This window comes from Mobula birostris, chromosome 2 (assembly GCF_030028105.1).
Source record: "Mobula birostris isolate sMobBir1 chromosome 2, sMobBir1.hap1, whole genome shotgun sequence".
In the NCBI taxonomy this organism is placed as follows: Eukaryota; Metazoa; Chordata; class Chondrichthyes; order Myliobatiformes; family Myliobatidae; genus Mobula; species Mobula birostris.
The window spans coordinates 73,739,426-73,883,604 of NC_092371.1; the positions used below are offsets into that span (position 1 = coordinate 73,739,426).

The 144,179-nt window shown below is 41.2% G+C and overlaps 1 protein-coding gene and 1 non-coding gene across 3 annotated transcripts; both read left to right on the top strand.

The window, feature by feature from the left end:
* The first annotated feature begins 32,890 nt into the window (after positions 1-32,890).
* LOC140187551 (DNA topoisomerase 1-like) lies at positions 32,891-108,915 on the top strand. Of its 2 annotated transcripts, XM_072242949.1 has the most exons (21): positions 32,900-33,221; positions 33,337-33,361; positions 47,544-47,673; positions 66,053-66,179; positions 67,146-67,210; positions 67,802-67,894; positions 69,136-69,205; positions 73,910-73,998; positions 78,023-78,138; positions 84,360-84,481; positions 86,029-86,151; positions 88,853-89,040; positions 90,789-90,933; positions 91,622-91,765; positions 92,519-92,704; positions 95,955-96,023; positions 96,322-96,436; positions 97,362-97,489; positions 100,694-100,788; positions 101,548-101,697; positions 104,084-108,915. In XM_072242949.1, the coding sequence occupies exons 1-21, from the start codon at positions 33,198-33,200 to the stop codon at positions 104,184-104,186; spliced, it is 2,307 nt and encodes a 768-aa protein (XP_072099050.1). In that variant the 5' UTR covers positions 32,900-33,197; the 3' UTR covers positions 104,187-108,915. The 2 variants fall into 2 exon arrangements, with proteins under 2 accessions (XP_072099057.1, XP_072099050.1); XM_072242956.1 differs by lacking the exons at positions 100,694-100,788; positions 104,084-108,915 and having other exon boundaries at positions 32,891-33,221; positions 101,548-101,683.
* LOC140194339 (small nucleolar RNA SNORA26) lies at positions 81,054-81,172 on the top strand. Its single transcript, XR_011885187.1, has one exon. It is a non-coding gene; the product is annotated as a small nucleolar RNA SNORA26 (small nucleolar RNA).
* Positions 108,916-144,179: the final 35,264 nt, after the last annotated feature.

A 144,179-nucleotide genomic window follows, 5' to 3' on the forward strand; every position in this document is an offset into this window, starting at 1 on the left:
GTTAGTTTGTATTTATAGCTAAGTCATTATGAGCCTACAGTGAGGGCATTACATATATTCTGGCCTGTTCAAAGTTCAACATTCAAAGTACATTTATCATCAAAGCATGTATACATTATCCAGCCTTGAGATTCGTCTCCTAACAGGCAGCCATGAAACAAAGAAACTCAAAAAAAACATATATATATATTTAAAGAAGACCATCTAACACTCAATGTGCAGAGGATAACGACATCATGCCCATGAAAAAGAACACATAAAAAAGAAATAAAATAACCCATAAAAAGCATCGAACACCCAATGTGCAATGAAAAAAGAAACATCATGCAAACAGTAACCACAAGCAAATAGTGTTTCTGAACTGAAGTCTGCAAAGAGAGTCCCATAATTCAGTGCAGAGCTGAGGAAACACCTTGGAGCAGCAATCTGAACCAACCCCCACCTTGCCATCATGAGCCAGAGGCCAAGGCTACTCGGACATCATTACAGTAACAGTATATTTCACACACCACGAGATCATAGCGTTATTTATGCATTGCCCTCCCAGCACCCCCCCCCAAAGTTTCCGTTGTAAAGACTTAAAGCAGTTAGTACCCTTCTGCGATTGAATTGGTCATTGGGCCAGAGATCCCCATGCATTGGTGAAAACCGTAAGAGTCAGCCCATCAAGTCTGCTCCACCATTCAACCATAGCTCAACTTCTTAACCCCATCCTCCCCATAATCTTAACAATAAATTATCTATCCATTTCTGCCTTAAATATATCCAAGGACCAGGCTTCCACAGCACTCTGTGATAACCAATTCCGCAGATTCATCAAACTCTGCCTGAAGACGTTCCTCCTCATCTCAGTTTTAAGGGGTAGTCCCGGTAGTCTGAGGCTATGCCCTCAGCTCCTAGAGCATCTTGCTAAAGAAAAATCCTCTCCATGTTCACTCTATCCAGGCCTTTCAGATGAGGCTGTCAGACCCCGATTACCCGTCTTCCTTTGTTTCACACATAGCCTTCCCCCATCTTATCTATAATCTGGACTAACTTGCCTTCTCTCTCTTTTTGTGAGTCTTTGACCTAAAACCTTAAATGCCTTTTTTTTCCACAACTACTGCTGCCTGTTTATTCAGCATATCTGTTCTTTTTGTTTCAGATTCCAAACCCTTTTACTTGCTTTGTATTCTTCCATCAATGAATAATGAATAGAAAATTAGCACAGGGAAGAAGGCCAGAGGTTCTCCAAAAATCACAAGTGTCCTGGGACATTCCCTGGATGAATGCAGGAGTGAATTTAGGTCCAGCTGGAGGTGGGAATGTGCTGGCCCAAAGTAAAATATTGAGATGCAAGGGGCCAAAAGCCAATTGTTCTGTGCAGAACCATCAGCATTAATCAGCTTAACTTGACCTATTTTTCCTACCACTCCATAAAGCATTCCAGTTCATGCTCTTTTAACTAATAAACCAGTCTCCATTGTCCTGTACTAGCATTTGGTTGGAGGTAATTCTGCAATTTAACCTTTCATTATTCTCAACTATTTCCAAAACCTTTTCAAATATGGATAAAGCTTGTTTCATTACCAGGGTCCAGCCTCCAGCTCTTGTGTTTGCAAGCAATGAAAATTTGGCTTTGAGGTTAAATTCAGAATCAAAATCAGGTTTAATATCATTGGTATATGTTATGACATGTTATGTTATTGCATCCGTACAATGCAATACGTCATAATAAAAACTGTAAATTACAGTACAGTATATATTTTTAAAAGTTAAATTAAGTAAGTAGTGCAAAAAGAGAAAGGAGAGGTTGAAGATGATTAAAGGAACTCAAACATCCTCATGACGGTGGTGAGCCATCTTCTCAAACCACTGCTTTGCTTCTGGTGAGGATACCGCCACACGCTGTTGGGTAGAGAATTAAATGATTTCGACCAAGTAATGATGAAAGAATAGCAATATATTTCCCAGCAAAGATGATGCTGAAAATGACTGGGCCTGGAATTATGCTCAAAAGAACCTTTGCCATGATGTCCCAGGGTCAGGGTGATAGACTGCCAAAAAAGACAGCTATCTTTCTGTATGTAAGATATGACTGATCTCTGGAGAGTTTTCTCTTAGATGCAATCTGACTTCAGATTTATCAGGGTTTCTTGATACCACACCTGGTTAGATTCTAAAAAAGAATATGCTGGCATTGGAGAGGGTCCAGAGGAGGTTCACGACAATGATACTGGGAATGAATGTGTTAACTAATGAGGAGTGTTTGATGGCTCTAGGCCTCTACTCATTGGAATTTAGAAGAATGAGGGGGGATCTCGTTGAAACATATTGAATATTGAAAGGCTTCGATAGAGTGGACATAGGAAGGATGTTTTCTATTGTGGAGCAGTCTCGGGCCAGAAGGAACAGTCTCAAAATAGAAGGATGTCCCATTTAGAACAGAGATGAGGAAGAATTTCTTTAGACAGAGGGCTGTGAATCTGTTGAATTCATTGCCACAGACAGCTGTGGAGGACAAGTCATTGGGTATATTTAAAGCTGAGGTTGATAGGTTACGGGGAGATGACAGGACAATGGGATTAGGAGTTGGGAGTGAGAATAGATGAGCCATAATCGAATGGAGAAGCAAACTTGATGGGTGTATGGCCTAATTCTGCCCCTACATCTTATGGTCTTCAACTGCCTTGATTTCAAGGGTAGTCAATCTCACCTCATCTCTGAAAATAACTCTTTGATCGATGCTTGGACCAAAGCTATGATGAGGTCTAGAATCAAATTGCTTCCAGATTCTTTATCCAGAGGGTAGTGGATCTTTGGAATTCTCAGTTCAGGAGTTCTATAGCACTTGTTCATGGAGTATGTTCAAGAAAGTGATTGATTGAGTTTTAGATAATAAAGGAATCAAAGGATATGAGGCAAGTGCAGGAAACGGCTGTGAAGTGTTCAGCAACCATGATCTTAATCAATGACAGACCAGATAATTGGGAATGGGAAGGTGAGATGTCCTGACTATCCTTGGCCATCCCTACTGCCAGGATGAAACCCAATGTAAACTGAAGGAGCAACACTTTTTATTCCGCCAGGGTGGTCTCCAACCCAATGTCATGAATATTGAGCTTTCCATTTTAAGGTAACCGCCCTTACAACCTGTTAGCACCCCTGCTCTCCTCTTATTTGTGTACCCCTCCCCACCCCAGCCTACCCCCTTACCCATCTTTGTCCCCTTCCAACTCCTGGCTCCAACCACCCACTTCACACACAGGCTAGCCACCCTCCCGCCCCAAACACCCTGCTGGTTCCAAATGTTGTTCACTTCTCCCTTCTCCTCTAATGGTTCCCATTCTCACCAATTAATTATCCATATCCATAGTGTTTTGTGTCCTGGTTATCTCCCTCCAGAAACTGTTGTTCATCTTCATATTCCCTTCCACTCCCCTCCCCGTCTCACACCTCCCCAACTTGCTCCATCCATTTCTGTTTTTTTGTTGTTTTTGTTTTTCTTTTCTTTCTCTTCTCTCTGTCTGCCTCCATCATTCTCCTGCCACAATCTTCCACATCCACCCCCCCCCTGCTCACCTCCCCTACCCGAAACTACCTGCCTATCATTTTCCACCCCTCCTCAATCCACCAATCACCTCAGACTCCTTTCTTTTCATCTCCCTCCTCTATGCTGGCTGTCTCCGTTCTCCTCTCTCTATCCTGAAGCAGGGTTTTGAATTGAAACATCAACAATTTCTTTCCTCCCAACAAATATCCCCATAACATTTCTACATCCTGCTCATCATTATGCTTAGCCAACAACATATGAAATATGTGTTCTGCCTACTTCCTTCCCACTGTATTTCCTACTTTAAATTTCTTCAACCATTGTTCTGCCCAAATGGATCTATTTATTTTCAAGTTATGCTGTAAATGTACACTGCCTCTTAAGATTCCACTTCTCCCTTTTGGTTTGGAGTCTGAAAATATGACTACTTTGCATTGAGTTCTGGATTCCAAATCGTTGATGTAAATTAGAAACAGTAGTGGTCCCAGCACTCTGCCCTGGGGCACCTGCTGCCTCACACTACCATCTGGTTACAATCAGCTTCTTTTTCCTCCTTTTTTCTCTAGATAATTTGTATCCATGGAAATGCTGTGTTTAAAAAAAGATCACGTCAAGCATGAATAAAGCATAGTCTAGAATTCTGTCGTTAAACTTCTGTAGCGCACTAGTTAAACCTGTAAGCATTTCTTAAAACGTGGATTTGATCCTAACCTTGAGTGTTTTCTGCGTGGAGCTTGTACAGATTTTTGTGACTGTGTGATTATTTTCTCATAGAAGCTCCCACATTCAAAGGACATGCCGGACACTACTAACCCACCCCGCCACCTCTACACTTAACGTCACGTTGTGTACATACAATCAGCCTATGTATATTAAAAAACAGTTACTTGTACATTGTGTTTTATAGGATTACTTTTATTTTATTTTTACTGTGTGTTCTTTCTAGTTTTTTTTATTATGTTCTAGTCTGGGATATGAACTGAGGAAAGAGAAGTTTGATCATCTTGCAGTGACAGGAAAAATTGTTGGAAGAAAAAGTCACAGTCGACAGCTCATGACATTCATGAGTTACTTCAAGGGATGGACAGGCAAAAGTTTTGAAGAGCTTATTAGAACTTCTCAGATTAAAGATGGATGGAAGACCATGATTGCCCACGTCATACAACACAGCACACAATGATGATATGATCATGTCTTATGGTTTCTATGCTTATTATTTTCTTAATGCTGAATCGGATCTGGAGTAACAATCAGTTTGTTCTCCTTTACACTCGTATACTAAAGAATAACAATCATCGATCTTGGATCTTGAAGGTCATTGGCTGTGCATATTTCAGATTTCAGGTTTCAGATTCATTTATCACTTGTACATTGAAACATACAGGGAAAGATGTAATTTGCATTAGCAACTAACCATCATCCCTAGGAATGTGTTGAAGGCAGCGTGGAAGTGTTCTACAGCCACAGGTTCCTGTGCCGAGATAGCATGCCCACCATGTTCAGCAGAACAACACAAGCAACAGTAGCAACAACAACATCAGCAAAACAAGCCCCTTTCTCACCCCTTCTCACACAGACTGACAGGCCTCCAACGCCAGAACAAGCTGCCTCCATCCCTTCATGTAGATCAATGGCAAGCAAGCCAAGAAGGGGAGTTGATGTGTGTGAAAGAAGGAATGAGGTATAGTGACACCGGGAAGTAAGAGAGGGGGATTGAGACTGGACGGATTGCTCCGCAAGAGCTAGCACAGACTCAATCAACTGAATGGACTCACTCTGTGTCATTGTAAATAGCTAGTCCCTTGAACAAGTTTTTGGTTTTGCTTCCATTATTTTTAAATCTGTTTTTAGTTCTGTATGCCTCTGTGAAAAGAAAGATGCTACCATCTGGCATTGAAAGGTAAATAGCTGCAATTGAAGATTTCTGAAATGGATCCCTCGCGACTGAGCAGTATTTGGTTTGCAGTTTAAGATATAGATCAATGCTTTTCTCTGTAATCTGTGCAATTTTCAAATATTATATTTCATGCTTTTCTGCCTCACAAGTAAATAAATACTATAAAATTAAATGAAAATTAAAAGAAGGATTTATTTCTTCTATTTAATCACTTTCCTACAAAAAGTAGTGGATACAGCCCAGTCCGTCACAGGTAAATCACTCCCCATCCTCTACATAGAATGCTGTCACAGGAAAGCAGCATCCATCATCAGAGACCCCCACTATGCAGGCCATACTCTCTTCTCTCTGCTACCATCATGAAGAAGGCACAGGAGCCTCAGGACACACACCACCAGGTTTAGAAATAGCTACTACCCCTCAAACATCAGGCTCTTGAATCAAATGTTCACTCAATATCATTTGCCCCCTCATTGAAATGTTCCCACAACCAATTGCCTCACTTTCAAAATCATGTTCTTGATATTTATTTATAATAATAATTATTATTATTCTTTTGAAGTTGCAATGTTTGTGGTCTTCTGCACTCTGGTCGAATGCCCTAGTTGGGTGGTCTTTCATTAATTCTGTTATAGTTATTATTCTACATATTTAAGTATGCCCACAAGAAAATGAATCTCAGCGTTATATATGGTGACATATATGTATTTTGATAGTAAGATTTACTTGAACTTTGAACTTTGATTCATTAACATGTGAAGCCCATATTCAGTTTCTACCATTAAGGGTGTGAAATTTAATCAGTTAGCAATCCGAAATAAAACTACGTTTCAGAAGTTGATCTTTGTTTACGTTACACAGTATGCGATTAAATTTGATACTTCATTAAAGCTACTTTACTAAGGTTTACATCCCACTTCTAAACTTATTTGTCTTTTTCTCTTCTTTAAAGAGCCTGATTGAACATTATCAGTTTGACAAGAGGTTTGACCAATTGTCCTAATGTCAGCTCTGCCTGCATTGTGTCAATTTGTTACATTCCTGTGGACCCTCCCAGGATATTTTTCAACATTAGAGACCTTATGTAAATGCAGGCTGTTATTTGGATATGTGCACCCATTGCCTAACAGTGGAGGAAGTGACCTCATGAGCCGAGAGTGACAGGAGTTGCACATTTATGAAAGAAGCTCACTAATACTGAAACCAGTGGTAAAATGATTAAGAAACATTGTAACAAAGGTGCAGAGAATGATTTGAGGAAGAAGGTATCTTGACCACAACATCAGAATAGAGAAGTTAGGGTTGTTCACTTTTGGAGCAAAAAAGGCTGAGGGAAGATTGGCAGGAAGGAGAGAGAACTTTGAGAAAACAGTTTAAGAACCCTGCGGAAAGAGCATGGGAATGGGACTCAATCTGCTGGAGCCTAGATAGTTTCAAAAGACTCAGTGGTCTCCCTCTGTCTCATTTCTATGATTCTACTAAAACAAATTTCCAAATTGCTAATAATTTTATTTTTATCATTTCAACAAATAAATCATTGAATCAACCTTCCAAAGACCAGAGTTGTTAAGCTATTAATTCTCGAGTGATTCCCAAGTCCATACTAGGAATCCTTCAAGTATTGAGTGCACTGCAGTTATTAATGGAAAGTAAAATCAGGGTAACAGTATGGAGATATGTCTCTACCAAAGGAAGTGAAAGACGTTCCTTCCCTCCACTTGCCTACAGGTCACCCTTGGGCAAGGTGTAGCACCTGCTTAGCCCTCCCCCACCCCCAATCAGGCTCACATCACCACCGTGGGAATAGGTGGTGGGTGGGCGTATGAGCAGCTGGTGCAGACCACAAGTCCTGGTTATCCGACCACTGATGCCAGGCAGACAGTCTCTGAAGAGTATTGATAATGGCTGGGGTCAACCATCTTGTAAAGACACTGCCCAGAAGAAGGCAATGGCAAACCAGTTCTGTAATTATGTACCATACGACACAGCACATAATGATGATGATGATGAATATTTGAGGAAGAGGTTCTCAATCAGCAAGTCCATCATTTAGTAAATGAAGCGGCAACAGAATTTCATTGGTTCATTCTTCTTTGCAAATCTATTTTGGAAATTTAAAAGTTTTCTTTAATTTTGCAGATATTATCATTGGAATAAAAATCAAAACCATCATTGAGGAAGTTCTGTGGAAAATGGAAGGGAGATTTAAGCAAGTTACACACAATAACATTCTTTTCAAGACCACTTTTAAAAGCTTCTGTGGTGGATGAGAAAGCGTCAACAGATGCTTTTCCTTTACATGTAAAGTGTAACCATCCCCTGCCATATCACTGCTTTATTTCTGCATATTCAGTGGCCATTTTATTAGTTGTACCCGTACACCTGCTCGTTAATGCAAATATCTGATCAACCAATCATGTGGCAGCAACTCAATGCATAAAATCATGCAGACATGGTCAAGAGATTCAGTTGTTGCTCAGAGCAAACATCAGAATGGTGAAGAATGTGATTCAAAGATTCAAAGCATGTATGCAGTATACGTACCTAGAGATTTATCTTCTCACAGACAGCCACAAAACAAACAAAGAAAATCAATCTGGTAATCTAAGTGACTTTGACCATGGAATGATTGTTGGTGACATACGGGAAGGTTTGAATAGCTCAGAAACTGGTTATCTCTTGGGGTTTTTATGCGGAATTGTCTCTAGAGTTTATAGAGAATGATGCATTCTCTATGAAATCTAAAAACTCCAGCGAGCAACTATTCTGTAGGCTAAAATGCCTTCTAAATTAGAGGTCAGAGGAGAAAGGTCAGACTGGTTCAAACTGATAGCAAGATGACAGTAGCTCGAAGAACCACATGTTACAACAATGGTGTGCAGAAGAGCATTTCAAATCTTGAAGCACAGCAGAAGACCACGTCTGGCTTCCTTCCTGTACTTAATAAAGTGGCCACTGAGTGTATTAGCAAGCCTCAAGCAAAAGCATTCTTTTCAAGACAACTTTTAAAAGATATGTGGTGGATGAGGAAGAATCAACCCAGAAGTTTGTCCTTTATACAGTGCCTATAAAAGGTATTCACCCCCCCCCCAGAAGCTTTCATGTTTTATTGTTTTACAACATGGAATCACAGTAGATTTAATTTGGCTTTTTTGACACTGATCAACAGAAAGACTCTTTCATCTCAGAATGAAAACAGATATATGCCTAGTAATCTAGATTAATTACAACTATAAACACAAAATAATTGATTGCATAAGTATTCACCACCTCCCTTTAATATGACACAACAAATCATCACTGGCGCAGCCAAATGATTTTAGAAATCACATAATTAGTTGAATGGAGATCACATGTCTGCACTCAAGGTGCTTCAATTGATTGTGGCAAAAATACACCTGTATCTAGAAGGTCTAATTGCTGGTGAGTCAGTATCCTGGTAAAAACTGCACCATGAAGACAAAAGAACACTCCAAGCAGCTCTGCAACATAATTATTGAAAAGTCCAAGTCAGAAGATGGATGCAAGAAAGTTTCCAAGTCACTGACTATCCCTTGGAGTACAGTTAAGTTAATCATCAAGAAATGGAAAGAATGTGGTACAGCTGTGAATCTGCCTAGACTATATGGCCTCAATAATTGAATCCCTGTGCAAGAAGGAGATTACTGAGGGAAGCCTAAGAAACCTATGACAACTCTGGAGGAGTTATGAGCTTCAGTGGCTGAGGTGAGAGAGACTGAACATACAACAACTGTTGCCCAGGTGTTTCACCAGTTGCAGCTTTATAGGAGAGGGGTAAAGAGAAAGCACTGTTGGAAAAACTCACATGAAATCTTGACTAATGTTTGCCAGAAGGCATGTGGCAGACTCTGAAGTCAGCTGGAAGAAGTTTCTATGGTCTGATGAAACCAAAATTGAGCTTCTTGGCCATTAGACTGAACATTATGTTTGGCATAAGCTGCACATCATCAAAAACACACCGTCCCTACTGTGAAGCATAGTGGTGGCTGCATCTTGCTGTGGGGATGCTTCACTGCAGCAGGCCCTGGATGGCTTGTGAAGGTAAAGGGTAAAATGGATGCAGCAAAATACAGGGAAGTCCTGGAGGAAAACCTGATGCCATCTGCCAGAGAACTGTGACTTGGGAGAAGATTCCTTTTCCAGCAAGATGATAACCCTAAGCATAAAGCCAAAGCTACACTGGAATGGCTTAAAAACAACAAAGTTAATGTCCTGGAGTGGCCGAGTCAGAGTCTTGACCTCAATCCAATTCAGAATTTGTGGCTGGACTTGAAAAGGGCTGTTCATTCATGATCTCCATGTAATCTGACAGCTTGAGCAGTTTTATAAAGAAGAATGGGGGGGGGGGGGGGGGAGAAATTGCAATGTCCAGATGAGCAAAGCTGATAGAGACCTATCCACACAGACTCAGGCTGTAATCGCTGCCAAAGATGCATCTACTAAATACTGAATTGAAGGGGTGAGTAAGTATATTTTGTTTTGTATTTCTAATTAATTTAGATTACTTTGACATGAAAGAGTCTCTTTCTGTTAATCAGGGCTTTAAAAAAACTAAATTGATTCACAGTGGATTTAATGTTGTAAAACAATAAAACATGAAACTTTACAAGAGACTGTGAATACTTTTTGTAGGTATTGTATGTAAACATTAATAATGGAGTCTTATTATTCCTTCCCTGCATCTAGTTGATGGGTGTGAATGAAGTGATGACCATAAGATATAGAAGCAGAATTAGGCCATTCAGCCCATCAAGTCTGCTCTGCCATTCCATCTTGACTGATCCTGGATCCCAATCAACCCCATACACCTGCCTTCTTGCCAGATCCTTTGATGCCCTGACCAATCAGGAAATAATCAACTTCCGCCTTAAATATACACACGGAATTGGCCTACACGGTAGTCTGTGACAGAGCATTCCAGATTCCCTACTCTGGCTTTTAAAAAAAAAAAAAAAAAAAAAAAAAAATTCCTTCTCACCTCTGTGCTTAAAAGATTGCCCTGAATTTTGAGACTGTGCCCTCTAGTTCTGGATACCAACATCACAGGGAACATTCTCTCCACATCCACCCCATTTAGTCCTTTCAACATTCAGTAGGGTTCAGTGAGATCCTGTGCATTCTTCTAAGTTCTAGTGAGTACAGGCCCAAAGATGCCAAGTGCTCTTTATATGTTATCCCCCTCATTCTCTGAATCATCCTTCTGAACCTCCTCTACTCAATCCAATGACAACCCATCCTTTCTGAGATGAGGCCCAAAACTGTTGACAATACGCCAAGTGCAGCTTTACTGGTGTCTTATGAAGGGTCAGCATTATCTCCTTGCTTTTATATTCTATTCCCCTTGAAATAAATGCCAACATTGCACTTGCCTTCTTTACCACAGACTCAACCTGTAAATTAACCTTCTGGGAGTCTTGTATGAGGATTCCCAAGTCCCTCTGCATGTCTGATGTTTGAATCTTCTCCCCATTTACATAATAGCCCACACTATTGTTCCTTTTACCAAAATGCAGTATCATACATTTCCCAATACTGTATTCCATATGCCACTTTTTTGCTATTCTTCCAATTTGTCTAAGTCAAGCTGCAAATCATTGCTTCCTCAGCACTACCTACCCTTCCACTTACCTTTGTATCATCTGCAAACTTTGCCACAAACCTATCAATTCCTCAGTGATTCAGGAACAGCTTCTTCCCCTTTGCCACCCAATTCCTAAATGGACATTGAACCCTTGAACTCTACCTCACTTTTTTTTAATGTGTAGTATTTCTGATTTTTGGATAAATTAAAAATCATGGAATATATGTACACTGAATAAAATGTATTATTTTTCTTCTGTATTATGTATTGCATTGAGCTGCTGCTATTAAGTTACTGAATTTCACATCACATGCTGGTGATAATAAACCTGATTCTGATTGTGATTTATCCAAATCATTGACTAACAATGTGAAAAGTAGTAGTCCCACTACTGACTCTTGGCAGTTAACCAGAAAAGTTCCTTTTTATTTCTACTCAGTGGCTCCTGCCTGTCAGCCATTCCTCTAGCCATGCCAGTATCTTTCCTGTAATGCCATAGGATTTTATCTTGTTAAGCAGCCTCGTGTGATACTTTATCAAATTCCTTCTGAAAATCAAAATAAATGACATCCATTGCCTCCTCTTTGTCCACCCTGCTTTTTACTTAAACAACTCTAACAGATTTGTCCCTTTACAGATCCAAGGTGAATTTCACTTTTTGGTCTCAAAGTATTCTGAAACCTCATCCTTAATAATAGACTCCAATACTTTCCCAACCACTGAGATTAGGCTAATTGGTCTATAATTTTCTTTCTTTTGCCTTCCTCCCTTCTTGGAGTTGAGTGACATTTGCAATTTTCCACTCTTCTGGAACCATGCCAAAATCAAGTGATTCTTGAAAGATCATGAACAATGCATCTGTTATCTCTTCAGCAACCCCTCTCAGGACTCTGGCATGTAGTCCGTCTGGTCCAGGGTGACTTATCCACCTTAAGTCCTTTGAGTTTGCTGGTACTTTTTCTTTGTAATAGCAATGGCTCCTGCTCCCTGACACTCACAGACATCTGCCACACTGCTATGGTCTTCCATGGTGAAGATTGAAGCAAAATACTTAAGTTAACCAGCTGTTCCTTTGTCCACATTACTACCTCACAACCATCATTTCCAGTCATCCAATATCAGCTCTCATCTCCTTTTTACTCCTTAAAGTTGAAAGAAATTTTATTATCCTGCCTTGTATTATTGGCTAGTTTGCCCTTGTGTTTCAGATTCAAGGGAACATTGCTTTGTGGATCCAGAACTGGCTTGCCCACAGAAGGCAAAGAGTGGTTGTAGATGGGTTATATTCTGCATGGAGGTCAGTGACCAGTGGTGTGCCTCAGTGATCTGTTCTGGGACCCCTGCTTTTCATGATTTTTATATATTTTTTAAAAAAAACCTGGATGAAGAGTGATGGAATGGGTTAGTAAATTTGCTAACAACACAAAGGTTGGGGGTGTTTTGGATAGTGTAGAGGGCTGTCAGGTAACAGCAGGACATTGATAGGATGCAAAACTGGGTGAAGAAGTGGCAGATGGATTTCAACCCAGGTAAGTGTGAGGTGGTACATTTTGGTAGGTCAAGTATGGCAGAATATAGTATTAATGGTAAGACTCGTGGCAGTGTGGAGGCTGAGGGATCTTGGGGTCTGAGTCCATTGGACACTCAAAGCTGCTGACCAGGTTGACTGTGTTAAGGTGGCATATGGTGTATTGGCCGTCATCAGTCGTGGGATTCAGTTTAGGAGCTGAGAGGTAATATTGCGGCTGTATAGGACCCTGGTCAGACCCCACTTGGCGTACTGTACTCAGATCTAGTCGCCTCACTACAGGAAGGATGTGGAAACCATAGAAAAGGTGCAGAGGAGATTTACGAGGATGTTGCTTGGATTGGGGAGCATGCCTTTATGAGGATAGGTTGAGTGATGAAGGATGAGAGGTGACCTGATAGGTATACAAGATGATACTTTACTGTCGCCAAACAATTGATATTAGAATGTACAATCATCACAGCAATATTTGATTCTGTGCTTCCTGCTCCCTGGATTACAAATTGATAGTAAATATTAAAAATTTAAATCATAAATCATAAATAGAAAAATGGAAAGTAAGGTAGTGCAAAAAAAAAACAAGAGGCAGGTCCGGATATTTGGAGGGTACGGCCCAGATCCAGGTCAGGAACCATTCAGCAGTCTTATCACAGTTGGAAAGAAGCTGTTCCCAAATCTGGCCATACGAGTCTTCAAGCTCCTGAGCCTTCTCCCGGAGGGAAGAGGGGCGAAAAGTGTGTTGGCTGGACGGGTCGTGTCCTTGATTATCCTGGCAGCACTGCTCCAACAGCGTGCGGTGTAAAGTGAGTCCAAGGACGGAAGATTGGTTTGTGTGATGTGCTGCGCTGTGTTCACAATCTTCAGCTTCTTCTCGTCTTGGACAGGACAACTTACATACCAGGTTGTGATGCACCCTAGAAGAATGCTTTCTACTGTGCACCTATAAAAATTAGTGAGGGTTTTAGGGGACAGGCCAAATTTCTTTAGTTTTCTCAGGAAGTAAAGGCGCTGGTGGGCCTTCTTGTTAGTGAACTCTGCTTGGTTGGACCAATTCAGGCTATTTGTGATATTGACCCCGAGGAACTTAAAGCTTTTGACCTGTTCCACTTGCGCACCACCGATTGTAAATTGGGTCGTGCGGTCTGCTGCTCCTTCTGAAGTCAACAACCAATTCCTTCGTCTTGCTGACATTGAGGGATAGGTTATTGTCTTCGCACCATGCCACCAGGTTCTTAATTTCCTCTCCGTATTCAAACTCATCATTACCTGAGATACGGCCTACAATTGTAGTGTCATCAGCAAACTTGTATATTGAGTTTGATGGAAACTTGGCTACACAATCATGGGTGTACAGTGAGTACAGCAGGGGGCTGAGTACACAGCCTTGTGGGGCACCGACGCTCAGAGTGATTGTAGAGAAGAGCTTATCCCCTATTTTGACAGCCTGGGTCCTGTCTGTGAGGAAGTTGAAGATCCAGCTGCAGATCTGAGTGCTAAGGCCCAGGTTCCAGAGCTTAGAAATCAGTTTATTTGGAATGATGGTACTAAAGGCGGAGCTGTAGTCAATGAAAAGGAGCCTTACGTATGTGTCTTTATTCTCCAGGTGTTCTAAGGAGGAACGTAGGGCCAGAGAGATGGCATCTGCTGTTGAACTGTTGCTCCGGTAGGCGAATTGTAAAGCGTCGAGGTTGACCGGTAGGCTGTGGTTGATGTGTGCCATAACGTCCAAAGCACTTCATAGCAATTGATGTCAGAGCCACAGGTCAATAGTCATTCAGGCCTGCCACCTTCCTCTTCTTCAGCACTGGGATTATCGTTGCCTTCTTAAAACACGAGGGGATCTTAGACTGAAGCAAGGAGCAGTTGAAGATGTCAGCAAACACTCCAGCTAGCTCGCTTGCACAGGCCCGGAGAACCCGTTCCGGGATGCCATCTGGGCCCGTCGCCTTCCTTGGATTTATCTTCAGGAAGGCCCTTCTAATGTCCTCGGTGACGATAAATCTTGATGCCACCAGGTCCGGTTCATCTGGAGGGAGCGGGACGCTCCTCTTCTGTTCGAGTCTTGGGTAGAATGTGTTAAGTTCGTCAGGAAGAGAAGCGCCACAGTTATTGATATTCCCAGCCTTTTCTTTGCACCCAGTGATCTCATTTAGACCCTGCCATAGTCTACTGGCATCTCTCTGGTTAGCCTGGGCTTCTAACTTGGCTCGATATTGCCTCTTGGTGATCTTAATGGCTTTCCGGAGTTCACGCCTGGATTCCATGTAGCGACTGGTATCCCTGGACCTAAAAGCCGCAGCTCTAGCCTTTAAAAGGGACTTGACCTCATAATTCATCCAAGGTTTCTGGTTAGGGAATACCTGGATCGTCTTGCGAGACATACAGTCCTCTGTACATTTCCAAATAAAGTGCATGACAGCTGAGGCATACTCATCGAGGTTAGCTGCCGAGTCCTTGAATACTAACCAGTCCACCGATTCAAAGCAGTCATGGAGGACCTCATCTGTTTCCTCCGTCCAACGCGACGCTACTTTTGACACAGTGACCTCCCGCTTCAGTTTCTGTTTGTAAGCCAGGAGGAGGAGTATGGCCTGATGGTTGGATTTTTCCAAAGTGACGTAGTGGGATGGAACGGTAAGCATCCTTGACTGCTGTGTAGCAGTGCGGCAGGAGACATGTTGGTATAACTTTGGCAGCACCTTTCTGAGGTTGGCCTGGTTAAAGTCCCCGTCTGTAATGAGCAAAGCCTCCGGATACCTGGTCTCAAGTTCACTGATGTTGGCATACAGTATGTTCAGAGCACACTCCACATCTGCCTGGGAGGGAACGTAGACCACTGTCAGTATGACCGAGGTGAGTTTCCGTGGCAGATAGCAGGGAAGACAATCACCGACAGGTGTTCCAGGTCCGGGCTGCAGGAGCTTGTCAGTGCTACTGTGTCCGAGCACCACGCAGTGTTGAGAGGTATTGATCATGTGGATAGTCAGAGGCGTTTTCCCCAAGACTGAAATAACTAACACAAGAGGGCACAGTTTTAAGGTGCTTGGAAGTAGTTAGAGGAGATGTCAGGGGTAGGTTTTTTAATATGCAGAGAGTGGTGAGTTAGTGCAATGGGCTGTCGGCAATGGTGATGGAGGTGGATAAGAGACTCCTGGATAGGTACATTGAGCTTAGAAAAGTAGAGGGCTATGGGTAACCCTAGGTAATTTCTAAGGTAAGAACATGTTCAGCACAGCTTTGTGGGCTGAAGGGCCTGTATTGTGCTGTAGGTTTTCTATGTTTTCCCTTGTAGCTTTTTTTAGTTGTCTTTTGTTGGATTTTAAAAGCTTCCCAATCATCCAACTTCCCACTCACTCTTGCTACCTTATGTCCTTTCCTTGGTTTTTATGCAATCCTTAACTTCCCATATCAGCCACTGTTCCCTACCCTTACCATTTGAGAACTGCTTCTTCTGTGGGATAGATCTATCCTGCACCTTGTAAACTATTCCAGAAACTTCAGCCACCTCTGCTCTATCATCATCCCTGCCAGTGTCCTCCGATCCAGCTGGGCAAGCTCCTCTCTCATTCCTCTGCAATTCCCTTTATTCCATTGAGTTACTGATACATCTGACTTGTGCTTCTCCCTCTCAAACTGCAGTATGAATTCAGTCATATTATGACCACTGCCTCTTAGGGTTCTTTTATGTTAAGCTCCCAACTAAGATCTGGGTTATTACACAATACCCAATCTAAGATGTCCTTTCCCGAAGTAGGCTCAAGCACAAGTTGATCTAAAAATCCATCTCGTAGGCATGCTGCAAATTCCTTCTCTTGCGATCTAACACCAACCTTATTTTCCAAATCCCCTTGCATATTGAAGTCTCTCCATTACAATTGTCAGTCTCTTATTGCATGCCTTTTCCAGCTTCCTTTGCAATCTCAACCCCACATCTTGGCTGCTATTTGGAAGCTTGTATATAATTTCCATTTTTTTTAAACCCACATTCTCAGACCCTATGTCACCTCTTTCTAAAAATGCAGTTTCATCTCCTGCCAATTCAGCCACACTACCATCTATGCCTTCCTGCCAGTCCTTTTGATACAAAGTATATCCTTTGATGGCCACCTTTCAGCCACAACTCAGCGATGCCCACAACGTCCTACTGACCAATCTCTAATTGCACCAAGAGTTCATCCACCTTATTCTGAATGCTACACACACAAACGCAGCAATTTCAGTCCTGTATTTTTCGCCCTTTTGAATTTTCCCTGTGTGGTACAATTTACATATTGGTACCAATGATGTAGGTAGAAAAAGGGAGGAGCTCCTGACAAAAAGAATACAGGGAGTTCGGAAGGAAACCGGGAAGCAGGACCCCAAGGATAGTAATCGTGGGATTGCTGCCTATGCCATGCCTGCATTTGTACCCAACCATTGGCTGGTCCTTCCTTGTATTCACGTTACATCCATCATCATCTTGCAAACCTGCTGGCTCATTCTCGGATCTATTATACTGGTTCCCATCCCACTACCATATTAGTTTAAACCACTCCTGACAGCTCTGGTAAAGCTGCCCGCAAGATTATTGGTCCCCCTTGGATTCGAGTACAACCCATCCCTTTTGTACAGGTCTTACCTGCCACAGAAGAGAACCTAATTATCCAGATATCTGAATCCCTGCCCCCTACTCCAATTCTTCAGCCACACATTTACTTGTCACCTCATTCTATTCCTGTCCTCACTGTCGCGTGGCATAGGCAACAATCCCATGCTTACTATCCATGGGGTCCTGTTCCGTTTTCTTCTGAACCCCCTGTACTTTTTTTTTTTCAGGAGCTCCTCCTTTTTCTACCTACATCATTAGTACCAATATGTACCACAACTTCTGGCTGCTCACCCTCCCTTTTCATAGTGTTAATAGATTTTCTGCTGCGTCTCTCAGTACTCCAATCAATGTCATTAAAATCTCTAGAGATTAGTATATTGTAACTATCTTGTAGTCATTTATAATTTCATTTCTTATTCATTATAACTGTGGCAGCTCCATGATTAGTCCATTGATAGCTCCTAAATAATATTGTGCTGTATTTAAGTTTGAATGGGTTTGTAGTTTTTGTTCAAGAGAATATAAATAAAACACATACTAGCATTTCTGGCTTTTTAATGCCATGGACCCCTGCTGTTAACTGGCGGGTCCGTGAACCCCAGGTGAGAACCTCCTTAGATGGAGGCTAATGAAGGGTCTTGGCCTGAAATGTCAACTTTTTTTTTCCATTGATGCTGCCTGACCTGTTGAGTTCCTTCAGTATTTTATAAATTAAATATATTTAAGTTAGGGCAGGTAGTTAGCTAACCTAATGAATTTTACTTCTAAATTCTTCAAATCCTTAGTGAACAGATCTAGTCCATTGATGCAAAGTGACCATCACTAATCAAGATTTGAACAGATTGAAGATGATTCATTTGAAATCTCTCACCATCCCTGAAAAGATGATCCAATGTTTGCAGACATTCACATCATGTGGCCAACTCAGCCCAATCAAAACCAGCTCAATTTCAGGTATGTCTCACATGTGGAGTAAAAGATTTCCGTGAATTCTGTCAAACAAATATTGTTTAAGATCATGAGTGCCTTCCTAGCTTGTTGGTTGCATACTTCTTGGCTTGACTGTGGTAGAGTTTGAAGTTTAAGATTTAATCTAAATCTAGCCAAATTGTTTTTTGCTAAGATCTCTGAATCACAAGAAATGTTCCTGAAATATAAAGGTGTAGAAATGCAGTGAAGTGGCAGAGGTTTTTAAAACGGTACCAGATTTGATTGCAGTGTAAAATTAAAGTTGTGGTCAATACCTCACGGATGCAATGCATTTGAAATTGAACTTAGACACAATATGAATGTCTGCAGTTTTTTCACTAATGAAAATGTTCTAAATACAACTATCTCTAACGGGCATCAAATGTTTCAGAACAAGAATATGTTCTTTATTACAGATGAGAAAAATAAGATTTACCAAATAACACAAATTCACCATGCTGCTTTCCTTCCTTGAAAGAAAAATGAAATGTGAGCGTCCTTTACATAATTCACCATGCTGCTTTCCTTCCTTGAAAGAAAAATGAAATGTGAGCGTCCTTTACATAAGTATGCATTCATTTTATCACGTTGTTCCACATGCTTGGTGCTACTTAACTGCATTGAGTCTGTGTTGTTGTAGTTACTTTCTTATGACATTTTGATTGCACTAGCTGTTGACTTGTGTTGACTTCTGACTTGTCTCCAATCATGTTAAATCCACCTCAGAAATTTATCAACACATGTTTCTTCAGATCATTGAACGCTTTTCTCACTACTTACTTTGTCAGCGCAGTCTGACCTTGTTTCCAATTCGTACCAAATATCAATTCTGATCATAGACGTGTGCTGTCTCATCAAAACCCACTTCTGCATGTTATACTTAATCATCACTCCCACTGTTTCACTGTGAAATTTACTTCATTGCCTCTTCCACTTGCATTTGTTTCACACTGCCTCCTCAATCTCTCTTCCAAGCTAAGATGTGCCAAGTGCAAGCAACTTTGGAAATCGATGATGTGAAACCTGTGAAAGAATGTGGTCTTGTGCAATACTAAAAAAGTTAGCCAACCAGTGATTCATTGTCAAACTGGAACAATCTGGGAAAACCAACCTTCAAATCTCCTTTCAAAACAGAGCTTCCAGCTGCAGCTTTGGAGGCAGGACTGGATATAAAGGAATCCATGAAGCTTGAACCTTAATGACCTTAGCTATAGTGTACTGTTGCACTAACTACACAGATATACCATGTGTGACAATGATCCATCTGAATGGCAGAGGATGTCAGAGGTCAAAGTTAAAGTAAATATATTATCAAAGTGCATGCATAAGACATAGGGGCAGAATGAGGGGGACCGTTTGGCCGATCCAGTCTACTTCACCATTTCTTACTGGTTGATCCACTTCCCTCTCAGCCCCAATCTCCTGCCTTCTCCCTGTATCCTGTCATGCCCCAACTAATTAAGAATCAATCAACCTTTGCCTTAAATATATGATTGAGGACATGCAGTCCCCTTTTATTGTCATTTAGTAATGCGGGTATTAAGAAATGATAAAATGTTTTTCCAGAATGATATCACAGAAACATATGACAAACCGACTTTAAAAACTAACAAAAACCACCTAATTATAACATATAGTTACAACAGTGCAAAGCAATACCATAATTTGATAAGAACAGACCTTGGCACAGTAGAAGTCTCAAAGTCTCGTAGAAGTCTCAAAGTCTCTCAAAAGTCCCATCATCTCACGCAGACGGTAAACCTCCAGTGCAGCCAACTTGCCAGTGCAGCATCCCGGAAGCATCCGACCACAGTCCAACTCAGAGTCCATCCGAAAAACTCCCAGCCTCCGACCACCTACTCGGCACCGAGCACCATCTCTGCCGAGCGTTTCGACCCTGGCCCCGGCGATACGCAAAGCCGAGGAATTGGGGCTTTCATCTCCAGAGATTCTCGATCACACAGTAGCAGCGGCAGTGAAGCAGGCATTTCAGAAGTTACTCCAGATGTTCCTCTGCGCTTCTCATGGCTGTCTCCATTAAATCCGGATTGTACACAGCCTCCTAGTTACACATGATATCATTCGTAATGTCCGCGCACGCTGCATCGCATCGCCATCTTCTCCCTCCTCCAAATATACCCAATGATTTGGCCTCCACAGCCGCCTGTGGCAATGAATTCCAGATTCACCACTCCCTGACTAAAGAAATTCCTCCTCCCCTCCATTCTGTGCTGAGGCTGTGTCCTCTGGTCTTGGATTCCCTCACTACAGGAAACATCCTCACCAAATCCACTCTAACAGTCTATTCCAAGGTAGTATATGTTACCATATACTATCTTGCGATTCATTTCTTGTAGTCATTTCCAGGTAAGTAAAGAAAAACAATAGAATTTGTGGAAAAACTACACATAAACAAACACAGGCAAACAACTAATATGCAAAAAAAAAACAGGACAAATTGTGCAAATTGAAAAAAAATAAGAATGTGAGTTGTAGAGGCCTTGATTATGGAATCAGTTTCAAGTTGAGTGATGTTATCCATGATGATTCCGAAGCCCAGTGGTTCTAGGGTAGCAACTGTTCCTGAACCTGGTGGTGAGGAAGCTAAGCCTCCTGTGCCTCCTTCCTGAGAACAGCAGCAAGAAGAGAGCATGACCTGGATGATGGGTACTTTCATGATGCATGCTGCTTCCTTGTGGTAGTGCTCCTTGTCAATGTGCTCAATGGTGCCAAGGATGCAGGCGTGTGTATATGTGCACAGCTCCAATGCCATATTCAAGTTTGCTGATGATACCACTGTCATAGGCTGAAATAAAGGCAGTGAATTGGCATACAAGAGGGAGATTGAAAATCTGGCTGAGTGGTTCCACAACAAAAGCCTGCTACTTAATGTCAGCAAGACCAAGGATTCATTGATTCTATTATTGTTATTCACTTGTTTGAGAAGGCCTGCAAGAAAATGAATCCGGAGTTGTATATTGTGACATATTGTATATGCACTTTGATAATAAATTTACTTTGAACTTTTGAACATGCCTCAGTCTGAGTGATTACAGTCCTCTGAACAGCAGTGCATTATCTCCCAGATAGTTCCAGACCTTATTTATGCAGAAGATCTTTCCTCCACATCCTTGATCTCCCAAGTCCACACAACTTGTTTCTGCTTCCCATCTTCTCAAGATCCATGAACTGGACTGTCCCCAAAGACCACCTTCTCTTGGTAAACCTATTTCTGGCCCCCCTCAATTCCTCTTGGTGTCAAAGTTCAAAATAAATTTATATTCAAAGTACATATACAATATGTCACAGTATACAACTCTGGGATTCATCTTCTTGTGGGCATACTCAATAAATCCATGATAGAGTAGTAATCATAATAGAAGCAAAGAAAGACTGCACCAGCTCAAGCATTCAACTAGTGTGCAAAAGGCAACTGGCTATACCAATACAAAAAGGAAGTAGTAATAATAATAAATAAATCGTAAATATCCAGAACGAGAGATGGAGAGCCTTTGACCTTGAATCCAGAGATGGTGGGAACATTTCAATGATGGGGCAAGTGAAGTTCAGTGAAGAAGTGGAGGCACTGATGTGCTTTCTTCATACTTGCACTTGTGTGCTGGGCCCAGGATGGGGTCCTCTGAAATGATAAAACAGGAGTGTAAAGTTGCTGACCCTCTCCACCTCTGACTCCCCAATGAGGACTGGCTCGTGGACCTCCAGCTTTGTTATCCTGAAGTCAATTAGCTCTTAGGTCTTGCTGACGTTGAGTAAGAGGTTGTTGTGGTACCACTCAGCTAGAATTTCATTCTCCCTCCTGTATTCTGATTCATCACCACTTTTGATTTGCCCTACAACAGTGGTGTCACCAGCAAAACTGAATATGGCATCAGAGTCGTGCTTAACCACGCAGTCATAAGTGTAAAGCAAGTAGAGTAGGGGCCAAGCACACACTCTTGTGTTGTACCTATGCTGATGGAGATTGTGGAGGAGATGTTGCCAATCTGAGCCAATTGGGGTCTGCAAGTGAGGAAATCAAGGATCCAGTTGTACAGAGGTATTGAAGCCAAGGTCTTGAAGCTTATTGATTAGTTTTGAGAGGATGATCGGATTGAATGTCAAGCTGTAGTAAAGAGCATTCTAATGAATGCATCTTTGTTGTCCAGATGTTCCATGGTTGAGTGAAGAGCCAAAGAGATGGCATCTGCTGTGGACCTGTTGTACTTGTAGGCAAATTAGAGTGGATCTAAGTCACTTCTCATGCAGGAGTTAATGTTTCAGCACTAACCTCTCAAAACACTTCATCACTGTGGATAAAAGTCCTACTGGATGACAGTCTTTGATACAGGTTACCGCGTTCTTCTTTGGTATTGTCATAAGTGAATTCTATTTAAACCGGATAGGTACCTCAGACTGCCAATGCAAGAGGTTAAAAATCTCAGTGAACACTCCAGCCAGTTGATCAACACAGGTGTTTAGTACTCAGCCAGGTAACTCACCTGGGGTGGATGTTTTGCATGGGTTCACCTTCCTGAAGGATGCTCTCGTGTCACCCTCAGATTGAAATCACAGGATAATTGGGAGGTATGTGGAGATGAATGAAGATTCAGTTATAGTCTCTCTAAAATAGAGGCCAGTTTCTAAACCAGAGCGGTACAACTCAAATTGATGGGTTTCATAATAATATTGGCATGGACTTTCAATAAGCACAGGGTCATGTAAGGTCAATGTGGAGCTATGAGTTAATAAGCACGTAAAATGGTTTGGTAGTGATCTATGTGTAAAGTCAATTTCTTTCACTATCTCTCAGTGCCCTCACCATGAACTGCAACCATGATTTATTCCATGTTATTCCATATAATGACTCACATGTTTAATCAAGTCCTTGATCCTCCAATTTTTCCTGTCTCCCACGGTGACAATATGCTTGACTCTTCTGTGTTTTACATTTGCAAGGGTTCCCTCTGGATTGTACACTAGATGTTGTCTGCTAGATTGTGTCTACCAAGCTGATGCAAATGTATAAATCCTCATTCAAATGAATAGGCATCTTTGTGCTACAGCTTGCACCTTTCTTCCTCCCTTTTCTTTTGACTCACTGATATCTACACAAATTATCCAGCTCACACTGCACCTGGGTACTTCAATTCCTATGTTCCTTTATTTCTTTCTCTTGACTGCAAAGTCTTTGAGGATGTGTGTCAATAAAACATAACATTTTCCAATTACTGGAAAGAAGAGGGGTTGATATTCTTGTCATTTGTATGATTTGTCTTTTTTTTGGGGGGGGGGAGTTGATGTTTTTCTTTGAACACCTTTCATGGTCGTCTTTGTTTCATGGCTGCTACCTCAAGACTCTGAGTTGTATATTGCATACATTGATAATAAATGTACTTTGAACCTTTTGACTTGGCCTAGCAAATGAAAGGCCAAACTCACAAAACCACTTTGGTGAATCCCAGCCTCCCCTGTTCCACAAGCTGTAGGTGTGGTCAGGGCTAGTGAATGTTTGTAATCGCTGACACTCAAAAAGATTCAGTACAACAATGATATTTTAAAATAAAAATTCTTAATTAAAATCATGAATTGGTGTTTTACATTAAGCAAGCAAATAGCACATTCACATACTAATTATCAAATAATATTATTGGAACTAACTTAAGTAAATTGCACAGTCATTATCTTTCTCGGGGTTGATAATTTGCTCTTATTAGAATGGGCATTCTTGTACTTGCATTAGATTTACCTCAGCTCAGCCTCAGTAAATGCAATTTGGTGGTTAAACACAATTAGACACACTCCTTGCCTGCCAAAGTCTACCTTGTAAAGATATACTTATTTTTGTCCCTTCAGTTCTGATAAAGAATCTCATCACAAAGTGTCAACTATTTGTTTCTCTCCATAGACGCTGCCTGATTTGTTCAGTTCCCCCAGCATTTTGTCTTGTGTAGAATGAGCTGTGTGTGTGAGAGTGTGTATGCATGTTAATATACTGTATATATCCATGGGTGTGGATGTATATGTGCATTTCTATTTATAAGTGTGTGTGAGTGTGAATTCAAGCTAATGCACTGTATGTATCTGTGAGTGTGGGTGTATGTGTGTGGGACTGTGAATGTCACATACCTCTCTCATGGCTGAGTAATCAAATGTATGTCAGTTATGAGATGCATATGTGAAGGTTGCAGAGACAGTAAGTGTGTGAGTTTAGAAAGCCAGTAGTAGCAGATGAGAAATTTTATTCTCTCAATATTGGTCACTGATATTTATTTCTGGATTGGGAACGAGTCATTGTGCATCACACTTCCCTTTGGTGGTATACATTCCCCTTGGGGCACCACCTTGCTCTTCTCTGACTTACGAAGCGCAGGACCACTCTCTGGGTACATCACCTTTTCAAGCAGGATTTCCCGCAGAGTGAAGGAGGATGCCCACTCCTGTGCCTGTGTCACCATTACCGTGAAGCTTACTCTTCAGCCTGCACAGTGATTTCCAGGAACAGATGAATCCAGGAACCACTTCTCTTTTTTTTAATGAGGATTTGTGACTCTGGGTAGGCGTAGCAGTTACTTAAAAGCAAACCAAAACCACTGCAAGACTAAGCCAAGGTACTTGACACTGTATAATGCGCTTCCAAATCACAAATTTCAAAATCGAAAAATGTATGTTCGATCCTTTATTATGAAGCCAGCAAAGAAGAACAATCTCATAGTGATTTTAAAAAAAACTAAAACTAAATTAGTGATATAATGCTCTAATTTGAAGTTTTATTGGCAATATAACTAAGTGATACTAAATGTAATTGGCGATATACAAAAATATAATTCCCCATGGCTCGGCCTCTCTCAACTAATAACTAAGTTTGAGTACGTATTTATGCCCATTTCCTTCTATCACACCCCATCCTCCGTGACAGATTACTATAGTAAACGCACCACAAAATACAATTCAGACAGAAAATAGATACACCGCTCCTACGATGGGTCATTGCTCAATGGGAGCCAAACACTATTGGAACCTTCTCTAACCTTTCCTAATGCAGTAAGTCAGCAACATCAGAGCCGGGTTTATTCTGTCATCATTGTTGTCACCTGCTCCATTTTCAGACATGGTTACAATAGCAGAATCAATTTGCAGTCAAGATGGCACCAAGCTTCACGGCCCTTCTAGGTCATGGTACGTAGGGATGGTTTTGGAGACAACATGAGGAGTTGGGGAAAGGTTAGGGTTTACAGACATGGATGAAAGGGAACCGAAGGTCAGGCCAGAGTTCAGATCAGAGAGTCCTGCTGTTGAAGGCCAACAATCCCCATGGGCGAATGTGGGGTCAGCAAGCGCTGTGGATGAAGATCAGCTATCCCCGTGGTGAATGATCAAAGCTGGCGGGCTTCATGGATGAGGGCAGGTGAACCCCCTGGTCAGAGAGGCCTTCCCGGGTAGGTGGGTCCTAGGATCAGAAGCCAGTGTGAGTTTGGAGTTCAAGGTCCACGAGTCCTGGAGTGGATAACGAAGATCTAAGCCTGAAGGCAAATCCAGAATTCAAGTCCCGATGGTCGTAGCCCTGGGTCGGAGTGTCTGAAAGTCAGAGGCCTAATGCCTGCAGTTATCTGAGTCCATCAGAGGCCCAGAGGTGGCCTCCCCTGGGGTTGGAGGCCTATCTATGTGTGTGGGTGGGAGGGGGGAAGGAAAGGGGCTTGTTTTGCTGTTTCTGTTTTGATGCTGTTGTTGTTTTTGCTTGCTGAACAATGTGGGCATGCTATATTGGCACTGCAATGCGTGGTGACATTTGACTTAAATGAATTCAACTTAATTGACTATTTCTTACATTTTTCATATACATGAGTAAAAATCTTTACGTCACATCTCCATCTGTATGTGCAATTTAAAGTATTATAAACATGTACAATAGTACAGTCAATATAACATAGAAATACAATTGTATCAGCATGAATTAATCAGTCTGATGGCCTGGTGGAAGAAGCTGTCCTGGACGCTGTTAGTCCTGGCTTTTATGCTGCAGTACCATTTCTCGGATGGTAGCAGCTGGAATAGATTGTGGTTGGGGTGACTCAGGTCCCCAATGATCCTTCGGGCCCTTTTTACACACCTGTCTTTGTAAACATCCTGAATCATGGGAAGTTCACACCACTCTCTGCAGAGTCCTGCGATTGAGGAACGTACAGTTCCCATACCAGGCAGTGGTGTAGTCAGGATGCTCTCAATTGTGTCCCTGGAGAAAGTTCTTAGGATTTGGGGGCCCATATCAAACTTCCTCAACCGTCTGAGGTGAAAGAGGCGCTGTTGTGCCTTTTTCACCACACAGCTGGTATGTACAGACCGTGTGAGATCTTCAGTGATATGTATGCCAAGGAACTTAAGGCTGTTCATCCTCTCAAACCCAGATCCATTGATGTCAATAGAGACTAGCCTGTCTCCATTCCTCCTGTAATCCACAACCAGCTCCTTTGTTTTGGCGACATTGAGGGAGAGGTTGTTTTCTTGACACCACTGTGTCAGGGTGATGACCTCTCTGTAGGCCACTTTATTATTGGGCTTCCCCAAGTACATCCTTAGGTTGTGTTGGTTGTTACCTCAATTGACGCATTTCACTGTTTCGATGTTCACGTGATAAATAAATGAATCTGAATTTCAGATAGATAAATCAATCTGATTCCAACCCAGACAACATCAGGCAATAAGACATAGGAGCTGAATTACACCATTGACTCCGAGTCTGTTCCACCTTTTGATCGTGGCTGATTTATTTTCCCACCCAATCTCATTCTCCTGCCTTCTCCCTATAACATTTGACATCCCTACTAATGAAGAACCTATCAACCACCACTTCAAATGTCCCCAATGACTTAGCCTCCACAGCTGTCTGTGGCAATGAATTCCACAGATCCACTAAGAAATTTCTCTTCATCTCTGTTCTAAAGGGGCATCCTTGTGTTCTGAGGCTGTGCCTAGACTTCCCCACTATGGAAATACCCTCTCTACATCCAATCTATCTAGGCCTGTCTATTTGTGGATGGGGAATCGAATTATCATTGATACATATTTTTGATGTTGCAGCAATGAAACATCCTTGCTTCCTTGTTTTGAGTTGTCAGTAGAATATGTCAAGATTGTTTTTAAAGATTTCATTAGAGCAGCATGGTAGCTGTTAACAAAATGGCATTACAGCGTCAGCAACCCAGGTTCTTTTACACTGCAGTCTGTAAGGAGACTGTATGCTCTCCCCATGACTACGTGGGTTTCTTCTGGGGTGCTCCAGTTTCTTCCCATATTAGACCATATGACATAGGAGCAGAATTAGGCCATTCAGCCCATCGAGTCTGCTCCACCATTCCATCATGGCTGATCCATTTCCCTCTCAACCCTATTCTCCTGCCTTCTCCCTGTAACCTTTAATGCCTTGAATTATCAAGAATCTATCAACCTCCACCTTAAATACACCCAATGACCTAGCATCCACAGCTTCTGCGGCAATAAATTCCACAGACTTACCACCCTCCGGCTAAAGAAGTTCCTCCTCATCTCATTTCTGAATGGACATCCCTCTCTTCTGAGCTTGTGCCCTCTAGTCCTAGATTCACCCACCATAAGAAACATCATCTCCACATCCACTCTGTCTAGTCCTTTCAACATTAAAAAGGTTTTGATGAGATCCCCCCCCTCCCCTTATTCTTCTAAATTCCAGCAAGTACAGGCCCAGAGCCATCAAATGCTCCTCATATGATATGCCTTTCATTCCCACAATCATTTACATGAACACAAAATACTCTGCAGATGCTGGGGTCAAAGCAACACTCACAACACGCTGGAGGAACTCAGCAGGTCGGGCAGCATCCATGGAAACGATCAGTCAATGCTTCGGGCCAGAACCCTTCATCAGATTGGTCACATGGTGTAATTAGGCTTGTTGAGCTGGAAGGGCTTTTTATGTGGCATATCTCTAAAATATGGATCAAGGTAGATTCCTGCTGCTCTCTGCCAAGTCGTCTTAGACATAAATTATATCAATGGCTTAAAGCTTCCCATAAAGAAGCACTTCCAACTGATTCTTTAATTACAGAATGGTACTCAGAGAACAGTTCTCTTTTCTTGCCTAATATGACTCTGGAATGGATACTGGGTATTGAACTTCCTATTTTAAAACATTCAGCCAAATTCATAATTTTCACCTTGCTTGGAAACTTCTGCACATGGGCCTGCTGTAACTGCTTATTGATGTTGTGGAGTAAGAGTCTGGCTTTTGTAGCATTTATTAGGCTTGTACGGCTGCAGCATATCTAAGGGATCTGTAGCACAGTCAGACCACTGAAGACTGACTTCATTGAGGGAAGAAAAGTGGGGAATTGAAATAAAATTTAAAATTGCTAAAAGTAAACATAACACCTAAAATGTATCATTCAAAGTTTGGTACAGGAATTAATAAAGATTTTAAGTTAGAAAGGTGGGATGGAGTGCAATAAAGGGAGACTAAAGACCATCCTTATTTGTCACATGTACATCAAAATATACAGTGAAATGAGTAGTTTTGCACCAACAACCAACACAGTCTGAGGATTGTGCTGAGGGCAGCCCATAAGTGTCACCTTGCTTTGGGCACCAACATAGCTTTGCTCCAACTTATTAACCCTGATTGTACACCTTTGGAATCAGAATCAGGTTTAATATCACTTGCATATGTCGTGAAATTTGCTGACTTTGTGACAGCATTGCAATGCATTTTTTAAAAACTGTGAATTACAGTAAATATCTATATTAAATGGTTAAATTAAATAAATAGTGCAAAATTTTAAGAAGTAATCAGGTTGGGTTCATGGTCCATTCAGAAATCGTATGGCAGATGGGAAGAAGCTGTTCCTGAATTGTTGAGTGTGCGCCTTCAGTCTCCTGTACTTCCTTCATGGTAGCAATGGGAACAGGGCATAACCTGGGTGGTGAGGGTCCTTAATGATGGATGCCACCTTTCTGAGGCATTTCTCCTTGAAGATATCCTGGATACTATGCAGGCCAGCGCCCATGATGGAGCTGACTGAGTTTGAATGTGGAAGGAAACCAGAACACCCAGAAGAAACCTACGCAGCCTCAGACAGAACATACAAACTCATTACAGACAATGACGGGAAACAACCCTAATTGGGTATTGTTGGTGCCGTAAAGCGATTGCCCCTAACTGCTATGTTTCTGTACTGCCCACCTGTGTAAAATATTTTGCTATTATTGACTCTTCCACACTTTGCTGTATTACTTAATAATGCACTATCATCATCTTTAATTATAATGTCCAAAAGAGCACTCAGATAATAGCCGAAAGAAATCTGTGCAGTGCCCTGAGTGCCATTTTGCTTAATTGATCTTCTTCCCATTGAGGCCCTACAGGACGTTCCCAACAGTGCTGAAGACTATGGACTAGAGCCATGCAAAAGACTGTTCGATAGTCACGTATATACATGGAATGCACTGATATGACTCGTGCAGTCAGAAGAGATTGGTTCGGTTTTGGTATTGGCTTATTATTGTCACGTGCACCAAGAAACAGTGAAAAGCTTGCCTTGCATACTGATTATACAGATGAAATCATTATCCAGTGTATTACAGAGTATCCAGAGGAAACCCACACGATCATAGGGAGAACATATAAACTCCTTGCAGACAGCAGTGGGAATCGAACCCTGACTGGTGATTGCTCGCGCAATCACCATATTGAGAAGATTGAGGAAAGTTTCTTCCAACATATCAGACTCTCTGGTCCTTATTTACTACTTTCTGCCACTTTCCCTGCCCGCTGCCTCAGATTGAACCAAGCAGACTGAACTTTAAATTAGCGTAGTGTTTAGCACAATTGCTTTAAAGTTCATTGTCTTTGGCCTTTGCCCCACCAACCCCTATCCACTTCCAGACTGGTCAAGGGAGGCACCTTGGTAAAGTATTTCAATCGTTCTCTGGTCACAATAACTTAGGCAAATCCTATTCTAGGTTTGTGATTATTTAATTAATTTGATTTACAAGTCTCCTACAGAAGAATTTGAATTGATGTCCCCAAAACAGGCCTCTGCGTTACCAGTCCAGTAAATTAACCACAGTACTGTCATGAACTTTTTGACATGACCTTATGTCTGAATAAAAAACATGTAAATTTTAGCTTGAGTGACAGATTAAATCAGTCCAAATATTATTCCCTCGATTCTTATCAGCGTGTTAATCCTTGGAAACTTCTATGTAAAACCTGCCATTTTCAACATGATCATAGCACACATTTCCACCATCTTTACTGCTTCAGGCTGCTCATTTGGTAACATAAACATACTTCAGAATCAGGTTTAAAGTCACTGGCATATGTTGTGAAATTTGTTAATTTTGTGGCAGCAGTAAAATGTAATACATGTTGTCAACTCCTGCTGACTTCCCACACTTCAGTGATCATATTGCAGCTTCAACTTCTTCACACATGATTGGATAGTCTTCCTCATTGGAAGATTCCTGCACATTCAGCACACTTGGATGCTCAGGTGAAAAACACAACAACACCTTGCCTGGACTCCCCTGACATAGAAGCAAACACTCCTGATGTGACCATATCAGCCTCATCTCCAGATAAGCCTGTCATCAGTGCTGATGACCCACCTGATGTACCTGTCGAGATTCATTCCCCAAAGCAAACATTTCAGGACAGACGTTACCCGAAGAGGCAGAGGAGACCCCCCCACCCCCCCCGCCCCCGAGACTTGAGTTATAATTTGATATTATTAAGTTTGTTATAATTTGTAAACAAATAGTAGGCATTTGTATGTTAAGGGTAAACTTATTTGTTTAGCATCATGCCCCAGTAAAAAAAAAGTTGATACATTTTTAAAATAAAAGGGGAGGAGTGTACTGTATAGCCTACATTATAATAAGGGACTACTTTGTGTTGTAGTAACACATCGTTGCATGTGCTATTAGGTGCATATGGATCTGTATGTGTGTGAGTAAAAGTTCCAACTCTACCAGTAAAGATCCATGAAACTTAGCTCCCGTCTCCCGTGTTCTTATTAATAACAGTTATGTAAACAGGCCACATACACAATAGAATTGTTCATTCTTTTCCAATCTCTACCTGACTTTCTCTCTACCTTGCCACCTCCACCTGCCATACAACTCTGAGAAACTAACATTTACTCCAATTCTGACCCCTTAGCATGTTTCACTTGTGTATCGGTGCTGTTCTTCATTGCTCAGGGTTTACATTCTGGGAACAAATTCATTCCTTGTTCTCATTGCTACCAACAGGAAGGAACATTCAGGAAGTCTTTAGACACACACTCAGTGATTCAGGAATAGCTACTTTATCTCTGCCATCCGAATTCTGAATGGACATTGACTACCTCACTACTTTTTTATTTTTATTTTTGAACTACTTATCTACTTATTACAGTTAAATCATATATATAAATATAATACACACACAGTTATTCATTTCTTTCTATATTATGTATTGCATTGGATTGCTGCCACAAAGACATCAAACTTCACGACATACGTCGTGATATTAATTCTGATTCTGACCTCACTATGTGTTTTGTTTCCTTTAAGATGTTCTAGAAAAACAAAGCTTGGGATCAGCTGTCAGGATATCTCATAATGTCCCTAGGTGTAGTAACTCCCTTGTGGCTGACTTTGGAATGTACATTTTAACTGATAGAGAAATGCAGACGGTCATTAGAGTCACAGAATCATTCAGAAAGGAAGCGGGCCCTTCAGCCCAACTTCATGCTGACTAAGATGTTTATCTGGTCCGGTCCTGTCTGCCTGCGGCTGGCCCATCTCTCTCCAGAATCTGTCTATCACTGTATCTGTCCAAACAACTTTTAACGGTTACAATTGCATCTGCTTCTTCGACTTCCTCTGGCAGCCCATTCCTTATACCAACCCAGAGCGTATCAAAGGGACCAAACCCAATGTTTGGACAACTATTTAAGTGCTGGGCCTGATTGAAAAGGTCAGGGTGTTGGGGCCTGAGGTGAGGGATGAGCTGGTTCAGCTGACTGCTCCACCCTGCGCTGAACTAAGGGTCTGTTGACGGACTCTCTTTGTGGACTTCAGTTCAGAACGCTATTTGATTGCGTTTATTGTTTGCATGATTTGTTATTTCTCTGTCTCTGCACATTCGTTCTTTCACGGTCCTCTTTTTTAAATGGGTTCTTTTGTGTTTCTTTGCTTTGTGGTTGCCTGTTAGGAGATGAATCTTAAGGTTGTATAATGTATACATACTTTGATAATAAATGTATTTTGAATGTTGAACTTTTGAACTTTGGAAAAAGTTGCCCCTGAGGTTCCTTTAAAATCTTTCTCCACTCTCCTTAAATTAAGGCCTTTAATGTACAATCCTGATTTTGCGATAACTGAAATGTGTTACAGCATTAAAGGTATTGGGTAAATGCAAGTTACCCTTAAAACATTTAACCTGATTTTATGATGATTAAACACTGACATCAGCAGAAACCACTATGACATCATTTTATTTAGTGGGTTTTGCTGCTAGATAAGCTGTATTTCAAAAGGAGGAAGGGGGTCATGTTTGTGTGTTTGGTGTGTGTGTGTATATATACACATATTAGCGGTAGCTTGGAAAATTGGGCTTTAATTCTGCTTGGGATCATTTATTTTCAAACCACTGTCAGTTTATTTCTGGGCATGGAGTTTGATGGCGCAAAAAGGTGTTGACGAGCTTCGGGGGGAGGGCAAAGGAAGTGCCTGTGCATTTCTGGGGAAGTGGCGCCTTGAATTGCGAGAACCAGATTGACAGATCAATCGCCCGAAAGCGAAACTTTGTCTCTCTGCACCCGGTGCATGCGCAGTGCGCAGAAACGGGGACTTAGTCTCTGCGCGGCTTTAGACTGCGCGGCGAGCAACCCCCTCAATCACCCCCGTACATGCGCAGTACGCCGAAACCGGGACTTAGACTCCGCGCGGTGAGCTGGACCAGTTCAATTTGAGGCAGCTCCTTGGTGTGAGTACAACTCAAATTATAAAACTCTGAGAGGTGAAGTGCGCAGTGGGAAACACCTATAATCGAATATCCGTAAAAAAATGAGCTTTGATCATCTCTCCCAGGTAGGTGGATTGGTTATTTAACCCGCTTTAGAAACTTGTGTTTTTTTTCTTCTTTTTTGATGCTGATATCTCCAAAAAAAGTTTTAATCTGCTTTTTTTTTGGTTTATGTTGTAGGTCAACGCAGATTGTCGGCTGAACGGTGAGTGTTTGAGCCCGAGAAGGGTGAGGGTGGTGTTTAATTCTGCCTTTTAATGTGGAGAACAAGAGGATCAGACATGGCGTCCAGAGACTAAGTCCCGTCGACGTGCCCGCAAGCCCTATTGTTCAAATCGGCCCCCAAAATAACCACCTTGCAGCCCCCTCTTGGCCCCCAAAACACCGTCAGCCCCTTCTACAGGAGCCAGAGTCCGGGATCCGGGGCTCGGATGGTCTCTAGCACCCGTGGCCGGCCCGCGATGGCGAGGCAAAAGCCGGCTTTTCGGCCGTTAGGACTTAGTCTCTGCGCCATTTTCTTTTGCCCTTCTCTCTGGGCTCCTTCGTGCATGTTGCAAGAGCGAGGCTCCTACATTGGAGCCGCAAAACGTTGCAGGGCATTTAAACAAGCCCTGGCACAGCGAGAGTAGCCTTTTTCTATCAAAATGCAGCAAGGGCAACACCTTGGTGTTTTTAATTTGCAGGAAAAATGCACTTTAGTTGGTTGCATTTCGGTTATTTTTTTGCTGGGGAGAGAGGAAGCTGAAAATTCCAACACTTGGCGATTTGCATTAATAATTTGTGAAAGTGTTTTTTTAAAATAAAAATAAACTATTTCCTATGGTCATCTTCCTCCACCGCCCCCCCCCCCCCACCATGAAAGGTTTTGAGAGTCAATCTTCTGTACGAATAAAAGCCGGGTGTTTGAATTTCCCGGGGTTATATTGTATCAAAAACAATTGGATTATATTATATCAAAAATAATTGCTGCTGTAGTGAGATGTAGATACTTCTAGAAGTTCCCTCAGAGTTTATTGTTTATATGGTTTATTTTAATTTTTAAAGATAGATCTTAAATTGGGATGGTGATTACCACATCTTAATCGGTTTGAAGTGCAAACTTTGCAATAATGACCAGAGCAGCTGTTCGACATTTTTTAAAGTTTTTTTGTTTGGTTTGCAAGGACAAAATATGTCCTAACCTTCCCAAAGTCGCGGATGAAGCTGCTAAAACTCCAGCAAAGGCGATAAGCCAGCTTTTAGGAATATGTCTCTGATCTGTATTTTTAACACGTTCCTGCCTTCACACCAAATAGGATCACACTGTATATTCTTATTAACTATACGAGCATTGTATTCCTGGGTGGTAATGATAGTCTGTTATCTTCCAGGAATCCACTAGTACTAATTTGATTACAAGCTTTTCTTATGAAAAGACTAAATTATAATTCAAATATAATTAAAAGATCTTATATGATAAATCTGCGTTGACAGAAAAAAAAACTTCCACTATGTGTCTGAAAATACATCTCAGATGAATTGGGCAGAGGAGCTTACATCCCAATGTATTTATATACATTTCTGAAGTATTCGTATAAGATTATGATAAATTGATTGTAATTTTAACAGACAAGTCCCTTTGGTGTGAAAGGATCTACTTCCTTTACTAAGTTTGTGTTAAGTATAAAAGGTTCTTATTTGAATAGCTTTGAACTACCCAATTGGGTTTTGAGTTCACTTTATGAACGCCATCCTGGCACCAGGTTTCATGATGTTTATAGAAGTATTTCAAGGAGGAAGTTGAAAGGAGAGGTCAATCTGATTCTCCTTGTCGGAATTGCTACTTATCCATTTTACTGTTGGGGCGCACAAAATATTAGTTTTTTTCCTTGGAGAAAGTGGAGAGTAATGTGGTTGAAGAATATTCAAAATAAAATATTTATTATGAAATTATCTTGCCTCAATGCTGATCAGTAAACTGTTGTTCATTGAATTTGACTTTTCAGTAAGCTTGGGTTATCAATTTGAAAATCAGTAATTTATTGGTCATGGAGTGGGATGTGGTTTCTAGGCAGTTCACAATTATTTTGATAAAGGGAACAGGAAAGAAATTAATTGCTGTTTTCTAATCCTAAGCTTATGCAGTTATCAGCTGCTGGCTCTCCCTGAGAAAGTATTCAGATGTATTGAAGTTAATGGAACTGAATCTTTTACAGCCAGCATCAATCCTTCTCTCTTCCCCCCCCCCCCCACCATACATCTACATACATCAACAGCTGTTCCACACACAAGCATTTGGCACCAGAGACCAAAGATTTCTCTCTCATCTCTAGTGATTCATTGTGTGCTTTCATTTCTGTGTTGGTCTTTTTGTACATATGTGACCATCTCTCAGTTGTGGCTGAGTTTGTAGTAAAATTAAACTGTGGCATTCAGTCTTGTTCTTTTGAATTTGCACACTTCAGCAGATGTCAGTGGAAAGAGTTCCTGCTTTTCATCCCCATCAAAGTCTCTTTCCTAACAGATCAGCTATTTCTGCGCAAGTTGTGCACTGGATCTGGGAGAAGTTTGGTGCATTCAGAGACAGGAACCAGGTTTATCAAAGCCTATGGGGCAGGCGGAATTTGACTTTTAAGCTTGCATTCTTTAAAGTATTGCTGTGCAGAATAGACTCTATGAATGTAATAAATGATAAACTAATAGCAGGCGTGTGAAGGCTTTCAGGTAGAACTATACACGTGATTGCATTCCTGGAAAGAACCAACTGCAATTTATCTGCACAACAGATAGGAAACACATGAGATCTTGAGATTATGATAGCTGACTAATTGAGGTATCGTGATTTCAACGCCATTGGTTTCCTCCTCCCAGCCACTCTCGCTGGGTTTAAATTTGCGGGTGTGCTAATGAGAATTAAGTGTCCACTGTTCATGAAGATTTCTTGATTTAACAAGTTGGTCTCCTCGACATGGTTAGGTCAGGGAGTGGAGAGCCAAGATTTAATTGGGCCATATAGGTGTGGTTTTCCAGTGGTTGTTAATTGAGTTGAGGAATATGTTTACTCACTCAGCCCAAGGGAGCAAAGGGCCACCTTTATTATTCACAGCCATTCTCGTTATGTTGATTGAACATCAAATATCAAGCCCTAGTAGGGTCTCGGCCTGAAACATCGATTGTTCGTTCATTATCATAGGTGCTACCTGACCTGCTGAGTTCCTCCAGCATGTGTGCTGCTCTGTTAACTTACCAACTGTGTTATTGAGGGGATTCATCTAGTAAAGGCAATTATTTATATTTTTTAATTAGTGAATTAAGGTAGCTTTCTAACAGGCCTGTCAGGTTTAATATCAAAGGTGTATGTCATGAAATTTGTTGTTATGCAGTACAGTGCAGTACGTAAGTGAAGGAAACGTGAATTGCTGTGTGTATATAAAATATAAAAATAAAAAAAGTAGTGAACTAGTGTTCATCGTTTCAGTGTCCATTCAGATATTGGATGGCAGAGAGGACGAAGCTGGTTCTGAATCATTGAGTGTGCCATCCGGCTCCTGTACCTCTTTCCTGACAGTAGTAATGAGAAGAGGGCATGTCCTGGGTGATGGTCCTTAATGATGGAAGGTAGTGCCCATGATGGAGCTGACTGAGTTTCCAACCCTCTGCAGCTTATTATCTAGCTGTTACATCTGGGATATTGCAACAGCATACATTCTCCAAGATATGGAACATTTCTGCTTTATTGAGATCAGGCTGGGACTGAAATCAAGAATCTGAACTAAACTAGAGGAACCTTTAGGTAGTTTGATGTACTATCAATTTGCCTGGTATATTTTTTCGGAAAGGAAAGGAAATTGTTGTGTAAAGGAATTCTGTTTGCACTGGCAATAAGATCATTTGCCCAGTAATGTTTTGACAGCCATTGTTGTATCAGCTCTGTCACTGGGCTAAGACCCCATTCTGAGATTTTGCTTAAGTTTGTGGTTATCATGGAGTCTCATCTATGCCCTGAGTTGTTTCTCCTAACAAATCCTTGTTAAGCCTGAGAGGGTAGTTAACCAGAATAATTGTCAGGTATGTGAAAGAAGACTGCAGTGGATGTCATCTTGGTATTTGGAGGTCAGATGTACGGCCTGATCACCAGCAGTACAGTGGGAGAGCCATTTTGCTTCCATTGAGTGCTTGCTTTCATTTAGTTGTATTTTTTTTAAATCTCAACTTCTCTTCCACTGTGTATCATTTTAGATATTCGGTAAGTTCGCCAGACCCTACTTTCTTGTGCGTCTCACTTAAAGCCAAATTACTTTCTATTTGGATCTTGGTATTGGATAAACCTCGGCCAACAGTTTTTGGGAATTGTCCTATTTGAACTTGAATAGGTTGATAGTTTTGAAGGCAAATAAAGATCCGATATTTCCCATTAATGTCATAATTCTGGATCAATACTGCACAACTAGTTATGGTGATAACACCTGCTGTGTGGGTGTTAATGTTCCACCTTATAGGCTGGGTGTAACACTGCACTGAAAACAATATAATCCATTCAAATAGCTTTGTAAATCCTGGCCTCATTTCAATTTCTTTTTGCATGTGTGCTGACATGAAAACTCCTGAAACTGTTTCTCACATGACCCGGTTAGTTTTCCTGGTGGTGATGTGGGAAGTAGCTGAAGAGAAAAAAGACTTTAGATTTGAAGGTGGAGATTTAAATTGTTGGAACAGGTGGGTGGCATAAGGAAGAGTGAAAGATTAGATTTTTTTTCACTTAAGGCTAACTGCTGGACCTTGTGTAGGCAGCACAGTTTCAAGACATACAATAAAGGGTGAGCAAGTTTTATAATCGACTTCTGTACAAGTGAGGAAGAAATCTTGGGTATTGAAAGGGAGCCTGTAGAACATTGTCGCATAACTTTCTTTTGGAAAGACCACAAGACGTTGGAGTATAATTAGGCCATTTGACCCATCAAGTCTGCTCCGCCATTCAATCATGGCTGATTCATTATCGCTCTTGACCCCATTCTTCTGCCTTCTCCCTGTAACCTTGGACACCCATTAGATCAAAAGCCTATTAACCATGCTTTAAATATACCCAGTTTTTGACTTCCATAGTCACCTGTGGTATTGGACTACACAGATTCACTGGCCTCCAGCTAAAGAAATTCTTCCTCATGACTGTTATGGACATTCTCTCACGTCCATTCTATCTAGGCCTTTCTATATTCAAGAGGTTTCATTGAGATTCCCCTCATGTAAGCAGGTTAAGGGTAAAATGTGAGAAGTTTAAGGGGAACATTTGGGGAAACTACTTCAGTCAGGGTTGTGAGAGTGAAATGATCTGCCAGTGCATGTAGTGCATGTGAGCTTGATTTCATCATTTGAGAGAAGTTTGGATATGTACATGGATAGGTGAATATGAGTAGGCAGTTTAAAAGGTTCTTGCATGGACTAGATGGGCCAAATGGCCTGTTTATGTTGTACTTCTCTGTGACTCTAAACACCAGCAGGTGCTGGCAAGGTGCTATCAAATGCTGCTCATACATTAGCCCTTTCATTCTCTTGAACTTCTGGATCTTCTGCCATGCCATCATATATATGGAGGCCCACAACTGCTCATAATACCCCAAATAAGGTCTGACCCAATACCTAATAAAACCTCATTGTATTCACCTTCTTTACTATTAACTCAGTCTGCAAGGTAACTTTGCACAGTCCCTTCACACCTCTAATTTCTGAATTTGCTCCCTGTTTAGGAAATTGTCTACGCCTTTATTCCTTTTACCAAAGTGCATGGCCATACATTTCCCTCCACTATATTTCACCTGCCTTTTCCTGCTCATTTTCCTCGTTTGTCCAAGTCCTTCTGCAGGCTCGCTGCTTCCCTACCTGCTGCTCCACCTATCATGGTATCACCAATAAATGTGGCCACAAAGCCACCCATTCCGTTATCTAGATCATCAGCATATAATGTGAAATGTACTGCACTCAGTAACAATCCTTGTGAAACAACACTAATCTCTGGCAGCCAACCACTTTTAGTCATCTGCCAGTTGGCCAATCTTCTATCCATGCCTGTAATACCATGGGCTCTTTAGCAGCTTCATGTCTGGCACCTTGTCAAGGTCTTTTGAAAATCTAAGTAAACTCTCTTCTATCCCGTGTGTTATTTCAAAGTACATGCATGTCACCATGTACTACCCTGGCATTCATTTTCTTGTGGGCATCTGCAGTAAATGCAGAGAAACACAATAAAATCAATGAAAAAACTGCATGCAAAAAGTTTTTTTCACCTCAAAGAATTCCAACGGGTTTGTTGTACAATCTTTCCCCAAAAGCAAACCATGCTGACTTGGCCATTTTGAGACTCTTAAGTACCCCAAAACTGCATCCTTAACAACTCCAACATCTTGCCAACCATGAAATCAGGCTAACTGGTTTATAATTTCCTGTCTTTTATCTTCCTCCGATTTTAAAGAGTGGAGTGACATTTGTGATTTTTCAGTCCTCTGGAATCATTACAGAATCTAGTGATTCTTTAAAGATCATTATTAATGCTTCCGTAGTCTCTTCAGCTACCTCCTTCAGAGCCCTGAGCTATAGTCTAACTGGTCCAGGTGACTTAACTACCTTAAGATATTTCAGCTTCTCAAGTACCTTTCCCTTAGTAATAGTGACTGCAATCGAATCTGTTCCCTGACACTCAGATTTCTGGTATGTTGCTGGTGTCATCATGACACAAAATACTTATTCAGAAATCAAGAAAGAAAAAATTCATAGATAAACTAAAGGTTGAAAAAACAAAATAGAGAGAAAGATTACTGAGGTATTGTAATAATATCAGTGTTAACTTTGTGCAAAATTTCTTATTTCTAATTTTCCCCATGCTATTGAGTGTGTAACAATTTTAGATATTTTATCTCCATTCAGAATGCAAATTATTTGAATCTGATAAAATCCATGGCATGATGTCAATGATAATATTCAAACTCTTATCTTTGATGCTTGAGTAAGTGGGATTTGGAAGATACGTGGTAATAATTAATGGTTCATTGTGAGCTTCATGAGGAAATTGGGGTGATACCAAATAATGTAGAACTTGTTTTTTTTTAACTACTTCTGTGAGCACTAATGAATTACTGCCTTTAAATTTGAAAAACAGCCATGTTGGTTTTCTTTGACAGATGTTTAATGTAACTGTGTAAAGTGTTTGCTGTAGTTTGATGGCCAGATATCTCATTTTTGACTACTAAATATTTGGATCTCTTTTGAATAGACTTAGCTGTTGCAAGGTGGGGACAGGTTTATATTTAGTGACATGATTGTATTGACTAGTTACTGCTCTTAGTTGGTCTTTACAATTTCATCTAAGATCAGGGGTCCGTAACCTGAGTCCATGGCATTTAAAAAAAGGTTTGGAACCCTGATCCAGGTGAGGTTTCTCTACTTGAACTCTGATCCCTTCTTTCTCCACCTCTCTGCTCCTGACTACAGATCACTTACTTTTCCTGCATCTTCCCCATGGGGTTAGAACAGAGGTGAGGAGAAATTTCTTTAGCCAGAGGATGGTGAATCTATGGAATTCAATGCCAGAGATGGTTGTGCATGCCAAGTCACTGGGTATATTTAAAGTGGAGATTGATAGGTTTTTGATTAATAAGGGCGTCAAAGATTATGGGGAGAAGGCAGGAGAATGGGGTAGAGTGGAAAAATAAATCAGCCGTGATGGAATAGCAGCGCAAACTTTGAGCCGAATGGCCAAATTCTGCTCCTGTGTCTTATGATCTTGTAACCCATTTTTCTTTTGCCTGTCAAATAACAAGGTCTATTTACCTAAATGCCAAACAAGACCTTGCAATGAGATTACTTAAGAGTGTAGATGCAACATTGATGCTGTCCCTAGCCGGCAGAGACTGACAAATTCACTTGGACTCAAATGCAACAGTTTAACGTCTCTTTGAATTGGTAGCTTTGGTGGTCGGCTATTCTGATGTTTACAATGAATAGGTCACATTAGTACATGTCGTGGGGGATGGGTAGTGAATTAATTCTGTAGACGGAGGTCAAGCAGTGCTCTCTGGACAATGGTGATTTGTTCTGTCCTTATATTTTTGTATTAGTAGTGCTTTGTTGGATTCTGAATGGATGATTCTGCATGTTTGGTGACCGTCTTGGTTGAGTTGAACTGATCAGTTGCATGTAATTTCCAAATACTTTTCCCCTCCACTGTCTCCTCTTCTTAAGATACACTAGTGAAATTTAAGAGACTACTGGACAGGTTTATGGAGGAATTTAAGGTGGAGATTATATGGGAGGCAGGGTTTAAGGGTTGGCACAATATTGTAGGCTGAAGGGCCTGTACTGTGCTGTACTGTTCTATGATAAAAGATGCTTTGGTTATGATTCTACTTTGGTATCTTTGCCAGGTGGATAACTTGCAGCAATGAAACTGAGCCAGTTAATTAATAGATAGTTAAGTGTAATCCTGTCAAAGCAGAAAGTGACTGGACGTGAGAAGCCTGATGCTTTGCACGAGGTACCGTTAACTAAGAAAGTTCATCCACTGTCGCCTTTTCATTTGAAATCCATCGAATATTGAAAGGCTTAGATAGAGTGCACATAGCGAGGATATTTCCAGTAGTGCGATAGTCTAGAACAAGAGGGCACGTCCTCAACATAGGACCTCCCTTTAGAACAGAGATTAGGAGGAATTTCTTTCACTAGAGTAATGAATCTGGAATTCATGACATCAGGCGGCTGTGGAAGGCAAGTCATTCGTGTATTTAAAACGGAAATTGGTGGGTTCTTGATAGGTAAGGGCATCAAAAGTTATGAGGAGAAAGCAAGGGAGTAGTTGAGAGCGATGTTAAATCAGCCATGATGGAATGGCAGAGCAGACTTAATGGGCTGAATGGCCTGGTTTTGTTCCTATGTCTTACGATCTTGTAGATTGGACATTTTTTTGCTCTCATCTGCTTCACTAAGAAAACATCTCCAATTTAATTAATCTTTTTCACCAAGTCTGTGGATGCTGCCAATTTGTTGACAAGAGACTGCCCTGACTTTCCCCAGATAGCCATTCTTCACATTTGATTTATAATCTGCAGGTATGTTTCATATTGGTCAGTTCTGATTTTTGACTTTGCTTCCTTTCCACGTGGTTCTGTTTCCTACGGGCTGAAATAGCATGATTGTGTCTTCACCAGAGAGACAGTGTATCAAGTCAAGTCGCTCTTATTGTCATTTCAACCATAAACTGCTGGTATAGTACACAGTAAAAACGAAACAACGTTCCTCCACGACCATGGTGCTACATGAAACAACACAAAATTACTTTAGACTTCAGACCTACACGGGACTACATAAAGTGCACAAAACAGTGCAAGACAGTACAATAATTAATAAACAAGACAATAGGCACAGTAAAGGACAAATTACAATATAATAAATGATGTAAATGTAAACAATATTTTAGCAGGAATTGAGAAAGAAATGAGCAAAAATTGCAAAGGGAGTGGAGTGGTGTTCAGTTGTGAGTGTGTGTGGGCGGGGAGGGGGTTGGTGTCAGACTAGCCTCTGGGAATTGAGGAGTCTGATGGCTTGGGGGCGGAAACTGTTACACAGTCTGGTCATGAGAGCCCGAATGCTTCGGTACCTTTTGCCAGATGACAGGAGGAAGAAGAGTTTGTATGAGGGGTGCTTGGGGTCCTTCACAATGCTGTTAGCTTTGTGAATGGAGCGTGTGGTGTAAGTGTCTGTAATGGCGGGAAGAAAGACCCCGATGATTCCTTCAGCTGACCTCACTATCTGCTGCAGGGTCTTGCGATCCGAGACGGTGCAATTTCTGAACCAGGCAGTAATGCAGCTGCTCAGGATACTCTCGATACACCCTCTGTAGAATGCGGTGGGGGGGGAGTGGGAGATGGACTTCTTTCAGCCTTCGCAGAAAGTAGAGACGCTGCTGGGCTTTCTTGGCTATGGAGCTGGTGTTGAGGGACCAGGTGAGATTCTCCACCAGGTGAACACCAAGAAATTTGGTGCTCCTAACGATCTCTATAGAGGAGCTGTTGATGTTCAACGGAGAGTGGTCGTTCCGTGTCCTCCTGAAGTCAACAACCATCTCTTTTGTTCACGTTCAGAAACAGGTTGTTGGCTCTGCACCTCTTCTCTGTATGCTGACTCGTCGTTCTTGCAGATGAGACCCACCACGGTCGTGTCATTGGTGAACTTGATGTAATTCGAGCTGTGTATTGCTGCACAGTTGTGGGTCAGCAGAGTGAACAGCAGTGGACAGAGCACACAGCCCTGGGGGGGCCCCGTGCTCAGTGTGGTGGTGTTGAGCTGCTGCTGTTGATCCGGACTGACTGAGGTCTCCCTGTCAGGAAGTCTAGAATCCAGTTGCAGAGGGAGGTGTTCAGGCTCAGCTTTCTAATCAGGTGCTGAGAAATGATTGTGTTGAATGCTGAACTAAAATCTGTGAACAGCATTGGAAGGTACGTGTCTTTTTTGTCCAAGTGGGTGGGGCCAGGTGGAGGCAATGGTATCATCTGTTGAGTGGTTGGGATGATACATGGTTGTATTTAACTGTGAAGAGTTCAATCGGGATATACAAAAGGATGAGTTTAAAATCATTCTGGATTTACATTTGTAGGGTAAGCTGAGCAGTTTGTCTTTGCATTAGAACAGGAATTAACTTGGGCTTCGTGTCTGTTTGGTCTTCCCATCATTGATGAAGTTGTTTATTTTTTGGTGTTTTATTTTTTAATGGAGTAAGAACTTGTACTGCTATTCTAAGTCATGCCCAAGAGTTGAGTTACTGGAGACTGTCCTTGGTGTTACTTTAGTCCTACTTTCCCCTATGAAAAAATGCAAATAGTTAAGCACCCACATCTTTTTCATGGAATGTGCTGAGACTGCATTTAAAGACCTTGACCTTCAGACAATGCATGGAAATTGTACAAGGCAAAACCCAAGTGCACTTTATACTTGATTATTGGATCCACTTTTGTTTGCTAATTCAAGGTATTTGTAGTGTTTGCTTCTCACATGGTGTCAAAATGATTTGTTTTCTTTCTTCCTCTCCCTGCACTTTCCTTCTATATTCTGTAACCATGGTTTCTCAGTGGTGACTGAGCTTAACTGTGTCCTGGCGAAAGCTTCATTCCAATGCTATACAGTACTCCATTAAATATAGAACAGTTGACAGCCTAAAATTTGCAGCACTGGGTTTTCATTCTGGTTATTGTTTAGTCTGTTCTGATCTGCTTGGGTTTGATTTTCCTTGTGACTTCAAATTTGCCATGATCAAAGACATTTTGTTGAGATCCCATAAAGTCAGTTGTCGGAAGTCATTCTTATTAAATCCTTTGTTTTATTTGATTTTTGTTGGTAACTTGGAACCTTCGCAGCATCATCCCCTACCCCTCTTTTGTAAGGTTGGCATTATGGTGATGACGTTAACTTCCTTTGGATGTTTAGGACATCAGTCTAGGATGATTTTTAAATTGGTCTTTCACATCTATGAATTTCTTTGATTCAAAGTTCAAAGTAAATTCATTGTCATATATGTCAGCATATATAACCCTGAGATCCATTTTCTTGCGGGCATTCACAGTACAAGAAACATAATAGGATAAATGAAAGCATAGACAACAACCAAAATGCAAAAAAAAACTATGCAAGTGCAAGATAAAGAGAAGGAAAAAGATAATAATCATAAGCAATAACTGTAAAGAAAATGAGAATTTATCCCTTTTTTTATATTTTATTTTATTGAGATACTGTGCAGAACAGGCCCCTCTGGCCCTTTGAGCCATGCTGCATGGTAACCCCCTAATTTAACCCTAGCCTAATCATGGAACAATTTACAATGACCAGTGAACCTACCAATTGGTACGTCTTTGGACTGTGAGAAAACTGGAGCATCGGAGAAAACCCACGCAGTCATGGGGAGGACGTACAAACTCCTTTAAGACAGCAGCAGGAATGATTCAAGAGCCTGGTGGTTGAAGGGTAATAACTGTTCCTAAACCTGGTGGTGTGGGTCTTGAGGCTCCTATACCACCTTCCTGATGGCAGCAGCAAGAAGAGCATGGCCTGGGTCGTAATGGTTCTTGATGACAGATGCTGCTTTTCTGTGACAGCACCCCGTGTAGGTGTGCTCAGTGGGCTGTATACACTACATGTTGTAGGCTTTTTTATTCAAGGGCATGATGCAACTAATCAATAATCTTTGCAAACTTTGAAGAAAGTAGGGGTGCTACCATGCTTTCTTTTTAATGACACTCACTCACTGAATTTGGGACAGGCCCTCTGAAATGATAACACTGAGATTTAAATGATTAAATTAAATAATAATTGTTAGATTTGAGCCTTTCTTCAAAGTCTTGCCCCAATGAATTCAAGCAGCTGTCAATATTTTACAAATAGCTTCCTCCCTTCCACCATCATCTCTATGTCAATGAATCCATGAACACTGCCTCATTTTGCTTTTTTTTTTGCACTACTTATTTAATATAGGTAATATTATAATGTAGAGTGTGACTTTATGTATTGCACTGAACTGCTGCGGCAAAACAACAACTTTCACGACATTCATCAGTGATAATGAACCTGATTCTGATTTAAGGTGAACCAATTTCTTTTTGCCCCCTCTTCGACAGTGTTGAATTACTACTGTTTAATGAGGTCAGATTGTGCTTGGACTTCGTATCAGTACTAAAATGAAATTTTATTTTGTAAACAATTTTACAGTGCACAAAAGGAACACTAACTTCAAAAATAGTTTTGTCCTTTGTTTGAATGGGACAGTGTAACAAAATGCTGCTGACCTTGGTATTACCTGCTATTACTGTTGTAGTGCTAGGATCCATTTGGTTGTGTGCAGCTGTGGTCTCTGATTTCAGGATAAGATGTAGCTCGGACCTTCTGGGTGTAAAGTATTTATCTTTCTATCTTTTTTAATGCTTCCTTTTTAATTTTCTTAGCTTTTTATCCACAGTGCAAACCTTGATAACTTTTCAGAACTCTGTTAATTCTGGCATTTTTTCATTCTCAACACTCTGGGTTTCATAGATAACCTAAGGGAGGGTAATTATTAATTACTTTGTGCAATGATGACTATCTCAGAAAAACTACAGATGAGTTAGACCATCAGCGACCCCATTTCAAAAACTCCCTCCAACTCTCCCTTTCACAATATATATCAGATTAAGTTCCTCCCAAACACCCAATCCATGTGATAATCATTTTAAGATCTTTCAGGTGTTGATCATAACTCTGCTTTGAACCTGTCCCTGTAGCCATGTTCTGGATCCCCCCCCCCCCCCCCCCATTTTGCATTATATTAATTTTCAGGCATCATTCTTAAAGTTTTTTCACTCTGGGGCAGATTTTAATTTTCTGAACTCCCCTCAGGACATTAATGTCATCCTGTGTGTATCCAGAACTTGACATAGAACTCAAGGCAGTAGACTGAAGAGTTTATCATTCAAAAATCGTTTTGCTTATTAACCTTGATTAAGTCACATTTTCTGTTTTTTTTTTCATTTTTGTAAATGCATGCTTGTGAATCTAAATTTTCTTCCAAGTATGTATAATCTTTCAATCATCTACAGATGTCCAAATATAGCAACAGGCCTTTTGGCTCAATAAGTCCATGCTGATCATCAATTTCCCATTTGTTATCTATTTTCTCTCCTTATTCCCATCAATTCCCCCAGACAGCCATTTGCCAAAATTAGGATTGAATCCAGAGTTATACTAGATGCAGCACTCTGCTATTGGGCAGATTTTACTGTTTTGGTTAAGTGAGTATAACAGAAAGTTCAAAGTAAATGTTATTATCAAAGTACATATATGTCACCATTGTTATTTATATTTGCATTTGCACAGTTTGTCTACTGTACTGCACTTGATCCTGTTATAGTTACTATTCTATAGATTGGCTGAGAATGCTCACAAGATAAAAATCTTAAGATAGTATGTGATGTCGTTCATGTATTCTGATAAAATTTCCTCTAGTAACTATAACAGGATCAATGAAAGACCAACAGGTTGAGTATAATAGGAAGTCTACAGGGTTCTTGTCATTGGCAGAGGCCTAATAGCTCCTTGATTTTAAATGGAGGACTGATGGTTTGTTCCAGCAAGAAAAAGGTGAAAAACGTGAGGAAAGGTAAATGGATCCTTGTGATAGACAAGAATTAAGCCCATCAGAATAGGAAGTATATTTGTATCACTATAAAAATAACTGTTTGATAGAAATAATATACAACGTACAATTTAATGTCCTAAAGTGGAATTGTGCAAGTCCTGGTGAGTTTTTTAACTTGCGTAGAATTTGGAGATAGCGTAAATCATTGAGCAAGAAGATAAGGAAAGCATAACAATGACAATTTTTTTTGTATTTTATGTTATAGATTCTCATAAGTCCAGTAAAAGTGAAGAAAAACACAAACATAAAGAACACAAGCACAAGTCAAAGGATCGAGATAAGGATCGTGAGAAACCGAAGCACAGCTCCTCCAGTTCCAAGAATCATAGCAACAGGTAGCTTTGATCCCTTGTGCTGCATTTTCCATTGTTGTAGATGGTTACTATATTCAAGTGTGGTCAGGAATTGAAACATGACAATGTGCTGTATTTGAACTAGCTTTGCATTATATTATTCTAAAATGACTAATAATCAGCATATTCACAGTTGCTCTTGGGGCTAATGTGGCTGAGTCCCGGGTTACCAGTGCTATTCCGGTATGTATTAAATGATAGCTGCTTACATCATCTATGTCATGTCATTAACAAGTAGTATTTATATTAACAACATATTAGCTTTTAAGCTACCTCTTGGTCATTGACCAGTAGGAAAATTTTAATCTTGCATGGGGTCTTGGGTTTTGGCCCAAAATGGTGACATCTACTCACTTCCATAGATGCTGCCTGATCACCTGAGATTTTCCAGCATTTAGTGTGTTTTGTTTTGATAATCAGTATCTCAGATGCCAGCTCTGTAGGGCAACATAGGGGAATCTGACTGATGATTTGTGGTAGAGCTGAAACTGTTTTATTCTTGATATATCATCCATCATTTTCCCTTTGGAGTAAGGGATGATGGGAGGTCACTTGATTGAGCTGTACGAGATGATAAGAGGCATAGATTGGGTAGACAGCCTGAAACTTTTTCTCCAGGGCAAAAATGGTTAATGGAAGGGGGCTAATTCGAAGGTAACTGATGGAAAGTATGGGGGTTGGGTGTAGAGAGTTCTTTAACATGGAGAGTAGAAGGTATGTGCAATGTGCTGCTAGGGGTGGTGGTAGGGGCAGATACAATTCGGGTCATTTAAGAGGCTCTTGGGCACATGGGTGAAAGGAAAAAGGAGGCCAATATGAAAGGGAAGTACTGTGTTAGATCTTGGAGTAGGTTAAAAGATTGACGCAAAATTGTAGCCCAAGGGACCTTTACTGTCCGTCTTATGTCTCGCCTTCCATTCTGACCAAGGTTACATATTGTGGTTTAGAACTGGGTAGCTCAGAGTCAATTGAAGGATTCAGCTAGGGTCTTCCCCTGCAACAACTCAGGCTCAGTACACTGAGCTTCCTTGCTGTAGACTGATTAACCATGTTCTCAGGCAGAGTTCTGTGTGCTTCCTGTGGTCTGAAAAGAAGGGGGGGAAAACAACTTGCTCAATCATAAAATACCTCAGTAGTGCCACGCTTAACCTTTTATGTGGAGTGCAACTTCGGATTATTCATAGGCAAAATCCCCCCCGCCGGCTCCCCAAAACCTTGTAGTTCCTCTCTAACTGGAACAGCCCTACGAGTGGCTGAAAATTGACAGATCATGTCACTGCTGATCGAGATGGCTCCTCTAACACAAGTTTGCAAATTTGGCATATCCCATACTATGTTGAAAATTTGGTCAGATCTGTGATCTTTTCTATAATTTCTGCATCAAAGGTTCTGTGATACTGTAAACACTAATTTCTGAATTTGCAGCTTGCACTTTAGCTGCTTGTGCAGTGTAATTGGTGGATTTAAGTCTTACCAAAAGCTGAGCTTTGCACAAGTGGGGCGAGGTGGCACAGGAGCATAGCAGTTAGCGAAATGCTATTACGGAGCGGGGCATCGGACTTCACAATTCAATTTCAGTGCTGTCTATATGAAGTTTGCATGTCCTTCCTGTGAGCATGGAGGTTTCCACCGGGTCCTTTGTTTCCTCCCACATTCCAAAGACGTACTGGTTGATAGGTTAATTGGTCATTGTGGATTGTCCTGTAATTGGCTAGTGTTAAATAGGTGGGTTGCTGGCAGTTGCAGCTCTTTGGGTCAGAAGCCGCTTCTGTATCTCTAAATAAATACCTTTTTTGTTAATTTCTGTCTTTCTTTTCCAATGCTAAAAGTCAAGCGCTAGCTTTGCAGGAATTTTTTGCCAATTAATAGTAATAAATTAAAAGGGGGTCCCAGATGTGGGTATAACAATACATGTTATACTTGTGGCCTGTAAGTTAAGTATATTTTCTGATGGTGTCCTGTAGTTATTTTGAACCAGACATAAAGGAGCTCAAATTAATATTTTTCATTTGCATCCTAACAAAGCTTGTAACTCGATTTTCCTGTCTTCTCTCTTGTCCATCTACCATTTCTGGCAGCGCTTATTTATTGGCCAACTGTGAAGTAGAAAGCCTCTGGCAATCTTGGCTGTTAGTTGCTGTGAGCTAATAGCTCTGTTATTAACCGCTATCCTTTGTTCTGTAAGTTCCAGCTTTTGACAGAGTATGTTCTGCAAGTATGACAGGAGTTCCTAGTGTTTGGCTGAAACAATAGACTTGCCTTCTTTCATTAGAAATGTGAATATCCACACAAGTGAACAATTTTGTGAACAGTAAACGCAGGTCTAATCTGTTTAATAAAGGGGTATCATTTGGGGAACGTGTCTCACTCCTATCATTAGATAATGAGATGCAAGCAACACACACAAAATGCTGGTGGAACGCAGCAGGCCAGGCAGCATCTATAGGAAGAAGTACAGTTGATGTTTCTGGCCGAGACCCTTCGTCAGGACAGAATGAAGTCTTCTTGTAGATGCTGCCTGGCCTGCTGCGTTCCACCAGCATTTTGTGTGTATTGCTTGAATTTCCAGCATCTGCAGGTTTTCTCGTGTTTGTGTTTTTAGATAATGAGATCAGTTGTTTCTTGTCTGATTCCACCAGAACATGAGTTTCTGTGCATGTCCTTCATTCATTTTGTACCTTACTGTGTTTAACAATTTTTTTAAAAAGTCTGGATTTCCTTTTCATGTACTTCTGGGGCAGCAATTTCTGAGTGTAAAATTCTCATCCATTATCTTTGTGTGGTGGATAGTCCCAATATCACTGAAGTGCTCTTGAACTTCAAATAACTTATGACCCTTTCACCTCTACTTGCTAATTTGAGAATGTAGGAAGCACACATCCCTGTTACAGTGAATTAGCTTAGCCATGATGAGTGTTAATGCATCTCTTATTTCGTAGCTGGCATCTTTCACTTGTTTCCACAGACTGGCACAGAAGGTTGTGAACTAAGATGATTCATGAATTCTATTGGGAGATTAAAAGTGTAGGCACAAAACATGGGAGCCGAGAATAAACTTTCTGATATCTTTGCAGTGCTTGAATTCAGTTGTGTGGGAATCATTATTTACATGGCTGATGTTGAATGTTTCTGATTCTGTTTGGGAAGAACTTGCAAGAGAATTGTATGCATTCATGTGTAGGTGTAGTAAGCCACTGTATACAAATTTCTCTGCTAAGAGTGCCCAGACAAAGGAGATCTAATATCTTAGAGCAAAGGAATTTAGATGCAATGTTTCGGTGTAATTTTGTCACAAGGTAGTGGAAATAATGAGAGGGGAAAATAAAACAGCCATGATTAAATGGCAGGGTAGACTATATGGGCCTAAATGGTCTAATTCTGCTCCCATGTCTTACGATTTTTGTTTTCACTCTAAGGAATGCAGAAGCTGTGTTAACAAGCTTAAGAGGTTTAAAGACCTAACTACTTTCTTTGAAACGCTAACTGATGTTACCTTGTGAAAGAGGTGTCTGAGTAAGGACTCATTTATTGAGATATAGTGTGGAATAGGCCCTTCAAACCTAGCCTAATCAGGAGATTAATCTGGGTAGCCTCCAACCTGATGGCATGAACATCGACTTCTCTAACTTCCGCTAAGGCCCCACCTCCCCCTCGTACCCCATCTGTTACTTATTTTTATGCACACATTCTTTCTCTCACTCTCCTTTTTCTCCCTCTGAATTCCCGGACCTCCTGTCCCATGATCCTCTTGTATCCCCTTTTGCTTATCACCTGTCCAGATCTTGGCTCTTCCCTCCCCCTCCTGTCTTCTCCTATCATTTTGGATCTCCCCCTCCCCCTCCAACTTTCAAATCCCTTACTCACTCTTCCTTCAGTTAGTCCTGACGAAGGGTCTTGGCCTGAAACGTCAACTGCACCTCTTCCTAGAGATGCTGCCTGGCCTGCTGCGTTCACCAGCAACTTTGATGTGTGTTGCTAATCAGGAGATGATTGGCAACGACCAATTAACCTACCAACCGGCATATCTTTGAACTGTGGGGTGAAACTAGAGGAAACCCACATGTTCATGGGGAAAACATGTAAACTCCTTACAGGCAGTAGTGGGAATTGAACCCAGTTTGCCCGTACTGTAAAGCTTTGTGCTAACACTATGCTACCGTGCCACCTTCCTCAGAATAAAGCTTCCCAGAATTTCAAATGGAAAATGACTACCTTTATCATAGTCTGAGATTTACAAGAATTTTTTGAAATTTTATAAAGATTTGCCACAAGGCAGACTAGGCTGTAGGTCCATTTGTACAGGCAGTGTTTACCCTATGCTAATGTATAACTTATTCACATACAGGAATTCACTTTGTTCTTAAGTTATTTGGGAGTTGAAGCAGAATAGCAGAAATAAGTCTATACTAACTTACCTAATATGAACCCAATCCATACTAGTCTTGCTTCCCCTACCTACCAGCTCACAAAAAAACCTTGTGTGACTTACCTGGCTATATTCAGTGAGAAGCACAATCCTGTTACCTTATCCCAAACATGGAAAAAGTCTGCAGATGCAGGATATCCAAAGCAACACACCAAAGTGCTTAAGGAACTCAGCAGCCCAGGCAGCAACTGTGGAAAAGAGTAAACACTTGAGATTTTGGGCTGAGGGCCTTCATCAGGACTCAAAAGAAAGTGAAGTCCGCACAGTCTGTGTAAAAAATTTGTTTTATTTAAGAAAAAAATCTTTAAAAAAATAGAGAAGTCAGAGTTAGAAGGTGGGGAGGAAGAAATAATAGGTGGTAGGTGAAACCGAGAGAGGGGGAGGGATGAAGTAAAGAGCTGGGAAGTGGATTGGTGAAATACATTAAGGGCTGGAGAAGGGAGAATCTGATAGGAGACGACAGAAGACCAAGGAAGAAAGGGAAGGGGGAGGAGCACCAGAGGGTGATGAGGTGAGAGGGGGAATGGGGAAGGGGGGGGTGTCAGTTACTGGAGGTTCGAGAAATCGATGTTCATGCCATCAGTTTGGAGACTACCCAGATGGAATATAAGATACTGCTCCTCCAACATGAGTGGCCTCATCACAGCAATAGAGTATGTAAGAATAGGACTTATCTACATATTTATTTCTTTGTGTGCACTTTGCTAGTATTTTCCATAGAAAAGTAGGGATACTATCCTTGGTCAAGCAAACAAAATTTAGTTCTGGCTCATTTTTTACTTTGCAAACAACTCTGCCTGTAGAAATTTTGGTGTCAACTGTCATAATAGGGTTGTCTCCTAAAATTAGACAGGATTGCTTAATTATGTTTGTTTTTAACATTATTCTTTTTGACAAATGCCAGTAGTCATGATGTTGATAGAGTGAGTGACTAAATTGCCATATGTATTATAGAATCCTAACAATTGAGATTTCTATTCAAATCTGTAGAATTTAACTTCAGTTATGAGTTTTAAAAATCATTTAAAATGCCCATAAACCTACGGATGTTATTCAGTGGATAAAACCTGCTATCTTTATCCAAAATAGCCTGGCTCAATCTGCAGCCAGCTAAGCATCAAATGAGTTGCTGATATTCCTAGGAAATGAGATATTGTTGGTACTTATAAAATCTAAATCAGGGGTTCCCAATCTGGGGTTCATGGTCCCCTTGGTTAATGCTTGGTCCATGGTTTAAAAAAGGTTGGAAAATCTGATCTTAATAAATAAGGGGGAATTATTTTGTGTAGCTACATTCAGCCCAATACTGAAAATCCTCCTTACATAGTTTAAAGGCACTGCTCCTGCATGGTAGTCAGTTAGTATATCTGCATAAAACATCTTAACTCTGCATAAAACTTTTATTTTTCATTGAAAAGATTCTTGATTTCACTTCCAAAAACAAGCTACAAAAAAAAATTATTTGATTTGCAAGGTACTGGACTGCTTTGGGGGAAATAAGTTGCAATAATGCACTATAATCATGGCAGAGAAAAATATGCTGTCTGATGTAGATGCCACAAAACGGTGGGGGGGTGGGGGGACTTCATGCTGTTGTTAACTTGATTATCCTCACACTCAGCTGATCCTCCGATTCATTTCCAAGCATTGTCAATCAGACAGGATCAGATTAGGTGAATACTTAGGGTACTCCTGGTGTTGCACTGTAATATATCCTGAAGCCAAAATTGATTTATGGTGACTTCACTGAAGGTGAAGGGAGGGAGTGAAAACTCATTGAGATTGTTGTTTATCCCTTTCAGTCTCTTTGGGGTTACTTTCAGTGTTGGTATGTTATTTTTTGCCCACACTCTGAAATTTAGTAGCTAACTAGACAACCCGGTGAACCGTTGGGGCACCTTTTGAGAGAAAGGTAGTGCAGACTTGACCATAATCTTTCTCTTTCCACACGGCATAATTAGGCTGTCCATATTTTTTTTACCCTAATGCTTGATGGAAGATACGAAGCAGTAACATCATAGCCTGGAGGATGCTGATTTTTCTTGATGTGGTTGGCGCTCTCCTAAATGGGCATGATAGCCCTGCCCTTTTGCTGCGGTAGGTGTCACTGCTGTGAGCATGGTGAGGCGCTGCTGAGGCTGGCCGTGCGCATGTGTCGCGGTTTCCATGAAAGGTGGAATCAGCTCTGTAAGCATCGTGAAGCACTGCTGAGGCTGGCCGTGGGCATGTGTCGTGGTGTCACATCGCGGTTTCCATTAAAGCTGGAATCGGCTCGGGTTGTGGAAATCTGGGCCTGTTGATTGACGAGTGAGCAATTTTATACAAATATATAACCCTGAACTTTGCCTGCATGCTGTAAGTTAGTGCATTTTAAGTCGATTTAGTCAGGAAAAAGTGCTGCTGTAATGCATCGTTTGGGCGAATTGGAGGTCACAAACAGCATGAGAATTTTAGTAGTATATAGATGTTTGGAATTTATTTCATCAGGATTTGAAGAAAACTTATGTTATAAGAAAATTGGTTCAGTAAAAACTGAGTTGCTAATTTGTTTTTATAGTTATTGAAGCCTGGTGACGTTTCAATTAAATGAGAATCTGGTTCATTATCACTGGCATGTTGTGAAATTTGTTTTGTGGCAACTTGTTTACTGTAAGTTACAATGAAAATAAATAATGCAAAGGATGAATGAGGTAAGGAGGTTTAATGCAAATACTGAATTCTGAACAATATGGATGAACCATGAGATCTGGAACCTTCTGAGGGCCAGGTCAGGCATTCAGGGCAAGTGACCAAGGAAGTTACAAGACATCTAGGTACCATCTCTGGACAGCCATCTCACAGGCTAAGTGACGTCTCTGGACTAAATTTGAATCAATAAAAGATGCATCACAGGTGTGGCACAGCTTGAATGCAATCGCCCCTTACAAAGTGTAATCATGTGACAACAGGACTTCGCTTCCAGATAAGCTCAGTGCCTTCTATGCTCACTTTAACCATTAAAACATGAAGGAGCCGTCACAAACTCCCAAAGCCTCCAATGACCCTGTGATTTCAGTTTCTGAGGCCCATTCTTCAGGAGGGTGAACTCATGAAAGCATCTGGCCCAGGTAGGACACCTGGCTGAGTCCTGAAGAAGGGTCTCAGCCCAAAATGGCGACTGTCTGTTCATTTCCATAGATGCTGCTTGACCTGCTGAATTCCTCCAGCATTTTGTGTGTGTTGCTTTAGATTTCCAGCATCTGCAAAATTTCTCGTGTTTTTGAGTACTAAAGACCTGTGCTGATCAACTAGCTGCAGTGTTCACTGAGATCTTTAACCTCTTGCTTTGGCAGTCTGAGGTACTCATCTTCTTGAATTATGCCCAGTGCCCAAGAAGAATGTGGTAACTTGCCTCAATGAATATCATCCAATAGCACTTACAGTGGCATGCAAAAGTTTGGGCACCCCGGTCAAAATTTCTGTTACTGTGAATAGTTAAGTGAGTAGAAGATGAACTGATCTCCAAAAGTCATAAAGTTAAAGATGAAACATTCTTTTCAACATTTTAAGCAAGATTATTGTGTTATTTTTGTTTTGTACCATTTTAGAGTGGGGGGGAAAAAAAGGGAAAGGAGCACCAAGCAAAAGTTTGGGCACCCCAAGAGATTTGAGCTCTCAGATAACTTTTACCAAGGTCTCGGGCCTTAATTTAGCTTGTTAGGGAAATGGCTTGTTCACAGTCATCATTAGGAAAGGCCAGGTGATGCAAATTTCAAAGCCTTATAAATACCCTGACTCCTCAAACCTTGTCCCAACAATCAATAGCCATGGGCTCCTCTAAGCAGCTGCCTAGCACTCTGAACATTAAAAATAAATGATGCCCACAAAGCAGGAGAAGGCTATAAGAAGATAGCAAAGCATTTCAGGTAGCTGTTTCCTCACTTCATAGTGTAATTAAGAAATGGCAATTAACAGGAACGGTAGAGGTCAAGTTGAGATCTGGAAGACCAAGAAGACTTTCCGAGAGAACTGCTGGTAGGATTGCTAGAAAGGCAAATCAAAACCCCCATTTGACTGCAAAAGACTTTCAGGAAGATTTAGCAGACTATGGAGTAGTGGTACACTGTTCTACTGTTCAGCGATACCTGCACAAATATGACCTTCATGGAAGTCATCAGAAGAAAACCTTTCCTGTGTCCTCACCACAAAATTCAGCGTCAGAAGTTTGCAAAGGACCATCTAAACAAGCCTGATGCATTTTGGAAACGAGTCCTGTGGACTGAGGAAGTTAAGATCGAACTTTTTGGCCGCAATGAGCAAAGGTATGTTTGGAGAAAAAAGGGTGCAGAATTTCATGAAAAGAACACCTCTCCAACTGTTAACGCACGGGGGAGGAGTGGATCGATCATGCTTTGGGCTTGTGTTGCAGCCAGTGGCATGTGGAACATTTCACTGGTAGAGGGAAGAATGAATTCAATTAAATACCAGCAAATTCTGGAAGCAAACATCACACTGTCTGTTTAAAAAAAAAGCCGAAGATGAAAAGAGGATGGCTTCTACAACAGGATAATAATCCTAAACACACCTCAAAATCCAAAATGGACTACCTAAAGAGGTGCAAGCTGAAGGTTTTGCCATGGCCCTCACAGTCCCCCGACCTGAACATCATCAAAAATCTGGATAGTCCTCAAAAGAGCAGTGCGTGCAAGACGGCCCAAGAATCTCTCAGAACTAGAAGCCTTTTACAAGGAAGAATGGGCGAAAATCCTGCAAACAAGAATTGAAAGATTCTTAGCTGGCTACAGAAAGCGTTTACAAGCTGTGATGCTTGCCAAAGTGGGTGTTACTAAGTGCTGACCATGCAGGGTGCCCAAACTTTTGCTTTGGGCCCTTTTCCTCCTTTGTTATTTTGAAACTGTAAAAGGTGGAAATAAAAAAAAATCTTGCTTAAAATATTAAAGAAATGTGTCGTCGTTAACTTTATGCCTTTTGGAAATCAGGCTTAGCTATTCACAGTAACAGAAATTTTGACCGGGGTGCCCAAACTTTTGCATGCCACTGTACATCCACAGTGGTGAAGTCTTCTGAGAGGTTGGTGATGAATCATATCAACTCCTTCCTGTGAAGTGACTTGGATCCACTCAGATTTGCACACCAGCAGAACAGGTCTATAAGAGATGGATAAATAAATAAATGCCATTTCATTGGCTCCTACTCAACCCTGGGAACATCTGGACAACAAAGGTGCATTCATTAGGGTGCTCTTATCAACTGTACCTCTGTTCAATATTATCATCCCCTCAAAAAAAATATAAACTTCAATATTCCTGACAAAGGGTCTCGGCCTGAAACGTCAACTGTACCTCTTCCTAGAGATGCTGCCTGGCCTGCTGCGTTCACCAGCAACTTTGATGTGTGTTGCTTGAATTTCCAGCATCTGCAGAATTCCTGTTGTTTTCAATATTTTAACCTCAATACCACCTTGACCAATTAGATCCTTGATTTCTTCACATGCAGAACCCGTCAGTTCGGATAGGGGTCACACGGTCGTAAGTATAAAGCGAGTAGAGCAGGGGGCGAAGTACATAGCCTTGTGTTGCACCTATGCTGATGGATATAGTGGAAGATGCATTGTGTGGCTAAGCACAGTTTCAATGACATTTACGTTTGCTGATGACACCACTGTCATTGGCCGAATCAAAGGTGGTGACAAGTCAGCTTATAGGAGGGAGATTAAGTAAGATGTTGCAGTGGTGCCGTATTTTCAGTGTCAGCAAGACCAAGGAGCCGATTATTGACTTCACGAGGAGGAAACTGGATGTCCATGAGTCATTCCTCATCAGGGGATCAGAAGAGGAGAGGGTCAGCAACTTGAAATTCATCAGTGTTATTTCAGAAGACCTGTCCTGGGCTCAGTGTGTAAGTACATTATGAAGAAAGCACAGCAGTGCATCTACTTCCTTAGAAGTTTGTGTAAGGATTTGAATAACATCTAAAACTTTCTATAGATGTGTAGTGGAGACTATATTGACTGGCAGCATCACAACCTGCTATGGAAACAACAATGCCCTTGAATGGAAAAGCCAACAAATAGTAGTGGGTACAGCTAAGTCCATCACGGGGGAAAGCCCTACCCTCCATTGAGCATATTTATTCAGAACACTGTCGCAGGAAAGCAGCATCCACCACCAGAGTCCCCCACTACCAGGTCATGTTCTCTTCCTTGTTGCTGCCATCAGGAAGAAGGTACAGGAACCAGAAGGGATAACTTCACTCGACTTAATTTGCCCCATCTCTGAACTGTTCCACTGCCTATGGACTCACTTTCAAGGACTCTTTGTCTCATGTTCTTGATATTTATTGCATATTTATTTATTATTATTTCTTTTCTTTTTTTTTTGTATTTGCACTGTTGGTCTTTTGCACAACTAGATGTCTGTCCTGTTGGATGCAGTCTTGCATTGATTCTGTTACGTTTCTTAGAGGTACTGATTTTGCTCACAAGGAAACAAATCTCAGATTGTATAAATTTACTTTGAACTTTGAATTCTTGGAATGAGGAGATGCTTTTGTAGCCATTGTCTGATTTCTCTCCCCCCTCCCCGCATATGTAGATTTTATTCTAATGTGTGGTTCTTTCTGCTTCAGTTATAGTTCTTGGTTTCAGTGATTTAAACTGCATCATCTACTTTACAGTTTTTTTAAAAAAAAGCCTCTAAAATCTGCTACTGGATCACGTCTTCACTGCCAAAATTGAAAGAGGAGGCAGTACTACCTGTCAGGAATCTTGTCTACATATTACCTCCATGCACACCAGCACACATTGAGGTTGGTGATTAGTTACAATCTAAAAAGGGACAGCAAGCCACAATACCTCAAATACCACAACTGGAACAAAAAAAACACTAAAATAGCCAGTCTAACCAGTCCTATATTCATCTTGTATATGAGCAGTCTGTCCCACATCCTTTTCCCTTTCCTTCACTAGGACGGCACAGTAGCATAGTGGCTAGCATAGCGCATTACACCACTGTAGACCCGGGTTCATTTCCCATTGCTGCCTATTAGAGTTTGTGCATTCTCCCCATGACCATGTGGGTTTTCTCCGAGTGCTCCAGTTTCCTCCCATGGTCCAAAGATGTTGGTTGGTAGGTTAATTGGTCATTGTAATCTGCCCTGTGATTAGGCTACGGTTAAATCTGGGGTGCTGGGCAGTATGGCTCAAAGGCCTGGGAGTGCCTATTACACGCTATACCTCCAGTAAATAAATAAATGCCATCTCACTGGCTCTTCACTCAGTCCTGGAGCAACTGGACACAAAGATGCGTACATCAGGATACCACTACAGCTCAGCATTCAATACCATCATCCCCTCAGAACTAATCATTAAGTTCCAAGAGCTTGACCTCAATACCTCCTCGTGCAATTGCATTCTTTACTTCTCAACCCCGGTCCGTTCGGATTGGCAACATTTCCTCTGCAGTCTCCATCAACACAAGTGCACCACACGGTTATAAGCTTGGTCTCCTGCTCTACTTGCTTTGCAACTATGACTGTGTGGCTGAGCACAGCTCCAATGTCATATTCAGGTTTACTGGTGGCACCGCTGTCGTGGGCCAAATCAAAGGTGATGAATCAGCATATAGGAGGGAAATTACTGAGCGGTAGCATAACAACAACTTTCTACTCATTGTTAGCAAGACCAAGGAAGCTGATTATAGACTTCAGGGGAGGGAAATCAGAGGTGGAGGAGGTTAGCAACTTTGACTTTAGATAGACTACAGGTTGGTAGTTTGTCTTACGTTAGATATATTAAATGCACAATATAGCAATGTACACTCAGTGGCCTCTTTATTAGTTACCCTCCTGTACCTAATAAAGTGGTTACTGAGTGTATGTACTGAGTCTTCTGCCCTTACCCATCCACTTCAAGGTCCAAACAAGAGAAAATCTGCAGATGCTGGAAATCTGAGCAGCACGCACAGAATGCTGGAGGAACTCAGTAGGCCAGACAGCATCTATGGGAGAGAAAAGTACAGTTGACATTTCAAGCTGAAACTCCTCAGCAGGACTTAAAGGTCCAATGTGTTACACATTCAGATGTAGAGAGATTCAGAGATGCTTTTCTGCACACCATTTTTGTAATGCATGGCTATTTAAGTTACTGTTACCCTCCTGTCAGCTTGAATCCATCTGGCCATTCTCCTCTGACTTCTCTCATTAACAATGCATTTTTGTCCACAGAACTGCCGCTTACTGGATTTTTTTTCTGTTTTCAAACCATTTTCTGTAAACTGTGGAGACTTGTGTGTGAAGACCTCAGGAGGTCAGCAGTTTGTGAGATATTCAAGCCACCCCCATCTGGCACTAACGATCATTCCACTGTCAAAATCACTTAGATGACATTTCTTCCTTATACTGATATTTGGCCTGAACAACAACTAAACCTCTTAACCATGTCTGCGTGGTTTTATGCATTTTGCATGACTGACTGATTAGATGATTGTATTATGAGCAGATACACAGGTGTACCTAATAAAGTGGCCATTGTATATTGATTGTACTTGGTTTCTGAATTTTGATTTTAGTATAATTAATTTGTAGAAATTTGAATCCAATCTGCATATACTGTATATCTTATCAGTCGTTTAATATATGACAAGTTTTTCCTTCATTTATTAGCTTTTTTTATTAAAAAACTTCAGCTTTCTATAGCTTATATAATTTGCTTCTCTTTCAGTATCCTGAAGATTTCTGTTGTATCTAATTGGATGTGAAATAGAAATTCAAATATAAAAATATTAGAAATGCTTCTCAGATTAGACCGGAAGATGATCCATCTGAAATATTTACCTTACTTCTCTCTCTACATCTGTTGAGTATTTGTAAAGGTTTCTGTTCTTGTTTTGAGAATGTCGAGTATCTGCAGTAATTTTGCTATGCTGAAGGACTTATAAAGCAGAGCTGCTGTGAACTTCTCTATCATGTGCTTCCTGCAACCCTTCACCTCTCCCATACCTGCAGTGTTCACCTGTAGTTTCATGGAAATATGTTAAACCTGAGATAACTTGTAATGGTCTGTAAACGTGAAACTCCAAGTTCCTCTGTTCTTCCATGTTATAATTATTACGTTGTTAATGTGATACACTGTCTTGTATTTATTGATGCTCAGTTCCATCTGATATTTTTATTTGCAATTTAAGCCCTTTACCCATCCATTTCCCTACTATGGTTTTGCACTTTAGCTATCTACGTGATTTCATCCTTCTCCATTTAATTCCCCATTCAGTTTACTGCATTAGTTTTACTTTGAGATAAGGCACGGAATAGGCTCATCTGGCCCTTCAAGCAGTCCCCCGATTTTAATCCTAGCCCAATCACAGGACAATTTACAATGACTGGTTCACCTACCAACTGGAACATCTTTGGACTGTGGGAGGAAATCGGAGCACCTGGAGAAAACCCACACGGTCGTGGTGAGAACATACAAACTCCTCACAGGCGGCAGTGGGAATTGAATCCGGGTTGCCTTTTGGCCCAAGTTTCCTCAACCTATGTGGTCCCTACTGATTGCATTTCCTTATTCTTCATTTATGTGACCTGAAACAACTCGTGATTAATCAAGAAGTTTTCCTCCTTGAATTCCATTTTGATTATTTTCAACATTTGAATACTCCTTTTGGTTAAAATACTACTGCAACTAATATTGAACTCTCTGCTCTCTTATGGTAGTACTATAAGTAATTTTAATATAATTTCTGCAATCTGTATGAACCCATTCTCCAATCACTTCTTTATTTTTGAGAAATTTTATTTTATTCTATTGTGAGGACCCAGCTGGTGGTGTAGTGGCATCAGCATCGGACTCCAGGACGAAAGATTCCGAGTTCAAATCCAGCCAGCTCCCCTGCATGCTTTCCATCCGTGCTGGGTTACGAGCTGGTGATCTCTTTGGAAACTCACCCGGCAGAAGGCAATGGCAAACCACTGCTGTAACTTGCCTCGTACGCGGTTCCCCACTACGTCAGAGAGGCGTGGAGGGAAATTGTCTGCTAACCGGAGAAACTCCGGATGCAACGTACCTTGCCTTTTCTATTGCGAGAACCAATCTTGATTCAGTTCCTCAGAAGTTGAGTAAAATTACATTGTGGTGGGTCCCCTCATTGTACATCCTAACTGGGGATAACTAGTGTTGTTGGTAAATACTTGTTGCATCCATCCTTGATCTCCCTTCTGCACACAGTAGCATCCAGTTGTTTAATTTTTTTTGTGAGGCTGTATTATTTCTTCATCCATATCCAGATCAGTCAATTTAACAGCACTGATTTTTGTTAACTGGTTTTAAGTTTATGTTCTAATTGATAGGGTTATAAAAGTTATAGAACACTATAGTGCAAAAACAGGTGCTGTTTGGCCCGTCTAGTCCATGAGGAACTATTATGCTGCATAATAGTTTGGCACAGGCTAGATGGGATGAAGGGCTCATTTGGTATTCCTTTCATGATTTACTAATGTACTATTTTATTGGCATTTCTATCTTCAACAACGCTTTCAGCTTACGTTTATGGTTTGCTTCAAATGCTGTTTGTTTCCTTGATTTCTTTCAACTTCCCCTAGATTCTTGGATTTCTGCTTGGGTCTTGGTCATCTATAGAACTTCACAGCTTCCAAATTTTTTTTGCAGTTCAGCATTGAATTACAGGTCAACCGGTCTACCGGTGCCATGGACACAGTGGTAGTCGCTGTGTCCCATTGGCTGGCCTGATTTTCATATAAAAGCTTGCCCTGTACTCACCAACTGTGACCATTACATTGAAAGGTATTGTTCTGCCAGGCACATTTCCTTTTTTTGATTGCAGATTATCCTGCATTGCCTAGTTATAGTAACACAAAGTGATCCAATACTCAGCCTAAGTCAAAAACATCTTTGAATATCAAGTGATGTAAATGAAGTAGTACTGATTTCTTTTTGGACAGTAGGATTACATGATGTGAGTGGCAAAATACTTTAATAAAATCTGAATCATTTAACATGACTAGGTCAGTTATCATATGGGCATATGAAATATTTAGAGCAATTTTCAGAGCAGTGTACCTGAGGTTGTATAGAATGTACATGGGTGCCAAACTGGGAAGTTGAACTGGCAGAGGCGCCTGGTTTTGATCATTTGAATAGCTTTTACTGTCCTCATGTAGCAAACAATTTGCAGGAGTCGCACAATATTTTCAGTGGGTCGCGCAACATTTACTTTCCTGATGCCTTGCTTTTAAGGTTTCTGGATGTCAGTGTTTATCTTCCCCAGGATGTAGGTTTAATAGGCAGATAGCAATCTGAGGGTAGCACCGTGGACTCTGAGGTGATAGATAGTGTCAATGAGCCTCTGTTTTTGCAACTAGGTGGTGTGTTGGCAAAAAATTTGACCAAGCTGGCAGTGAGCAGTAGTCAGCCAGGGAGGCCAAAGTCTTAGCTGTCTTTGTGAAATGGGATGACAGTAGCCAGCCTGAGGCCTTTGTTTGAAATCTCAGGGCTCAAGCAGCATAGCGATCTGCCCTGTGCATTCACAGTTAGGCCTTTTCTGTAGAGATATTGCATTAGCTCCTTCCTGACTAATCTGACAAGGCTACTAAAACTAAATGCTGAAATATTTTATTTTCAGTTGAATTTCTGTGCAGGAAGTGTGTAAAATGAATGGAAATTATTGTTGGGTAATGTCCTTTAAGTTCAAGTTTCAAAATAAATTATTATTGTGCACTGTGTTTATAAAAGTGGATTCCCATGCTTTGATATACAATTTTAATAATCATTAAACTTTGAGGTAGATTAATTAAAATATAACCCCAACCTTCATGACGTTTTTTGTCTCTATTCTCCTGACTAAGAATTTTGAAATTAATTCCAAGTTGTGTGTCTAGTGTTTTTTTTCTTCTACTTCCCCATGAATTTGGTTGCATATCAGGAAATTAGGGTTTTTACACCTCTTATGTAAAGATCTGATGTGTTGCCCTTAGTAGCACTGACAAAGATTTGAGCCTAGATCCCTATCTTGTTACATGTTGGAAGGAAGTTGGGGGGGGGGGGTGGAAAGAAAACAAGACTTCTGATTGGAGAAATAGATGCCATTAAATGCAATTCCCAGAGTGAAGCACTTCAGATACTTTATATAATAGAGATGAGAAAAGGCCTAATTTCTTGGTTTTATATTTTGAGTTCATGTAGCTATGTTGCCAAGTCATTAGCCTTGAAAAAACAGGTTTTTAGTGAGTGAAGTTGCCTTAAAAGGATTTCTACATTTAAATTTAATGGGACATTTGGAAAGCTTTCTGATGTTTACTTTTCTAACCATACAGCTTCCCATTCCCTCACTCCAGTATTTTGCCCCCACCTGAACTGTTATTGAGAGTTTACCTCCAGGCTAAAATCCAGGCCTTTCAGTCTGTTTCCTGAAACTATTTATTCCTTTTAAGGGTAAATAAATAAGAGGGATGTTAACTCCTGAAATGTGAGTTCAGTTCTGTCCAGTTTTTTTTTTGCTTTCTTAGCTTAGTTCTTTTCCCCTCTGTCCCCAGCAGTTGAACAAGAGGGAAGACCGTAGCTTATTTTTGTCCACACCCTCCGTACCTGCATGAAAAAGCAACTATTTTGTGCCTTTGGCTAACTGAATTAATACTGAATTGACTAATTGACCTGAAAAGGTAATAGAACTCCTTTCTAAAGTTCTTTCTGTTGCTCTTTCAGGGAGCCCTAAAGTGCTTTGCAGGCAGTGAAGTACTTAACAAGTGCAGTAGCTAATTTGCATGTAGCCAGCTTTGGAGAAAGAGCAGTATGATTTCTTGGTAATCTTAACTAAAGAAAACATTTGCTGGAACACAAATAACTTTCATCTTCCTCTTCAATAGAGCCATTTTGGCATCCTTTGTAAAAGATCAAACAGTTTTTCCAATACACAGCATTCCCATCACCACATAGAACACCTGTGTATGTTTTTGACCCCAGAACCTTGAAACTCCGGCATTAGAACTACCAAACTGACCTAAAACTGAATTTATGCGTAAAATATCAAAATCTATTGTTAGGATTCCACGCATTTAATAACTGTTTCACAAAATACTTTGCAGATGCTGGAGTCAAAGCAACACTCACAACACGCTGGAGGAACTCAGCAGGTCAGACAGCATCCGTGGAAACGATCAGTCAACATTTCGGGCCGGAACCCTTCGTCAGGACCTTAGAGGGAAGGGGCAGAGGCCCTATAAAGAAGGTGGGGGGAGGGTGGGAAGGAGAAGGCTAGTAGGTTCCAGGTGAAAAACCAGTAAGGGAAAAGATAAAGGGGTGGGGGAGGGGAAGCAGGGAGGTGATAGGCAGGAAAGGTGAAGAAGGAATAGGGGAAAACACAATGGGTAGTAGAAGGAGGTGGAACCATGAGGGAGGTGATAGGCAACTGGGGGAGGGGGCAGACTGAAATAGGGAGAAGGAAGGAATTACTGGAAGTTGGAGAATTCAGTGTTCATACCCAGGGGCTGGAGCCTCCAACGTGTTGTGAGTGTTGTTAATAACTGTTTCAACTGTCCATTGTTTTCATTCACTGGAATAACTTTTTTTCAGTAAGGTAGGTATAAGTGAAGCTGAAAAATGGAAGAAAGCAGAAATGATACATTTTAGGTATCATGTAAATCATTAGTCTAAATCTTAATCTAATCTCACTCTCTGCTTGTTAGACATAATACATAGGAACAAAATTAGGTCATCAAGTCTGTTCCATTGTTCCATCATGATTTATTATTATCCATCTCAATCTCATTCTTCTGCCTTCTCTTTTGCGCCCTTACTATTCGAGAGCTCATCAACTTCCGTTTTAAATATATCTGGTACCTTCATCTCCACAGCCATTTGTGGCATTGAATTCCACGGATTCATCTCCCTCTGGCTAAAGACATTTCTCCTCATCTCTTTTTCAGTGAGCACAAAGATCCCTTGGAAAAAAAACACAAGGATAAAGAAAGGGAAAAGGACAGAGTAAAGCACAGAGATGGGAGCTCTGACAAACACAAACACAAGGACAAAGAGAAAAGAAAGGAAGAAAAGGTATTTGAGTTGAAGTTGTTTATCTGACCTCTGTCCTGGTGCCATTTGTATTAACCTTGGAAATACTTTCCTCCCCCCCCCCCCCCCCCGAGGTAATTTGGTATTAGTTGAGGTTAGAAATTGAATCGAAGCACATCCAGTCTCTTGCTTACCTATGTGCCCATCCTCTGTTTCTAATCTCATGGTCACACACACCTAGTTGCATGCATAATTTGTTTTCAGTATCTCACAAGGTTTGCTTGGTTCTGTTAATTAGTGTAGCCGGGGACTGACTTTAACTTGGTGTAGAGTGGCCAGATAGGAAAGCAGGGTCAACCTGTTCCAGTGAAAACTGCTGCGTGATTCCCTGATTTATTGCCTAAACAAAGAATCAGGTTTATTATCACCGGCATGTGACATGGAATGTGTTAACTTAGCAGCAGCAGTTCAATGCAATACATAATCTAACAGAGGGAGAGAGAAAAAAATAAATGAAATAAAGCATAATAAATAAACAAGTAAATCAATTATGCGTATTGAATAGATTTTAAAGAATGTGCAAAAAACAGAAATACTCTATATTTAAAAAGTGAGGTAGGGTCCAAAGCTTCAATGTCCTAAATGGTACAGTACAATAATTTTAGTTTTAGTCCTACGACTGAGGAAGTGGTAGTTAAAAATTCAGTGCTCTGATTGAGATTTCAAAAGGTCCTTTAGGTATTTACGAGAGACAGTTTTCTGAGATGCATTTTTGAGGTCAAGTATATTTCATATTTTAAAAAACATATGAGATTTCTGGTTCTGTGTTGAAGTTTGCACATACCCATTCCCACGAAGTAGAGAAGAGTTCTGTGGTTAGATATTTGAAGGAAGCATTATAGCATTGATGGATACACAGATGCCATTGTGCGGAAGTCAATTGTGGTTTATTTGGAATGGTCTGCAGACGAGACCTTGCATTGATAATGGATTTGTTTCTCTTAAAAGGACAAGATTCACACCTCAAGTAGCAGTTCTGGAGACAAAGTCAAGAAAGAGAATGGTTTCACAAGGTATACACTCTTCACCTTAATCGTACCTGTTTCACCAATGTGTTTTACCCATTGGCTTTTGAATGTCTGTTTATTATTCACTTACCTTTCTCTTCCAGGTGGGCGCATCTGTTTGAAATGTGAGAACTGGGTGGGAGGAAAGAGTAGCTGTAGCAGATATTGAACAGTTTTTGGAGTGGTCAGGAACAGTGGTCACATCAATTTTTTTATCTGCTTACCAAAATAAGAATATCTATCTGGCTGTAGAAGGAATCCACCCATTTGATTTTAAAAAGATTGTTCTGTAAGGATGTCTGGAATATAAATTTATAACCTTTCTAAGTATTCCTTGCTGGAAAAGTAATTGTGTTGGCAGTCACCTGAATTTTCAGTACTTGGACTTGTATTCACATGAGAAATTTGATTTAGAACATGATGTTTCTGGATTCCAATTGCGTCTTCCTGCATATGAATACCATAGTGTAGATAAGATGGCTATTCTGGCTTTCAAGGGCTTTGTTTATTTAAGACAGGCTGCCCTATAAAATAATTTGGTTATATAAGAGCTCAATTTCTCTTTTATTCATCTTTTTGTCTTCCTGCTCTCCTTAGCCCTCCTCGTATAAAGGAAGAGCCAGACGATGATTATGTTCCGTCCATTAAGGTGGAAAATAAGCCGATGAAGAGAGTCCATGAAGATGACGAGTAAGTTTCTTTATTGAGGCTCTACAATTCTGTTCAGTGTGTATAGGAACAATGAGGAAAAAGCAATTTCTTGGAAAAAAGGAAATTGGTTGCAAGAAAGGAATATTCGGGATGGAGATTGGAAGTACACTCATCACAAATGTCCTCAAACAGCAGTAGGAAATAATCAGCTTGTGTGTCTTTTAAAGACCTGTGATGTTTTACATTCAGCTGAAAGTGCAGGAAGAGCTATCGTTCAATGTCCTAGCCCCAAGATGCTGCATTAGCTCAAAACTGCAGTAATATTTGAATCCATATTTTACTAATTCTGAGGTGTGTTGCTATTTAAACTAAAGACTGGATCCCTAAATGAAATTATTTTCTCTGAGGGATGCTTTCCCTTATGTCTCAGTAAATTGTCTTGAAATGGGGGGGAAAAATCCCAAGGTATTGGGTGATCCTCTGCTAAAAAGCTGTTTCTATGAACTGAGTCAGCATCTCTTCTAAGGTTTTGTCCCACATGCATTTTGCTTCAATAGCCTGTTGTAGAACAGAGCTGCTTGTATTTATTTGCATATGAATCTTTGTAAACTTTTAGTCTGTTGCTGAGGATTATTTTTCATGGTTTTTATTTGTGCCCATCATAGAAGAGTGCATTCCTTCCTGACTTCTGCTAACAACGGATGCAGAAACAGTATCTGACCTGGTTGGATTGCTAACTGAGCATTTGACCTACCTGACTTCTCTAATCCCATGATTATTTTTTTAAGTCTCATTTTATAAAAAAATAAGTGGTCTTATTCAGTTGACTCTGAATTGTTCCTCATGATGGACTATCCCCACTTTTTAGGTCAGAAAGAGGGGAAAACCTAAGTCATCAAAACTTAAGAATTAAAGAAGCAAACAGCCTAAATATACTGGGCATGATGTAAGCATGAAAAAGTTTGTGCTTTTCATGCTGTACACATTATGACCATAAGGGATAAACCTCCCCAGACCAGTTTGGCATTGCTTCCATTCTTTAAAGTAATAACAGGCACTTGATTTGAATAAATTGCAGCAGTCTTGTGGTACAATGCAAAGTTTAAAAAGTAAATGAATTTTTTCCCCCCGTTTAAAAAGATACCATAAGGTATTAAGGAGTTTTGCTGCATGGTTGTTATCCTAAACTGAGTTGCTAAAACTGTAGTCAGGTGTGGCAAAAGGTGATGGTTAGCTTTATAAAATGTTTTGACTGTATTTGATGTTTCTTTCTACCTTAGTACTGATTTTAAACCCAAGAAGATCAAAACCGAAGATGCAAAGAAAGCCAAAAAGCGAAAACCTGAAATGGTGTGTAATGCTTTTGTTTTCTTCAGGATTCTGTCTTTTCTGTTGGAATATTTGAACCAAGGCTTAAGTGATTTGAAAAACTGTACCTTGTGACTTTTATTTGTGTGTGTGTGTATGTTTAAGTTCAATTGCTTCCTGTCTTGAATAAGACTTGTAAGGCGCTCCAGTGCAGAGTAGTTTATTACACTATCACTCATCGTCACACGAGTTTACAGACATAGGCACTGGATTTTTGTACTGTTTGTAATTGGAGAGGCAGAATCAAAAGCTACTTTAAATCTGGGAAATTTCAGAATCTGATGTGTTACTCCACTATTTACTTGGTTTGTTGAGGTTTTTAAAATGCTGATCTTGTAATGGAATTTGAGTAAACAGCAGGTACTCAGCATGGGCCATGGACAATTTGATGCAATAATATGGAGCTGAAGTCTGAATGATGCTCCAGTCCACAAGGTGGCACAACGAAAGGAATCTTTAATCTAGACCAGAGATGAATGAACTATGAAATATAATCAGAAATTGTGTAGAAAAGAATTACAATTGATTATACAAAAAAAAATTACCAATTTTTAAGTTTTGTTAAGAGGTGAAATTGGAGATCTGTCCATCTGTTCAATACTTCCTGCTTTCTCAATTCATTTTAATAGAGTAGGTGGTTTATTTTGGTTCCTTGGTTTTTTTTTCTGTAAGCTGCTTTGAATGTGCCCAATAGATCTGGCGCACAGCCTGCTGTTTGGCAGCTGCTTTTTGGGCTCGTCATTCAAGATATTGTAAGGGAGTTGCATTCGCTTACATCAGGAGTGGAGTCTGAACCTGTCTTTGCTTTGAATGTAGTTCCTATGAAAATGTCATAGTGTGGCTTTGAAAGCAAGCATAATGAAATGATGCAGCCAAAAGACATGATCCTCAGCCTTTAGTCAGTTTGACTCATTTACAGTAGGGTTCTGAGTCAGAAGCTGGCAGGTTCAATCTCCTTTGTGTACCCTGAATTAAATTGGAGCTGACAATGCTATGTGCTGTGTAGTTTTTTTCCCTGTATTGCACTGTTGGGTTTGGGTCTCTGGAGAGCTGAGAAGTTGATCTGGATGCTGCAATACAGTGACACCGTACAAAGTAGGAACATGGTTCAGATGTTTTGGCAAACATCTGGTTCCCTCCCCAAAAGTGTCCCTAAAATCAGAGCTTTGAATGTTCTTTCATTGCAGATTGTGGTACTGAATTGTTGGTGTGTCGATAATGGTGATGTAGAAAGGGACCTTTTAGCCCATCATCAATGTTAGCTGACTAACCCGCATTTTTCTTTAAATTTATTGAGATACAGTGTGGAATAGGCCCCCCCCCCCCCCCCCCCCCGGCCCTTCAAGTCATGCCGCCCAGCAGTCCCCCAGTTTAATCCCAGTCTAACCGCGGGACAATTTAAAATAACCAATTAATGTACCAACTGGTAAGTCTTTGGACTAAGAGGGAACTGGAGCACCTGGGTTGCTGGTATTGAAAAGTGTTGTGCTTAGCACTATGCTACTGTGCCACCCTTCAGATAGTCCTTTTCCCCTCCTCTTCCTCATAGCTCAGCAGTTTTCTTTGAGAAATAAATAGTTTTTTTTCAATTTTGGAAGTTATTTTGAATCTGCTTCCATCACCCTTTAGGTCCTTTTCAGAATGCAGTCGTGCTACATAGTTTACTTTCTCACCTTGCATCTGCAAGCAGTTTATGAACATGAGAGTCTGCAGATGCTGGAAATCCAGAGTAACACACACAAGAGAACCTGTTTGAGATGCTAAAGTGTTGGGATGGACAGTAATTTTTGATGGACTCTAGATCATGGTCCCTTTGGGGGCTTTGCCATTACTTGCATAGCAGGTGGGGGAGAGTTGATGCTTTTGCTGGAGCAAGCGGGGGGGGGGGGGGCTTTGGGGTTTTAACATTTCCTGTCATTCATTCTTCAGGGCTTTTTGTACCTGTTTTGTAATTGTCTGCAAAGCGTAAGAATTTCAGGTTGTATTCTGTATACATACTCTGATATTAAATTGAACCATTGAAAATGCTGGACGAACTCAGCAGGTCAGGCAGCATCTATGGAACAGAATGAAGAGTCGTCATTTCGGGCTGAGAAGCTTCAACAGGACTCATGAAGGTCTTGGGAGTTCCTCCAGCATTTTGTGTATGTTACTGTGCAAGCTATTTAGTTCCATTTGCTGCATCAGACCCCATCAAATCTCCCTTTCATTGGTCGGCCTTCAACCTAAAGCATTATTCTCTCTCCAATTGCTACTTTTAGCTATTAGAGTATTTCTCTAGAATAGCTAACATTCTCTGTTCTGATACCATTCTAGTAAATCTCACCTGTCCCTTACTTAATGATGTAATTCATTGTAGTTGAGCTTAGGTGAACCAATAATTTAAAGATTTCATACTGCTCTCTTTTGTACTCTTTTAAATACAAAGAAGTGGGACCTTTTGTGCTTCCTATACCCCTTCACAATCTGTCCTCCTATCCTGAATGAGTTGTGAGAAAGCCTATTCTTTATCATAATTGCCCATCCTCTTCACTCCACCATCTTGCAGCATTCCATTACCCCTTGAAAAATCATATTCTGTAATTTGTATTCTTCCTACCTACTTCAAACTTCATTTTAGGTTTGACTTGCCATTTTGTCAGTCTATTCTGAAATCTTAATACACTCCACGTTGTGGTTGCGTGACATCTGAAAATTAGCTCCTGAGTCATGAATATAAATCAGGATAATTAGTTCTTCCAATACTGTGCTCAGATCTCACTCATGAGAAAAGTAGTTGCTCACTACGTTGTGCTTCCTGTCACTGCAAGTTTTAGAGTTGCTGTCCCTTTAATCTCATGGACTTTGTTTTGTCACCAACTTTAGTTAGTGATAGCACGCACTTTCCTCAATTACTTTCTTAAAATAATCCTTTAGTAAATTTATTATCCGGTATTCTTACAACCATTCTCCACAACTGCTTTAAACTGGTTAGCTATTACCATGTTTATCCTTCTCTTTTTGTTTCCCACTTTTCCCCTGAAGTCACTTGTTATATCTAAGGATTACAAAATGTGTTTACTAGCTCTGCTCATCCTTGCATTTTTTACTGTCTATCCCATCTGTACTTCTGGTGCATTCTTTTAAATACCTCTTTCTTGTATTTTTCTGTCAGTTTTTCTACAGACTGTTTTATATATTGGCAAGACCTATTGAAAGTGGTTGCCACATACTCAGTCGCTCAGCCTTTACTACATCTTTACTATCTAAATGTTCAAGACTTTTAAATTTCAATGTGTTATCTACTAATTTTGTTTTAGTTTGTCGCTTGCCAAGATAACTGGTTTGGAAAACAATCATGCTTGTTTCCTTTCTTGCTGCAATGGTTTATCTTTGCTTGGTCATGTTTTAGAAATGCTGGCTGATGATTAGTCTGCACTTGTTCTTGTGTTTTTCTAACCTACTGTTTTATTTGCCAATCTTTCGATTTCACGCAACTGACATAATTTCTTCTCAATGCTTTGAATTTAGCACTTCTGTCAATGAAATAATGTGTTCACTATTTCCCATGTGTTTTAATGGAAGATTACCTTGCGTAATTCCCTAGAATCCAACCCTGTGCTACTTGTTTCCTTGTCAGATGAAAGGTATTAGTCAAGAAGGTGGTTCTACTTATTTCTAGAATTCCTCCCCTTAATGCTGTAATAGCCAAGATGGGGTTGAGTAATTGAAATTACTATTTTCATAACGTAATTTTTTTGCATCTTTCTCAATTTGCTTGTAACCTCTCCATCTGCGTAATCTGGCAGCGTGTACTATAACGACTGCTGTATTATTCCTTAATTCTAACAAAATAAATTTTGAATCATCTGCATCGTTTCCTTCCAGTCATATGACAATATCTTTCAGCACTGTTCTGGCCTCCTTCATCCAATCTTTCTTGAATGGCTTACACTGAAAAATGGAAAATAAAACCAGAAACAAACTGCTCGGCGCATTGGCCTATCTCAGTTATATGACAATATCATAGTTGATTCTTGATCGCAATTTTGAGATTTCCTGCTTTCGGAATCAGATTTGATCACTGAAATGTGTCATGAAATTTGTTGTTTTGAGGCATTGGTATACATCATAAAAATATATAAATTACAATAAGTATATATAAAAAATAAATTAAATAACTAGTGCAAAAACAAAACAGGAAAGATCTCCTGTTTTCTTGCAATACTTAATGCCATTTGTACATGGGAGACTCTGTACTCTTAAAATATATTTAATAACCTCATCTGTGGTATTGGTTCACCTGAAATTCTTTTCAACTGATGTTTTGCTCCATATTTGTGCACATGCTGTAACTAAACCAATATAATTCATCTTCTTTGCACTCCACTACCATTTAGCGTCTCCTGTTCTTGTGCATATTTTTAAATCTCTAGTTATGTATCGTTGCCCACAGCAACGGTGACTGCACGTAAAAACTAAATTACTGTGTGCTGAGTATTTTAAACATGATACCCATGAAGTACTGTATTTGATGCAGTGTCAGTTTTGTTTTTTGTGCTTTTTATGCTAGCTAACGATTTAGGTATTGAGTGATTGCAACCTTAAATTTTGGGTTGCAGAGATTCTCTTTCTCTATTTGATACAGCGGTAATGATTCTGGAATCTGAGTATTACGCTGTTACTGAGAATTGATCTTCCTTTTAGGGATCAAACAAAAAATCTAAAGTCAAAGAGGAAGGTGATGGGCAAGGAAAAAAGAAGAAGAAAAAAGAGGAAGAGGATAAATGGAAATGGTGAGATTGTGTAGAATATTGGTCTCTTTCTTCCTCGCACCATATCCCACCTACGTATCAAGTTGGATTTCCTGCTTGTTCCTGAATCTTTTTGTGAGAAAATTACAATGGCCCAGATTTACTTACTGTGCCGGGCCTTGCCACTAAGCTCAGAAACGTGCACACAAACATCTGACACAGATCTTTACTTTCTCAGTGGCATTTGTTGTTGGCTGCCAGTCCTGTGGCATCTCTGGTGTCCAACTAGTATGATATCAAGCAAACACGAGGAATTCTGCAGATGCTGAAAATTCAAGCAACACACATCAAAGTTGCTGGTGAACGCAGCAGGCCAGGCAGCATCTCTAGGAAGAGGTACAGTCGACGTTTCAGGCCGAGACCCTTCGTCAGGACTAACTGAAAGAAGAGCTAGTAAGAGATTTGAAAGTAGGAGGGGGAAGGGGAGGGGAAGATCCGAAATGATAGGAGAATTAAGGAGGGGGAGGGATGGAGCCAAGAGCTGGACAGTTGATTGGCAAATGGGATATGAGAGGATCATGGGACAGGAGGCCCAGGGAGAAAGAAAAGTGGGGGGGGGGGAGGGACCCCAGAGGATGGGCAAGGGGTATAGTGAGAGAGACAGAGGGATATGTCTATCCACGGCCTCCATTCAGGTTGGAGGAACAACACCTTATATTCCGTCTGGGTAGCCTCCAACCTGATGGCATGAACATTGACTTCTCAAACTTCCGCTAATGCCCCACCTCCCCCTCGTACCCCATCCGTTATTTATTTATATACACATTCTTTCTCTCTCCTTTTTCTCCCTCTGTCCCTCTCACTATACCCCTTGCCCATCCTCTGGGTTTTTTCCCCCCTTCCCTTTTTTTTTCTCCCTGGGCCTCCTGTCCCATGATCCTCTCATATCCCTTTTGCCAATCAACTGTCCAGCTCTTGGCTCCATCCCTCCCCCTCCTGTCTTCTCCTATTATTTTGGATCTCCCCCTCCCCCTCCCACTTTCAAATCTCTTACTAGCTCTTCTTTCAGTTAGTCCTGACGAAGGGTCTCTGCCTGAAACGTTGACTGTACCTCTTCCTATAGATGCTGCCTGGTCTGCTGCATTCACCAGCAACTTTGATGTGTGTTGTTTGTAGTATGATATCATTAAGCTTTTTGACTGAGGAATCATAAGTCCTCCTTACACAATGTTAATTTTAATTAATAACTTAACAGTCCTGCAAATAAAGATAGGAATTTGTAGAAGCTAAGATGCCTTTTTTTTTTTAAGACAAATTGAATTTTAAAGTATAGTTAAGATGGTGACAATTCACCCAACATATTGTGGGGCCAGAGAGGTGAAGCAATAATTATTGGTTAATAATTATGTTGCTTAAGAGCCTAAATGATATAACTATACAACAGACTGTAAAATGCTTCTTACTCATTTTCTGAATGTAGCATTTGTGCTGCTACTTCTAGAAACCCCTTGTGTACACATTTTGCGGGGTGGTACTCCTATACTGGGATGACACTCACTTTAGTGCCAGCTTCAGAAAGATCTGGATTTGATTCCCATCACAGTTTACTCCCACATTCCAAAGCCTTTTGGTCAGGATCAGTGAGTGAGTCGTAGGCATGCCATACGAAGCCACTGGAAGCATGACACTCATGGGCTGCCCCGAGCACAATCCTTGCTGATTTGATGCAAATTACGCATTTCATCATGTTTCAATGTTTGTGACAAATAAAGCTAGTCTTTATCTTAACTGTTGGTTATAGACTTTGACCTCGTAACTTGTGGGGTGGTAATGAATTGGATGTTAAAGAAATAGTTTGTAAATGTCATTTTGTAATGCATTAGTTTCTTAGGCTGAATGGTATTGACAGAAATTTGTGTTTCCATGTTTATGGGCATATTTCTGAAGTTGTTGTCAAGTTTCTTCCATTATGATAGTGACACCCTCAGCATTTATCTCATCACAGGTTCTAGAGCTTGATTTTTTTTAAAATATTTTTTGCTAAGTTTTCCTATCTAATATTTGGTTGTATAGCGAAGCTCATACAATAAGATTGAAGTAATCTTGTTGATGGGAGAATTGGTTTAAAAACTAATTACTTTTCCATCATTAAATATTGTGTTGTTCCATGATTTTTAGTCTGAGTTTAAAACACATTTATAAAAAATGTCAGGTGGCAAGTTTCTTCTCATTACTGCTACTATTGAACAGATCACCATTAGTATTTGAAATAGCCCTGTCAAAACACCTAAGCAGTTTCTGTTCATGCCTTCAACAAAACAATTTGTTCATCTAGTTGAAATAATAAACGCAGTGTTAGGATTTTAGGCTAACAGCACGAAGAGAATTTTGTTCTCTGTGCTGTATTAACTCTTTGAAGAAACTTGTCCTTTCTCAATTGATGTGGATCTTTTTCTTTCAGATTCCAAGTATTTATCTGTTGCCTTTTAAAAGCTACTAACTTTGCATCCATTGTTTAGACAGTGTATTCTCAGTCATGACTTTGACCTTCATGGTTTTTCCAACTTAAACTATAACATTAAATCTCAAATGCTGAAGGATGCAGAAAGATTTCTCTTCTTTAAATTTCAGTCAGCAACGATAGTGCATTCCCTGTTTCTTAACGCTTTGACATTATTCCTAGTTTGGGCATGGGTCTTTAAGTGGAATCTAAAACATTACCTATCTCTCCCCACCAGTATTAAGTCTGAACACCACAACTCTAACTGCATTTGTCAGACTGGATTTCTTGCTCCTCCTTTCATTAATTTCCATTTTTAAAAAAAACTGATCTCCATTGAGTGCACTATTTCTGTGCTTCAATATGGTTTGAAGCCAAAGTACTGAAAAAGCAGCTGATGAAATTGTCATTTGTACTATATACTGGGTAGTTGAAAATTTGAAAGAAGCACTGTGGGAGAGAAGGGTTAGATTGATCTTAGAGTCGGTTAAAAGGTCGACACAACATCATGGTTCAAAGGGTCTGTGCTGTGCTGTTCTGTTTATGAATCCATCTAACAGCAGTAGGTTGTCACTTATTGTGAAATTGGTCTTTGACCACACAGCGGATTAAAACTGGGGCTGGGTTCTAGTGGCTGCCAATTTGTCTCTTTGTGCACTATGTAATTGAGAATTCTTTAGACTTGAATTAGGGAATTATTCAGAATTTCAGTTATGTTGCTTCATGCATTTTAGTCATATTAATTGAAAAAAGTATATCTGAAACTTCCTCAAGGAAGTTTAAAGAAAATTGAAACAATGTGAGACCTTTTTCAAATACCTAAGGAAAGGGAGAGGCACGTTCACAGCTGTTTGAAAGCCCAGCTGAATGTGAAATTCAATAGAACCATTTCATTCTGGAGCAGAGACATTAGCTTCATTTGTCACATTTGGATTATGCTATATAGACCACTAGTGTCACTATGCTTCCTGCATCAACATGGCATGCTTACATACTTTATCTTTAACCCGTATGTTTTTGGAATGTGGGAGAACACCCATGCGGTCACAAGGAGTACGTGCAAACTCCTTTTAGACAGCGATGAGAATTGAACCCATAGCGGATCATGGAGAAATGGGTAGGGAATTAGTGAACTAGAGACAAGTTGGTTTGAGGAAGAGAGCTACCACTTGCTTAGCTGGTCATGAACACAAGATATTCTGCAGATGCTGGAAATTATTCCCTTCTGTAGATGCTGCCTAACCTGCTGAATTCCTCCAGCATTTCGTGTGTGTTGCTTGGCTGGTACTGTGTAGGGTGTGGATGAGTGCAGATTAGCTTGCTTGGAACAACCTTTGCACCTCAGCACTCACTATGCATACTAAGGAGAACCTGGCCCCAGATATTATAGTTGCTGCTTCTAGATGATTTTCAGGGGATTCATGCAAGGTACTTGAAAATATCAAGCAGTTTACAGCCTGCCTAACATTTAATGAGACTTTAGATGAGGAAGTGAATTGATGGTTTTGTCATGGCAGTAGTATAGTTAAATTCTAGACAATCTCAAGTATATTTTATTTTGTGCAGGTGGGAAGAAGAACGTTATACGGATGGTGTGAAATGGAAATTTTTGGAACACAAGGGCCCAGTGTTTGCTCCGCCCTACATTCCACTCCCAGATGATGTTAAATTCTATTATGATGGTAAGAGAGCAAAAATAAGTATACTAATGTTTCCAGTACTCCATTGAAAATAGCAGAGGGGTGGCTGAGAAAAGCAAAATCAGGAGTTGAATACATGGAACTTTATCACTGTGTTTCAATGTAGATACAATTACAACAAAGATATGCTGTTAGAAGGTGGTACATATTGTTCAGAGTTCATGGCAGGGTTTCAATCCTGTGAGCTGCTAATGACCAGAATAGTTTGTTAGTTGAAAATGCAGCTGCAAACTGAGTCTCAGATGCCTGCAGCCCCCGGCAGTCAGCAAGTCCATCTCACCAAATGCTCGTCCATGTCTATACAGGTTACACACAAGTCAGACATTTACAAACTGGGCTGGACCTTCACTGTGATTCATGGTATATTGAGTTGTGACTGCCCTAGATTTTGGGTGCAGGTGATGCTGGCAAAATAGTTGTTGTTTGTGTGTAGATTTGGTCACCTCCCTTCACAGTTGATATCACTGCTATCCTGCAGTGTTGATCAATTCAGTTAAAACCAATATTTTTTTTAATTTGAGAAGGACCTCGTATGTTCAGTGCCATCACCACTTGTGGCTCCAGATGTTCTGATGTGGTGCCCATATCCCCAGCAGTTTGCTATTCTAAGTGGAATTGCCTGATGTCATTAGTGACATGTAGAACTGATACCCATCAATTTTTAAAGATTTTCAATATTCGTCCTGTTGGGAGACAGTGTGACATGGATGCTGTTCTGCTCATATTATCATCTTATAAAACCACAACCTTGTTTCAAAGTGGCTTTTTATGTTGAGGGTCATTCAGCCTACACCAGCTATAATTGGTAGCTCTGGCAGACAACCAATCTCCTGTAGTAGAGTAAATGTGGCACATAGGATACAGACAACTTGTCATCTTATTTCATTACTGTAAGTAATAATTATGGTTTTCTAGAGGGGGGAGAAAAAGAAGAAAAGCTAATCTTGCAAATAACCTGCCTTTCTGACCAAGCAAAATTTTCTTACCGGATTGAGAATTTCATAATTGTGATTTTTGTTTTCCTGCTTAATTGCTGTGGTGACTGAAATAAATACTAGAAGCACGTGAAATTTCAGGCCATGCAACCTGTATTTAAAATAGAGAAAATTTGTCTGTGAGAAGCACAAGTTCTAAGTGTTCAGTTGTTTTTAAATGTGTTGGTTCTTTTTTTTCCTCAAAATGGCCAGGGTGTTTGTTTTTGCAGAAATTATACCCAGGTGGAAGGTGGACAGTTGTAACTTAATTCAGGTCTGCATGATGCACCTGGGCATTAAGTGGTATTTAGTTGTGTTGCAAGCTGAGGAATTGAATGTTGAGCATCCGGTATAGGAAGCACAGACTGTATCAGCAGCTGCTCGCATTCTGTCCTCACCTCCTAACAGTCTTTGTTCCCAATATGCTAATTTTAACTAATTGTTTTTCAGTATCTCGATGCAAAGGCTCAGTTTTTATTGAGTCATTGGCTAAATAGCAGGGAGTGTGGGAGTTGCTTGCTTTGAGACTGAATCAGCCCTATCTGTTGGCAGAATGATTGTCGTTTATCTGTGGGAAACAGGTGTTCAATAATACTCTGCTTCTAAGTCATTTAATAATCAAATTATGAGTGGGATCTCTTTCCTTTCCCCTTTCTGTTTCTCCAGTAATCTTTAAAATGTACTGAGCCTAGATGTGCAATTGTTCTCATGTCTGAAGGGAGGGTTTTCAAGTAAGGGAGTGGTAATTTTTATGTAGTATAAACCTGTCTGTTTAATTTAGACGTCTTAAACCATCATTGGATTTGTTACCCAGTTGCTTTCTGCAGAGAAAGCATTAATGTAATTAAAATAGAGAGGTGGTCACCGGAAGAAAATTCCAGGTAAGGGAGGGACTGGGAGGACGATTGCTGTACAACTGATGGATCATGATTTTGAAATTGGAAGTTGCCTTCCATAAAATGCTGCTGAAGTTGAAAATGTCAGATTTTGTTTTGGATGGGAGTTACCAAGGTGTATGAAGGATTGGTAGAAATAACAGTACAATCTAATTGTCTGGCTTATCACGGTTGTGGTATAGTAAATAGACAAGGACTAGCAAAAGAGGGAGTCATCAAAGAAATGGCTTTCAGTTGTAGGTTCAATTTGGGTGATAGGTACTATAATACAGTAGTTAAGTGATGGAATTAGAATCTGGAAGCACGAGCTGTTAATTTTGACTTGAGGTTGAATCTATCTCTTCAGCCAAGGAGTTTAAATTCAATTAATATTTGGAATATTCTTCAGATAAAGAAATATTGTCCTTACCAGTATGACATATAGGTTATAACTATAATGACACCAAAGTGGTCAGCTGTAACTAGCCCCTCAACTCAGTGTAATTAAAGATGGATAATTACCGGTGATGGCCACATTTGAAGTGTGTAAATGGTTGATTTGTTGGGAGCAACTGGGATTAGTAGAAAGGCTAATTATGTCAGTAGAGAACAGTGGCTAAATAAAGCAAAATATTAGAAGTCTACACTGATTGGAAATGGGGGTCATGAGGATGGGAACTGAATTGGTTGTGCAAGTTCATTCTGGAGGATGAATAATATGTCAAAACAAAACACGTACAAATCTCCCTGTCATTCATCTATTTTGTTTGATTTGCCCATTACATACAGCCAGCAATAATTGCTATGGCAGCACTTACTATGGTAAAGGTGGGCTTAGTCACTTCTGAGAGAAGGAGGGGGAAGAAAGAAAAGAATTCAATGTCTTTTAGTCTACAGCCTAACCAATTTACTTCCTTTCTGGGATTTGAATTCACTGTGTTGCTGTTCAGTACCAGTACTATGTTTACTGTTTAGCGTAAGCTATTAGCAATGGGATTGAAAGTGACTGGATTTATTGAAGAACTTAATTAACACTTCCCTTCCAGCTTTGCCCACTCATTGTAATTTTGTTCTTTGAGTGGCCATGAATAAGGGATAGAAAAACTCTTCTTTAAAACCCAGAGCATCAGCTACCATCTGCTTTGGTTCTTGTCAGGAAGGACAAAATTATTGTTGTATCATTAACCTGGGAGTGACATTAGTTAGAAAAAAAGATTCTGCTTTAAAGACTACACTGTGGGATTGATAGTTAACGAAAATGTTATAGATAGCCTAAAATAATTCAATTAGGATGCCAAACCCAAAAATTTAAAATGCTCCATTGCTATTTAATTAACTTCCACTGAGCAAATGTAAACAGTGATGTCTATGAGCTCTCTAGAGCTTGTGCACCTGCTGATTTTTTTCCTTTTTACATTCATGGCTAGCCTGAGCTTGATACCAATTGGATTGAAATATTTGATCCATCTCTTGACATCCTTTTGAAAGGATTAGTTGCATGGAGGCTGAGTTTCTGATGCAAGTCTGGTTTGTTCACTCTGAGTACATTATGTAATATAACCCTACCCAGTAACACTGACTTCCATAACTGAGTTTCCAGTGGTGTAAAGGCTGTACATCAGTGTTGAAGGAATGGTATCCCCTCTCTAATCATGATTCCTTCGTATCCAGTCACTCAGATGGACTTGGCTTCTGACCTCCTAGTTTGTATACAGGATTGCTTCCAGATGATCTATGGCTTGGCATCTTAAAGTACTATGTTACAATTGGCTGTGGAGGCAGTCATAGTGTATATTTAAAGCAGAGGTTGAAGGATTATGGGGAGAAGACAGGAGATTGATGCTGAGAGGGAAATGGATCAGCCATGATGAAATGGTGGAGTAGTCTCTATAAGACCAAAAGACATAAGAGCAGAAATAGGCCATTCAGCCCAAGTCTGCTCTGCCATTTCATCATGGATGATCCCAGATTCCACACGACCCCATACACCTGCATTCTCACCATATACTTTGATGCCCTGACCAATCAAGAAACTTATCAACTTCAGTCTTAAATATACACACAGGCTTGGCCTCCACCCCAGTCTGTGGCAGAGCATTCCACAGATTCACCACTGTCTGGCTAAAACAAAAATTCTACTTTTTCTAAATTCCAGTGAGTACAGGCCCAGAGCTGCCAAGTGCTCCTCATATGTTAACCCCTTCATTCACAGAATCATCCTCATGAACCTCCACTGGACTTTCTCCAATGACAGTGCATCCTTTCTGAGATGTGGGGCCCAAAACTGTTGACTGTACTCCAATACGCCTGACCAGTGTCTCATAAAACCTCAGCATTATCTCCTTGCTTTTATATTCTATTGCAATTGAAATAACTGCCAGCATTGCATTCGCTGCCTTTACCACAGACTCAACCTGTAAATTAACTTTCTGGGAGTCTTGCATGAGGACTCCCAAGTCCCCCTGCACGTCTGATATTTGAACCTTCTCCCCATTTAGATAATAGTCTGCACTATAGTTCCTTTTACCAAAATGCATTATCATACAGTTCCCAATACTGTACTTCATCTGCCACTTTGTTGCCATTCTTCCACTTTGTCTAAGTTCTGTTGCTTACTTTCCCTTCACCTATCTTCGTATCATCCACAAACTTTGTCACAGCGCCATCAATTCCATTATCCAAATCACTGGCAAACAATGTGAAAAGTAGCGGTCCCAATACTGACCCCTAAGGAACGCCACGAGTCACTAGCAGTCAACCAGAAAAGGTCCCCTTTATTCCCACTGGCTGCTTCCTACCTATCAGCTATTCCTCTGTCTATGCCAGAATCTTGCCTGGAACACTATAGGATTTTCCCTTGTTAAGCAGTCTCATGTGTGGCACTTTATCAAATGCCTTCTGAAAATCCAAGTAAATGGCATCCACTACCTCTTCTTTGTCCACTCTCTTTGTTATTTCCTCAAAGAACTCTTAACAGATTTGTCAGGCAAGATTTCTTTCCCAACCACTGAGGTTAGTGGCCTATTAATTTCCTTTCTTTTGCCTTAAAAAGTGGAGTGACATTTGCAATCTTCCATTCCTCTGGAACCATGCCAGAATCGTGTCTCTTGAAAGATCATGAGCAATGCATCCGTTATCTCTTCGGCAGCCTCTCAGGTCTCTGGGATGTAGTCCATCTGGTCCAGGTGACTTAACCACCTTAAGACCTTTCAGTTTGCCTCGCACTTTTTCCTTTGTAACAGCAATGGTACTCACTCCTGCTCCCTGACATTCATGACCATATTTCATCTTCTCCCTTCTTACAGCTTTTTAGGTGCCTTTTGGATTTTAAAAGCTTCCCAATCATCCAACTTCCCACACACTTTTGCTACCTTATATGCCCTTTCCTTGGCTTTTACGCAGTCCTTAACTTCCCTTGTCAGCCACGTTTGCCTACCCCTGCCATTTGAGAACTGCTTCTTCTGTGGGACATAGATATCCTGTGCCTTGCTCCACCCAGAAAAATTCAGTATTCTCTGACCGTATGTCACCTTTTTCTAAAGTTGTAACTCCATCTCTTACCAACAGAGCCACACCTTCCTGCCTGTCCTTTCAATACAAATTATATCCTTTGTCGTTAAATTCCCAACTATGGCCGCCTTTCAGCCACAACTCAGTGATGCCCACAACGTCATATGACCAGTCTCTAATTGTACCACAAGTTCATCCATCTTATTCCAAATGCTACGTGCATTTAAGTGCAACACCTTCAGTCCTGTATTCTTCACCTGTGTGGTACAATTTAATTCTCTGCTCTGCCTGCATTTGTACCCAATCATTGGCTTGTCCTTCCTTACATTCCTCTTACATCCGCCATCTACTTGTAAACCTGCAGGCTCATCCTCAGCTCTATCATACTGTTTCCCATCCCCCTGCTATATTAGTTTAAACCATTCCCAACTGCTCTAGCAAAACCTGCCAACAAGAATATTGGTCCCCCTTGGAGTCAAGTGCAGACCAATCCCTTTTGAACAGGTCACACCTGTCCCAGAAGAGGTCCCAATTTTCCAGATATCTGAATCCCTGCCCTCTGCTCCAATTCTTCAGCCACACATTTATCTGCCACCTCATTCTATTCCTATCTTCACTGACAAGTGGCACAGGCAGCAATCCCAAGGGTGCTGACTCAATGGGCCAAACAGCCTAATACTGTTCATATATCTTATGGTCTTGTAATCCAGTATTAGTTTGCTCATAGTATCTTTAAGACAATAAATTAAGCTGTAATTGAACAGGTCGATGAGGTTGTTGATTAACTTTGTACTCAGCTGACCTTAGCTTTTGTGATGTCTAATTCCAATCTTTTAATGCTTAGGGAAGCCCATGAAGTTGAGCCCTCAGAGTGAAGAGGTTGCAACATTCTTTGCTAAAATGCTTGATCATGAGTACACTACGAAAGATATCTTTAGGAAGAATTTTTTCAAGGACTGGAGAAAGGTAAGTTTGTTGACTAGAGCAGTCTGCTCTTTGACAGGACTTCACTGAGACCCTCTCCCACTGCTTCCTCTGCTGCTCTGACTTCACTTAACACCTTCCAGCTTGTACTCCCTTCCCACCACCACCACCACCACCTGATTCTGGCTTTCCCCACCCTCCTTTCCAGTCCAAAACGTCAACTCTTTTTCCTTTCTATAGATGCTGCTTTGCCTGCTGAGATCCCCCAGTATTTTGCATGTGTTACTCTGGGTTTCCAGCACCTACAGAATCTCGTATGTTTTATAGCCTACTTCTAGATTGTGAATTAATTGTGAAACCATATCTACTGCTCCATGTTATTATTTCCAGGGGCTTGTTTCTTTTTCTCTCAAACAGAATAATGTCAACAGCAATGCACAAATTTCCCAGAACTGTACTGGTTTGTCAGCCTGGATATTGAGAATGGCTTCAAACTCATAGCCTACTAAATTCAGGCCATTACTAACTGAGCCATTCTGTCACCTAAACTAGCAACTTAGCGAGCATTCATCAAGGGCCAGTGTGCTTTTTTTTGGTAAAGGGAACACATGGAACTTTTGCTGCTAGAGTAGAGGCTAAAATAAAATTAAATAGATAGGAAAGTGACCTTGCAGCATACCTGGAAGCCTGGATTGGTGCTTAATCCTGTTAGTTCAAGATACTGTACTGCTGAGAACTGACCACTTCATAGTTGAAATATTTTTTGTTCTTTATGGATAATTATATGTCATTTGTTCTTCCCATCTTATTTATTGAGATACAGCGTGGAATAGGTCCTTCCAGGCACGCTGCCCACCCAGTCCCCAGTTTAACCCTGGCCTAATCACAGGGCCAGTTAACCTACCAAACAGTACGTCTTTGGACTGTGGGAGGAAACCGGAGCACCCGGAAGAAACCCACACGGTCACGGGGAGAACATACGGATTCCTTACAGCAGTGGGAATTGAACCCAGGTCGCCTGTACAGTAAAGCATTGTGCTAACCATTATGTAACCATGCCGTCCCATCTTCTGAAACAATGGGCAGATTTAGATAAAGCTATAGAAATAATAAAAGCTATTTCAATTATGAGTTTTTAGAGGATTGGGTAAGAAGATTCGAGGGTTACGGTTGAGGAGGGGAAGGAATGGGTGTTTCTAATTGAGACGAGACGTAGAAGAAACGGTTATCTTAAAGAGTGTGCTCGATTTATGACAACTCTTCCAAAGCTGCTTGAGCATCTTGAAACTGCGGAAGTTTGCATTTGGCAAAGTTGTAGGATTTATTTTCTTTTCGTTCCTTCTGATTGTTCAGTTCTAGACTAAAGTATCTTCATAAAACACTTCAGTTTGCTTGTTATTGTCAATATATTGCTCTTTGAACTTCTTATAACATCTTTGTTGGTTCCGTCCATGGTTGAATGCTATTTGATAAAAAAGACACCCAGTAACTACTTATTCCTATATTAGGATGTTTGCAGTATGATCCAAAGTTTCTTGCATCCTTGGCTCTGCTACAGATTGAGTAATTAAGGTCTTACTCTATTGTAGGAAATGAAACCAGAAGAGAAGGCGACAATAACGGATCTCAACAAATGCAACTTTGAAGAAATGAGCCAATATTTCAAGGCGCAGTCAGAGGCTCGAAAGCAGATGTCCAAAGAGGAGAAACAGGTTTGTACTGGGAGAGAGGTTCACCAGTGATTTTACTCTGGTGAATGTCCCATGTGGCACATTTCCATGCTTACCCTCTTGTTTTCTGGTTACAGAAATTGTGACAATAATCTACACTGTTTCAAGGTACATTTAAATGTCAGTGAAATGTATACAATATACATCCTGAAATGCTTTTTCTTTGCAACCATCCACAAAAAACAGAGGAATGCCCCCAAAGAATGAATGACAGTTAAGTGTTAGGACCCCAAAGTCCCCCCCCACCCCCACCCCCCGAGCTTTCCTCCATCCTGCGTGTTAGCAGCAGTAAGCATCGACACCCACCACCGAGCACTTAAGCGTGAGCAAAGCAACAGCAAAAACACAGATTTCCAGTTACCGCAAAGACTTTGTGTTTCGCCCAGTATTCGACATACCACTGTGTGTGTGTGTGTGTGTCCCTCCCCCCTCCTCCTCTCTTCCCCCCCCCTCCTCCTCTCTTCCCCCCCCTCCTCCTCTCTTCCCCCCCTCCTCCTCTCTTCCCCCCCCCCCAATAAGTGAGGAAGAGATGTCTCCATTTCACAGCGAGAGGGGAGACATAACAAGCAACTTGCTGGTTTACGATGTTAAAAGTCCATTGCGTCACTTTTTCTGAGCTCTGTGCCCAAAGATCTCAGGTCTCTGGGTACACAGCCCTTAGATCTTCCCTCTCCCATGACATACCGATCTCCTGCCCGGACATTGACCTCCGATTCCCCCCTCGTCTCTGTGGCACGAAATCTCGGTCCTCCGAAGGCAAGCGAATAACAGCCATTCGTGAAACCCCGACGGTGGGTCCCATTCCCACAAAGAAACATAGTCAGTGTGTAACTCCAGGTCAAGGTCTTCAAAAGAACCTTGAAAGGGAAAAGTAGAGATATCAAAGATGGAAATAGAACTGTTCCGTAGATGCAAGATGCCATTGATTCTCCTAAGCTCTACGCTCTAATAAGTATGGTGTTTCAACATAAATCTACTGAAAAGATAGTGTATGTGCATCCAAGGTATTGTTCTTCATTCTGCATCTTGTCCATTGTTGGCATGGTCAACTTTCAGTGATCTCCCAAAATGCCTTCACAAGACCTCTCCTTAAGCCATTGTCATTGTGATGCAGACATTCATACGATGTTTGAAAGTTCCATGCTGAGGGCCTAGTGATGTTAAAGGCATAGTGTAAGAGGGTAACTGCAGTTAGTGGCTTGCTGATTTTGTCTTTGTACTACTCTGTAATGGTGATAAGGAGCAGTTCTGCTTTATTGAAATTCATTTTCAAAATCAGTGACAGATGGTTCCATCTGGTTTTATGTCCCTGAATCAAGTAGGTGGTGCAGTAGCAGTAGTGCACCAGCTAGAAGTTTGAGGTTCGGTTCCCACCACTGTCTGTAAGGAGCTTCTACGTTCTCCCCATGACCACTGGGTTTCCCCCCACATTCCAAAGATGTATGGATGGGGTTAGTGATTTGTGGGCAAGCTACATTGACGCCAGACGCATGGCAACACTTGCAGGCTGTCCAGCACAGTCCTCACTGATTTGATTTAACACACACAGTGCATTTCACTTTATATTTCAGTATACTATATATGAGACAAATAAGGCTAATTGTTGATCTTAATAGTTTTTTTAATTGAAGTACAATGCGGAATACGCCCTTCGAGCCACACCGCCAGCAATCCCCCAGTTTAAACCTAGCCTAATCATGGGTCGATTTACAATGACCAGCACCTGGAGGAAACAGGTTCAATCATAGGGAGAACATACAAACTCCTTACAGGCAGCTGTGGGAATTGAACCTGGGTCGCCTATACTGTAGAGTGTAAATCTTTGTTATTCTGTCTTAACACAGCAAATGTAATACAACCAGATTGCATTCTTCCATTCTCTTTCTACCCTCAGCTCAAAGGAAATCCCAGAGTTTTATGAACATTATAGTACATTATTTAATTAAATGCATTTTAACTCGTGTCCCTGGATTGCCAGTTAATGCTTCTGAATCACTCACATACTAATTTACCCCCACACATTCACTCTTCCTTCACCACCCCCAGAAAATCAAACACATGCTTGGGAATCACAGTCAAATGGCATATACAAATAATGAACCCCCTCTCTGAGATTTTCCCCTAAATGCGGGATTAACTTTAAAATGAAACTGCAACTTGGCAGCAGGAAAAACAAAAAAAAGAATTAGTAGTATTTATATTATTTGAAGGGCTTTTTGCTAGAAGCTATAAAGAGATAAAGCGGTGATCCCTGGGAGTCACTGAAAGAGAACTTGGAGACAGAGATTCAGAGATACTGCACGGTAACAGGTCAAAAGCCTGCACTGCCCAATTATCTATTAATTGACCTATTGACCTAAGTGACCTATTAACTTGTACATCCTTGACATATGGGAGCAAACTGGGAATACCAGGCAGTAACTCTCACAGGTATAGGGAGAACATAGAAGCTCCTTTTGGGCAACAGAATTGAATCCAGGCTGTTGGCACTATAACAGCTTCACTCTAACTGTTGTGCTACTGTGCCAAGGGTGAACTTCTGAAACTTAGGACTATGTGGCCAGTAATTTCTGAGGCTTTGCTATTTTAAGTATGATGCTAGACTTGTGGGGAGAAAAAAACTGGAAGGAGTTGTGTTTTTCTGATTTATTTAAGTTTTCCTTCACTGCCCCACCTATCCCAGAAATTAAAAGAAGAAAATGAGAAGCTTGTACAGGAATATGGATACTGTATAATGGACAACCATAAAGAGCGGATTGCAAACTTCAGAATTGAGCCACCAGGGCTCTTCCGTGGCCGAGGGAACCACCCAAAGATGGGCATGCTGAAGAGAAGGATCAGGCCTCAGGACATCATCATCAACTGTAGCAAGTGAGTATCTGCAAAGAAGCCCGGGGTTTTGCCACTGCATCATTAACAAGCAAACTTGGAAATTCAGAATTTCACTATTGATCCAGTAAATGATACTATAGCCCTGCACAGAGCAAACTAATACGGAATTACAGTTTTAACTTGTTGTGCCGAGCAATCTTCTTTTATCTTGAGCAACACTCTGCCTGTATTTAGTTGTTCGTTAGCTCTAGATCTAGAGTAGCTCAGTGGAGGTGTGGATTTACTAAGGGTTCTTACTGTTAATTTTTACTTGGTTCCTACTGCTTGCATTTAATGAAGATTGGCTTAGGACATTCTTGGAATTTTATGAAATTGATACCTTTGTGCCTTGTACATAAAGGAGGCCTAGATTGTGGAAAGTTGCAGGAGAGATTATCATTTCCCCAAATTAAAGGATACTTTAGTCAACACTCATTGGCCACTTTATTAGATACACTGGTACACCTACACCAGGTTGTTAATGCAAATATCTAATCAACCAATCCTTTGGCAGCAACGCAACTCAATGCATAAAAATATGTATAGTTAAGAGCTTCAGTTGTTAGAGCAAACAGCAGAATGGGGAAGAAATGTGATCAAAGTGTCTTTGACTGTGGAATGGTTGTTGGTGCCAGACAGGGTGGTTTGAGTATCTCTAAACTGCTGATAATGTGATTTTTTTTTACAAACAGCAGTCACTAGATTTTCACAAAAAAAACATTCAGTGAATGGTAGTTCCATGGGCGAAAACACATTGTTAATGGGGGAGATCAGAGGAGAATGACCAGACTGGTTCAAGCTAATGGGAATGACGTTACAACAGTGATGTGCAGAATAGCATCTATGAAAGCACAACATGTCAAACCTTAAACTGAATGGGTTAAGCAGCAGAAGGCCACTTAAAGTGGCTACCGAATGTATGCTTCCGCACTGACTATAATGATATCAGAATTAAGTGACTGTTTTATCTTTCTTGGCCCTTCCACTTTGACTTGGGAATGTATTATTTAACAGATTTAATAAGAATAGTATTGAGTTTCCATGTTGCTGTCAAAGGCTGTGAGTGTTTTACTTTGTAATACTTGGTCTAGTTCTTGGAATTCTGTCTGGTGGTACTTGGGTGTTCCTTCACCAAAAGCCATTATGGTGTTAAGGGTTTGCCAAAAATGCTGCCATGCCAGCAGCACCAGATTCTGAAACCTCACAAGATTAGAAAGTTTATAGGATACTAAGTGAGTGGCTCTCAATTTAATTCGGCTGCCGGTCGGGAAGCAGGTGTTTTGGCCAGCTGATGCTCTTATGTATGAGCAAACCCCCAGATATTGCATTGCTGGATCTTGGAGAGTGCTCCCTCAAGTGGTGGCAAAAGCATGTTGCTTCATGAACCAAAACTGATGACTTTGACACCATCCCAAAGTCTTGGTGAGAGCATGTTTGAGATGATGGGTCAATGGAAAATTAGAGTCATAAACAATGCAATGTCAGACAAATTTGCTTGACATGAATGGTGATATCTGCTTTTACTATTAAATATTTTTTTAAAAAACTTGGAAGTGGCAGAACAAACTAAACTGCTACTACATTTATTGGCCTATTATAACCATATGCAATAATCTTCCATTGAACCCCTTGAAGACTAGAGTTTAGTAAATTATTTGTGGGTTTTTTTTTTTTCGTTTCAACCATACAATGAGACTGATGAACAATTTTGGCAATATGTTCCTGACTCGTTTCCCTGTTGTCTCCAGAGATTCAAAAATTCCACAACCACCTCCAGGCCAAAAATGGAAAGAGGTCCGCCACGACAACAAAGTGACATGGCTGGTCTCGTGGACAGAGAACATCCAGGGTTCTATCAAATATATCATGCTGAACCCTAGCTCCAGAATTAAGGTATAATGAGATTTTTTTTGAGGCTGAGAGAGCTGCTTACTGGTGGACAGTGACCTGTAGCTAATCTGCTGTATCGATGTCCATATTAATGCTGATCAACATTCTATAGAAATTACCTTTTTTTACATGTGACTGGATTGTTGAAAGTTGTCCGGGTGAATATTATCCAGCTGTGAGAACTAGAGGGAGGTAGCAGCAATGAGAAAACAAATGTGATATAATTATGCAAACACGAGGAAATCTGCAGATGCTGGAAATTCAAGCAACACACATCAAAGTTGCTGGTGAATGCAGCAGGCCAGGCAGCATCTCTAGGAAGAAGTACAGTCGACGTTTCGGGCCGAGACCCTTTGTCCTGACATCACTATCACACTGTATTACAGTTGCATCACTGTAGATGAGAATTGGTAACAATATTGAACTTAACCAATCGTGTGTCTGATTTAAAGCAGAGATATTGATTCAACTTTCTGCTTTATCCATTCTTCTAATGCAATTATGCAGTCCTTTCAGTAAGCCCCATTAGTTTTCATCTTTTGATCTGCTGAATCCCTTTGTCAGAGTTTGGTTATTTTATCCCCATGATTTCTGTTGGTGCCACGTTCCTCACTTAGGAACTTCCTGTGATCAATAATCCCAAATCTCAGTCATTGGAGGGGGGAAACTCATACTCTTTCTACTTGAATAGGGTGAAAAGGATTGGCAGAAATACGAGACTGCGCGGACGTTGAAGAAACACGTTGACAAGATACGTGCACAGTACAGGGAAGACTGGAAGTCAAAGGAAATGAAAGTCCGACAGCGTGCTGTTGCACTTTACTTTATTGACAAGGTGAGTGAGAGCCATATTGTCTGTGCTGTGGGCCCTGTTGGAGATGGACTTGGATGGCAGAGATGGAGGACAGGAGGAAGACTGACTGACTGACTTCCTCCACTTTTGGACCCATCCTTGTATTTTTCTATTGCTAGTATAATCTCAGAATCAGATTTATTATCATTGACATACAGATGTCTTGAAATTTGTTTGTAGCAGAAGTATAGTGTAATACACTTTTAAAAGTTACAAATTACAGCAAGAAATATTTTTTTAAATGTGCAAAAGAGCTAGAAGTGAGGTAGTGTTCATGAGTTCATGGACCAATCAGAAATTTGATGGCAAAGGGGCAGAACATTGAATATGTGTCATTAGGCTCCTGCATGCCCTCCTGATGGTAGTAATGTGAAGAGGGCATGTCCTTCCTAAATCAGGGGTTCCCAATTGTTGGGAAATTCAGAATTTTAGTTTTGATCCAGTAAATAACACTGTAGCCCTGTACAGAGTAACCAATATGAAATAAAGTTTAATTCACTGTGCCTTTACCTAGAGTAGAGGATCCATGGCCCCCTTGCTTAATTGGTATTGGTTCATAGCATAAAAAAGGTTGGGAACCCCTGTGCTAGATGATTTCTTACTTTCTTTTTAAATGGTTGTTTTCACTGAACTATTCTTCGGGCATTTCACTGTTTTGGGGAGGGGGCATCTTTAACATTAGTCCTTTTCAGTTAATTATCTCCTGTTTGTATTTTCACCCCTCTTTGATTGCAGCTAGCTTTGAGAGCTGGTAATGAGAAGGAAGAAGGAGAGACTGCAGACACAGTAGGTTGTTGCTCTCTGCGAGTGGAACATATAAACCTGCACGCTGAGGTTGATGGTCAGGAATACGTGGTTGAATTTGATTTCTTGGGTAAAGACTCCATTCGGTATTACAACAAAGTGCCAGTGGAAAAAAGGGTAAGATCTGGCAAGACTACTGTTTGTTTCATTCTTCGTAGCCTAACGCTGCAGTTATAACAATAAGCATGTCATCACCACAGTCTAGGAAGGATCTTTTCATTGTTTTTATATACCCTGACCTTTCACCTAAGATTGTTCCTAAACTGGGTGCCCAGGACTAAGATTTGTAGGGTCTGGTAATATTGTTCCAGAGGTTCTTCAGAAGTCAAGAATGGGGCATAAAACTTAGCAAGTAAAAGAACAAACTTAGAAAGGAGACAAAAAGAAGTAGTAGTGGTTGTCTCATACTCAGATTAGAGATAAAACCTATTCCATTGGTAAGGTGTGATCGTGAAATGGCTAAATTCAAGTGGCATGATAACTGTTGCAGAAAAACTTAAGAAGATTCTAGAAAATACAGAATCAGCTGTGCTACAATTACTTAAAATTTACTGAATTTAGTGAAAATTTACTAAAACTTACACCTGTACACCTTGTTCGTGCAAATACCTGAACAACCAATCGTGGCCACAGCTCAATGCATAAAGGCATGCAGGCGTGGTCAAGAAATTCAGCTGATATTCAGAACAAACATTAGAATGAGAGGAAATGTGATCTAAGTGATTTTTGACTGGAATGATTGTTGGTCTCAGACAGGGTGGTTTGAGAGTCTCAAAAACTGCCGACCTTCTGGGGTTTTCACGTACAACCGACTGCAGAGTTTACAGAGAATTGTGTAGAAAAACAAAAAGCATCCAGGGAGCGGCAGTTCTGTGGGGGAAGAAAACGCCTTGTTAATGAGGGAGGTCAGAGGAGAATAGCCGAACTGGTTCAAGCTGACAGGAAGGTGACAGTAACTCGAATAACCATATGTTACAACAGTGGTGTACAGAGGAGCATCTTTGATCACATAACACATGGAACCTTGAAGTGGTTGGGCTACAGCAGCAGAAAGCCACACTGGGTTCTTTGGTGTACCTCATCAAGTTGGCTACTGAATGTACATTTGTAATTATATAAAAACAATAAGCAAGCATAGGAAAGTAAAATTAGAATAAAAATACAAGAAAAAAATAACATTTCTAATTAACCAACTTCAATTTTTACTTCTGAAAAGGTTTGAGAATTTAAATGAGTCTCCACAGTGAGGCTTTGCAACTGAGTAGTTCAGTGATAATACCTCGTTTGCCTTACTAGAGGTGCAGAATCTAGAGGGGAAGGTAAAGAAATTGAGAATAATATTTAATTTTACCACACTAGAAATTGTTTAACAGCAAAGTAGTTGAGTGCAGTTAGAACTGTTCTTTTAATTACAATATAAATTCTGATGCCAGAGGCCTGAAACGTTTTTTAAATTGAAAATTTCTGCAAGTTGGGTTGTCTGTAGAAAACTAATTTTTCTTGCCTGCCTTATCCATAAAGAAGTACAGCACAGAAACAGGCCCTTTGGCCCATCTAGTCTATGCTGCACCATTTAATCTGATGAAAGATTAACCTAGTTTTCCTTTCTATAGATGCCCCCTTTCTTTGTGATATTTCCATCAATTGCTGTCTTTATTTAAACTTTCTAATAATTGTTTAACTTTAAGATCTATACTACGTCTATAGCCCCTGAATATAATTTGTTTTCCATCTGAACTCAGTTAGAATCTGTCAGATCCGTGGCTTGGATATTTGTAATTCAGTGATAAGGTTTTGCATAATGATAGGTTTGCCAATGGTGCTCTGTCCATTGCAGACATCTGTGTGGTATGCAAGATATTAAGACTTTCTGCAGATCAGTTAAGCACATCCCGTTTCTCAGTGAGGCTCAAAACAGACTGAATTTTTTAAAGAATGCTTTGCCAGGCCATTGTCAATGTCAAGATGTTTTCTAGCTATTTACCCTTGGCTAATGATAGTTGGAGTTTTGTACTCTTTGTACTGGCATTGACTATCATTTACTGGACATCACACCAAGGCTGAAATATCCCTTCTACCATTTGGGTCTGTAGAAGCAATCATATTATAGTCCACAGTACCATGAATATGTGGCTTTTATCTGCTTAATGGATAACATATGCTGTCTTGCCTATTCCAAATATTGTGGAGATTTGAAGTCTTGCCATTGAAAATGGTACTGGCATGTCCTTTTCAGTATTGTTGATCTGTAGTTAACATTTCTCTCTGAAGACTTGGTTTTCAATCAGTTTACCAACCCCAACTGTACTCTTAGTATGTACTGCACAATGCAATCTATACTCCTACCACAGCATTTAGTTTGTTGCATAACATGCAAAAAAAGTTTCCATGTTACTTTTGTAACTGGAAATAAAATACTAGCCCCATATGAGAAATGCTACTGTGTGTAGGTTTATCACTTTATGGTTGTCTGTATATTGGTATGCAATATTATTAAAATGAAGGAAACTCCAGTTCAATTAGGTATTACATAGAATGGTACAGGCTCTTTGGACCACATTATACTGACTTGACAATCTAAAATCAATCTTGCTCATCCCTCCCACATCTTCTTAAGCCTATCACACCCTACTGGGGCCAACAGAAGCTTGCCAGATTTCTCTGTCCTAAGGCCAATAGAAGGTTGATCAGCCCCGTGGCTTCTGTTTCACCACACAACTTCCCAGTGAAGATCCTTCCTCTCCCAGGAGTGAGGTCTTTGGAGCTTCTGTGGGTATTTCTGTTGCTGTGGATTTTTACAGAATGGGGTTGCTAGCCCCATGCCCAACCTTCCTCTCACAGCCAGGCTTAGGACTGTCCATAGTGAAGTTCTCACTCTACATAGCCCCTCATTTTTCTTTCATTCATGTGCCTAAGAGTTTTCTGAATGTCCTAATGTATCTGCTTCTCCCACCACCCCTGGCAGCACATTCCCCTACTCTGAAATCCCACCCCCCCCCCATACTTTCCTCCAGTCACCTTAAAATTATGCCCCCTGGTACTTCATAATCTCTGCAACCCTCTAAAACATCCACGACTAAAAATTCCAAATATATTACAGAATACTTTAAGTTAAAATAGAATTTGCAGTATAAAAAATAAGCCATTCAGTCTATGATAAAGTTGATAAAACAACTCACTAATTCAACTGCAATCCTGTTCAAGACTACCTCAGTCATAAGAGGATGAAGATGAGAAAGTGCCAACAAATTAAGAGGTGATGGAACCCAGGATAACATTGGGCGGGGGGGGGGGGTCTTCTGTTGATGAAATGAATACCTTCTGGTAAACGAGGTTGCTGCTTTTCATGGTATTATTCTTATCTCAGGTATTCAAGAATCTTCAATTATTTATGGAGAACAAGCAACCTGAAGACGATCTTTTTGACCGACTCAATGTAAGTACCCGTGCCATGATCTGGGAGCCATTGACTGTTCCTTTTAAAGATTATTTGAGATAGTGTCATCAATTGCCAGTACATATATTTATTGCTGCGGGTTAGTATACCTGCAAAAGGGCATTACTCCCTTTCTGTGAGTGTCAGCCTAGATTGAGTCCCTGTTGTAGGATTTTGATACATAACCTGTGATGCCAATTGAGCCATTTTGTACAAAGTCATGATTTAAGTCTTTAATTTTCATCGTGCAGGTTCAAGTTACGTGTCCTGATGCTTTTGAATTTTTTTTTTAATATAGACTTCAATCCTCAACAAGCATCTACAGGAGCTAATGGACGGACTTACCGCTAAAGTATTCCGTACCTACAATGCTTCTATCACCCTGCAGCAGCAGCTGAAGGAACTGACCAACCGTAAGTGCTAGTTGCACTGTTACTTTGTGACCTGGCACCATGCTGGATGCTATGGCTACCTTCTTCCCTTAGTTGCAGTTTATTAATGCTACTATTGAAGTGGGGAATGGAAACCCTTTGAGTATAGGTTTAATTCTTTGAGCTTGTCTCAGTTGTTTAGATCGGGGTTCCCAATCTGGGGTCCATGGACTCCTTACTTAATGGTATTGGTCTATAGCATAAAACAGTTTGGGAACCCCTGGTTTAAATGTATTTGAATCATCTTCCGGGGGAGAATTTTTAATGCTTCAGTTAAGGGACCAGTTTTTTATTTCTTGAGTCCAGAATTTCATGCAGCTGATGAGACTTAATCTAATGAAGCCAGACCATAGAGACTTTGATGGCCAAAGTTACATGAGGAATACTGCTCATGTTCAAATGAAACAGACTTGAGTGGAGATAGACCTCAAGGATTTAGAGTCTTAGAGTTAATACCATGACATTTTGTTGCCATAAATACTGAATTACAGTAAGCCTTAGGTGGGCTGGTGGCACAGTGAGATCAGCGCCGGGCTGAAGAACGAAGGTTCCCGAGTTCGATCCAGTGACAGACCACCCCCGTGCGCGCTGTCCATCCGCACCCAGTTGATGTCGAGCTCACAACTCGGCCTCGTAAAATAATACTGCGAAGTGTCTATGCGAGGAGTGGCACCCCACACAGCCTTTCGAATTGCGCCTTGTAAGGCACGAAAATGCCCGACGCTGGCCCCTCAGGTCTGAGTCGACGTCATCATCATTCAATATGGTGTTTAACTGCTGATGTGTTCTGCACTGCACTGTGGCAATATCTCTTCTACTTTAACTATTTACTGTGTCAATACCTCCTATATTTTAACTTATTAACATGATTGCGTAGCTCCTAATAATCTGTCTTATGTGTTTATAGCGGATGAAAACGTTGCAGCAAAAATACTCTCTTACAATCGTGCCAACCGAGCAGTTGCTATCCTTTGTAACCATCAGAGAGCACCCCCAAAAACGTTTGAGAAGTCGATGCAAAACCTACAGACCAAAGTGAGTAGGAGTTTTTCCCGACCACCTACTAATCCCTGTACAAAGAAATTGTTTGTTAAGGACTCTGTAATTTCCACCAGGAGCCACATATTGCTGGTTTGAATTGCATTCTGTGGCTGAGTTATGTGGTACACAGGCACCTCCTAATATGCCAGGAAGAGGATATATCAGCCCACATTTCTACTACCAAGTATGTAGAAATGTAGGCTGATATGTGTGGTGGATTTCATCACTTCTAATATACTGGTTGATCATCCTGTCTGTAATTACTGATTTCCCATACAGTCCTTAAGCAGCCTGAAAGCTCGAGAGGCAAGATGACCTACAAAGAAAGTGTAGTCATGATTGAATGTGTAATGTTATTGGCCTCATACCACTGAGCATGACTATTGCCTGGGTATCCAACCTGGTCTTCACTTGGCATCCTCAATAAAATTGAGGTAAGCCCAATGAACTTCACTGCCCAGCAACCCACTTAGATAACCCTAGCCTAATCACAGGACAATTCACAATGACCAATTGACCTGTTGAATAGTGCGCCTTTGGAATGTGGGAGGAAACTGGGGACCTGGGGAAAATCCACCTGTTCACAGGAAGGACAGACAAACTTCTTACAGACAGCATCGGAATTGAACTCCGAAGTCCGATGCCCCAATCTGTGATAGTGTCGCAATAACTTTTATGCTACCGTGTCCCCTCCCCGTCTGGGAAGCTCAGCTTCTGGTAAGACTTAAGTCCACCAACTACACTGCACAGGAAGCTAAATAAGGGACATTTTCAAAAAAAGACATGCAAGCTTCAAATTCAGAAATCAGTGTTTGCAGTATTACACAACCTTTGTTACAACAGGTCATACAGACATCTGACCGTGACTCTCACCGTATCTCATACCTGAGCTTGCTGACCAATCCTCACTTCGAGACTGTACGACCCCACTTTTAAAATTGTCACTGGTTTGAACTCACTCATGTTGATAAGCCCAACACCTCTGTAAAATCCCTTAGATGTGTAACCCTCTGAGATGGTTATGTATCTCCAGTTCTGATCACTTGTGCATTCTTAAGTTTTCATTGCCACACCATTATTCTTAGAACCACCACATCATGGGCTGTTGAATTTTGCTGCCACACTTTCTTTTCAAAGATCTTGTTTTAAAAGCTATCTGCTTTGACTAAACTTTTCGACCCATTTCATAGTGCCTCCTCATGGCTTAGTAATAATACAGTCCCAGTCCATCACAGAGAAGCCCTCCCCACCATTGAGCACATCTAAAAGAGGTGCTGCCACAAGAAATCAGCATTCATCATCAATGACCCCCACCATCCAGGCCGTGTTCTCTCCTTGCTGCTGCCACTGGGAAGGAGGTACCTGAGTCTTAGATCCCACACTACCGGGAACTGTTACTACCCTTCAATCATCAGGCTCCTGAACCGGCATGGATAATTTCACTCACCACAACTTGTGTAGTCACTTCCAAGAACACTACAATTCATGTTCTCGCTATTCTTTACTTATTTACCTTTTTTGTATTTGCATGATGTTTTTTGCACATTGGTTGTTTATCAGTATTTGTGTATAGTTTTTATTGATTCATTGATACTCTGTGAATGCCCATAAGAAAGTGAATCTCAGGGTCAAATATGGTGATGTATATGTAATTGACAATAAATTTGCTTTGAACTTAATGTTTCTGCAGAGTTTCATTAAAGTTGCATTCTATTGGTGCACTACTCTAATCAAAATTGCACACAGTTTAGCAGTATGCGAAGAGATAGTTCTGTGTCTAAGACTCATTGCAAAGTTGGATTTGAATTTCAGCTGTATTGATGGAAGGTAGCAGTTGGAGCAAGGCTTGTTGCTGTTTGTGACAGGAGCTGGTGCTGATTTAAAATGTTACATGTAAGCATCATGGAGCTTGTACTGTCTTTGCACTTGTTCCATTAGCCACATGGTGAAATGCCTTCAGCTGGCTTAATGAAAGGAATGAATTCTGTAGTTCATGGCTTCTGCAACCAAGTTTCAATTCCATCCTTCGATGCTGTTCTGCTTGTCGTTGTGTGGGATTCCACAGTGTTCCAGTTTCCACCCACAACTACATTGGTGATAAGATATAGGAGCAGAATTAGACCATTCAATCTATTAAGTCTGCTTCATCATTCCATCATGGCAGATCTATTGTCCCCCTCAACCCCATTCTCCTGCTTCTCCCATAACCTTAGACATCTTTACTAAAATCATGAACCTATCAACCTCTGCTTTAAATATACCCAATGATCTGGCCTCCGCAATTGTCTCTGGCATTAAATTCCACAGATTCACCACCCTCTGGCCAAGAAATTCCTCATGTCTGTTCTAAAAGGGCATCTTAGTATTCTGTGTCCTCTAGTCCCACTACAAGCCACTATAAATTATCCCTGCTATATAGATGAATGGTAGAATCTGGAGACAATTAATGGGGAGATTGCTCTGTGAATGGGTATGGACTTGGGCAGAAATGGCTTTCTCTTATGTAGTAAGGATGCATATGTGACCAGTACCCTTTATTTGCTGCACTGTTACTACAGAGTTACGCTAATGCCTGATTATTTAAAACATCTACAGGAAGTTATTGCCAGTATATACTATTATCCTGAAATAAAGACACAGAATCTATTTTTGCTCTTTCTGCAAGATTCTGCAAATGCTGGAAATCCAGAGTGCAACATGCATAATGTTTGAAGAACTCAGCAGGCCAGGCAGCATCTATGGTAATTAATAATCAGTCAGCATTTCAGGGTGAGTCCTTTCATTGGGGCTGTTGCTACCTGACCTGCTGAGTTCCTCCAGCATTTTGAGTGTTTTGCTCTCTCAATCTGTTCTTGAATTAAAATCCTGAAACTGTCCAGAAGCACTGGGTGAATAACAAGCATTGCAGAAATTCAAGGCTGATTGCCACCACTTCAAGGACACTAGAACCTAATCTTGCCATAATCTCACAACCTTAGAACAAATTAAAAGGGAGCCTCTTTTTGATGTGGTGTTAACAGTAGGCAAATGCGATGGTTTGGTTTCACTGAGCCAGAGAGTAGTATAATGAATGGGCTTGTTGATCACCCCTTTCCAACACAACGATGAGGCATCCCACCCATACCTCTGAGTAGAATCTATTTTTTATATTCTCTCTGTTTTAAGCAACTTCACTTCTTTTCCCTCATTGTTCTTTAGATTGATGCAAAGAAAGATCAAATTGGCCTAGCCAGAAGAGAACTGAAGAGTGCTAAAGCTGACTATAAAGTCAAAAAAGATGAAAAGTGTAGAAAGTAAGTTTTTTTTCCACTAATTCCTACTTCATTTCTATTTACAGCATTAATTTGCTGTCTGTAGATTAGTGACAAAACTTGGAGCAAAAGGCTAAGTTAGAACCTGTAAAAGACATCAGTGCAGTGTAAATTATCTGGGTTTTCACTATCTCCCTTCCACTGGTCTATTATTACAATGAGTATTTTAGGATACAATTTACAAATGCCCTTCAGATTATCCCACTTTCTGGCTTATTGATCAGAAAGTAATAAATCATGGTGCCCCCAGGCCTTGCAAGAAAATCTAGCCTGTATTTGTATATCATCATCGTTACTGATATTTAATAGCTTATTTTGTGCAATAAAATTTGATTTAAAGTCTCTTTTTTAACTAACAGTAACAGAGCAATTTGAATTTGATGTAATCTTCAACTTTTTAGTCAGGTGGGCTAAGATATCTAGAAAATTAATGTTCATTTTTGTGAGTTCCTTCTGACTCTGTGGGACTTGCACAACTGACTACTTGAATATTTGCTTGCCAACTTTAGTGCTCTGTTTAAATTTTCCTGTGCCTTTCTTTGTTTACCACTCTCCCCCTCTCCTCTATATACAAAAGAAGACAAACACACACACGCACACTCTCTCTCTGTCGCTTTCTTTGTCTCTCTCTATCTCTTTTACACTTTGGTTTGAGGAATGACTTGTTATTCCTTTGTGCAGAAAGAACAGCTGTTACTGGTGAACTAATGGTTGAGAGGTATTTTGTATGTTTCTGCATAGATCTGTGGAAAGCAAAAAGAAAGCCCTCCAGAGACTTGAAGATCAGTTGATGAAATTGGAAGTTCAAGCTACTGACCGAGAAGAGAATAAGCAGATAGCTCTTGGGACTTCCAAGCTCAACTATCTTGATCCTAGAATCAGCATTGCTTGGTAAGTGCATAAAAAGGCCTCACTTTGAGGATGTAATTCAGTCAACCACCTCCTGTTGGGGAGTTCTCCCCCTCTCTGGTAACTTAATCCTACTGATGGTGCTATTAAACACCCCCATTTTTAAACTTCTAAATAAAAGGATAAAGTAGCTACAGAGTAACTAGAACATTCAAAGTAAAATTTCCAGACTTGATCTAATTTACTTAAAAGATAGATTTAGCTTGAAGGGTCTAGGTTCAAAATGTTGACACTGTATTTCTCTCCATTTATGCTGCCTGACCTGCTGAGTTACTCCACCATGTTCTGTGTGTTACTCTGGATTTCCAGTATCTGGAAACGGCCTTGTGTTTAGGTTTACCTTTTTTTGGGGGGGGGGGGGGGTGGATTTCTCAGCCATTGGAAAAAGTTGTTCCTGATTCACACAATCTGCCACCTGAAAAATCTAACCTTGGCTTTTTTTTTGTGTTTTTATTTGTGCGGACTTTGTAAGATTCTGCACAAAAAGATAGTTGAGGAAACCACTACAAAAATCCATCCTGGTGTTTCTGCATGGGCATTTGTCTTGCACGTAATAAAAATAACATCTCGTGCTAGTTCATAGGATCCTTGTTAAATAAAACTTGCCACAAAGTGCCTCCATGATATCACAAAGGGGGTGACAGATTTTGAAATAAGTTTTTAAGAGGTAAGATGGAGGTAGAGGTTTTGGGAAGGAGCTCCTCAGCTTAGGGCTGATGTGGCTGCCAGTATGAGAATGCAGAAAATCTGGGCTCTGAAGAACTAAACTGAAGCGGAGGTTATTGAGCAGATATAGGCTTGAGTTGAGTGAGGTATTTGGGTGGAAGAAAAAGAAGGATTTTATGTAACCACATCCTGTACCTGATAAAGTGGCCACTGAGTGCATGTTTGTGGTCACTGCTGCTGTATCCTATCCACTTCAGAGATGTTCTTCTACACACCAGTTGCCATCCTGTCAGCTTGAACTAGTTCTGCCATTCTCCTCTGACCTCTCTTTAACACGGCATTTTCACCCTGTAAACTCCAGAGATTGTTCATATATCTAACCAGTCAATCATGTGACAGCAACTTGATGCATAAAAGCATTCAGACATGGTCGAGATGTTCAGTTGTTGTTCAGACCAAACATCAGAATGGGGAAGAAATGTGATCGAAGTGACTTTGACTGTGGAATGATTGTTAGTGCCAGGTGGAGTGGTTTAAGTATCTCAGAAACTACTGGTCTTGTGGGGTTTTCACACACAAAAGTCTCAAGACTTTACGGAGAATGGTGTGAAAAACAAAAGAACACTAAGTACTGAGAAGGTCAGAGGAGAATGGCCAGGCTGGGTCAAGCTGACAGGAAGGCGACAGTAACTCAAAACAGCCATGCATTACAACAGTGGTGTGCAGAAAAGCATTCCTGAACCCACAATGCATTGAACCTTGAAGTGGTTGGACTTCAGCAGCAGCAGATCACGAACATACACTCAGAGGTCACTTTATTAGGTACCTAATAAAGTGGCCACAAAGTGTATTCATCAGAATACCAAACCCAGTCTTCCTCCATTTCATTTTGTGAGTGCTATTTCAGATCACACCACCAGTGCTAAGAATATCTTAAAGAAGAAATTTGATTTAAATGTCAGTATATTTAACTGCAACTCTCAACTAAGTCCAATCTACAAGAGAAGGTCGTTTACATTTGACAACAAAGGGTGTGGGGAATGATTGACTTTTGTTTGCACAGGAAAGTAGGGTGTGCTTAATGTTGCTTGCACAAGTACTTTTGCCATGCTCTTGTGCTTCCCTCCAAACCTCCCAAACTATTACCTGTAGCTGTGGAATAAAGCTGTGAGCGGCACGGTAACATAGTGGTTAGCATAACACTGTACCTGTAGGATCAAAGTTCAATTTCCACTGCTGTCTGTAAGGAGTTTGTACACTCTCCCCACGACCACTTGGGTTTCCTCCCACCTTCCCAAGGCGTAAGATTAATGAGTTAAGAGAATGCTATGTTGGTGCCAGAAGCGTAGCAATGCTTGTGGGCTGTTCAGCACAAACTTTGTGATTTGATTTGATGCAAACAACAGATATGTGACAAATAAAGCTAATATTTTCAGTGTGAGTGATGTTCTACTTTTGCCTGAATCTCTTCCTCGTAAAAATTAAATAAAAAGTGTCAGTTCACTATATTTACTGAGCAGGAACGTCAAGATGAGTGGGTGGTTGTGGGACAGCCTTCTGTATCAGAATTATTAAAACTTGGGAAATCGATTGAAGCAGGAAAGTGTGACATAGCAGAAATGGATGTAGTTTTTGCAGTGGACTATTCAGTGCTGACTACTTTCTACCTGTCCCTTTTCCCTTCCTTCCACTCATGGCTTAGGTGTAAAAAGTGGGGCATCCCAGTGGAGAAGATCTACAACAAAACCCAGCGAGAGAAGTTTGCTTGGGCAATTGATATGGCTGATGAAGACTTCGAATTTTAACCATTGAAGTGGCTGAAGCTGGGTGAAACGCAGCCTAAGCCACCTCCCTGCTGGAGGAGATGCATTTTTATGTAACCAGATAAGAGGAGAACTCTGTGGTTCTGTAGCTACTGTTTTAAGAGGAAGAAAAGCAAATCAAAAAAAAATATATATATATATATATATATATTCGCACTGATTAGATTGGTGCATTTATACTGTTAGAACCTTGCAATAACTTTTTTTTAAATTGAGAACTTCGGTCCTGTTTTAAAAAAATATATATATATCAAAAGTGCACCTGCTTTAGAACTGGTCACTGTTGAGCTCTGGGAAGGAATCGTGACTGTTCAGCCTGAACTAGAGACTGAATGCATATACCCTGTATTTTTTTTCTTTATTTCTTAAAACAATTGTCCTGACCCACGCCCTCAATGGCTAACTAGAACACAAACCCTGGCATTCATTAGATGTGGTAAACTGCAAAATCTATTGTATTAACACCAATGATTTTAGATTTTTACCAGAAGGATAATTTTATGTCAATATGTTTTTAGGAATGACACAGTGGCGGAGCCTGGAGCTTTTGGCGTGGTGGGTGAGCCTGTCATCTATAGGAATTGTCCTTTGAGCAGAGCAACCCTACCCTTCCTCCTTTCGCTGGTATGATACATCTTGTGCCACTACTGGAGGCAAAGAAAGGGTAGCTCTGTGAGCAAGATACTCAGTTGGAGCCCTAAGCGTGGCCTGTCAAAGGACAATGTGGGGAACAGTCAATTCATTGTCAAAACTAGCTCCACCCCCGGTTGTTTTGAACAACCTCTTCACTACCCTGCTCCGCCACTGAAATTGTGTATTGCCTTCTCCTCCCATAAATTGGTCAAATAAATTTTTAATGGATGTATTGCAGGCTGTTTCAATATCTACAATGTAATGCTTTTAAAACAAAATCCTTTTTTATTAATCGTTTGGGGAAAGTTGCCCATTTGCAGGTGAACTAAGTTGAATTGAATCCGAAGAGGATTTGAAACTTCTTCACCTGTGTTGCAAGAAGCCCACTAGAACAAAAAAAAACATAATACTTGAAGAATTTATGGGGTCACATCATCTGTGTAGTTCACACTCAGTGACCATGCCGTGTGAGCCATGTGTTTGAACAGCCATGGTCTTTCAGTCTCTGATTGTTGCTCTGGGAAGTTTTGAATACAGTTTCTTTTGGGGGCAAATGGGGAGAAATAAAAAGGCTTTTGAGGATTTAATAGGTCAAAAGAAGCAGTGAAATATTGGTACTATCTTAAATATTGTAGTAGGTAAATGGACCATCAAGAAATATTGGGTTTGGGGGGGATAAAAAGAAATGAAAAACAAACCCCAGAGCAACATTTAAAAACTGTGAAATTAATAATAATGTGGTAAGTGTGCCGTTGCATTTCCCATGCTAACAGTCTAAGCAAACTGTAATGTGGGGGAGCATTTGGTAAACAGTGACCTTTTTAGATCTGGTGTGTGCTTGTGTTTCTTAACCCTTTTTTTAAAAAAAAGGTTTCCTTATATGTGACTGAGATTAAATCCTTTTTAGACAGAGACATTGGATAGTGATTAACACCCAACAGCAGCTTCAAGCCAGTTGAGGCTTGCAGAGCTGTAAGTTGTATGTTTAGTTTTTTGGACTTTTGTCAATGGGGAAGTACCTGCAGCTCGAGGTTTAATTTACTACGATTGTAATTAATTTTAAAGGTGTGCTGTTAATTAGTACTTTCTTCCTCGTGCATTTTAAAGGCTCCTTGCACTCCATCGAGTAATTATTTGGGTTGTCTGAATAATTATTTCCAGATACTTTGAACCATTTTATGAAAAGGACATCTTAAGAGGCCTTTATTGCTGTGAATATGTATTTTGTTGTATTTATAAAGTTTAAAAAAAGCATTTCAGCTTGACTTGGGGAAAACAGAAGTAGACAAGTTAACTCGTTCAGAGACCCTGTCACCAAAGAGAAAGGGGACTTGATTTAAATGTGTCCACTGGTTTAAGTTGATATTTTTTCTTTTTTTTTAACTGTGAATGGTTTTCCTTTTGTTTTTATGAGACATGCAACTTTTTAATGCTTCAACTCAGGTTAGAGAGTGCGCGAGCGAGTGAGAAAGGGTACCAGAATGAAACTTGCCTACAATTCCAGTATTTGTGATTTTTTTTTCTTCTTTTCCATTTAAAAACTCTGCACCATTTTTGCCTAACTGGACAGCTGACCCGGAAACCTGAATCAGGAGTGTCATCATTATTTATTATTCTAATTCTGTCTCAATTTTAGATGCTGTGCCGCTTGCTGTAATTGGGAGGGGTTTGTATATGGTGGTGCTTGCTCAGTTTAGACATCAACAGGCGGAACAAACTTTTCTCCTGATTTCCACTTTTTTTTCCCCCTCCAACCAACCAATGTACACACACAACTTTCCCCTAAACCAAACACTCAATGTCCGTTTGGCCACCCAACTGACTTGATGCTGTCATCTTTGGCAAGAGTCTGCCCCATCTGGTGCTGTCAGTTCCTTCTTGACATCCATGGTATGGACTACATTACCCATACCCTGAGTAAATAATATTGAATTTTGACAGATTTCAGATTCAAATTTTGATGTGTCCATTGCTAAGAATACTTTCTCACAGCTTGTTTGGTAATTGTGCTTCGTTTTAGATTGGGCTTCCCAACTTGGGGTTCACAGACCTCTCGGTCAACGGTAGAGGTCCATGGCGTAAGAAAGGTTGGGAATTCCTGTTTTAGATGTTGAAGAGTTTGGAGAAGAATAGTACCATTTTAAATTGACATTTCAAGAGGATAGTGTGCAGAACAAAATATCACAGCATTAGATGAAAGCACAGGGTGGTTTCACCATACCCCACCATTGCATTATCTATCCAGAATTCTAGAAGAGGATTATAAATGGAATTGATTTGATATAGGTACCATTTCCATAAATTTTGGGAAGCTAAGGAGTGGGCACAGAGTAGCCATAGAGGGTTGGATCTTTCCCTGTTTGGACCCAGTTCAAATCTGTCCTGGATTACCAATGATTAAAGGTAACTTGTAAAGTAACTTTGGGGGTAGGGAGGCAGGCAGACTGCAATGGCTCCTCGGTCAGTATTCATCCACGGGTACCAAATACCTAATCCAACACTGACAGGTAGGCTGCCTCACAGGCCAGGAGGTGGCATATGAAAGGGGAATGACTAGGAAGTGGGGTTTATTTATTGGGTTTGGGTTAAAGCTATGCATTTTTATTAAGAGTATTGCAGGAAAAGCTTTAGTTTGCATCTTAGCTTGTGCTAATGTAAATGACAATACTTGAAGCTGACACTATAGGCGAAAGTGTTAATCACTCAGGGCCAGGACTGACTAAACATACAGTAAGGAATCTTCTCAAAAGGTGGAAACTGAGTGTGCTTGCTAATACACAGCAATATTGCTTATTCTGATTTAAAGCCAACTGTATGGTTATCCTCCTGTAACCTACTAGAGTTTGTTAAAATCTAGATACTGAAATTGCATATTGTGTGGGAGGGGTGTTAAGGATCTAAATCTTCTTTTCTCCCAACTTGTCCCTATCCATCCACACTTCATACTTAACAAACCTTGGACCTTGCAGTTCTTGCATACCTTTCTGCTGTGCATATGACTGTTCGGTGTGTCATTGACTGGGGGTGGAAAATTAATACAATATCTGCACTGAACTCTTGCTATTACAATGCCATTGGGACTCCAGATGGTATCATAAACAGCCCCAATATTTAAATCTGGGTGATCTGCAATGTTTGACAAACTGCATTCTTGCCTGTTGTCACCTCACTGTTGGATAGGGAATGGAATCTGATGTCTAACATCAACGGCTGGCTGAACCCTTAGAGCTGTTGATAGCTATCTATAACTATCAGGCCAAACTGTGTTTACAAACAAATGAATCCACATTGGGCAGGTGCTGTCATCATCTCACCAACCTCTAAGACTCCTTCCCTGCTGTCCTGGATGAAGATCTGGAACTCTCTCCATTAACCTGTCATGCTGTGACCTTCTCCACTTCTGTTTTAAACTCTTGAACATTTTCCATGTAAACATTATTTCGCTATCACTTCACCCAACCCTCAAAATTTCTTATTAAGTAGGGAAAAAGCTTGTTATAAAATGCACTCATTATAAGAGATGAAATATTTTTACATTTAATGTTGGGAGGGTGGGTGGGAGATGAGTTGCCATTTAGATCTTACCTGAAAGGGTGTTGAGCCATATATGAACTGAGCTGCTTAGTTTTAAAATGCAGGCTTTTTAAAAAAAAAATTAATTTAAACTGGATTTCTTTCATTATTTACATAGCATGCCGCTGCGTTGGTGATGTGTTTGGGCACCAGTCTTAGCATGTTCCTGTGCTTCAGCTATCCAGTTAGGTAATCCTGTTCCCTGTCTATGAATCATTGTTGAAACGTTGTAGCACATTTATCATGTACTTGTGAAACTGGCCAACGTATATATAAATATATATTAAAAGATGCTTATTCAGTCTGAATTGTAATGGGGAAAATTCTACATTTTTCTTTGTTCCTCTTGCCTAAAATTCTCTTTAGTATGTGCTTTAACTGATGAGCTAGCATACACAGACTGATGTGTACCAGGTTTTTTTTACAGATTATTTCTGTAAATTTAACATACTGCGATGAACTGTGCTCATTTGTATTTTTAAATAAACACATTGTACATTATGAATGCAGTATTCGAGGGTGTATTAATGATTTTTTGAATGAAATGTTTGAATGTTCTATATGCTTCAAATGCATGACCAGTTCTGCACCCTTGATGTTTGTGTGAAGAAGCTGCATTAGTTTTAAGATAGCAGATTGCTTACAGTGCTGACTAAAAGTATTCATCACCAGCAAACCCCCCACCTCACCCCGTGAAGTTTTCCTGTTTTATTGTTTTACAACGTTGAATCACAGTGGATTTAATTAAATGAGACTTTTTTTTGACACTAATCAACAGAAAAAGACTTTCATGTCAAAGTGAAAACAGGTCTCTACAAAGTGATCTAAATTATAAATATAAAACACGTAAGTATTTATGTAAGTATTCACCCCTTTCAAGTCAGTATTTAGTAGATGCACCTTTGGCAGCAATTACAGCCTTGAGTCTGTGTGGATAGGTCTCAATCAACTTTGCACATCTGGACACTGCAATTTGACCCCATTCTTCTTTACAAAACTGCTCAAGCTCTGTCAGATTGCATGGGGATTGTGAGTGAACAGCCCTGCTTGAAGTCTGGAAATTGTCATGCTGGAAAACAAATCTCGCAAGTTGCAGTTCTCTTGCAGACTGCATCAGGTTTAGCCTCCAGGATTTCCCTGTATTTTGCTGCGTTCGTTGTACCTTCTGTCTTTACGTGGCTTCCAAGGCTTGCTGCAGTGAAGCAGCCCCACCATGCTTCGCGGTAGGGATGTTGTGCTTTTGATGATGTCCAGTGTTTGATGGCCAAAAAGCTCAATTTTGGTTTCATCTGTGACAGAACCCAGCTGACTTCAGGGTCTTCCACATGCCTTCTGCCAAACTCTAGCTGAGATTTCATGTGAGTTCTTTTTCAACAGTGGCTTTCTCTGCCACTCTCCCATAAAACTGAAACTGGTGAAGATCTACGCAACAGTTCTATGTGCAGTTTCTCTCATCTCAGTCACTGGAGCTTGTAACTCCTCCAAAGTTGTCATAGGTCTCTTGGTGCCCTCCCTCACTATTCCCCTTCTTGCATGGGCACTGGGCTTTTGAGGACGGCCTGCTCTAGGCAGTTTTACAGCTTTGCCATATTCTTATCATTTATTGATGATTGACTTAACTGTACTCCAAAGGATATTCAGTGACTTGGAAATGTTTTTGTATCCATTTTCTGATTTGTGCTTTTCAATCACCTTTGTGCAGAGTTGCTTGGAGTGTTCTTTGTCCTCATGATGTAGTTTTGCCAGGATGCTGACTCCAACAGCAGTTGGACCTTCCAGATACAGGTGTATTTTTACTATAATCAGTTGAAACACCTTGACTGCAGACAGGTCTCCAAAAACATCTCCATTAGGGGAATGGGCAATGAAGTGGCAAATGAAATACAATGTTGGAAAGTGTATGGTCATGCACTTTGGTAGAAGAAATAAACGGGCAGACTATTATTTAGATGGGGAGAGAATTCAAAATGCAGAGATGCAAAGGGACTTTGGAGTCCTTGTGCAGGATGCCCTAAAGGTTAACTTCCAGGGTGAGTCGGTGACGAAGGCAAATGCAATGTTGGCATTCATTTCTAGAGGTATAGAATATAAGAGCAGAGATGTGATGTTGAGGCTCTATAAGGCACTCGAGAGACCACACTTCGAGTATTGCATGCAGTTTTGGGCTCCTTATTTCAGAAAGGATATACTGACATTGGAGAGGATTCATGTGAATGATTCCAGGAACAAAAGGATTACCATATGAGGAACGCCTGGCAGCTCGGGCTGTATTCTCTGGAGCACAGGAGAATGAGGGGGGATCTCATAGAAACATTCCGAATGTTGAAAGACCTGAACAGGTTAGATATTGCAAAGTTATTTCTCATGGTAGGGGAGTCTAGAACAAGAGGGCATGACTTCCGGATTGAAGGACGTCCATTTAGAACAGAGATGCGTAGAAATTACTTTAGTCAGAGGGTGGTAAATCTGTGGAATTTGTTGCCACGAGTAGCCATGGAGGCCAAATCATTATTTAAGGCAGAGACAGGGTATCAAAACGAATGGGGAGAAGGCAGGGGAGTGAGAATGACTGGCAGAATTGGATCAGCCTATGATTGGTGGAGCAGACTCGATGGGCCAAATGGCCTACTCCTCCTCCTGTGTCTTATGATCTTAAGTATGTGCCTTCTGAAATCAACAGGCTTACATAATGATTTGATGTGTCATATTGGGGGGTTGGATATACTTAGCCAATTATTTTGTGTTTTATATTTGTAATTAATTCATATGACTTTGTAGAGATCTGATTTTACCAAATTAAGTCCACTGGGATTCAATGTTAAACAATAAAACATGAAAACTTCTGAGGGAGGGTGAATACTTTTTATAGGCACTGTATATGATGTGGGTTTTGTCAAGTATTGACTGAGGCAGGTGGGATATTTTTATTCTAAAAGATAAAAGTATTGAAATGCCCAAAATGAGTATGTCCTCAAGAAATTTGTCTAAACTGAGTGAAGATGAAGCAGGGCATCTTTTTCTCCTTCATTCACTTAAACCATTGAGAAACAGCATAAAAGCTAAGTATGTTTAGTGCTCTTTCCAAATTTCAACTTTGCTATACATACAATGAAACAGATTGAAATACGTAATTTGTGTTAACAACCAACACACTCTAGGGTGTGCTGGGGGCAGCCCATAAATGTTACCAGATGTTCTGGCACCAGCATAACATATCCACAAAAGCTAAGCAGAACAACAGAGTACAAGAAGACCGACCAGGTGTGAGCCACGGTGGCAGGGCCTCCGGCACTGAGTCTGACCCTGGTGCTGCAGAAGGGTGGGACGGAGAAGAGGAGAGCTGTCGTCATTGGAGACTCTATAGTCAGGGGAGCAGACAGGAGATTTTGTGGATGTGAGGATACCCGCATGATTTGTTGCCTCCCGGGTGCCAGGGTCCGGGATGTCTCTGACCGGGTGCATGACATCTTAGTGCGAGAGGGAAAGCAACCAGAAGCCGTGATACATGTTGGGACCAACGATATAGGCAGGAAGAGGGATGAGGTCCTGAAGTGTGAGTTTCGGGAACTAGGCAGAAGGCTGAAGAACAGGACCTCAAGGGTGGCGTTCTCAGGATTGCTGCCAGTGCTACGTGACAGTGATGGTAAGAATTGGAGGAGGTGACAGTTGAATGCGTGGCTGAGGAGTTGGTGCAGGGAGCAGGGTTTTAGATTTTTAGATCATTGGGATCTCTCCTGGGGAAGGTGGGACCTATACAGATTGGATGGGTTGCACCTGAACTCGAGGGGGAGCAATATCCTTGCAGGTAGGTTTGCTAGCATGGTTTGGGAGGGTTTAAACTAATTTGCGAGGGGGATGGGACCCAGAGCGAAAGAGCAGTGAAAGAAGTGCATGGAGTAAAGCCAGATCTAACATAGAGGCTTTGAGGAAAGAGAAGCAGAATAAACGGTGTGAAGACAGTAAGGCAGAAGGGCTGAAATGTGTGTACCTCAATGCAAGAAGCATCAGGAACAAAGGTGATAAACTGAGAGCTTGGATACACACATGGAATTATGATGTAGTGGCCATTACAGAGACTTGGCTGGCACCAGGGCAGGAATGGATTCTCAATATTCCTGGATTTCAGTGCTTTAAAAGGGATAGAGAAGGCAGTAAAAGGGGAGGAGGGGTGGCATTACTGGTCAGGGATACTATTACAGCTTCAGAAAGGGTGGGTAATGTAGCAGGATCCTCTTTTGAGTCAATATGGGTGGAAAAAGGAACAGTTACTCTACTGGGGGTATTTTATAGGCCCTCTGGTAGCAGCAGAGATACAGAGGAGCAGATTGGGAGGCAGATTTTGGAAAGGTGCAAAAATAACAGGGTTGTTATCATGGGTGACTTTAACTTCCCTAATATTGGTTGGCACCTGATTAGTTCCAAGGGTTTAGATGGGGCAGAGTTTGTTAAGTGTGTCCAGGACGGATTCCTGTCACGGTATGTGGACAAGCCAACCAGGGGGAATGTCATACTAGATCTAGTACTAGGTAATGAACCGGGTCAGGTCACAGATCTCTCAGTGGGTGAGCATCTGGGGGACAATAACCACCGCTCCCTGGCCTTCAGCATTATCATGGAAAAGGATAGAATCAGAGAGGACAGGAAAATTTTTAATTGGGGAAGGGCAAATTATGAGGCTATAAGGCTAGAACTTGCGGGAGTGAATTGGGATGATGTTTTTGCAGGGAAATGTACTATGGATATGTGGGGATAAATTTGTCCTGGTGAGGAAGATAAAGAATGGTAGGGTGAAGGAACCATGGGTGACAAGTGAGGTAGAAAATCTAGTCAGGTGGAAGAAGGCAGCATACATGAGGTTTAGGAAGCAAGGATCAGATGGGTCTATTGAGGAATATAGGGAAGCAAGAAAGGAGCTTAAGGGGCTGAGAAGAGCAAGAAGGGGGCATGAGAAGGCCTTGGCGAGTAGGGTAAAGGAAAACCCCAAGGCATTCCTCAATTATGTGAAGAAAAAAGGGATGACAGGAGTGAAGGTAGGACTGATTAGAGATAAAGGTGGAAAGGTGTGCCTGGAGGCTGTGGAAGTGAGCGAGGTCCTCAATGAATACTTCCCTTTGGTATTCGCCAATGAGAGGGAACTTGATGGTGACGTCAATATGAGTGAGGTTGATGTTCTGGAGCATGTTGATATTAAGGGAGAGCAGGTGTTGGAGTTGTTACAATACATTAGAACAGATAAGTCCCCGGGGCCTGATGGAATATTCCCCAGGCTGCTCCACAAGGTGAGAGAAGAGATTGCTGAGCCTCTGGCTAGGATCTTTATGTCCTCGTTGTCCACGGGAATGGTACCGGAGGATTGGAGGGAGGCGAATGTTGTCCCCTTGTTCAAAAAAGGTAGTAGGGATAGTCCGGGTAATTATCGACCAGTGAGCCTTACGTCTGTGGTGGGAAAGCTGTTGGAAAAGATTCTTAGAGGTAGGATCTATAGGCATTTAGAGAATCATGGTCTGATCAGGGACAGCATGGCTTTGTGAAGGGCAGATTGTGTCTAACAAGCCTGATAGAGTTCTTTGAGGAGGTGACCAGGCATATAGATGAGGGTAGTGCAGTGGAGGTGATCTACATGGATTTTAGTAAGGCATTTGACAAGGTTCCACACGGTAGGCTTATTCAGAAAGTTAGAAGGCATGGGACCAGGGAAGTTTGGCCAGGTGGATTCAGAATTGGCTTGCCTGCAGAAGGCAGAGGGTGGTGGTGGAGGAAGTACATTCAGATTGGAGGATTGTGACTAGTGGTGTCCCACAAGGATCTGTTCTGGGACCTCAACTTTTCGTGATTTTTATTAACGACCTGGATGTGGGGGTAGAAGGGTGGGTTGGCAAGTTCGCAGACGACACAAAGGTTGGTGGTGGTGTAGATAGTGTAGAGGATTGTCAAAGATTGCAGAGAGACATTGATAGGATGCAGAAGTGGGCTGAGAAGTGGCAGATGGAGTTCAACCCGGAGAAGTGTGAGGTGGTACACTTTGAAAGAACAAACTCCAAGGCAGAGTACAAAGTAAATGGCAGGATACTTGGTAGTGTGGAGGAGCAGAGGGATCTTGGGGTACATGTCCACAGATCCCTGAAAGTTGCCTCATAGGTGGATAGGGTAGTATGGGGTGTTAGCTTTCATAAGTCGAGGGATAGAGTTTAAGAGTCACGATGTAATGATACAGCTCTATAAAACTCTGGTTAGGCCACACTTGGAGTACTGTGTCCAGTTCTGGTCACCTCACTATAGGAAGGATGTGGAAGCATTGGACAGGGTACAGAGGAGATTTACCAGGATGCTGCCTGGTTTAGAGAGTATGCATTATGATCAGAGATTAAGGGAGCTAGAGCTTTACTCTTTGGAGAGAAGGAGGATGAGAGGAGACATGATAGATGTGTACAAGATAATAAGAGGAATAGATAGAGTGGATAGCCAGCGCCTCTTCCCCAGGGCACCACTGCTCAATACAAGAGGACGTGGCTTTAAAGGTAAGGGGTGGGAAGTTCAAGGGGGATGTTAGAGGAAGGTTTTTTACACAGAGAGTGATTGGTGTGTGGAATGCACTGCCTGAGTCAGCGGTGGAGGCAGATACACTAGTGAAGTTTAAGACACTACTAGACAGGTATATGGAGGAATTTAAGGTGGGGTCTTATATGGGAGGCAGGGTTTGAGGGTCGGCACAACATTGTGGGCCGAAGGGCCTGTACTGTGCTGTACTATTCTATGTTCTATGTTTTGATCACAAATCTAACATGTAATTAACAACACACACAAAAAATGCTGGTGAACACAGCAGGCCAGGCAGCATCTTTAGGAAGAGGTATGGTCGATGTTTTAGGCCAAGACCCTTCGTCAGGACTAACTGAAAGAAGAGATTTGAAAGTGGGAGGGGGAGATCCGAAACGATAGGAGAAGACAGGAGGGGAGGGATGGAGCCAAGAGCTGGAAAGTTAACTGGCAAAAGGGATATGAGGCTGGAGGATCATGGGATGGGAGGCCTAGGGAGAAAGAAAGGGGAGGGGGGAACCTATTTCGGCTGAATGGGTCAGAATTCATTTTATCAGATGTGGGGCCCCTCACCTTTAAATAAATTAGCTCAAGACATTTGCCCACAGTTGTGCTGGGGGTCAGAGACATCATAGTGCATTTGATCTTCACAATCCAGCACAACCTCTTCAGATTACTCACTGAACCACAGCATCTCTGTGTAACAGCATGGTATATGACCATAGACTGAACTAGGTTAGCAGCCTCTCAATCAAAGGATAAAATGAGCAGCAAAAGAGTACTTTATATTTAGTAATCTATAGTTCCTTCTAAGATTTCCTGAGTCAATTGACTCTTACTGGTTAATATGTAAAACATTAAAATTTGCAAGACAAAGCTTTGGAACTTGTTTAATGCCCTTGCATTTTAAACCTTGCTTTGGGGTTAACTGGTTTCAAAGTTGGAGAAGAGCCTCGCCATCTTCTCTTCCATTCAATAAAATCATGGCTAGTCATTCATATCAGCACCACCCTCCCGCATTAACCCCATGTCCATTGATTCCCATAATATCTGTCTAGAATATACTCAACAACTGATTCTCCACAGCCCTCTTGCATAGAGATTTCTGAAGATTTAATGTCGTGTTAGAGAAGAAATCTCTTCGGTCACCAATAGCCTACTCCTTTTGAAGCTTTTTCTATGAAAGTCTGATTACCATTAGGTTTATAAATCTCAGCAGCATGTTACCTGTATAAAAATGTTAAGTAGAGTTTTGAGAAGATGATGCCAGCATTAAAAACATGCAATCTGTCCTGCCCCAGTTCAAATTAATGAAATGGATCTTTGTCCTTTTCAGATACAACACAGTAACATAGAGCATAGAAATCTACAGCACATTACAGGTCCTTTGGCCAACAATGTTGTGCCGATCATGTAACCTACTCTGTAAGTTGCCCAGAATTCCCCCACCACATAGCCCTCTATTTTTCTAAGCTCCATGTACCTAGCTAAGAGTCTCTTAAAAGAGTCTATTGTATCCATCTGTACCACTGTTGTTGGCAGTGCACCCACCAATATCCCTGAAAAACTTACCTCTGACATCCCCCTTGTACCTACTTCCAAGCACTTTAAAACTATACCCTTTGTGTTAGCATTTCAGCCCTGCGAAAAAGTCTCTGGCTATCCACACAATCAATGCTTCTCATCATACGTCACTCCAAGGGAAAAAGGCCAAGTTCACTCAACCTATTCTCATAAGGCATGCTCTCCAATCCAGGCAACATCCTTGTAAATCTCCGCACTCTATAGTATCCACATCCTTTCTGTAGTGAGGTGACCAGAACTGAACACAGTACTCCAAATGGGGTCTAATATAGCTGTAGCATTACCTCACAGCTAGTCTTTGGACTGTTGGAGGAAACCCCCACAGTCATGGGGAGAAGATACAAACTTCTTACAAGCTGTGGCAGGAATTGTATCTGGGTTGCCTGTACTATAAAGTGTTGTGCTAGTTCGTGCCACGTATAGCGATGCTGGCAACTCACATCAATTCACGTGAAATGATGTCTCACTTCATAAATGTTGATGAATTCACAATCACATGATCTTTGAGTCATTTCACCTTTCCACAGTGCTCTGATCAACCCAGTTTCTTCACCTGTGACTGAGTCATGATGCATATTCAAGGTCGAGATTTCTAGATGGTGAGGATTTATGGGATTGGTTGAGAAATTAGAGTTGAGGTCAATGTTCAACCTTGATGCTGTTGAGGCCCGAAACATTGTTGAGGAATCCTACCACCCATCCCATAATCTCTGACTCACTACCATCAGGAAGGAGGTACAGGAGCATCAGGACTAGGGACTACTAGCTTCTTACTGCAGCTCATGAGACTAATAAATACCCTGCCACTAACAAGGTCTCATCACTAGCACAGCAACCTATTTTCTGTACTGTTTACCTGTGCTGTGCACTTCACATGCATTTGAATAATATGAATGATATTAACTTGTAAAATTTGTTTTATGATGCTGTTCTTTCTCTCCGCACCTTGTGGTGCATAGGGCATCAACTTTGCTGTTTTGTTAGCATTTTGTAGACCAAGTCACTAGCTCAACACTCTACACAGCACAGATGGAAAGCGTGCAAGGAGCCGGCCCCATTTGAAACCAGGATCCCTTGCCTCAAAGTCCGGTGCGGATGTCACTACACCACTGGCTGGTTATTTGTTTTATTTGCTTTGTGTGATATATATTTTGTAGCTACAACATGGTCTGGAGGAATGTTGATTTGATTGTTTGTGTGTGTGTGTATGTGTGTGTGTGTGTATATATATATATATATATATAGTCTGATGCCAATAAACTTGAACTTGACTAGTGAAGCAGGGTTGAGTGGATGTGTAGTTAGTGATGAAGCCCAAGGATGTTATTGCCAATGAGGCCACTGAGAGAGTGCTTCCCTGGCTTTCATCTGGGTTAACATCCATTACCTATTTCCTCTGGGGGGGAGGGGGGGCAGGGCACTAACCCAATTGCAAGAACTTCGATTTCTCTTCTCTTCAATTTGAACTTCCAGTGTCACTTTGTTTTCCATCCCCCCCCCCCCCACCCCCATGTTCTGTTTACCCATGTTAGAGTTTTTTAGGTTTAGGTCATTTACAGTTAGCAAATGGCTTTGGTTACCAGTCCTCTGTTCCTTGAAAATGTATTGTGGATTTAACTTGGAACAATGCATTCCTAGAAGCTGTGAATCCCGGTCCACAGACCTGCTGGCGTCTGTGGGATGGATGCAAAACAGAAGGTGTGAAGTTTGTATGTAGCTTCAAAAGAAAGCATTGTCTATACCTTGTAAATATGGATTGTCCTTTGTGTTTACCAAATAAATATCGAGCCCCACGTTGGGCCAGCAGACCTTTCCACCAAAAGTGTCTTGGTATGATGCCCGCGATACCTTGTTTTGTCAAATAAAGAAGCTGCTTTGCATCTACCAGTAACTCCCTCCAATGATTTCATTCACGCAACAACAATCCATTCCCCAATCTATCCCTCTATCCTTTTCTCCCCACCCTCATGACCTGACCATCGCCACCTCCTAGTTCGGCACATCATTCACATTATTCCTTGGTCCACTGTCCTCTCCTATTCCATCTTCAGCCCTTCTTTATTTTTTCCACCTATCACCTCACCTCTCACGTTATCCCCTCTCATCTGATTCCACCTATCACCTGCTAGTTTCTACACCTTTTCCACCCTCACCTTCTCACTCTGTCTTCTTCCCCCTTCCTTTCCAGTCCCGATGAATCAGGTTTAATATCACCTGCATATGTTTTGAAACTTGTTGTTTTTGTGGCAGCAGTACATTGCAAAACATAATAGGAAAAACCTCAATTACAGTAAATACATAATATTTTTTTAATTTAAATAAACAGTGGAAAAAAGAAGTGAGGTAGTGTTCATGGTTCAATGACCATTCCGACATCAGAGAGCAGAGAGGAAGAAGCTGTTCCTGAATTGTTGAGTGTGTGCCTTCAGGCTCCTGTACCTCCATCCTGATGATAGCAATGAGAAGGGGACATGTCCTGGATGATGGGGGTCCTTAATGAAGGGGTTTCAGCCGAAAATGTCAACTGTTTATTCCCTCCATAGATGCTGCCTGACCTGCTGAGTTGCAGCAACATTTTGTGTGTGCTACTTAGTGTTGAGAAATGGAACTCATTAGCATGATATCTCTGATACGGTCCTCTTAACCTAAAGAACTGATGAGCATTTGTTTAATTCCAGTGTGATTTCCAAGTCTCAAAGTTCACTGTTCAAAAAGTCGATTGAATGCATGGATCGGTCTGATCAGTATTACAATTTTGCAGTTGTTGCCAATACTGGCTCCTGATGACTTAAAGATTAACCTTTATTTTCCTAAACTGATATAGCTCTGTTAGCGATACATTGAATGAGGTGTTTAATGTGGTTCAAAGTCAACTTTATTGTCATATGCACAAGTATATGTAAGCACCAGAGCAATGAAAAGCTCCAAGAATGACATAGTCATACAAGCAGAATTCACCATAAATTAAACACAGATTATACACAAGTTTTACAAGAAAACACGATTAGGTTTAAGGTTATAATCAAGTGGAGAGAGTCCATAGGAGGTTTACAAGAATGATCCCAGGATTGAAATGTTTGATGTATGAGAAACATGTTGTGGCTCTGGGCTTATACTCCATGAAGTTTAGAAGAATGAGGGTGGATCCCAGAATCAGAATTGGGATCAGGATTAATATCACAGCTGCACCCTGGGGTTCTGAAAGAGATAGTGGTAGAGATTATGGAGGCATTAGTAATGATCTGGATTCTGGCATGGTGCCAAAGGACTAGAAATTTGCAAATGTCAGTCCACTCTTTAAGAAAGAAGGGAGATAGCAGAAAGGAAATTATGGATCAATTTGCCTGACCTTAGTGGTTGGGAAGATGTTGGAGTAATTGTTAAAGGATGAGGTTATAGAGTACTTGGAGATATAGGACAAAGTCAGCATGGTTTCCTTAAGAGAAAATCTTGCCTAATAAATCTGTTGGAATTCTTTGAGGAGATTACAAATAGGATAGGTAAAGGGGATGCAGTGGATGGTATATATTTGGACTTTCAGAAAGCTTTTGATAAGGTGCCACACTCAAGGCTGCTTACCAAGTTAAGAGCCCACAGTGTGGGTTGGCTGGTTGATAAGCTTTTGATAAGGTGCCACACTCAAGGCTGCTTACCAAGTTAAGAGCCCGCAGTGTGGGTAGGCTGGTTGGCTCCTTGTCTGGTTGGCTGCCAGTGACTAGTGGTGTTGGCTCCGCTTCTTTTTATGCTGTATATCAATGATTTAGATGATGGAATAGATGGCTTTGTTGCCAAGTTTGCAGATGATATGAAGATTGGTAGAGGGGCAGGTAGTGTTGAGGAAACAGGTAGGCTGCAGAAGGACTTAGACAGATTAGGAGAATGGACAAATGAAATACAATGTTGGAAAATACATGGTCATGCACTTTGTTAATAGAAATAAATGTGCAGACTATTTTCTAAATGAGGAGAAAATCCAAAAATCTGAGATGCAAGGGGACTTGGGACTCCTTGTGCAGAACGTCCTAAAAGTTAACTTGCAGGTTGAGTCAGTGGTGAGGAAGGCAAATGCAATGTTAGCATTCATTTCAAAAAGTCTTGAATACAAGAGCAGGGATGTGATGCTGAGGCTTTATAAGGTACTGGTGAGGTCTCACCTTGAGTATTGTGAACAGAAAAGATGTGCTGGCATTGGAGGGGGTCCAGAGGCAGTTCACAAGGGTGATTCCGGGAATGGAAGGGTTTGACGGCTCTGGGTCTGTACTCACTGGAAATTAGAAGGTTGAGGGGGGATCTCATTGAAACCTTTCGAACGTTGAAAGGCCTAGACAGCGTAGATGTGAAAAGGACAAGAGAGCAAAGCTTCAGGATGGAGGGTGTCCATTTAAAACAGGTGCAGAGAAAGTGCTTTAGCCAGGGGGTGGTGAATTTGTTATCACAGGCAGCTGTGGAGGCTAGGTCGTTAGGTGTATTTAAGGCAGAAATTGATAGGTTCTTGATTGGACGTACCATCAAAGGATATGAGGAGAAAGCTGAGGAATGGGGTTGAGGAAGGTAAAATAGGATCTGCCATGATTGAATGGTGGAGCAGACTCGATGATCCAAGTGGCCTAATTCTTCTCCTATGTCTTATGGTCTTAAATGTTGTGAAATGTGTTAACTCGTTGACACCTACTAAATATTGAAAGGCTCTGACAAAGTGGATGTGGAGAGGCTGTTTCTATAGTGGGGGGGGGGGTGGATTCTAGGACCAGATGGCATTGCCTTAGAATAGAGGGATGTCCATTTAGAAGAGATGGAATTTCTTTAGCCAAAGGGTGCTGAATCTGTGGCTGTAGAGGCCAAGCCTTTGGGTATACTTAAAGTGAAGGTTGATGGGTTCTTGATTAGTCAGGGTGTCAAAGGTTTGGGGAGAAAGGCTGTGATCAAAAGGTGGAGGAACCTCAATGGGTCAAATGGCCTAATTTTGTTCCTCTGTCTTATCATCAGTGCATACTGGTTGCCACATCTCCCTCTGCTGGTGGTTATGCTTCAGAAGTACTTAAATGACATACAGCATCTTTGGAATTGTGGAACTGTAAATAATTTAAATCACAGAAGGTGCATGGTTCAGAAAGATGTCACATTATTCCAGCACCCAGTGCCATAGCCCCACAGGCCACAGGTTTTCTGGTACACATCCAGGTGTGCTGAGGTGATCAACCTCTACTGTGATTTTAGACAATAAGTTTTGGATCTCAGACTCTGAGTAAAAATACACAGATTGTAAGTTTGTGGTCTTCTGCTTCTGTAACCCATCTACTTCAAGATTCAACATGTATGTTCAGAGATGGCCTTCTGTACACCACTATTGTAATGCATAGTTAATTGAGTTACTGTCACCTTCCTGTCAGCTTGAACCAGTCTGGCCATTCTCCTCTGACTCTCTCATGAACAAGGTATTTTCACCCACAGAACAGCCACTCACTGGATTTTTTTTCTTTTTCTCGCACCATTCTCTGAAAACTAGAGACTGTTGTGCTTGAAAATCCCAGGAGATCAGCAGTTTCTGAGATACTCAAGCACCCTGGGTGGCACAAACAATGAAGATTGGATTGGATCTCCCCCTCCCACTTTCAAATTTCTTACTAGCTCTTCTTTCAGTTAGTCCTGACGAAGGGTCTCGGCCCGAAACGTTGACTGTACCTCTTCCTATAGATGCTGCCTGGCCTGCTGCGTTCACCAGCAACTTTTATGTGTGTTGCTCTACTGAAGTAGCAGCTTTTGTGAATGAGGTATAAGTGATCCATGCTTGACTGCACGGTTTAAAGCATTTATCTTGTAGAAGCATTGGAATAGCATTATTACCCTTTAGTAATTAGGTTTCTGAACCAGTGTGGATAACCTCAAAAGTCACTCACTTCAAAAATGAACTGATTCCACAACCTCTAGACTCACTTTCAAGGACTCTACAACTCATGTTCTCTATTATTTATTTATTATTATTATTATTTGGTTTTATATATTTGCACAGTTTGTCTTTTTACAATTGGTTGTCAATCTTTGTGTGTAGTTTTTCATTGATTCTATTGTATTCCTTTGTTCTGTTGTACTTTTTTATTCTACTGTGAATGCCTGCCAAAAATGAATTTCAGGGTAGTATATGGTGACTATACATACTTCAATAATAAATTTACTTTGAACTTTGAATTTGCTGGCAAATGAAATAGTTGAAAGGAAATCTCAGAAGGACTTACATGGCCCTTACCTCCAGGGGGTGCTGTTGACACTTGTGCACAAAATGTGCAATTATTGAGGTTCTGATTTGAAAGTGGCTCAGTGTTTTTCCCCACCTACTCTCTTTGGTCCCATGTATTGCATCAGATTTTGCCCTTTCACCTACATCATCTGGCTGTAGTTCAATCTTGTCTGCGTCTTAATTACTTACTATCAACGTTTATGAGCACAGCCAACTGATGAAGTGGTCTTGAATAGTTTTCCTCAGCCAGTCAGGAATTAGATTGGGAGAACTGGCAGACGGATATGAAAATAGATGAATATGGATATGATCCTTCACTACCAGAGGAACGCAACGCCTTCTATGCACGCTTTGAAAGGGAGAACACAACTACAGCTGTGAAGATCCCTGCGGCACCTGACGACCCTGTAATATCTGTCTCAGAGGCTGATGTTAGGCTGTCTTTAAAGAGAGTGAACCCTCACAAGGCAAAAGGTCCCGATGGAGTACCTGGTCAGGCTCTGAAAACCTGTGCCAACCTACTAGCGGGAGTATTCAAGGACATTTTCAACCTCTCACTGATACGGGCAGAAGCTCCCACTTGCTTTAAAAAGGCAACAATTATACCAGTGCCAAAGAAGAATAACGTGGGCTGCTTTAACGACTATCACCCGGTAGATCTCATATTGACAGTGATGAAATGCTTTGAGAGGTTGGTCGTGGCTAGACTGAACTCCTGCCTCAGCAAGGACCTGGACCAATTGCAATTTGCCCATCATCACAATAGGTCAACGGCAGACGCAATCTCCATGGCTCTTCACATGGCTTTAGACCACCTGGACAACACAAACATCTACGTCAGGATGCTGTTCATTGATATAGCTCAGCATTTAATACCATCATTCCCACAATCCTGATTGAGAAGTTGCAGAACCTGGGCTTCTGAACCTCCCTCTGTAATTGGATCCTCGACTTCCTAACCGGAAGACCACAGTCTGTGTGGATTGATGATAACATATCCTCTTCATTGACGATCAACACTGACACACCTCAGGGGTGTGTGCTTAGCCCACTGCCCTACTCTTTACATACACATGACTGTGTGGCTAGGCATAGCTCAAATACCATCTATAAATTTGCTGACGATACAACCATTGTTGGTAGAATCTCAGGTGGTGACAAGAGGGCGTACAGGGGTGAGATATGCCAACTAGTGGAATGGTGCCGCAGCAACAACCTGGCACTCAACGTCAGTAAGACGAAAGAGCTGATTGTGAACTTTAGGAAGGGTAAGATGAAGGAACACATACCAATCCCCAGAGGGATCAGAATTGGAGAGAGTGAGCAGCTTCAAGTTCCTGCATGTCAAGATCTCTGATCCCAACCTGGTCCCAACATATTTATGTAATCATAAAGTAGGCAAGACAGCGGCCATACTGTGGAATTTGTTGCCACAGGTGACTGTGGAAGCCAAGTCCTTGGGTATATTTAAAGTGGAGATTGATAGGTCCTTGATTTGTCAGGCATCAACGGTTACAGTGTGAAGGGGAAGAACGCAGTTGAGAGGGATAAATAATCAGCCATTGTGGAATGGTGGAGTGGACTCGATAGTCCAAATGGCCTTATTTTGCTTCTCTGTCCAGGGGCAGTGTAGCGCATTGTCCAGGCTGGAGCCTGTGCTGCCCCCAGTGTTCACTTGGGAGAAGGTAAGTGGTATTGTGGTTGACTGCAGATTTCTGCGGCATTCATGTACTATCTTTTTGTGTGGGGCAGTAATTTACTGATATCTTGTATGTGCTATGTTTGACTGTTGGTACTGTGTTTTTGCACCTTGGCCCCAGAGTAACACTGTCTTGTTCGGCAGTATTCTTGGGTTGAATGACAGTTAAACTTGAATTGAACTGAATTATGGCCTTAATGTCAGGAAGCCCACAATTAGAATTGGAATTGGTTTATTATTATCATACTTGCCAATATACAGTGAGACATTTGTCTTGCATACTGTTCATACAGATCAGATCATTACACAGTTCAGTGAGTTGGAACAAGGTAAAACAATAGCAACGCAAAGTATAAAAGCAGGAGAGAAAGTGGCATGCAGGTAAACAATCTTCGTAACATCATCATGAAGTTGATTGTGAAGTCAAGACTCCAACTTATTGTACTGGAGAACTATGTGATGGTTTTATAACAGCTGGAGGAACTCAAGGGTCCAGCAGCATCTGTGGGTAGGAAAGGAATTGTCAACATGGCAGGTTGAAACCCTGTGCCAGGATTGGTTTTTCCAAACCATCAATTCTTTTCCACCCTATCACCGATCACCACAACACACACACTCTCACTCACAGATGCTGTTCAGCTCACTGAGATCTTCCAGCAGATTGTCAACCATCTGATCGGCCTATTAGAGATCTTCTTGGGAACTAGTTGACTTGATCAGCATTTCCGATCTGGCTATTGTTCACGATTGCACTGAATAAAAAAAAATTGTAACATTCAAGATAATTGCTGATACCTTCAAATTCTTCATAGTTCTTAACTTGTTGAAGTAGTGAAATAATTTCATCCTCATGATTGTTTCTGGCATCTCCAAGCCTGAATGCTTGAAACCACAGTGAACAGAACAGTTCTGAACTGCCTTATTGCTTACTTCTTACCAACTATTAGTAACAAAAATTGCTGCTTTTTGAACACAAACACATGCAACTGATGCTATTTAAAAACTGTTCACTCTAAACATGGTGTAGAGCTTAATGACCGCACACAATGGCACACAACTGACACTGGTAGAAACTGTTCTTGTCCCAATTGTGTGGCATAGAGCCCCAAATAAATGAAGGGAAACCCGGCTGTTAGAAAATAGTTTTGTTCTTTAAGATTTTCCCAAATAAGCAGCTGCCCTGATTAATCAATGGCCAAATTAAATGGATTCCACTGTGGAGTGTGTTATTTATTTATTTATTTAGTTATTTATTGAGCTACCCCACAGAATAGGCCATTCTGGCATTTCCAGCCACACTGCCCAGAAATCCCCAACTTAACCCTAATCTAATCACAGGACAATTTATGATGACCAATTAACGCACCCACCGGTATGCCTTTGGACTTTGGGAGGAAACCAGAACACCCAGAGGAAGCCTACTTGGTCACAGGAAGAACATAAACTCCTTACAGGCAGTAATGGGAATTGAACCCGGGCTGCCTGTACTGTAAAGTGTTGTGCTAATCAATATACTACCATGCCATTATATGTACTGGGTTGTGCACTTTGGTCCGGGGGAATGTTGTTTTGTTTGGCAGTACACATGTATACAATTGAATGACAATAAACTTGAACTTGATTTGTCTTGAAGTTATTCCAGAAAAGTGACAACTGTGTTTATACATTTGACATTAATGATTTGAACCAAACAGTATAATTGGGTCCACCCACTCCCCCTTCCCTTTCTCCTGTGATCCACTCTCCTCTCCTATCAGATTCCTTTCTCTCCAGCCGTTTACATAAGAACACAAGAAATAGGAGCAGGAATAGGCCATCTGGCCCATCAAGCCTGCCCCACCATTCAATAAGATGGTGGCTGATCTGTCCGTAAACTCAGCTCCATCTAACTGCCTTTTCCCCATAACCCTTAATTTCCCTACAATGTAAAAATCTATCTAACTGTATCTTAAATATATTTAGTGAAGAAGCCTCAACTGCTTTGCTGGGCAGAGAATTCCACAGATTCACCTCTCTCTGGGAAAAACAGTTTCTCCTCATTTCCATCCTAAATCTTCTCCCCGAATCTTGAGGCAATGTCCCCTAGTTCTAGTCTCACCTACCAATGGAAACAATTTGCCTACTTCTACCTTATCTATCCCTTTCAAAATTTTTTATGTTTCTATAAGGTCCCCTCTCATCCTTCTGAATTCCAGAGAGTATAGTCCCAGGCGACTCAATCTCTCCTCATAGGTTAACCTCTTCATCTCTGGAATCAACCTGGTGAATTTCCTCTGCACTGCTTCCAAAGCTAGCATATGCTTCCTCACATATGGAGACCAGAACTGCACAGAGTACTCCAGGTGTGTCCTCACCAGTACCCTGTATAGTTGCAGCATAACCTCCTTGCTCTTGAACCATAAAACCATAGAATATTACAGCACAGAAACAGACCTTTTGGCTCTTCTTGGATGTGCCAAACCATTTTTTTGCCTAGTCCCACTGACCTGCACCATATCCCTCCATACACCTCTCATCCATGTACCTGTCCAAGTTTTTCTTAAATGTTAAAAGTGAGCCTGCAATTATCACTTCGTCTGGCAGCTCATTCCACACTCCCACCTCTCTCTGTGTGAAGAAGCCTCCCCCTAATGTTCCCTTTAAATTTTTCCCCCTTCACCCTTAACCCATGTCCTCTGGTTTTTTTCTCCCCTAGCAGTGGAAAAAGCCTGCTTCCATTCACTCTATCTATACCCATCATAATTTTATATACCTCTATCAAATCTCCCCTCATTCTTCTACACTCCAGGGAATAAAGTCCTAACCTATTCAACCTTTCTCTGTAACTGAGTTTCTCAAGTCCCAGCAACATCCTTGTAAACCTTCTCTGCACTCTTTCAACCTTGTTAATATCCTTCCTGTAATTTGGTGACCAAAACTGCACACAATACTCCAAATTTGGCCTCACCAATGCCTTATACAACCTCACGATAACATTCCAACTCTTATACTCAATACTTTGATTTATAAAGGCTAATGTGCCAAAAGCTCTCTTTACAACCCTATCTACCTCTGACACCACTTTTAGGGAATTTTGTATCTGTATTCCCAGATCCCTCCGTTCTACTGCACTCCTCAGTGCCCTACCATTTACCTTGTATGTCCTACCTTGGTTTGTCCTTCCAAAGTGCAATACCTCACACTTGTCTGTATTAAACTCTATCTGCCGTTTTTCAGCCCATTTTTCCAGCTGGTCCAAATCCCTCTGCAAGCTTTGAAAACCTTCCTCACTGTCCACTACACCTCCAATCTTTGTATCATCAGCAAATTTGCTGATCCAATTTACCACATTATCATCCAGATCATTGATATAGATGACAAATAACAACGGACCCAGCACTGATCCCTGTGGCACACCACTAGTCACAGGCCTCCACTCAGAGAAGCAATCCTCCACTACCACTGTCTGGCTTCTTCCATTGAGCCAATGTCTAATCCAGTTTTATACCTCTCCATGTATACCTAGCGACTGAATCTTCCTAACTAACCTCCCATGTAGGACCTTGTCAAAGGCCTTACTGAAATCCATGTAGACAACATCCACTGCCTTCCCTTCATCCACTTTCCTGGTAACCTCCTCGAAAAACTCTAATAGATTTGTTAAACGTGACCTACCGCGCACAAAGTCTTGTTGACTCTTCCTAGTAAGTCCCTGTCTTTCCAAATACTTGTAGATGCTATCTCTTAGTACTCCTTCCAATAACTTACCTACTACTGACGTCAAATTTACCGGCCTATAATTTCCCAGATTACTTTTAGAGCCTTTTTTAGACAACGGAACAACATGCGCTATCCTCCAATCCTCTGGCACCTCACCCGTAGATACCGACATTTTAAATTTATCTGCCAGGGCCCCTACAATTTCAACACTAGTCTCCTTCAAGGTCCGAGGGAATACCCTGTCAGGTCCTGGGGATTTATCTATTCTGATTTGCCTCAAGATAGCAAGCACTTCCTCCTCTTCAATCTGTATAGGTTCCATAAACTCACTGCTTGTTTGCCTTATTTCCATTGACTCCATGTCAGTTTCCTTTGTAAATGCAGATGCAAAAAGCCTATTGAAGATCTCCCCCATTTCTTTTGGTTCCATACATAGCCAACCACTCTGATCTTCAAGGGGACCAATTTTATCCCTTACTATCCTTTTGCTCTTAATATACCTGTAGAAGCTGTTTGGATTATCCTTCACTTTGACTGCCAAAGCAACTTCATGTCTTCTTTCAGCCCTGCTGATTTCTTAAGTTTTTTTTGCACTTTTTATACTCCTCAAGCACCTTATTTGCTCCCTGTTTCCTATATATGTCAGACATCTCCCTCTTCTTCTTCATCAGAGTTCCAATATCCCTTGAGAACCAAGGTTCCCTATTCTTATTCACTTTGCCTTTAATCCTGACAGGAACATACAAACTCTGCACTCTCAAAATTTCTCCTTTGAAGGCCTCCCACTTACCAATCACATCCTTGTCAGAGAACAACCTGTCCCAATCCACGCTTTTTAGCTCCTTTCTCATTTCTTCAAATTTGGCCTTTTTCCAGTTTAGAACCTCAACCCGAGGACCAGATCTATCTTTATCCATGATCAAGTTGAAACTAATGGTGTTATGATCACTGGAACCAAAGTGTTTCCCTACACACACTTCTGTCACCTGTCCTAACTCATTTCCTAATAGGAGATCTAATATTGCATCCTCTCTAGTTAGTACCTCTATATATTGATTTAGAAAACTGTCCTGAACACATTTTATAAATTCAAACCTGTCTAGACCTTTAACAGTATGGGAGTAGCAATGAATATGTGGAAAATTAAAATCCCCTACCACCACTACTTTATGTTTCCTGCAGTTGTCTGCTATTGCTCTGCAGATTTGCTCCTCCAATTCTCGCTGACTATTGGGTGGTCTATAATACAACCCCCTTGATGTGGTCATACCTTTCCTGTTTCTCAGCTCCACCCATATGACCTCGGTAGACAAGCCCTCTAATCTGCCCTGCCTGAGCACTGCTGTAACATTTTCCTTGTCTAGCAATGCCACCCCCCCCACCCTTCATTCCTCTGCCTCTATCACGTCTGAAACATGATATTCATTGAATTCAATCCCTCTAGCAATGAAGACCAACATTCCGTTTGCCTTCTTAATAACCTGTTGTACCTGCAAGCCAACTTCTTGCAATTCATGCACAAGCACTCCCAAGTCCCTCTGCACAACAGCATGCTGCAATCTTTCACCATTTAAATAATAATCTGCTCTGCACCTTGAAAGGCATGAAAATGTCCCACGCAGGCCTCTCATAGTCTGAGTCGATGTTCCCCCCCCCCCCCTTTTATTATTCCTTCCAAAGTGGATGATCCTGCATTTACCAACACTGTATTCCATCTGCCAGACCTTGGCCCACTCACTTAACCTATCTATATCCCTCTGCAGACTCTCCATATCCCCTGTACAATCTGCTTTTCCACTCAGTTTAGTGTCGTCAGCAATTTTGCTGCACTACACTCAGACCCCTCTTTCAAATCATCAGTATAAATAGTAAACAGCTGCGGGCCCAACACCGACTCTTGCAACACCCCACTCACCACTGACTGCCAACCGGAGAAACACCCATTCATACCAACTCTCTGCCTTCTATACATAGAACATAGAATAGTACAGCATAGTACAGGCCCTTCGGCCCACATTGTTGTGCCGACCCTCAAATCCTGCCTCCCATATAACCCCGCACCTTAAATTCCTCCATATACCTGTCTAGTAGTCTCTTAAATTTCACTAGTGTATCTGCCTCCACCACTGACTCAGGCAGTGCATTCCACGCACCAACCACTCTCTGAGTAAAAAACCTTCCTCTAATATCCCCCTTGAACTTCCCACCCCTTACCTTAAAGCCATGTCCCTGGGGAAGAGGCACTGGCTGTCCACTCTATCTATTGCTCTTAATATCTTGTATACCTCTATCATGTCTCCTCTCATCTTCCTTCTTTCCAAAGAGTAAAGCCCTAGCTCCCTTAATCTCTGATCATGATGCATACTCTCTGAACCAGGCAGCATCCTGATAAATCTCCTTTGTACCCTTTCCAATGCTTCCACATCCTTCCTATAGTGAGATGACCAGAACTGGACACAATACTCCAAGTGTGGCCTAACCAGAGTTTTATAGAGCTGCATCATTACCTCGCGACTCTTAAACTCTATGCCTCGACTTATGAAAGCTAACACCCCATAAGCTTTCTATCAGTTTCTATCGGTTCTATTGGTTAACCAATCCACTATCCATGCCAATACACTTCCTCCGACTCCATGCATCCGTATCTTATCTATAAGTCTCTGTGCGGCACCTCATCGAATGCCTTCTGGAAGTCCAAGTATATGACATCCACCTATTCTCCTCTATCCACTGCACTCATTATGTCCTCAAAGAATTCCAGTAAGTTTGCCAAACAGGACCTGCCCTTTCTGAATCCATGCTGCATCTGTCTAATGGAACCACTCCTTTCTAAATGTTTCATTATTTCTTCCTTAATGACAGCTCAAACATTTTCCCAGCTACAGATAGTTGCCCATCTTTTGCCTACATCCTTTTTTAAAAAGTGGCGTGACATTTGCTGTCTTCCAATCTGCCGGGACCTGCCCAGAGTCTAGAGAATTTTGGTAAATGATTACCAACGCATCTACTATAACCTCCGCCAATTCCCTCAGCACCCTGGGATGTATCCCATCAGGACCAGGGACCAGGGGACTTATCTACCTTCAAGCCCTCTAGTTTGCTCATCACTATCTCTTTAGTGACAGTGATTTTATCGAGGTCCTCACCTCCCATTTCGTCCATAACATCAGTCTTTGGCATATTAGGTGTGTCCTTCACCGTGAAGACCAACACAAAGTAGTCATTCAATGCCTCAGCCATTTCCTTATCACCCAATATCAATTTCCCCTTATCTTCTTCTAAGGGACCTACGTTGACTTTAGCCACCCTCTTCCACTTCATGTATTTACAAAAACTTTTTCTATCTGTTTTTGTATTTTGTGCCAATTTAGCTCATCTGGCTTCACTTGGCTTCACCTATGATCTGAAGCAAAACCCACAAAATGCTGGAGGAACTCAGCAGACCAGGCAACACCTATGGAAAAGAGTAAACAGTCGACATTTCAGGCCGAAACCTGGGTCTTGGCCCAAATGTCAACTGTTCGCTTTTTTCCATTAATGCTGCCTGGTCTCTGAGTTCCTCCAGCATTTTGTGTGTGTTGCTTTGGATTTCCAGTATCCGCAAGTTTTCTCAAGTTTGTGATTCACCTGTCACCTTCTAGCTACCCAACTTCCTCTCCCCCCCCAACCTTTTTTAAACTCTTTTAAATCTCTTACTAGCTCTTTCTTCAGTTAGTCCTGACGAAGGGTCTCGGCCTGAAATGTCGACTGTACCTCTTCCTAGAGGTGCTGCCTGGCCTGCTGCGTTCACCAGCAACTTTGATGTGTGTTGCTTGAATTTCCAGCATCTACAGAATTCCTCGTGTACACGAGAGATAGGACATCTCTCCACCCACAAGTTTTTAGGCAAAACCAACTTGATAATGAAAAAGGATTTAGTGCTTTCCCGGCATATATGAAAAATAAACTCTTCTCAGGCCCGAGAAGAGTTTATTCAGCTTGATAATATTCCACAGGCTTTCTGCTCCGTTCTGATTGGCGCAATCCAGAAGCCTCAGAATCGAGTGTTGGTCCAGATTCAGTGCTAAAACTGGTGATTCTGCTTCGACAGGTTGTGGTTCTAACCCGTCTTGTGCACCTGCTTGTTTTGGAATGAGGTATTTACTTGGATGTCTCCTGATGTGGTCTAGATGTCGGCAGCATCCGTAAGAGGACATATGTTGCAATAGAACTCCATTGTCTTGTAAAAATAGTTTGAATTCCTCTTTTGTAAACACAGGGCCATTATCACAGGTCACAGTATCGGTAATTTCATGTGTACAATGTGTAGATGGGGTGGAGCAAAGACGTCTTTGAGCTCATCTGCAAAATCAGCTTAATTCCTTCCCTTTGATGTCTCTTTTTCATTTTAAAGGTGGATGGGGTTTTGTCAGCGTCTGTGATCTACAGCTGCATTCAAACTGCGGTTCTTTCCGGAAATGGTTCCTGCTACCGGTGCTCACTGACCGGCCGTTTTTCAATATCCGAAGGATGCGGCCTGGAGACACGCGCCTTCAGGGTGAGGCCCTGTGGATGGGCCGATTCCGTGCCAGTGTTGCCGACTGAAGCATCGCGGGAGAAACAGAACATCGCGAACAGCAGATCAGCTGTTGGAGGCCTCTGCACCCTCTGTCCTCTGTCATCTCTCCTCTCTCCCAATTCTCAAGTCAGAGAATTTGGAATAAAAGTAACATGGCAGACTGTAACATCAGAATCAGTGAGTTGTTTTATTTTGTTAGTCTCCCCTCTCAACGTAGGAAGGGTGACACCTCTCTGTCTCTTTATTGGGGGGGGGGAGAGAGAGAGAGAGAGAGAGCCTGTGGCACGTCAAATTGTCAGCTGAACAATTAGTTTTTGTTAGACTGTAAGTCATAGTCTCCCTTTGGGGGCTTTGCTATTGTTTGCTTGGTGGGCGGTGAGTGCTGATGTTTTCTGTTGGAATAAGTGGAGGGAAGGGGAGGGGAGAGCATGCTTTGCTGCTGCTTGTATGTTGGAGGGAGAGAGGGGGCTTTGGGGTTCTAATGCTTTATTGCCATTCATTCTTTGGGGTACTCTTCTGTTTTCTTGAATGTCTATGAAGAGTAAGAATTTCACATTGTACACTGTACACATTCTCTGATATTAAATGGAACCATTGAACAAAATAGAGTGTGTAAAATGTCTATCATCGTCTGGCTGGTCGAAGTCTTCACTGCTTTGGTCTTGATCCATTTAGAATGCGCATCAATAACTACCAAAAGCACGTGACCTTGCAATGGACCTTCATAGTCTACATGTAAGCGTCTCCAGGGTTTGGTTGACTATGGAACCATAGGTACAGGACACCATAGGTGGAGACTGCTGGCATGAGTCACATGCACGAGCAATGCACTCAACATCTTCTTCAATTTTCAGCCAGCAAATGTAATTCCGGGCTAGTGCCTTCATATGCAATATTCCTGGATGCGTACGGTGTAACTCTTCCAGGATAGGGAACCATAATTGTGTAAGAATTGCAATACGACTTCCCCACAGAAAACAGCCATCGTAGATGCTAATCTCGCTTTGTCATCTGGCATGGTTAGCACAGTTTCAGGAACACTAGTTGGCCATGCATCTTCGACATACCTTTTTACTTGTTCCTATGTTACGTCTCGCTCAGTTTTTTCTTTTACCTGAGAAGCAGTGATCGGAAATGCATTGACCCAGTCCATCAGTAGCACCAGTTCACCTGGAACTTCTGACTCATGAGGATATGCTCATAACGGAAGATGGCTTAAGGCATCTGCGGTGTAGTTGTTTATACTGGGAACATAAGTTTCTCATGTACTGATGAGCGGACAGGTGAACGCCATCTGTGGCACGGCCTTGCTCTCACCAAGCAATCCCACCAATGGCTTGTGGTCCAGATAAATCCAAAAATGTTGGTGGTACGGGTCATGGTGAAAGTGCATTACCCCAAAAACAACAGCCAATGCTTTCCTGTCCCCCTGTGCAGAGTTTCGTTTGGCTGGGTTAACTAAGCTATTGTATTGACAGGTCTTTTATGCAGGATTCGATAGTATGTTGGAGTATTGCTGGAGATGAATTTACACTGAACAGGAGCCTTGTATACTGGAGCAAGCCTTTGTGAGTTACAATAGTAGTGAGGTTCTTAGACTGCCCTTCTTGCTCGAGCTGTGGGCATGCATGTGCGAGATCAAGTTTAGTGAAGATTTTCCGCCTCCTAGTGTCATGAAGATGTCTTTGGAATTGGGTACGTCTCGATGGGTAGGCACTGTGACCTTGTAATCTCCACATATCCTTACACTCCCAGCACTCTTGATTACTGGCACAGTGGGCGATCTCTCAGGTTCAATGATCCTGTTTTCCTGTAATTGTGTAAGCACCTCCTCAGTTTTGGGGCAAAGTATGTATGGCAGGGAACATGTCTTGAAGAACTTTGGTTTGTCTGTGCCTGATTCTGGAATATATGCTGTGGTACCCTTGAGCTTACCTTCATCAGGGTTGCTGAAAAGGTTATACTGCTTGAGTAAGCTCTTGACCGACATGTTGGCTTTCATCTAATACACACATAGGACAGGCGCTTGCTGTAGCTAATTGCACGTGAGTAACTTCACTCCTCCTCCCTTAGTGACATGCACTACTAGTCGGTGCGATTGATTTTCACGCTCAAGAAGATCCCTGTCACAACCAAGCAGTTGTAACTGCTCCCCCATGCAGCTCTTCAGTCTGCAATGTGGTGGCGTAAGAGTCTTCAAAGAGTTGGGGCCAAACATATCTACATATGTCTTCACTGCTGATTGTAACAGCATCGAGTTCAAAGGGAATGGGTCGCAGTTAATCTTTAAAACCATCTGTATAGGGGGAACTGGCCCTAAGGCGTCTGAGTGCACTACAAACGCCCCCCCCCCCGCAGCTCCATAACTGTGTACTGTATGGATGTAGAACATTCTGGTTTAAATGGGAGCCAAAAGCGGCAAACTCTTGCCAAGTGTCCTTTCTTTTAGCAAGTATAGCAGACTGAGTCTTGGTGTCAACGGTCAGTAGGCTTCTGGCAAAATTCGCCATAACAATGACATCGGAAACCCGGAGTATAACTCCTTTTTTTTAGCTAGGGACACTTCATCAAGGTCAGTATGATCTGCTGCATTTGTTGGTGATGGGGACATCACCTCTCCTTGTACTTTGTACTGTTGCAACAAAACTGCATTCTTATCTGTCAGTTCCAGGACATTTGCAAAATCAAAGTCTGACTTTTAAGTGTGAGCTCTAGTTCTGCCAATAGGCAATGTTGAATGTGAGCGTCACGCATGCCGACGACCAGGCGATCTCAGATCATATCTTCTCAAACAGCGGCAAAATCACAAAATTCAATCAATTTTCTTAATTTAGCAACAAGCATTGCTACGGATTCATTTTCCAAAGGAATACCAGAGTTGGATCTAAAGCATGGCACAATAACTGATGGTTTAGGATTGTAATGAGATCCAATTAACCTCACAAGTTCCTCATAAGGTTTTGAAGAGGGTGAATCACCAAACTATGGACAATTTCATATGTTTTTGGATAGCATACACTGAGCAAGATGCTGGTTTCTTTATTGGGATCAGTGATGTTGTTTGCCATGAAAAACACAGTCCAACCATTCCATATAAACATTCCCAGGGTACTGTGAATCACGGTATTCTTCAGCATTTCCAATTATGCTTATTGTTCAAATGTGAACGTGTATTCCAAAAGAGTGAGTATCACAGATTTAATCCCATTTTTGTCACCACATTACAATTCAGGAAAGACCTGGAGGTTCGAACAGAACGTTCTTCGTGTATAGCGCTGCTGAATCGGTCAGCTTGACTCGTAGTTACCCAGAAGCAATGAACACATTCACATGCACAGGATTAGTAGGTCAAACGTTAATTGATAGATGGACAAGCCCACAAAATAGACCAATCCCATGATGCCACACGTCAGACTGATAAACAGTCACATGGTGGACAGGACACTTTCCAGTTCTGAAGATCGGGCTCAGCGCAAAACACTGACTACTTACTCATTTCCATAGAAGCTGCCTGTCCTGCTGAGCTCCTCTGGCATTTTGTGTGTGTCTCTCTGGATTTATGTTCTTTTGGCAGATTGTTATCTCAGTTATTACGAGAAGCATGCACAAAATGCTGGAGGAACTCAGCAGGTGACCTGTTTGTAGCAAGGGAGAAAATTGGGCATTTACCCTGTCAATCAAGTTTGGTGACAGCCCTGCTCTATGACGAATTGTAATTTTATGCACTTAATTTTTGTGCAATGATATTTCATTTATTTCATTCCCTTCTGGAGAAATTGACCTGTTTCCACTAAAAAAAATTCCATACTTTCTATCTCCCCCATTTTTTAAATAAGGTCTGTTTTCTGAGGAAATTGTCTTTGCTTGCTGTACAATAGGTCCTCAATCATATCCTGCCATACCATCAATTCATTGGTGGATGTACTGTGGTCAATAAATACTCTGCAAAGGAAAACATATTCTGGGATTGAGAGGATTATCATATGAAGAGCATTTGCTAGCTCTGGCCCTGTACTCACTGAAGTTCAGAAGAATCAGGGGAGATCTTGTTGAAACTTATCGAATGTTGAAAAGCCTTGATAGAGTGAATGCGGAGAGAGTGTTTCCTATGGGAAGCGAGTCTAAAACCAGATTACACAGCCTCAGAATGGAGGGACATCCATTTAGAATGGCAATGAGGAGGAACTTCTTTAGCCAGAGAGCGGTGAATCCGTGGAATTCATTGCCACAGGCGGCTGTGGTAGCGAAGTATTTAAGGCAGAGGTTGATAGGTGCTTGATTGGTCAGGGCCCATGAAGGCAGGAGATTGGGGCTGAGAGGGTCAGCCATGATGAAATGATGGAGCAGACTTGATGGGTCGAATCTATAATCCTATCTTACATCTCATGGATGAGGAAATCTGCAGATGCTGGAATTTCAAGCAACACACATAAAAGTTGCTGGTGAACGCAGCAGGCCAGGCAGCATCTCTAGGAAGAGGTACAGTCGACACTTTGGATGAAGAGTCTCGGCCCGAAACGTCGACTGTACCTCTTCCTAGAGATGCTGCCTGGCCTGCTGCGTTCACCAGCAACTCTTATATCTCATGGTCTTATATGAAGCTTCTTCTTTTTATTAAATGATCCATGACAGGAAATAAGGAGAATATGAATGTTATAACTGTGGGATTTTGCAGATTTTAAATGAAAAAGGGTTTGAAAAGGAATTTAATTTTGATTTCCATATTCTGGCTTCAAGGTGCAGATTGCCTGCAAAAGCCAGCTTCTCTATCGAGAGATTAACTGATCTCGCTCCACATTAAAGGTTTATTATTATATTGTCCTGTGAGTCATAAAACTCCCTTTATCCCTGCCACAAACCACATGGCAACTCTTGTGTCAAGTGTTTGTGGAGATGAAAAACATCCAATAAACCTACCGGAACTAATTAGAAAAGGCAAATAATAAAACATCGACTAAATTTGTCTTTAAAGGTAAAAGGCCGATGAAATGAGGATCACATCAGTGCGGCTGAACATTGACTAACATCTTATTTTGCTTGCACTTGCGAGTGTGGAGGATTTGAGGTCGGGAATAGGCATCATTACCTTAAACTCAGCTGTTATACAAAGGTTGAACAAAGTTCTGGCGCTGGGAGCTGTAGAACGCCTTCAAAGGAAGTATGATTTAGCAGAATAAACAGACTGGTAGGAACTGCAGTAAGCTTGAGTTGGTACAGTGTGGGTGGAGACACAAAGAAATACATGTGAATGAACAGCATTTGTGAATACCTATTCAAAACTCTTTGTAGTAGATTAATGTTCATCTCTCCAAACTCTCACATCTATCACAATAAGAGCTGCAAGAGTGTAGCTGTCAAATCGCTGGACTGGCTGCCACTGCTTTGATCTACAGTGACGCAAGGGACTTCGATGTTGGAACTAAGTGGGTCAAACAGCATCTGTGGAGCGAAGGTCCTGTTGATGCATATTCCATATGCAACCTCTTGATTTCACGCCCCCAGCATGACAACTGGGCAGCTGAAGTTCAAGTACTTTAATAAATATCTGGCATTTAAGAAAAACGTTCATCTCAGTAATTAACCGATTGCCATTAGAGGTCCATCTGGTTCACTAAGAGCACAGTACTGGGTGGTACGATAGCGTAACGCTTTACAGTGCCACCAATCAGTGATCGGGATTCAGTTCCTGCCACTGCCTATAAGGAGTTCATACGTTCTCACTGTGACCGCGTGGGTTTCCTTCGGGTGCTCTGGTTTTCTCCCACCTCCCAAAAACATATGGTTGGCGTTAGTAAGTCGTGGGCATAGAAACAAAGAAAGCCTACAGCACAATACAGGCCCTTCAGCCCACAAAGCTGTGCCGCACATGTCCTTACCCTAGAATTTACCTGGGGTTACCCTTAGCCCTCTACTTTTCTAAACTCCATATACCTATCCAGAAGTCTCTTAGACGACCCTATCGTATCCGTCTCCACCGTCGTTGCTGGCAGTCCATTCCACTATGGTGATGACACCTGAGGGTTTCCCAGCGGCATAATCCTCACTGACCCGGTTTGATGCAAACAACACATTTCACCACACGTTTCAATGTTTCCCTGTTCATGTGACAAATAAAGCTAATCTCATCCAAAACATCATTCAGGAAAGTAAATTTACACTGCTCTCAAAGTAACTACAGGTTCACCCCTCAAATCAGAGTTAATTCAGGATGAGTGAGGGTCATTTTTGCCAACTTTGTCCAGATCATGTTAACAACTGTAAAGAAAGAAAAACATTTCAGCCATCCAAACTTGTGAAGGGCAGCCTTTTAAAAAGCCCAAGGATAATATGAGTTTATTTCTTGCTTACACCCCCTGCCCAGGTTTAACTTGTTCATAAAATCTGTAAAAATATAATTCAGGACATTAGCCCCTCCCCATCCCCTCCCCATCCCCTCCCCATCTATTACTTGTCACTGCAGCATAAACACTTTAAATCACGTTTTATAATACCGTTACATTGTAAATACATGCCGGTATTTATGTATATTCATTCCATATTCGTACATCTAACATTATTTTTATATAATTCTTTATTCTTTGCAATGTTAGCATTCATTTCAAGAGGAATGGAATATAGAACATAGAACATAGAAATCTACAGCATGTTACAGGCCCTTCGGCCCACAATGTTGTGTCAACCATGTAACCTACTCTCAGAGCGGCCTAGAATTTCCCCACTACATATCCCTCTACTATTTTTCTAAGCTCCATGTACCTATCTAAGAGTCTCTTAAAAGACCCTATTGTATCCGTCTCTACCACCTTCGCTGGCTGTGCATTCCACGCACCCACCACTCTCTGTGTGGAAAAACTCACCTCTGACATCCCCCTTGTACATACTTCCAAGCACCTTAAAACTATGCCCCCTTGTGTTATCCACTTCAGCCCTGCGATAAAGCCTCTGGCTATCCACATGATCAATGCCCCTCATCATCTTATACGCCTCAATCAGGTCACCTCTCATCCTCTGTCACTCAAAGAGAAAAGGCCAAGTTCACTCAACCTATTCTCATAAGGCATGCTCTCCAATCCAGACAACATCCTTGTAAATCTCCTCTGCACTCTCTCTATAGTATCCACATCCTTCCTGTAGTGAGGTGACAGAACTGAACACAGTGCTCCAAGTGGGGTCTGACCAAGGTCTTATATAGCCGTAACATTACCTCATGGCTCTTGAACTCAATCCCGTGCTTGATGAAGGCCGACACATCATACACCTTCTTACAACACTGTCAATCTGCGCAGCAGCTTTGAGTGACATGGACCCCAAGATCTCGCTGATCCTCCACAATGCCAAGAGTCTTAACATTAATATTATATAAATTATGGTATATTAATATATATATTATATTAAAGCAAGAATGTAATGCTGAGGCTTCATAAAGCACTGGTGGGGCCTCACGGAGTATTGTGAGCAGTTTTGGGGCCCTTAGAAAGGATATGCTGATATTGGAGAGGGTTCAAAAGAAGTTCACAAGAATGATTCCAGAATTGAACGGCTTGTCCTATGAAGAGTGTTTGATGGCTCTGGGCCTGCATTCACTAGAATTCAGAAGAATGTTGAGGTGAGGGGGGGTGACCTAATTGAAGCCTATCGAATAGTGAAAGGGCATGATAGAGTGGATATGGACAGGATGTTTCCTATAGTGGGAGAGTCTAAGACCAGAGCACACAGCCTTAGAGTAGAGGGGCGTCCTTTTGGAATGAAGGTGAGGAGGAATTTCACCAGACAGCAGTGAATCTGTGGAATTTGTTGCCACAGGCAGCTGTGGAGGCCAAGTCTTCACATATATTTAAAGAAGAGCATGATGGATTCTTGATTAGTCAGAGCATGAAGAGCTACAGGGAAAAGGCAGGAAACTGGGGCAGAGCAAGCTCGATGGGCCAAATGGCCTAATTCTGCTCCTATATCTTATGGTCTTATAACTGCTGAATGTGTTTTCTGTTGCATGTCACCCCAATGCACCACAGCAAAGCCCTAATACAGTGTATGGTGAATAAAGCTGTATGTTGCCATTCTGAGTCCAATTCAGTGAATCAGCACCGAAATTCTATTTTCTTTGGCAATGCTATATTGTACATTCTGTTTTCTTTTTACTACCTCGGTGTAATTAACGTACGACGTGATCTGTCTGGGTGACATGCAGATCAAACTGTATCTCTGTACATGTGGCAATAGCAATGCAATATTATCACAGAGTGCGCTGGCAAACACTCCACCCAAGTGTGGAGGAGCGTCAGACTTGCCAGGAAGAGATGGAAACTAAAGTTTAGACGTAGAAACACCAGCAGAGCATGAGAGGCACAACCGAGCGACACCATGAGACAAATCATTCTCCACAAACACAATGACTCAGAAACAGTGCTAAACAGGAGTCTCCTTTACATAATCATAGAATGTGGGAAACCCGTGCCACTCACAATTAACTTCACAAGATTAAACAGGAAGCACCAGGGCTTAACAGCTATAATAATTTGTAAATACTTGAGAATCCTCAAAGTCCAATGCACTATGCCAAGCTGCAGAGGCCAGTAGGGCTCATGATAGAGCACAGAACAGGCCCTTCAGCCCATTAATCATGCACTATTTTACTCTCATCCTGTGATGGTCTTTGTTATTCTCCCCGCATTCCTACCAATCATCCACCCACCCCTCCACTTTCTACCACCCACTACGGCAATTGTCATTTGTTGATTAACGTTGTTCAATTTGACGTGTAATGGAGCCATGAGCACAAGTCTGCAGCAGCCAGATCAGTTAGTTCTCTGTGGTGAGTTTCATAAATGTGCCAGGTGACGTAGCATCTTGTAGGGAGTCAAGCCACTTCCCCTTCTGTATCAAAAGCAACACTGAATGAAGGTATTAAGTAGAAAGTCTTCTCAGTGCTGTAGAAAAAGCTTATCTGAAGTTAGGGAGTCAGCTATGAGAAAATCTGAGGTGCCATTAACCAGGCATCAAGTTAATAATTTTACTCACTCAGAACTTACCAAAACAGCTAGTGTGGAAATGGATTTGTACTCCTACAGCACCCATCTTTATCTGTCCTTTTCAAATATTTAATCCGTGTAGCAGGAAAACATTTAAGATTTCCATTGTGAACATGGTTATGCAAGAACTAAAATCAGATGCCCATTTGCTGCATTAAAGAAACACCTATAAAAGGGGCCATTCTTATTTTACCTTGATGCACATCCCACATAAAATTTGAGGAAGAACAAGCGCTATTAAACCATAACATCAGCACATTTTGATTTTCACCAAAGAGCTAAAATAGTTTTATGCTTCTGAAAATTTTCAAGTAGCCCTACACAGGTAATAGCTGCTTTATTCCTATGCACTCACACCTCCTGCGCTAGGGAACAACCACCTTCCTCCCAGGATTTTATTGACAATAAAGTTCAGGTATGTCCTGTCTTTATTTTGTGCCCAAAACAATAAGGTGTAACCCAACATAGCTTACTTATGAAGGAAATGTTAAGTACAGTATCTTAAATTTTGGAGTTCATTGCCATTGACATCTATGTAAAGTCATTTGATATATGTAAAGTGGAGGTTGATAGGTTTTTGATTAGACAGGGCATCAAAGGTTACGGGGGGAAGGCAGGACCTGTCCTGGACCCAGAATGTAAATGTAATTGCAAAGAAAGCACGACAGCATCTCTACTTCCTTAGGAGTCTGTGGAAATTCGTAATGACATCAAAAATTTTGAAAAACTTCTATTGTGTAGTGGAGAGTATAATGACTGGCTGCATTACACCCTGGTGTGGGAACACCAATGCCCTGAGCATAAAATTCTACAAATGGTAGTGGATTCAGCCCAATGCATCACAGTTAAAAGCCAATTTATACTTCTGCGTCGAATCTACACCATAGGTACAGTGTAGCCGTGTACCCTTTGCCGTAGCCTGACGTGCACCTCCCCAAAAATGTAACTACGGGTCGCAGCGACACAGACTGCAACAATTGTGATTGGTCTGCTTAGTAGCATCGCATTTCCTCCTGCGCATTTCCGGTTGCTTCCTCCCACCATTTTCGAATTGAGACAGAAGAGAGAAGAGGAACGTGAGTTGAACGTGAGTTGGAAAATGGACCAAATCGAGGAGAGGTTAATTGAGGAAGTCCAAAAATATGTACATTTGTACAACGCTTCATTGCCAGACTATAAAGTCTGCCAAATGGCATCAAATTCGTGGAAAGAAATTTCCACAAACATTGGTTTAGACGTCACGGAATGCACAAAGAAATGGAAAAATTTGAGGGACAAATATGTGTGCGTCCAGAAAAGACTCGCCAAGAGGAGCGGGGACCCAGGCGGAAAAAATGTGCCCGCGTTTTATTTGTTTCTTTCCTGGCCGGCACCACATATTAAGCACCAGAAAACAGAGTCAAATTATGGCGACAACAAGGTAAATATAACATGTTCTTTGTATCATAAACCTCTATGTTGTAGTAAGTGTCTAGGCTAGCTAGCAATATTGTCTAGTATTTGTAATTTTTTTTATTGAATTTCATCATCAAACAAACATTTCCATAAGATGTATTTCAGATACTGTACATATATATCATATAATCATATTTGTCACAAATCTCCACATAATACTTATCTGAGGTATACATTTATAGAAAGGAGAGGAAAGAAAGAACAATCAAAAGAAGAAAACTATGTACAGAGTAGGGAGTGATTTTTTTTACAACATATTCATTGACTTGTGAGAATAAAATCAGGCTGATAAGGTGTTATGTAGTTAAACCATTTTTTCCAGTATGAATAAAATTGTTCCAACTTATGATTAACAGATGCTGTTATCTTCTCCATTTTGTAAATGTCCATTGTAATTTCCATCCATACATTTAAAGTTGGACTCTCCTGAGATAACCATTTCCTGGTAAGGGTCTTTTTACCAGCCACAGACAGTACATTCATTAAATATTTATCTCTTTTCAACCATTCTTGAGGTAGGCACCCAAAATATATGGTCTTACTCTCTAAGGGTATTTCACATTTAAAGATGTCTTGTAGGGCATTATGTATCCCACTCCAATAGTCTTTGATAATGGGGCATTCCCAGAAAATATGATAATGGTTTGCATTTTGATTTCCACAATTTCTCCAGCAAACAGGGGGGTTACTATCATAATGGGATTTCTGAGAGGGTGTAATAAAATATCTTATCAAGTTTTTCCACCCAAACTCCCTCCATTTCTGTGAACTGGTACACTTCCATTGATACCTCCATATTATTGTCCAGTCTTCCTCAGATATTATTATCCCTCCTTCCTTCTCCCATTTTGTTTTAATGTATGAAGTCGGATGTGTTCTAAGATTTGACAAACCCTTATAAATGCTTGAAATTATTCTACTACCGTTGTCTGAATTATATGCTTTTCTAAATAGCTCTATCAGACATGTACTT

Bases quoted from the DNA above. Each gene is read 5' to 3' on its own strand.
- LOC140187551 (XM_072242949.1), top strand. From the start codon at position 33,198: ATGAGCTTTGATCATCTCTCCCAG. The intron at 67,895-69,135 runs GTAAGTTTCTTT...TTTCTACCTTAG, and splicing joins AGAGTCCATGAAGATGACGA to TACTGATTTTAAACCCAAGA. The intron at 96,024-96,321 runs GTAAGTACCCGT...TTTTTAATATAG, and splicing joins ATCTTTTTGACCGACTCAAT to ACTTCAATCCTCAACAAGCA.